General features: G+C 32.0%; 10 protein-coding genes across 16 annotated transcripts; 4 read left to right on the top strand and 6 right to left on the bottom strand.

The window, feature by feature from the left end:
* Positions 1-7,267: 7,267 nt before the first annotated feature.
* On the top strand, positions 7,268-9,376 carry LOC118045572 (eukaryotic translation initiation factor 6-2). The gene is made up of 7 exons (XM_035054237.2): positions 7,268-7,480; positions 7,620-7,716; positions 7,862-7,947; positions 8,052-8,096; positions 8,197-8,327; positions 8,490-8,600; positions 8,701-9,376. The coding sequence occupies exons 1-7, from the start codon at positions 7,471-7,473 to the stop codon at positions 8,956-8,958; spliced, it is 738 nt and encodes a 245-aa protein (XP_034910128.1). The 5' UTR covers positions 7,268-7,470; the 3' UTR covers positions 8,959-9,376.
* A 10,052-nt stretch (positions 9,377-19,428) lies between these two features.
* LOC118045571 (uncharacterized) lies at positions 19,429-21,161 on the top strand. The gene is made up of 4 exons (XM_035054236.2): positions 19,429-19,700; positions 19,772-19,832; positions 19,935-20,069; positions 20,590-21,161. Exons 1-4 carry the CDS (start codon positions 19,598-19,600, stop codon positions 20,648-20,650), a joined length of 360 nt encoding a protein of 119 aa, XP_034910127.1. The 5' UTR covers positions 19,429-19,597; the 3' UTR covers positions 20,651-21,161.
* Positions 21,162-25,471: 4,310 nt separating this feature from the next.
* Positions 25,472-26,566, bottom strand: LOC118045570 (RING-H2 finger protein ATL8). The gene has a single exon (XM_035054235.2). The coding sequence runs from the start codon at positions 26,285-26,287 to the stop codon at positions 25,679-25,681; it is 609 nt and encodes a 202-aa protein (XP_034910126.1). The 5' UTR covers positions 26,288-26,566; the 3' UTR covers positions 25,472-25,678.
* Positions 26,567-35,633: 9,067 nt separating this feature from the next.
* LOC118045569 (MLO-like protein 10) lies at positions 35,634-41,181 on the bottom strand. Its single transcript, XM_035054234.2, is given in 16 exon segments — positions 35,634-36,198; positions 36,557-36,617; positions 36,807-36,874; positions 36,981-36,996; positions 36,998-37,014; positions 37,177-37,350; positions 37,426-37,466; positions 37,558-37,607; positions 37,706-37,794; positions 37,875-37,949; positions 38,050-38,138; positions 38,268-38,328; positions 38,567-38,683; positions 39,876-40,102; positions 40,246-40,303; positions 40,812-41,181. Coding segments are annotated over 16 exon segments (1,734 nt in total). The 5' UTR covers positions 40,998-41,181; the 3' UTR covers positions 35,634-35,793.
* A 7,450-nt stretch (positions 41,182-48,631) lies between these two features.
* Positions 48,632-51,468, bottom strand: LOC118045588 (protein MLO). The gene is made up of 12 exons (XM_035054255.1): positions 51,448-51,468; positions 51,107-51,223; positions 50,895-50,955; positions 50,725-50,810; positions 50,540-50,614; positions 50,273-50,361; positions 50,119-50,168; positions 49,981-50,021; positions 49,715-49,889; positions 49,376-49,410; positions 49,142-49,270; positions 48,632-49,030 (listed from the first exon to the last, which is right to left on the bottom strand). Exons 1-12 carry the CDS (start codon positions 51,466-51,468, stop codon positions 48,632-48,634), a joined length of 1,278 nt encoding a protein of 425 aa, XP_034910146.1.
* A 3,523-nt stretch (positions 51,469-54,991) lies between these two features.
* On the top strand, positions 54,992-57,861 carry LOC118045568 (uncharacterized). Its single transcript, XM_035054233.2, has 5 exons — positions 54,992-55,152; positions 55,862-55,970; positions 56,521-56,620; positions 57,058-57,144; positions 57,547-57,861. The coding sequence occupies exons 1-5, from the start codon at positions 55,089-55,091 to the stop codon at positions 57,679-57,681; spliced, it is 495 nt and encodes a 164-aa protein (XP_034910124.1). The 5' UTR covers positions 54,992-55,088; the 3' UTR covers positions 57,682-57,861.
* A 1,305-nt stretch (positions 57,862-59,166) lies between these two features.
* Positions 59,167-60,268, bottom strand: LOC118045587 (uncharacterized). Its single transcript, XM_035054254.1, has 3 exons — positions 59,784-60,268; positions 59,597-59,659; positions 59,167-59,493 (listed from the first exon to the last, which is right to left on the bottom strand). The coding sequence occupies exons 1-3, from the start codon at positions 60,246-60,248 to the stop codon at positions 59,167-59,169; spliced, it is 855 nt and encodes a 284-aa protein (XP_034910145.1). The 5' UTR covers positions 60,249-60,268.
* Positions 60,269-73,998: 13,730 nt separating this feature from the next.
* LOC118045567 (isocitrate dehydrogenase [NAD] regulatory subunit 1, mitochondrial) lies at positions 73,999-78,730 on the bottom strand. 2 transcript variants are annotated; one of them, XM_035054232.2, is made up of 4 exons: positions 78,055-78,730; positions 76,346-76,573; positions 75,854-75,932; positions 73,999-74,575 (listed from the first exon to the last, which is right to left on the bottom strand). In XM_035054232.2, the coding sequence occupies exons 1-4, from the start codon at positions 78,559-78,561 to the stop codon at positions 74,301-74,303; spliced, it is 1,089 nt and encodes a 362-aa protein (XP_034910123.1). In that variant the 5' UTR covers positions 78,562-78,730; the 3' UTR covers positions 73,999-74,300. The 2 variants fall into 2 exon arrangements, with proteins under 2 accessions (XP_034910123.1, XP_034910122.1); XM_035054231.2 differs by having other exon boundaries at positions 76,346-76,585; positions 78,055-78,728.
* An 11,552-nt stretch (positions 78,731-90,282) lies between these two features.
* Positions 90,283-97,606, top strand: LOC118045566 (BRAP2 RING ZnF UBP domain-containing protein 2). 5 transcript variants are annotated; one of them, XM_035054226.2, is made up of 13 exons: positions 90,283-90,707; positions 91,406-91,615; positions 91,703-91,818; positions 91,900-92,008; positions 92,120-92,243; positions 93,387-93,484; positions 95,450-95,556; positions 95,658-95,904; positions 95,994-96,047; positions 96,227-96,370; positions 96,544-96,608; positions 97,020-97,074; positions 97,180-97,606. In XM_035054226.2, the coding sequence occupies exons 2-13, from the start codon at positions 91,412-91,414 to the stop codon at positions 97,339-97,341; spliced, it is 1,485 nt and encodes a 494-aa protein (XP_034910117.1). In that variant the 5' UTR covers positions 90,283-90,707; positions 91,406-91,411; the 3' UTR covers positions 97,342-97,606. The 5 variants fall into 5 exon arrangements, with proteins under 5 accessions (XP_034910117.1, XP_073266575.1, XP_034910118.1 ...); XM_073410474.1 differs by having other exon boundaries at positions 91,379-91,615; XM_035054227.2 differs by having other exon boundaries at positions 90,284-90,707; positions 91,425-91,615.
* An 11,276-nt stretch (positions 97,607-108,882) lies between these two features.
* On the bottom strand, positions 108,883-112,148 carry LOC118045585 (aspartyl protease family protein 1). 2 transcript variants are annotated; one of them, XM_035054250.2, is made up of 10 exons: positions 111,763-112,148; positions 111,428-111,563; positions 110,852-111,090; positions 110,514-110,738; positions 110,277-110,412; positions 110,116-110,189; positions 109,908-110,007; positions 109,761-109,818; positions 109,389-109,460; positions 108,883-109,301 (listed from the first exon to the last, which is right to left on the bottom strand). In XM_035054250.2, the coding sequence occupies exons 1-10, from the start codon at positions 112,047-112,049 to the stop codon at positions 109,084-109,086; spliced, it is 1,545 nt and encodes a 514-aa protein (XP_034910141.1). In that variant the 5' UTR covers positions 112,050-112,148; the 3' UTR covers positions 108,883-109,083. The 2 variants fall into 2 exon arrangements, with proteins under 2 accessions (XP_034910141.1, XP_034910142.1); XM_035054251.2 differs by having other exon boundaries at positions 110,852-111,087; positions 111,763-112,147.
* Positions 112,149-122,082: the final 9,934 nt, after the last annotated feature.

Raw genomic sequence — 122,082 nt, 5'->3', positions numbered from 1 at the left:
TTAAAAAATAAAATTGTAAGATCCCACATCGAAAGCGAGTGTTCAGAGCCAGGGCCTTATAAGTGCATGCTCACCTTGACTAGTAAGACGCGTTTTGGGAAGTCAGGCCTCATGGTGGGCTCGCTTCTGCAAGAACAAACCCGTGCGGGCTTGTGGGACCCAAAGCGGACAATATCTTGCTAGTGAGGTGGGGTGTTACATTTGGTATCAAAGCCAATGACGGCTCGTCTTAAGATGGGGGGATTGTTAGATCCCACATCGAAAGCGAGTGTCCAGAGCCAGGGCCTTATAAGTGCATGCTCACCTTGACTAATAAAACGTGTTTTAGGAAGTCAGGCCCCATGGTGGGCTCGCTTCTGCAAGAACAAACCCGTGCGGGTTTGTGGGACCCAAAACGGACAATATCTTGCTAGTGAGGTGGGGTGTTACAAGAATTGAAAAAAAAACATAAATTAAAAAAAAAGTAAGAAAAAAACACAATTCTAGGGAATAATATTATGGAGAGGGGTACAATAAAACGCCCCCTCCTTTATTTATTTATTTTTAATTTGTTAATGTCTACTGATTGGGCCAATTTGACCACCACAGAAAATTGAAGTGTTGTATAACCATTTCATAAGTATGAGATTTTGAGGCAGGCGAACTCTGATCAGTTTGCTAATTGGGAGTCCTACTAGCCCACCTCTTAAGATTTGGGTAGATAGTTTATGGAGTGGAAAAGGAACACATCCATAATCTAGTCTATACCATCCTAGATACATGCAATAAAATAAATAAATAACACATAATTGGTAAGCACATCTTGCACAAAAGGATGTAGTAGTTTAGTTTACTTTCTGATTTTAACTAATTTAGTTAATAATATCAATATAGGCATTGTCATAACCATTTTTTTTACCTTTTTTATTAATATTTTTTTTAAAAAATCCAAAATTAATGAAAAAAATTACAAATATATATATTTTTGATGTGCTTGCATTATTTTTATATTTTCGATGATTTTTCAAAAAAATTCAAAATTCAACGCGTTTAATTATTGATATACCCATATAAAAATCGTCATTACTTTTCTCATCGAGTTGCCATTAAGGTTCCGTTTGTTTGTTGGAAAGTAGTTTCCTTTTGGAAAGTGAATTCCGGGGAAAGTGAATTCCGTGAAAGTATTTTCCGATGTTTGGTAGTGTAATGAAAAATGAGTTGGAAAACATTTTCCAGTGTTTGGTTATGTCATGGAAAATGAGCTGGAAAATAACTTATTAATATTTTATTTTTCTCAAGTTTATTAAAATAATGAGAAACAAATCTTACAAATTAAAAAGTTGAATGAGAATGAAATTGAAAAAAAATATAATTTCATAAATTATCTCAAATAAAATAAATAATAATCAAAATAATAGAGATCAAATCTAAAAAATTAAAAAAAATTAAAGATAAAGAAATTAAAATAATAATAACAACATTTCATAAATTATTTCAAATAAAATAAATAACAATCAAAAGAATGAGGACCAAATTTGATAGATAAAAAAATTCAATAAAAATATGATAAGGAAAAAGCAAATAGCAATTATAAAAATAAGGACCAAAGTTAATATAAAAATAAAATTTTAAGAGATGAAATTAAAAAATAAATATTCAAAACAAAATATATATATATATATATATATATATAGCAATCAAAAGTTTGAGGATCAAATTTGATATAATCAGCAAATAATGACATTTCTAATTTTTTCACAACTTTCAGAAATTGTTTTCCCCTTAAATTTTTCAGGAAAATATTTTCCTGAAAACCAAGCCAAATTTTCCTTTTACTGGAAAGTGTTTTCCATTGACCAACTTTCCTACTAGCAAACAAACACAAGAAAGTTTGGAAAGTGATTTCCCGAAAACCACTTTTCAGAAAACAAACACAACTAAAGGGAAAACACTTTCCTGAAAACCAGGTCAAATTTTTCTTTGACTGAAATTGACCGGAAAGTGTTTTCCGTTGACCAACTTTTCTAATAACAAACAAACACAGAAGTTTGGAAAATAGTTTCCCGGAAACTACTTTCCAGAAAACAAACATGGCCTAAAGTTGTGTTAACAAAAAAATTTAAAAATTTAAAAAAAATATATATGAACAATGGATAAAAAATGCAAAGAAATAAAATAACGAATCTAATTTAGAGTTGTTTCATCACCAAATTTACTTAGAATCCAAGCAATTGAAAGGAGAAGTACAAATCAGTTTTTGCTAAATAGATAGTTTTACTTGCACTACGAGAAGAGGGGGAAATTTTAGAGAAGCATTAGCGGGGAAAAAAGAAGAAGGATAGAGGCTCGTCAACAACCCAGAAAAAGCCACACCCAATTACCCCTTTCTCTCATAAATCAACCATCACAGAAACATGACTTTCCTCTCTCCAATAAAAACAAGAAGCCTTCTGTCCTTCACAGCTGCCAGTCTTCTAGACCGTGAGCAGAAGTCTTCTTCTTAGTAATGGCAGCTTCTCCTCTGCCAGCCGTGAGAAGCAGCAGAGGTTTTTCAGCATCAGTCATGTCCAACATCCAAGCAACGTCCACTCCCTTTCCTTCTTTGTTCACAGCAGCTTCGATTTTCCTGTTCCAATCGAGAGACTCATAAATTTGGGCTGAATAAAAACTTCTTGAAGCGTTAACTCATAAATTAATTAAATGCATCGTTTTTATGTGCTTATTTGGGGTTTGTTTGTCCCTTTTGATTGACTATGTTCTCTTTAAGATAATACTTGTTAGTCTTGAAGCTGATAAAAAAAAAGTGAATAATGTTGTATTTTTTTGTTTGGCTTGAAAATGCATGCTTCTAGGTTTAAACAAGAATGCTGGTTTTTGATGTTGAAGGAGCTATAAGTTTGTGTGGAATCTTGGATGCAGATCCTTTGTCATGAATATAGTTTGCGTTTTTGATGTTTATAGGATGGGCTGACAGTTCGGTTTTAATGAGGTCTAATTATTTTGACAACGAGCTGGGTTACAATGTCAATATGGATTACACGTTTTGTTTTTGGGCTGAATACCATGTTTGTACACTTGATGGGCTTTTGTTCTTGGGTTTTGGGTTTGACAATAAAGCCCAGACCACATAAATGGGCCAAGCCCATTCTCGGTTTAAAGTAGTGTTTGGTTGAGCAAAATTTTATTTAAAAAAATGCATTTTGTTAGAGCCTTTAGAGCATGTTTGGAAAATATTTACTAACAAATTTTGAATAGTTTTCTTTGCTAAATTGTTTCTTATTTTTCCAAACAAACCTTTAATGATTTTCAAAGATTTTGAAAAAAATTCAGGGACTATTTTAAAAATATTTGTGGGTTCCTTGTGTATTTTTTCAATAATTTTGCTTAATATCGGGTTATAAACTTACATTGTAATACTGACCTGGTATTAAATATACACGTTTTTCTTTAAAATTTTAGAAATAAACACAAAAAATAAAAAATCTCTATTTTAAAAAATTAAAATTAAAATTGTTTTTATTTTTGTGCATGTTATCAAGTCTCTAAAAAATAAATCATATTTGTATAATTTAGCATACTACAAATAACAAAAAATAGTCTTTTTAATTTGTAAGCATTTTAAATTTAATAACTAGTTTATTAAAGCTGTGAGAACTTGGCTTACATTTCAAAAAAAAAAAACACCAAAAAATTATTTTGTTTCTTTTAATATACGAGATTATGAACTTATAGGTGTAACATATTTCAATATTGAATAAATAAACAATCTTTTCTCTTCTCATTTGTATGTTTTGACTTTATAATTGCTAGGGTTTAGCTTGATAAGATAATAATTTTTTTATAGAGAAGAACTTTTCTTAAACATTAGACAAACCAACAATTAGAAAACACAATAATATTTTTGTTTGTATCAGACAAATAAATAATGCAGCTTGTCATTAGTAAAGTACATTAGAGGTTATGAGTATTTTTCATACACAACTAGTCCACTTATTCAAACTCTTGCAGACTATTATGTTTTTTAATGACTGTAATACTAGGTAATGACTTATAAATCTTTCAAATTATATTTTTATGAATTTTTTCAAATATATCTAAAATCCCCATACATCTAAGACTTAGACCAGTCGTTTGATATCGCGCACGACATGATAAGCATCATCTTAACCACCAAGTGATTTAAAATTAGATCCCACTCATACTTGGAATGAAAAGAATTAAGATGTAAGATTTTTTTTTTTTTTTTAATGAGAGAAAGCAAATTTTTTTATAAGATAGTCTACTACTAAATTAATCCTCAATGGTTGATAATAAATTACAGACAAGGGAAATATGTTTAATCCAATTTTTAAATAAGATTAGAATATTAGCTTTGCGGTTGTATCAATGTTTTTTTTTTGCATGTAAGAAAATATATTCAAGCATTATTAAAGTGTTTTCTAGTAAAAAAATATTTTAAATCGCATGGAGATTGACTCGATATGACTTAATCGACTTAGTAGGTCCAAAGACAGCCTAGATGATATACAAAAATGGAATCTAACAAAAAAATTTCAAGATGATATCTTTGTTAAAATATTAAAACTATAATGAATTAGATCGAATCGGGTTAACTTGCTAAATTCAAGATCTAGGTGAGATTTTAATAACGCTATAAAAAATAAATAGAAAAAAATTATGAAATATAATTTTCAATCAATCTAATATTAACTGAGATGAAATTAAAAAAAAAATCAATTAAAAAATAAACACAAAAAGAATTAGAGTTAACTTGGTTTAACCTGCTAAGCTCATGACATTATCTAAAATACATTTGATTACTATTTTAAGAAAAAAAAATTGAAACAATAAAAACAAAAACATGTTTTTATAAAAGAAATATTATGCATGTGCCGTGGATATAAACTCATTGTGTTGTGAATCACACTGAAGACATAGAGTGTTGTCTTTTTTGTGTTTAGTAAAAAATTACTACTAGGTTTAGTTGGACAGCTAGATCAAATAGCATTGGGTCTGGCATGATCGCCAGACCTAATAACATTGGGTTTGACTGCCCAACCAAATCTAAGAAGATTGGCTTGGCAGTAGACCCCATGTTGTTGTGTTTTGCTGCCCAATAAGACTTAATGCTACTAGGCATTGCTACTTAGCATGACCCAATATCGATAGGCCATGTTGCCCAACCAAGCCAATAGCGTTGAGCCTTGATACCCAACAGGTTCCAATAACATTAAATGGGTCTATTTCATTCAAAATTCGAGCATGTAATTGGCCTGGAGTAAATTGATCAACCTGTCTCATCAACCTGGAACTCGGCTCGATAAAACCCGGTAGAGACCTTTTTTTTTTTCAAATGTGTTTTTTCTCCTACTTAGAGACCCTTCCTTTTTCATATTTTTCAACCGGTTACTAACTCATTTCAAAGTTTACTATATAAATACTAAAATAATGTTTTATTTTTGCAATGTAGGATTTGAAACCCTTTAGTACAGATATTCTATATTCATAGGAAAAAAAGTTATGTTCTTTAAATGTGGGATAAAAAAAACCTTTTTGGTTTAAATACTTCAAATTAGAAGAATAAGATAGTATTTTTTCAATGTGGAATAAAAAGCCTTATGAAACAATTTTTAAATCTAATTGTTTACAACATGTATAACATATATCCATATAAATTGTTTTTTAATTTTTTATATAAAATAATGGAACATAAAATATTTTTTAAATTTTTTCTGGGTGACCCATGGCCTTGGCCGAGTCTGTTTCATTCAAAATTCGAGCTTGCAATTAGCCCGGAGCAAGCCGGTTGACCTGCTAGGTCAACCCAGACTTGAATTGTTTCTTAATTTTTTCATATAAAATATTAAAATCTTAAATATTTTTTTCTAACTTTTCCGGGTTGACCTGAGTCAACCCATGTAACCTAGGACTCGGCCTCTTGGTTGGGTCAACCCCCAAGCTGGGTTTGATAACTATGGTTGCCATGTAAATATAACTTTAAAGAATGCAATTGAAAAGAAATAAAGTGATGTGACCGGTTCAAAAACTAAAAAAAAAAAATAGACAAAACCTCCTCTTTTTTATTTTGTTTAGGGGCCTATTTTAAAAATATTGATTTTTTTGTTATATATTTAATTTTTGAAGTGGTTTTTTTGGTTCATCTATGGTTTTTGTTTTTATCTTTTATATAGATAAATTATATTTTTGAAAATAAAAAAGATTTATTTTTAGAATATATTTTGAATATGTATAGCTTTACATGTTATTCCTTTTTTTTTATTCAATCAATTTAATGTTCTATTTTCAAGATTTAATATCTTGATCTATATTTGTCTCTCGGTTTTACAAGTTTTGTTTTTAAGTGTTATTAATTATTTTTTATTGATTTATTAAGGCACATAATTTTTTGTTTATTTGATTACATGTGTGTATAAACCTTTTGATTTGTTATATTTTTTGAGCTACTAAGATGCATTGAAAAAACCTGAATAGATAATGTTTTATGAAAAATAAAAATATTTAACCTGCGATGGAGTGCGGGTCACATATCTATTGGGTCCAGCTTTCAACAAGACCCAAATATGTCCAATTTTATTTTTTTGCCTCTTTAGATTTTTTTTTCTCTCATTTAATTTTTTTTCATATGTTAAAGAAGAAATAAATTGATGAGATTTTTTTTTATATTATACAAAAGTTGAGTAATGATAATTTTTTTTTCATTTGAGGTTAGGTTAATTAAATTTCCCCTCTTAGTGTTAGGTCCTACTACCTAATAGAACTTAATAGAGTTGGGCTCTACTACCACTAGAACCTAATAAATTTGAATAGTGTTGGGCTCTGCCTCTAGCAAGATCTAATAGAGTTGGGTTGTATTATTGATAAGATTTAATAAAAGTTGAGTATTATTGTCATCAGGATCTAATAGTATTGGGTAGTGTTGGGTCCTGTTTCTAGCAACATCCAATATTGTTGGACTCTGTAATAGAATTGAGTTATTACTAAACCCAAAATATTTAATATTTTATATAATATTTATATTTTTTTGCATTAAAAAAATATTATTATTAACCCTGCGAGCAATAAACTAGTATCATATATAAAAAAAAAAAAAAAACAGAGACTAAATTATAATTTACACTTCACTAAATTGCTCATGTATTCTTGCTTCGTTTACTCATCCTTTCAGCTTCAAAAACAGGGGCAAAAAATAAAACATAAAAAATAAAATAGTTGTAACCTTTAACGTAGGCACCACGAAAAATAGTCAAATCCAAAAGTCATAGTCGCATAGACCGACGAATTGTCGTTTACACATAAACCTCGAACCGAGCTAAAAAATAAAGGAAAATACCCTCTATGTATAAACCCTAATTGGCAAAATTCTCTCCTTGCAAACGTGCATTCCTTTAATTTTCCTAACCAGGGAGCCCCTCTCCCTCTCACTCTCTACAATCAACAAAAGCAACAACAGTATTAAGTTTTTTTGCAATCATGGCAACAAGTAAGTTCCTTTGCTTTCTTTTTCCTAAAAAAAACTTCATCTTCTGAGCTTTTAGTATCTGAACCCCATTAATTCTGCTTTGTTGTTTTAATGAATTGACGTTTTATTTATGTGTTTTTTTTGTTTTGATGTGGGTTAGGGCTTATGTTCGAGAATTCATGTGAAGTTGGTGTCTTTTCAAAGCTCACCAATGCATATTGTTTGGTTGCTATTGGTGGTTCTGAGAACTTTTATAGGTAATTTCTTTTAAAAGGTTTTTTTTTTTTTATTGTTTTTTTATATGTATGGTTAATTAATTAAATATGATAAAAAGCAAGAAAAGAAGTGAAATGATTTGTTTTTATAATTAGTAATGTGATTCTACTGCTGTTTTGTGCGCAGCACATTTGAAGCAGAGTTAGGAGATGTTATTCCTGTTGTTAAAACTTCCATTGGAGGTTCTAGAATCATTGGTAGACTTTGTGCAGGTAAAGGGTTTTTTTTTTCTTGTTATGCCAGCCTCCTAATGGTTATTTTTTACTAATGTCTGAAAGAAATTCTGATGTGTTATTGGTTTGGTTTTAATGGGCAGGAAACAAAAATGGAATTCTCTTGCCGCATACTACTACCGATCAAGGTGAGTATTAAAGTTTTGAAAATATTTTTTGTTGTGGTTAGGGTAATTGTATAAGTAGCCAAGTTGATAGTTTACTGATTTGTTGTCATTGTTGTTTCAGAACTTCAACACTTAAGAAACAGTCTACCTGATCAAGTTGTGGTTCAGCGAATTGAAGAGAGATTATCTGCATTGGGAAATGGTGTAGCTTGTAATGACCATGTTGCTCTAACACACACTGATCTTGACAAGGTATTTTGAGCTCTTCCTTTGAATTCATTATCTTCTTATTCGCTCTGATTACTTTATATTATTGCATATCTTTAGAAGTTCGTTCTTGCTGTCTGCTTGTATTTTTTCTGTAATTACAAGCATTTTCTAAATGTTGATATGCTTCTTCATTATTTTGATCAGGAAACAGAGGAAATGATTGCCGATGTTCTTGGAGTAGAAGTGTTTAGGCAGACTGTTGCTGGTAATGTTCTTGTGGGCAGCTACTGTGCTTTCTCCAACAGAGGTGGATTGGTAAGATTTTTATATCCTTTTGTAATGCTTATTCAGGCAACTAGCTGTGAAATATCTAAATATGCATATCATGTTTTTAACTGATTACTTTGTGCTGCAGGTGCACCCCCACACATCCATTGAAGACTTGGATGAACTCTCAACCCTCCTTCAGGTGCCTTTAGTGGCTGGAACCATAAACCGTGGCAGTGAAGTGATAGCTGCTGGCTTGACTGTGAATGACTGGGCTGCCTTTTGTGGGGCAGACACTACTGCTACTGAACTTTCTGTTATTGAGAGTGTTTTCAAGTTGCGGGAAGCTCAGCCAAATGCCATAGTGAATGAGATGAGGAACTCTTTGATTGACAGCTATGTATGAACCAGTGATGTTGGCCAACTGTCAAATATATTAATGGTGCTATCTTGCCGTAAAGCTGAATCGCTTGATATTCCAAATTGAAAGTATGCTGATGCTCGAAATCACATGTTTTGTTATTAAAGATCAAGTTTGGTTCAAACAATTTTTTGCCCCACTGGTTTTGGCATGGTGATTCATGTCTTGTTATGTTTAGAAATGCTATTTTTGACCAATGAAACAATCACAATCTCTGTTATTTTATTAAATTTCTTTATAACCATGAAGAACAAAAACTGATACTGAGTTGGCTTACTGTTGTTGATTTTGTATTATCAATATTGCTAAGATTGCTAAGATACATGGCTCAACTCTGTTAAATTGTTCAATTGGGTTCCTATTTTCCCCTTGTACATGCTAGCAGTACGCTATATGCTCTAACAAGATTGTGGTCAAATTCGAAGCAGGTCTAAAGCCAGTGCATAATCATCGGTTAAACTTTTTCAAAGGTAGTTATTAGCTAAGAAGCTTGGATCCGAATGAAGGCGTTTTGATCTTCATGTTCATGTCTGAAACTATATATCACTATGTTCATTTTAGCGATGCTGAGACTTGGATAAAACAAGTGAATTACATTTTCCTGTGAGGGGCTGCAAATGTTCCCATGCAACTTGAAAGATACCTGATTCAGAGGCCTGGTTAGTTGACGCATGAAAATTTTGACTCCCTCTTTATGTAGTGTTAAATTAGCCACATACCATTTTATCAGCAGCTAAAAATACCTTGACTGATGGAATTTAATTTACTAAAATTTGTTGTTTCCTGTGCCTATAAATGCAAATGGTTGGGCTGCCACATCTTATGGGCTTCCTGCCCAATGTATTTCTTACCGTGATATTCATCCTGTTTTTTTGTTTTTTTAACAATGAGAAATTCATCAATGTCGATAAAACAAAAACCCCCTTTACAAAGTTAGGTTGCCTAAGGAACTCGGTTGAAACTTGAAAGTACACCACAACAAAGGGAAAGCTCTTATAACATTGTTTGATGCCTAAAAACCAGACTTGGTGCTAACACTTTCCAGGGGCTCAAAACATGAGCACGAAGCTCTTCTATTTATACACTGCCCCTAGACAAAATCAAACACGGTATGACATTCTTTGGCAAGGAAAATATTTTAGTTTCCACATACAATGGCATGACTGACATGAGAACCAACTAATACTATAACTAAACATGCGATTCACTCCATACAAGGGCCAAGTGGATCCACTATAAGGGCTATAACAAATAAGCTTAAAAAAACATTAAATAATCGTGTTCAGCTTATTTAAGCCAAGATGAACTTAGAGAGCAAGTAGTACTAACAGAGATTAAAAAACAACCTTTGATTTATCTAATTTAAGTAAAAGAAGAGCTTAATCCATGTGCAACATGGACCTCATGTGTCTAGCCCTATGACAACATTGTTTAGACAAGATTTTCTAATATTATAAGGATTAAAAGGCAACAACTATTCTTCTTTTTGTGCAAGGTAAATTTGGCCAATCAAATCCTTAATGGGAGAGGATTTTTAGCATTCAAAAGAAAAACGTTTCCTAGTCTATTAAGGATTATATAATGATTATCCTAGTCTAAGTATGTGAAGCTGATATCATATCAGGATCATCTCTTAAAGTTAATTATTGAGTTCGATGAGATAAAATTCACAAACATAAGCAAAGACAAAAACCAGTTTATTGATGCATTAACCACCCTAGCTTCGGCGACACAAATCAATATTAGGGGCAATATCCAACCAATAAGCATTGAAGTAAGAAATTTCTAAGCTCACCACTACTCACTAAAAGAGTCACCAGATGGGAAATCATGGTACAATGACATCATATGGTTTATTCAATACTAGGAATACCCCCTAGGGGCCTCCAAGGTGGATGAAAAGACTATGAAGATAATGACAATGGATTACAACATAGATGGTGAAATCATGTATATGAGATCTTTTCATAGGACTTTTCTCAGGTGTTTGAATGAAAAAGAGGTTGAGAAAGCTTTATTGGAAGTCAATGAGAGAGTCTGTGCCACTCATACTAATGATCGTACAATGGTGAAACAGGTGTAAAGGTCTGGATACTTCTAGTTGACCATGGAAATATACTTGACCTACGCATGATTACAAACAAAACCTTACCTTTTATTGCTTGAAATCTGGTTTGGTTTGATATTTACGTTGATGGGTTTGAGTTTGAATGTTCTTCATTGTTCTTTGTGCTCTTTATTTTCCTTGGTGTTTGATCCATTTTCGTTAGAAAATTTATGTTTTTGTGTTTTTTAGTTTTGATTTGTTTTAGTTTAAATCTCTGTTTTGTTTTAGATTTGGGTGAAATATTGGTTTTTTGGTTTGATTTATGGTTGAACTAGTATTCTCGAGTCGACCCGGTCAAATCAAAACCATGTCAAATACTTAAGGCTTTGTTTGGTTTGCAACTATTTTGATAAAAAGAATTTTGGCTTAAGGGCTTTGATAAACACATCTTTAGAGCTGTTTTAACATTTTTGTTTTGAACAAAAATATGGTTTTGCCAAACATGGCTGTAAAAAAAATTAAAAAAATGATTTATGCTTGTTGTATACGGCTCAATCCTTATAAAAATTGTATTTTATTTATAAAAAAAAAGAGAAAATTTTGTTTTTAGCATTTTTTTTAGAAATATTTTTTGTATTTCTTTGCATTTTTATGGAATTTAGAACAAGTTTATAAAATTCCTTAAGGATTTGGCCAATATTTCAATAACCATAATTTTTTGTTCTCTTTAAAAATTAATAGCCAACATTCTCGAATAAATGTTGGACTTATAAACAAGCTGGTACTTAAATATCAGGAGTTGACTATAAAATTTTTATAATATTTTTTAATAATTATTAATTTTAATTGAGAGTATTTTTCATCACAATATACGAGTTATGGAAAATACATTCTCTTTCTAGGATAGATAAACCTTGTTAGGACACCTACATGGACCTTTCTCATAAGAATTTATTTGTGTATCTGAGCCCATAATAAATTTGAAATGCTAGATTTATTAATGAGAGTAAACCTTTATTACGAGCCATAGACATACTATTAGTTAGGAACCCATCAAAACCTTTAAACCTTATCTAGACCATACAAATCAGTCCCTTACCTTTAAATTTTTTTATAAAACTAGTACAATCGGATTTTCTAGTAACCCTGGACCAAACAATTACATGGTGACTCCTCGATCTTGACATTCTGTTACGCCACATGCCCACGTACAACAAAGAATGTGTTAGGCCATTCATCTTTACCAACATCATAATGAATGCATGCATTAAAACTGCCATTGACTTATTAAACAAAATTCATAGTAAAGTAGTTTTAAAAACACCCTATGAAATGTGAACAAGTAGAAAACCTACTTTAAGACACACTTATATATTTAGGGTTGCCCAATATAATTAAGAATTTATAATCCATATGAAAAGAGACTAAATTCAAGAATAATCAAATGATTTCCTCATTAGTTATCCATATAAATCTAAAGGATATATATTTTATTGTCCTAGCCATAACACAATAATTATTAAAACTAGATATGTTAGGTTCATTGAAAATAATAAAGTTAAAGGAAGTGAAACACCATGTAATAAAAAAATTCAAGAAGTTAGGGTACATGATACTTTACTTTCTAAATCTTCTAAAGTTGTTGTTTCTTAAATTTTTGAATAATTTAATAATTACCATGAATAATAAATGAATAATTTAATATATATATATATATATATATATATATATGTATGTATGTATGTATGTATGATTTAAGGCACATTTACACATTTTCATCTCATGAAAGCAATACTAAATTAAGCAAATAACAAATAAGACTATATGAATAATAATAAAAAAAAAACACTCATAATTAAACAAGTTTGCAGTAGACATGTCCAACAATATAATCTTATAAAGGGAACACAACACTTGGTGGAAAATAAATCCTTGAAGCATAAAAAGCAGCTAGCATAATCTAATTCATAAATTACATAACAAGATGCACTTGTCATCATTTAGTTCTGGCGGTCCAATCATGGAGGGAATACAACAAAGGATTGGTCTGTGATGGAAGCAGGAACATTTAAATCACTAGAGAAATGAGAGAATGGGGTGGCAATGAATTCATTAGAGATTGAGGTGGGCACATGGAGATGAGGAGATGGAGCAATGGCTATGGATGGGGTGGCAGCAAATTCATTAGAGATTGAGGTGGGCTCAGGGAGATGAGGAGATGGAGCAGCGGCCATGGATGCTGCTGCTTTATCGGTTGTTGATGATGATGATGAGTTCCTCCTCCTATGCCTTGAGGTCGAACTATTATACCCTTGTTTCTGTTCAGTATTGCTGGAGTTTTGAACGCGAAGAAAGTACTTCTGGGCATGGCTTGCAACTTGTGAAGGGGTTCTCGTCACTACATAATTCCTAGAAATGCTTCTCCAATCTCCCTTTTCATATTTCTTTAATCCATTCAGGAACAACCTATCAATTATTTACACTGGCTTACAATGTGCCATTCATTGTGGGGTAGAAGCTTCAACAGGAGAAAATAATATTGCCCAAGATTTAATGACAAAAGAAGTAAGTGTGTGTGTGTCTGTATATATATATATTGAAATTATATCCTTCCAAATGAAACCAAAAGAACAAAAAGAAAAGTTCAAAATTAATGCAATGCATTAATAACATATTTAAATTATTTAACACCACGCCATAACCCCAAATACAATCGGAAGCGGAGAAAGGCCTATAAATTTATAAGCAGCCTAATAATTATCTTTCACTCTGTTAATCATAGAATGCCCTCCATTGATTTTAAAGCTCAAGTTAATTAAGAACAAGAAAATAAAAATTGAGGAAAAGATAGAGAAAGCAAATTAAGGATATTATTATTATTATTATTATTCATACTCGTGCTCTTCTCCGGTCCATGGAACCCCTTTCTTTCTCTGGTTGGGTTTATCATTACTGTTAGATCCTTCTCCTTTGTCACCTCATGAAGCAGTCCCATAGTCAGGCAATGGGATAAGGCCTGACTCAATCTTCTCAACATCTTCAATCAACATTAGAAAATGATCTTCAGTCTGCTTCAAAGTTTTCTCTGGAATTCTTTCAGAAATCTTTTTAAAAAAATCAGGAGAACCAGGATCGAACTCTGCGATAGCGTTCTCGAACAATTTGTTCTCCTTTAAAGTCCACTTCACTCGCTCTCTATTAGGAGAAGAAGATGATGATGAATTCATTCTTTTTGTTAGAAAGTAAGGATTTCAAGAGAAAACCTGTGCGTGTAAGAATGGTAATTCTCCATACTTATATAAATGAAACATTTACCTAGTTAGGGTTTCTAGTCATTTCAATTTCATTAATTTGACTGAACGTATAAAAAATATGGTGTGGTCTGAATTTACCAAATTGAGGTGTTCAATTTAGGAAGGTAATAAATTCTTCCAAATCAAATGAAATATGTAGGTTCTTCCAAGATGGTGAATGAGTAAATAAGACATTTACAGTCTTGTTCTGGCACTAGAATAGTTTTCTATCTTGGAACTGGCTCATGCATGCATGAGGACGTTTCTTGAGGACCAAGAGTTTTTCTTCCATAAATTTACAGCATGCGAATTATCATCTCTTATCTGTTATACACATACTTAAATATTGCCTCTTAATTTCTCACCAATATATAAAAGGGAAACTACATCCCTCCTACCTGTAGATTCATTATTATTTCACTTTTTCTCTCATGATTTAAGATTTTTTAACATTACATTTCTTGTTCTTAAAAAGTTTCATTTTTGCTCTATTGTTATTCATGTTAGTTTAATATATCATGTAACCAATCGCTTGGTTACACGTGACATTGTTATATTAATGTAAATATATATTTATTATTAATAAAAGCTTAATTTACCTTTAATATTCATATAATATTAAATTACTGAATCCAATATTTGATTTATAAATCTAGAGTAAAGATAAAGTCTATGTGACAAAAATGCTTTGTAGAAGAAAAAATAAAGTTATTATAATTATGAGATTTCTAATGCATCAAATTAAGTATTGTTCTTAAAATGTTCCCGACTAATACTCCCTTAAATACTAGATATTCATTAGAGTCGTAGAGACCGATACATATTATGTTCTTTTCTTTATAAAAGATGTGGTTGTTCTCATAAACTGAGGTATAAAGGATACCTAAAACTAATATTTAGGTGTTTGTCATAAAACATGAACATTGAACTAACCCGCATGAGAATTTCATATGGAGAGATCACCTATGTTTATTGAAAAGCTCATGTGATGGTTGTGCAAGTGACCTTTAGACTTGAGATCACTTAGTTATCTTATATAGATAATGTTATGCTTTGATCATGTTACATGTTATCTTATTAATCGAGCTAACAAAGGGGCAGATATTGGGTATAACATAAAATATATAAAGGTACTTGAGTGATCAAGAGATGATTCATCACCCTAGGTGAATTAGAAAAAATATTACATCTACTCTCAAATAATAATGATTAAGAAATCCTTGATCAAAGTGGAATGAAATTTGAAAAGAATTTCAAATCTTATTCAAATGATCAATGATTATTATGTAGAGAACAAAATATAATTTAACATGATTGACATACTCCATGCTTTAATGTTAAATCAGAACATTATTGATGAAAGGATATTAATTACATTAAGAAACCAATCACTGAAAGGTTAAGTCAAACTACTAATAACTTTTTATAATATTTAGAAGATCATGACACGTTGCTAGACGATGCATCTGATCTTCAAATATAAATTAATCAATTGTTGAATTGATAATAATTAAATTATTTAATTTGATTTAATTTTAATTATAATTTATGTTTGAGTCAACATATTAGGAACCTAATGGATCACACATATTGAGAATCATTAGTCATAAATTAAACTTGGATGATTTAATTAAGTATAATTTGATTAAAATATATTTTAAAAATTAAGAACTAGAATGTAATTAACACAGAGATTATATTTCTAGACCTAGAAAAATAAAATAAGAACTTGATCGAGTTAATTCCTAAAATTTCCTTAAATTAATATATGGATATTATCAAGGGGTAAATTGATATTTTACCAATTTATAGGGTTTTTCATATTTTTCTATAAATAATAAGCTATGCCTTTTATTTTTAAGTGGTTGTCTGTTAGATAAAAAACTATATAAGTCGCATAATATAGAGCTAGCACTCTAGAAATATAAATCCCTCTCTCTTAAATAGAAATTTAGGAGATTTATCACTTGTGCTTCATATGAATTATTGTTAGAGGCCATACAATTGAACATCTTATTGGATGTGATAACCCAACTTTTAAAGAATTATTCAAAGCCGAAGAAGATCAGATCTTCAAATAGTATATTCCTAAACAACTCTAGATCTATCTAACGGGTTCCTAAGGACTCCCGGGTAATTTTGTTTATATTGTTTTCGTTGCATGTATGACATTCAAGAAACCAACAGTGGTAACATAGCCTTCGCTAGACAATTAGGGTTATTGATTGCATGTTTTAATTGTTATTGGTGTTAATTGTGAATTAATTTTCTGTGAAAAAATTATCTCATGATTTAAAAATTAATAAAAAGATTCCAACTACTCTTCCATCCAAATCAGGCTTGATTTTTTAGATCTCGTTGGAATCCACCATTGAATGAAAAAAAATAGTTTTAAGTGGTTGTAAGGTTGCTGGCAGAAGACCACAACAGCGTCAAGCACTGCTATGCTGCCTTTAGAGTTGTGCACAATGCCAGATAGGGGCAGCGCGAGGGCTACTGCCACCAAGTGTTGCAGTAGCAGCACTGATACAACTGCTGAAATTTTGATTTTAGCCCTTCTTATATAAAATAATTATTTTATATTAAAATTGAAATGCTAAATTAAATTAATTATAGAATTAATTTTTTTTAATTAGATTAAGATTGAATTAAAATGTTTAATTTAAAATTTTTGAGTTTTGTCTTATCCTAATAGGACTAGGATTTCATTATTAAATTCCTCATTAAAAATATTAAATATATGTTAAGAACATGAAAAGCTATCTTCCAACTTCATATACATAAAACTAAACTTTTATTCATGGATAACTTGTGAATCACTCAAGGTTATCATTAATCGAATATGTTTAATGCTAAGGATACATGTTTATATATAACTTACTAAATATATATTTGTTATGCCATGTATTAAATGAGACATGTGTCATTATTAAATTTATCATTAAAATATTAAGTATATGTTGAGAGAATAAAAAACGGTTTAGAGGAAATCTCTTCTGAATATGAACTTGGAAAAATCCGCAGCGCAACTTCTTAGATTTACTAGTTAGGTGGCTCGTGCTATGCTGCAAACCAACCTTTGTTTTGGAATAAAAAATAAATAAACATTTTTTTTAAATAAAAAATATAATATTTAGAAAATTGACTACAATGAGTTTAATAAACTCTGTTAATTTAATAATATCATTAAAAAAATAAAATATCGATAAAAAAAAAAGCAAAAAACAACGACGACTCAATGCAAAAGATGAACGCTTGTAAATATTATGAAAATATATCTTCACAATATTTCAAAAACATCTCGATGATATTATTTGTTAAAAAAAGTAAAAAATAAATAAAAATAGGATAATTTCATAGAAAGAAAAAATAAAAAAATAAGACAAAAAAAATCAATTATTTGTTAAATTTTTAAACTATGATTCGGGTTATAAAACCGAAAGCATTATATATGAAAAAATTGTGAGGGTTAAAATCACAAAAATAAAAATAAAAATAAAAAAATACAATAAAAATAATAAGTGTTGAAATTTCAATAAAAAATAAATCAAAAGGTAACAACAAATTTTTAAATTTGAGAGTTAAATTAAAAAGAATAAAAAATATTAAGAAAAGGATAAAAATCAAAAGAACAAAGATAAAAATAAAATTACACCATAAATTTAGATTGAAAGGTGAAACTAAAAACAATGAAACTTCCATAAAAGATTCATAGAAAAAAAAATCATAAGAATAAGTATCAAATCTTAAACATCAAAAACATAATAATAAAATGAATATATAGTATTCTTCAAAGTTTTTTTTTACACTAAAAAAAAACTCTCATATGCAAATAAAAAAACATATGCACGTATCTAATTAAAACAATTTAATAATCATTGTGTAAAGCAATGAAAAAAAAAATCAACAATAAACAAAAAATAAAATTGAGAAAACCAAGCAAAAAATAAAGATCAAAATATCTAACATCGCAATACAGGTAATGTACCTGGTTATATTTAATGAATTTCTCTATCAAAATAAATTTATAATAGAAACCAACACAAAACATAAAATTTATTGAACAATAATTAGAAACAAACAATGCAAGGCTGCACATATGAAAAATATTATAAAAAATTAATCTATATAAATTTAAGAAAAAATCATAGATGAATCATACCTACCTCTCTAAAAATTAAAAACATCCAATATCATTTAAAAATAATCATAATCTAATTAAAATATAAACCCAAAATTTATTTTGAAAAAATATACACAAATAATGCATTATTTTTTAAAAAATTAAAAACTAAAAAAAAAAAATCAAGCCAGGCGCTATTGGGCCAAGCCCAGCGCTTGGCCTAATAAAGCAACGGTTTGCGCACAGGCTTGCAAGGCCAAGCCCAAGTGCGAGAATTTATTTTTATAAAAAGTTCAATAAGGCCCAAATATTTAAAAAAAAAAACGCATCGCTTGCGAAACCCAGAATCCAACCATCGTGGTGGCTAGAAAAATAGGGTTTTTTTTTTTTTTTTTTTTTTTTACCTAAAATCTCATTTTCAACCTATTTTTTACCCAAAACATTTAAAAAACACTCTAGAAACCTTGTTAAATCAATCCATGTCCATAAAAAGCCAATAAATCACTCAAAACCCCAAATAAAAATTATTTTCGAGCTCAGTTCTGCTATTTTAGGTGTTTTCAAGGTAAACCAACAACTAATCATAGCCCCCATCTTATGAAACCTTTTGATATAAAAATCTATTATTTTAGTGGTCAGAATCTTATCCAATAGCTAATTTCTTTCTCTAAGTCAGAATCTGATGACTCTCTCTTGCTTCTCCCAATAAAAAATGACTAAAAAGGAAGGAAATGAAGTTAAGTATAAAAATATATTTTCATCAAATTTAAGAGACTGATCACTTGATATCTAAAAAATATAAGGGGTTAAAATGAATATTTTAACAAAATTTTAAACTAATTTTCTATGTTACTCAAGATTTTTACTTTATTCTCTTAGCTTTCAACTCAACCCTTTCTCCCTAAAAGAATATGCAATTTGAAACTAATTTGGACTTATAAGAGTCGAATCATACAAAATAAAAATTTTAGGATGAAAGTGAAAATTAAAAAAAAAAAATACACCTAATCAAGAGTGTACTGGAAAAAAAGAAAAGAAGAGATGGTGATTGCAGTTGGTGAAAGGCTAATACCTTTTTAGTTATTTAATTAACTGATTTCTCTTCAACGATCAACACCAAGTTTCAATCGTTAGACAAAAACTTACAGAAACATTCAGAAAATGAGTGAAGAAACTAAATCACCAGACTCTACATCCCTTGTGACCCGACCAGGCATCTTCTCTATCGGATCCTCCAGCGTTGGCAAACGCACCCTCCTCTCTAGTAACCCCCACTCTCGCTGTTCGATTGGTTCTTTAATCATTTTTTAATTTATTGATCAATTTTGATTGCAGGGATGCTGTCACTTGATTGTGAAGACTCCTTTGACTCATCAAATCAAGTTATCTCACATGGGTTAGCTTTATAGCTGCTTGTTTTTTTCAATGTTTATTGAAGTTCTTTTAACTGTGTAGTAATGGTGCTTAATAAGTTCTTTTAAAATGCCTTTTTGAATAGATGGATTATTAACACAAAGTACTACATGGCTGATGTTGCTCTATGGATGGCTCATCTTCATGAAGGATTTTCAATTAGATCACTTCCATTTTACAACAAGCTTACAGCTTTGGTTATGGTTTTTGACTTAGTGATGTTAGTATTGTAGTTCTTCATAATATATTTGTGATGAATCTAATTTTTTTTTTTTTCATTTTTTGAATTGGAAACGATGCAAATGCTGCGATACCCAGTTGGAGAAAACTTTAAAATTTTGAGCTTGGATGGATATTATGCTTCTTTTTGTTGGTTTCAAGTGTAAATGTGAATTCTTCAAAACCCATTTTCCAAAAGTTTTAAGGTCTCAAACCTTGATGAAAACATTGCTTCTTTTGTTGTTTTTTTTTTAATTGTTTATATGCAAAAAACACATTTGGAGAAAGGCTTAAAGACTAAAGTTTCAAGCTTCAATGCAAAGAATTTTCTCTTGTTGGTTTCTTATTGTTGAATTTGGAAGGTGGCCAACATATAAGTTTTTGAGTTTCAAGCTTTCATTTAAATTATGCTTCTTTTTGTTGGTTTCAAGTGTTTAAATTGCCAATGCTTCAATTTGGGGAAAGCTATAAATTTGCAAGCTATGATGTTAAGTATGGTTTTTTTGTTGAACTATGTGCAGTTATCATCTCTTGTTGCACTTAAGGATTGGGTCGCTGGAACTGATATTAGCAACTTTTTGATACTGTTGTGTGTTGGGAATAAAGTTGATCGGATTCCTGGTCATCCTGTTCATGCTAAATATAGAAAACAGCTAAGGAAAACTGGGGAGTTGGGGTCTTTTGATAATCTGAGTATAGAGTTTGATGAGTTTGGAATTTCTGAAACTTAAAGAAGTAGTTTGTTGGATGATGAAGAAGAGCCATTGCGGGAGATGAAGAGGTCCTGTATTGAATGGTGCACTGAGAATGGCATTGAGTACATTGAAGCTTGTGCATTGGATGTTGATCTTGACAAATGTGAGTACCATCTTCTATCTCCAAGTTTGTAATGATTTCAAAAGGGATCTATTTCATGACTTTTCCAAGTTCCTGATGGATAGCAAGTACTCAATAAATGACATTATGCAAAATGTAGTCTTCTCAAGTAAAATCATGATGTTAATAATAATGTAGAACCCGATGTTTGTCATTCTACCTAACTTTTGATATATCTATCTATCTTTAGAATGAGAAGTGTTTTGATGGTTTATAATTGAGTTCAACAATTTTGTAGAATTTCAGTAAGGACATTCACCCTGCTTTACTGAAACTTTTTCCTGCTGATGGATTGAGAATTGAAATTTTGAAGTGAAAGCGAAGTAGGAAAAGAACATGACTGGGTCTTCATGGAGATTAACATGGGACTTAGTCATAGATTTAGGTTGATGAAAGATTAACCAGGGAACAAACAAAAGTTGTAAAGTTTTAACTAATATTAAATCTCTATGAATCTCACTTTTGGTATCCAGGAGAATTGCAATGCTCTTTCTGCTCATATGTGTCCAGCAATGATCCCGAAATCTGACAATAAGATATCTCGACCAACTTTACCTGATAAAGAAGGTTTGACATGGCATGCCACTATTATTAAATTCATATTCCGTGTTGTTAATTGAAATGCTAAGTGAAATGCATTCACACACCCTGCCCAGAAATCTCTGAAGAATCTGATTATGAATTTGAGTACAAAGTACTATCTGCTGGTCAGCTGAACCACGGGAGGACACATATGGAGGATGGGTTTCTGCAAATGGTACAATTGCAAATGTTTCTGAAAATAATTCTATCAAAGAATGTGAGAATGAGAACAGAGAAAAGTTTGGTATAGAAGAGATACGGCCCTCGTCATCAGCAATGGAATTGCTGAGTGATAAAAGAGTGGTGCCTAATGTACAAGAGCCTCGTGAAAATTGAGAGTCGGATGAAGCTACACCTTTTGACTTTGAGGATTTAGAACAGTTGATGTCTGAAATAGGAAATGCGCATGATAGCTTAAGGTTGATGCCTGATTTTCAAATGAGGTAAATGGCTCCTAATTTGGCCATGAAAATGGCTGCCATGTTTGGTGGCGGCAGTGATGATGAGGAGGGAGTTGAATGATTAGATGGATTGGCTTGGACTAATTAGTTCATGGTGATTTTGGGGTGGTAACGGTCCAATCTTCTACAAGGTAACAGAGATGTACTTCCTGAAATTTTGTTTTGATCTCTTGATGTCACTTGTCGAGTCCCCCTTTCCAGCTTGAGAAGATAATTACTGAGATGATCCTTATTTTGTACCCAATCAACCATGGTTAGATAATGGGTTTAATGAGTGTTTGTAGTGTTTTAAGATAGCTGTTGTGTTTTAATGTATTTTTTATTTAAAAATATGTTAAAATAATATATTTTTATTTTTAAAAAATTATTTTTTATAGCAGTATGTTAAAATAATTTGAAAATACCAAAATAAATATTAATTTGAAGTAAAGAATAAAATAAAATAAAAATTAATTAAAAAAAATGTTTTTAAAAAACAAATTTGTGGCCGTTTGGCACTACTCCTACGGTGAATAAGAAAAGCAAATATAATATGTTTGGTTATTTTCAACCGCACTTTTATTTAACATGGCCCCACCAAAAATTGAGGCTGGACCTCAGTTTTGTGAAAACCAATTAACACCTGCTTTTCACTCCATGCCACCGTCACTTTTTTTCTTGTAAAAAAACTTTCCTTACCCGAGTTAAAAGCTCTGTTCCCTTCCCCTCTGTTAACTAATCTAGACGAGATTGATGAAGATTGACGAAAATTGACGCAGAGACAGTGTTTCATCTTGTTCCCCCCTGTCCCTTCTTCTGTCAAACAAAAGATTTTAACACAAAACTTTCCCAACTCGAGCTCGTCTCCTTTGTTCCCTTCCCCTTTGTTCCCTTGATCTGGACGAAAATTGACGCCAAAGACAGTGTTCATCCTTGTTCCCCGTTGTCCCTTCTGTTGTGAAGCGAAGATCAGATCACCTTCACCGAAATCATTTGTGCCGAGCAGTCTCCATTGTTTCAGTTTGCAGGAAGCACAACCGTGCTGGGAACACCTTCACGAGAGAGAAACCTGTAAGTGCTTGCCTTATCTCCATCTTCAATTGTTTCTACATTTTGCTCTAAATTATTAATTTTGGTGCTGCTTTTATCTATTTCCAATGCGTAGATATATATGTAATTCTGCGTTGAATATGTTTATATAACAGTTAGTCATGTTCTTTATTTAATTAACCGTGTTTCTTTGTTTCTGTTTTGTTGTTGTTTTGACTGGTTCAAGAGCTTAAAAAATAGGAACTTGTTTATGAAATCTTGCTTGTTTATTAATGGAAATTTTATGTTGAAGAAATTATGTAGTTGCCATTTTGGGTTTTGAGTACTGATTTGGAGATTTTGTATCTGATTTATGGATCAATTTCGTTTTTTATTGTGTTTTCTCGTGGGGCTCTTTTTGTTGTTAATCTGCCATTCAAACTTGTTGTGTTTTCCTTACACTTTATTGATCAGTTTTCTTGGTAGTGTTGGCGGATTTCAAGAATTCGGTAAACTGTCTTCTTGTGTGTAGTTTTATCTGGTGGTGATCTTGATTTCTTGAGAGAATTGTGCTTTAGGTTTTGGGAAAGTAAACCGTGCTTTAGTTTGCAGTTCCTCAGGTTTTTTCTGAGTATGATCGCAATTCTAATTTCATTCCAGATGATTTTTTACCTAATGTTATACCTCGCTCAATATTCAAGGATCACAGCGGCCTTCATGTATAGATTTTGTACGAGATGGAATCACAAATAGTTTGATGAAACAATAAATTTTTTTTGTTAATATATAAGGATTATTCATTTTTGTTATGTAATCATAATTATATAACAATAATATTTTGCCATTATTTATATATATATATATATATATATATATATATTATATATATATATATATATATATAATGTCCTTTTCAGTAGGTTTTTAAATCAAACCTCATACAGAAAGCATGTTAACTAAACACAACAAGTTTTTTTTTTTTTCAACTATAATTTTAACTGCAGTTTTAATCAAACACTTCAAAATTAACAACAAACCTCATAAAAAACACTTTTTCTAAAACTGTTTTTTTAAAACCACAACAACAATTACAATATCAAATAGACTAAAAAACATACAGGTCTTTTTGGGTGCGCGGTCTAGGAGTCTGGTTTCAGCAGGAATGGAACCTTTAGTATGTAGATTGATATTTCAATACTTGCCTTAATGGTTATGTTGCAACAAAGTAGTCAACCAGATAAAGTTTACATCTATATTCAATAAAGGAAGGGCTCTGTTCTCTCTCCTTAGTTCAACTTTTTGACCCTGTAACAATCACACCTGTGTGTTAGGCCGGATTTTGTGTAGAGACTTGAAAGTTTGAAGCTTCTTCGCAGTCGGATAATGACGGGACACAAGTGAGGAGTTGCATGGAGAGATGCCATCTTGCCATTGGTCAAGTTCTTAATTAGGAAAGTTGGGGAAAGTTGGCCAAGTCACTAAAAATCGAGTCATAAAGTTAAAACCATACAGATATCTTACACAAGTGACAAGTTCCATGATCTCTTTAATTGTCTAGGCAAGTTGTTGCTTATCCCTTTCGTCATGCCGGGGGGGATGCATCGCTTTCTCCTTTCAACCTTTATTTGATGGATGAGATATTTTGCAATCTTTTTCTTGAGGATAACCTCGGATTTGCTGTCGACTCTGTGATGTGGGCTTTGAAAAGTCAAGAGGATATATGGTTTGCTCTCTGTAGGATAAAATATCACTCACCCTTTTCTAACCTCTTTCCCTTTTAAATCTTAGATTCATTAAATTGGATAAAATGCTCAGGATAAAATTAATATTTTGAATTTTTTATTTAAAATTAATATTTTTTTTAGTGTTTTTATATTATTTTGATGTGCTAATATCAAAAATAATTAAATATATTATTTTAATATATTTCTGAGTAAAACATATTTTGAAAAACAAATAAAATTACATTTCTAAATTTACCGTAAATGTAATGCCAAACACAGGGTAAAATATAGAGAAAATGAGTTGGAAGTTTTAAAAACTAGATTCGAACTAGATGGTAAACGGGTAATGGATAAAAAAGAAATAATATATGAAGAAATTGCGAGTGCTACAAGGTTTAGAAATTAGAATGAAAATAGAATAAAGGAATATAAATGCGGGATGATTGCACATGTTATAAGCTTGATTTATACTTGTAAAGTGGAAAGTGAGGACAAAGTTTCTTGATAGAGAATGAATAGTGTGGAGAATCGACTTCGAAGCAACTCTCCTCCATCCCTAGTGGGAAGTAAGCTGCATAGGCATTTGAAAGGCTAAGTTTAAGCAACAAAAATCAAACAATTTTTAAAGTTATTATCCATCTCCACCGCATTACAATACCAGTGGCAATGCGGATGACAATGCTCAAAACCCAATCCCTCGTTCTGCAAATTAAAACTAATCATGCTCGAATTCTAACTTGGAAAGAGCTTAATCATTAAAATGGAGAGATATATATTAGCATTAAAAATATGATCTGGTACATAAAAACTTGCTGATATACACAACTCATGATCTGTAATTTAGTTAAGCATGCATTAGACTAGACAGTCAAGAACATTTTACTCCTGCTAATCAGCTTTACAGCACGACCAAGTGGGGCAAAATCCTGTTTTCTCTGTTTGTCAAGGCAAGAAAGTGACTACGTTTCTTGGGCATGATTGGTATCACTATTTTTGACATTGCAATCTTCTCCAGTGCTCAACTCAACCTCAGTGGCAGCTCCACCACCACAAGAGGCGGAGGAGGTGGAAGCAGGAAAATCACTACATTTCTGACACCTAGCCACCACCAAAATCTGACGGCAAGAGGGACAAGAGGAACGAGACCCAAGCCATGTGTCAATGCAGACAACATGGAAGCTATGTCCACACTGAGGCAAAGCCCTAACTTCATCTCCTTCAACAAACTCACCCAAGCAAATTGCGCACTCTGTTGATCCAAACTTGGTGGTGGCGCCACCACCCTCTCCGCTACCATCTCCAGCAGAGTAACTGAACCTGGGCAGCCGCTGGAGGTTCTTCTTCTTCACACCCTTGTTAGCTTTGTCCGAAGACGGTGACCCACCGGTAACACGGCGGATGCAGGCACAACGAGCCACCAAAATAAGCCCCACCACGCATAGTAATGCACACAGAAGAGCTGCTAATATAACCATAAGGTCAGACTGAACGTTAACAGCCGCTGGGGGCGCTGCCGCATCCGCATCCGCATCCGCATCCGAGGAGAGGATTCTTGAAAAGCGAGGCATGAGTTGTTGAAGTCTGGGGTTGTTGGAAGGTTGTAGAAGATAGCGTGAAGGGGGGGAGGTTCTTGATATATATCTAGAAAGAAATGGAGGGGTGCAGGGCACCTTCAGTTTCTACTTTGAAATGTATTGGGTAAAGAAGTAATTAATTAGGAAGGATGGAGAGGTCGGAGGAGGCAGGTCCTCCTTATTATGGATAAAGGTACCACACCACCATAACAGGTTCTTGTTTGTTTTTTTCTTACAAGATAATATTGTTTTATCGTTTATGTGCATGAGACGTTACAGAAATACTAAAGTGATTTACTATGCTGCTGGACACGTGTTTCTATTCATTGGAGCAGTGTTTTTATGGTTTTACCCTTATGGAAAAAAATAGTTATGCTTTCAATAGGAAATACAATTGTCTTTTTTAGATGGTGTATTAGTCATTGCAAAATTAATTAGGGGCAATTTGATCCAGGGACTTTCCTTTTTAGTACAGTTAAATAATTGTTTTATCCTTGAGAGCCAAAAAGAAATATAAAGCTTTTGTAGGGGACCTTCTCAGTCTATCCCAAGAATTTTACACAGCAAAGTTACGATAATACCTCTCAGTAGAAAAATAAAGTGAACATGCAAGGGGGCTTCTAAAGTCTTTTTCTTTAAAATAAAATGAAATTTCAAAACTACCCTTTGAATCCAAGAAAAATAAGGTTAATTTCAAGGGTATCTTGGTTCTTTTCTTTTAGTTTTGTTGTTATTTTTTAGTTTAGGTAGGGATTTTTTGGTAATTTTATAATATTAAAAAAAGCTTCTTCCCAAGTTAGTGCGTTATTGCCTTTGCGCAATTCAGGTGACATGTGAGATCTTTTCCAGTTACCAAAAACCTGCTTCCATAGCAATGTTGGGAGCAACAAGTCATTCTTTTTCTGGTGGTGTGGCAGGTGTAACAGAGAAGGTCTGATCGGGTTGAAGTGAGTGTTTTTTCTTTCTCCTCTTCTCTCTCTCATTCCCTAGAAATTCGCATCTAACCTTCATAAAAAGAATTATGTCCCTCAGTTTGTAATTTGATCAATTTTAACAATCCTTTTTTGTTTTCATTGTTTATATGATTTTTGATGTCTTTTTGAATTATTATATTTTTCAATTTTGTCTCTGGGCATTTTATTCAATTTGATTTTTTAATCCGATTTGATCCCTCTATTTTTGATTGTTTGTAATTTGATCAATTTTAACCATCCTTTTTTGTTTTCATTGTTTATATGATTTTTTATGTCTTTTTGAATTATTACATTTTTCAATTTTGTCTCTGGGCATTTTATTCAATTTGATTTTTTAATCCGATTTGATCCCTCTATTTTTTATTGTTTTATTTCTATGTTTTATACTTTTCTTAATTATTATTTTTTTGCAATGTGCTTTCCAATTTTATTGCATTTGTTTTTTTTAATCCGTTTTGGTTCTCATTCTTTTGATTGCTATATTCTTATTCTTTTCTTGATTTATTTTTTTTTATCAATTTTATCCCTAAACATTTAATTTCATTTGATTTTATATCTATTTTTTATCCTCATTCTTTTGATTATTTTTTTATCCTTTTCATAGTTTTTTTTTTGTTTTTTAATTTAACCCCTAATTATTTAATTTCAATTTGTTTTTATATCATATTTGGTGTATTATTTGGATTTTTAATTTTTTTACGGTTAAATATTTTACTCATTATTTTTTTATGGTTGACTTTCAACAAGGCAATCCTTTATTGAAATTTGAATTTTTCTTTTGAATTCATAATTTGATATTTTATTATTAAGCCCTTATCTTCATTGTTTGTTCCATTTTTTTTTTTGTTGTATTATCTTGATATTATATCTCGGGTATTTGATTAATCAAGTTAATCAATTATCGGTTAATTCAAATTTGTTTTTTCAAGTTTTTAACAATTTTTTTTACAATTTCATCATTTAACATTAAATTATTGGCCTTTAAGTTATGTGATTTTTTCACTTTTCTTTTCTGTACTAGTGCTATGTATATAGAGTGTTTGTATTATGAATTATATTATAGATATTCAAAGGACTACGGAGGACATTGTCTTTTCTATTTTTTATTCCAGAAATTGCTGGCGTGTGTTGGGTCAAGACATGATCGCCAGATCTAAAACACTTAAAATATTCTGTATATTATTAATATATTTTTTATATTTGAAAGTTTTTTTGTTTTAAGCTACGGAGCACGGCAATATGCTAGTATAATATTAGAGCCTGACTTGAATAGAAAAAATAAATGTTGCAATTAATTCTGAACAAGCAAATTGATCAGTCTAATTAAGCAACTTGTTTCTTTCAAGATCAATACCAAATTGTTTAGGCTGAACAAGTTGACGCAAGCATTTATTGGATTTGTCTCATTAACTAAATCAAGAATTAGTTTCACGGAAGTTATTATTGAATTAAATCAAGGATTTGTTTATAGAATCACGGGAGGTTATTGATTTAGATTAAGTGGTATATAGTAATAGTTGTTTTTTAAAATAATTTTTTTTATTTAAAAATATATTGAAATAATTTTTATATATTTAAAATTCATTTTTAACAACAATTTATCAAAACAATCTAAAAACCAAAAAAAATATTATTTTTTTCACAAAGATATTTTTGAAAGGTAAAAAGAGTCCGTGGAGAGTTGAAGATTTTAAGTTTTGGGTAGGCGGTTTCAGAATGGGTAGAGAAAAAGGGGGGCGAGGGGTAATTAGTTTGGACAGAAAGGAGGCAGCTCCTCCTTGGTGTATTATTTTGGATAAGGTATCATACGAAGTTCTTGCTTGGACCAATACGATTGAGTTTCAATTAATTATAGCCGTCCATCTGGGTTTGAGACAGCACCTTCTCTCTTGGAGTTTTGATATTCTATCATTATTACAACTTTGACATTAACAAGTCTAGAGGGTTGGTCCATTTTTATTACACTCTTAATCGTTAGGATATTATTGGACTAGTTTTATGAGTGCCTCACCATTTTTTTTTTAGTTTAATGTGGGTGTCCGGGTCAGCTTGTACGCACCTCGACTAATCCAACGGGCCCTGAAATTAATGACCATGTAAGTCTCCAGTGGCCATCATATGAGCAACTTAGGGCTCGAACCTGAGACCACAGAGGGAGCAAACCTCTTAATCCCAATCTCTTATTATTGGGCCACCACCTAGATGGTTGTGCCTCACCATTTTTATACCAGGCTGTCGGTGAGTCATGATACTTTTGTGATCCCTCAACTCTCCCTTCAAAATAGCAACTTCTATAGCAAAATTTAATTGATTAAGTTTTAAGTTTGTTTTTTAATGATAATGAGTTTAAATTTTATTAAGGTTATTAAAGATTTTAATGATTATTAATTTTAATATTTATTAGAATTAATCAAGATATGTATAAACTGATGTAATTAATAATAATAATAATAATAATAATAAAAATGCTGATGGAGCAGTGTTCGAGTTGAACAGAAAAGCTGATGTTTCCGTCAGCAATTGACTCGATGTGTAAGTATAGAGAGGAGGTCCATACTTATTTGAAAAAGTGTTTGAAATTAATTAGCCTCAGCAACTTGTTTGTCTCAAGTTTGAACAGAAGAAATGAGTCCCAAATTCTGGAGGCTAAACATTGATTCATCTGTCTCAGAGAGTAAATGAATCCATGTCAAACAAAGACCTTTTGCCATCCAAGTGGGTGGGTTCCTCTCTTTCTTTCAGACACGCAAAACATTGAGCTTCGTTCATTCCCATAAGCACCAACACGACAACCTGACTCTCTCTCTCTCTCTCTCTCTGTTTTTCTTACAGCGTCCGTCATTTATTAACCATTTTGGCAGTATAAAAGACACATCACTCGCGATTTGCACATATCTTTCTAAGAGAGTTTGAACGAAATCGAGTGCTGCTGCCGACCTGGATAGCAAAGTACCCTCTTCCTAAAACCTTTCCCAACTCCTACATGAGCCTTGAAAATATCTACCCATAGACAAACATTTAAATAATAGTTAGTACACATAGATATATATATATATATATATATATATATCATGGTAAAACACGTACCAAAAAATCTTAATTAAGGGCTTAAAACATTAAATTTATGACTAGGTCAATATGTATAATCACCAAGGGCAGAGGAGTTAAGGAAGCTATGGTGAGCTATAACCGAACTTAAGTAAAATAATAAATTACAAAAAATTCTATAAATATACAAAATTTAATGATCCATCCACCTTGATTTTAATAATTGATGATAAAATAATGACATAAACTTATATAAAAATATATATAAAAAAAATCCTTGTGTCCTTTACTAAAAACAACATAATATTAAACACAAATAACTAATTGGTCGTAAGACAATCAGATTTGCATGTCTTTGTAAGTTGGAGTTTTAGCTACAACAAAATGTGAGACTGGTAGATAAACTAATCAAATCGATAATTTACATCAAAGTGAAACTACTCGATAGAACTTTCTTTTTTATTAAATTTGCGGCTTAATAGATATGTATGGTGCAACTTATGCTTGAAAATGGTTCAAAAGGGATCTTTTAACTCTATACGTGGAGAAGCTAGTGGTTGTTTGATCGTGATGAAATCTTTTGAATTTTATATTCAACTTATATTTGATGCATAAAATAATGGGGATTATTGATTTACCTTGTCGAGTTTTGCTTCAAAAATCTTTTGATATCTTAAATGCAATGGATCTTGTATCAACTATTAAAGCATTGCTTTGAACTTTGAGAGATGTCAAATTTGATCATCTCCTTGCACATGTGCAATCTGTTTGCACACAATATGAAATTTACATACCACATATGAATATTTAGTATAAAAAAAAGGTTATAGGTCATTCATGTCAGCAACAAGAATCAGTGACAGTTACCAACATTATCATTATGATATATTTTACTCAATAATAATTTTTCAATTGAAAAAATTAAATTTTAGATTCAGTGATGGGATAATGAAACTCCTTGCACTTATCTTTTGCTCTAGAATCTAATTGACAACTTTAAATCATTTATATTAAACGAGAACTTGCTAAATATATCGATTCGAAATTCGATTATAGATGAATTTTATTTCACGAAACATCGAAGAGTATAATTTTAATAGTATAATTTTTTTTAATTTTATATACTTTAAATTTTATTTCTACATATTTTGTGTTATGTATTTAGATTGAAAGTTTACTATTAACTTGATATATATATATATATATATATATATATATATATATATATATATATATATATGAGTTAATGATTAACCTAAAAAAATAATGTATATATTTACTTTTGTAGCCCGGGGTAGAAAACAATTACCGGATCCGCCTTTACGGCCACCTTAGTGGTGAAATGCAGATACAAACAGAAGAGAGAACCCAGCTTTCTATACCAGAAATTAACATGTATCCACTAGTTTCTGCCGTGCTGCCACATGCAGATACAAACAAAAGAGAGTATCAACTCCAGCTTTATGAGTTCAAGCAAGCAGCTGCTGACAGAGATCATGGAAGACATTTGTATCATAGATTTTTCATTTGGAAGGTAAAAGCTGAGGTTTGTGTGAAGAAATAGCGACAGCAAAATCGTTCCAGAAACTAGAAAACAGATGAAATAAAATTGAAGTTAGTTTATCTCGAATAAATCGTTAAAGAACATGAATTCATGATAAGTGCGTTAAAAAGTGAGAAACGGACAGTTTTGAAGACTGCGGTCACGACACCGTCTTTTTTCTTTTGTCTGAGTGGTAAAACAGCAGCAGCTCTCGTTCGAACTGCCTCCACAACCTTCCAATCTTCAAGCCTTCATTCACGTCTTTATGCATTCCCATATTTCCTACCGTTACAGTAAGTCCTCCATAAAAGCTCCTTTAGCAACTTCCCCGCCTTCTAATCTAGAATTTGAGATTTGGGTTTTTTTTTCTACATTTTTTTTTTTGTTTTGATGTATCTATGTGGGTTTTTTGGGATATTTTCTAGGTATGTGTCTTTTATATATATATATATATATAACGGTCATTATTTATCTTTTGTGCGCATGTAGACTTGATGATCTCTTGATTTGTTATTAAATACTTTTGATAATTTTTAGGTTTCTTAATTAAGAATAAAGTTTACTAATATATAACATCAGTTTATGTAATCTGGACATTTTTGTTTAAATGTTGGTTTTCTAGGTGCTAAAAGCTATTTGAGATGGGGCCACAGACGGTGAAATTATCCCAGGAAGCTCATAGAGAGCCACTTGAAGACATTATCAAGATGAACTAAGCTTCTTCTATTTTCACCCGATCTCATGAAATTATCTCCTCATACCTGACAAATATTTCCCCTGGTTGGGGTGGGCTTTTCTTTAACGAACGTTTTTTGTTTTTTTTTGTAATTAATACAAAGATAGCCGGATAAAAATAGCTGTATTCTTTTTAAGTATAAAAATTTATTTTAAAATTGTTTAGAGATAGCATGCACGTTTATATCTCTTTTGTATGTATCTTGTCCTTAGTTAGGATAGGTGGCAATCAAAAAGTTACAGTGTTATTGAATATGCCTTGTAGTTAATTGATTGATTTCACGTGATATTCATATTGACTTTGTTCATGAAAACATATTAAATTTTAATAAAGATATTATTTATCTTTAATATTCATCAAATATTTAATTAATAAATCTAATATTTAATTAATAAGTCAAGAGTAAAAATAGTCTTTGGGAACAAAAATATTTTGCAAATGAAATTATAAAGTTTGTTATAATTATGAGATTTTTATTTCTTTAAGGTATTATTTCTAAATGTTCTAGATCAATGCTTTATTAAGACTGGACATTAATTAAAGCTTTTGAGACTGATAAATATTATGTTATTTCATTTATGAAAAGAAACAGTTATTCTTATAAGGTGATGTATGAGAAATACCTAAAACAAATATGTTGGTGCTTGTAAGATGACATGTATACTGAACTGACATACATGAGAATTCCATATGGAGATATCAAATGTGTCTATAGAAAGACTTACATTACGGTTATGTAAGTGATCCTTAAACTTGAGATCACCAAGTTATATTATATAGAAAATATTATATTTTGATCCTGATACAAGTTGTTATTAAGGGTAACAAATGGACAGATATTTGATATAACATGAATTATATGAAGGTATTTAAGTAATCGAGAGAGTTTTCATTACCATATATGAATTAGAAAAAATATTTTATTTGCTCTCAAATAGTATTGAATGTAAATCATTGCGCAAGGTGGAATGAGATTTATAAAGAGTTTCAAATCTTAATCAAATAATCAATGACTATGGTATTAAGAAAAAGCATGATTGAACATGGTAGACACACTCCATGTTATAATATCTAAAGCGGAACATTTTTGATGAATTGATAATATTTACACTAAGAAACTAGTCACTCAAAGGTTTTTCTAATATTTAGGGGATCATGATATGTTTGCTAGACATTGTATTTTTGATTTTCAAATATAAATCAATTATTTATTGAATTGATAATAAATTAATTTATTTAATCTATTTTTATTTAGGATTGTGATTTTTATTTAGGCCAACTTATTAAGAAACTTAATAGGTCACACATATAAGAATCATTAGTCATAAATTAAAATGGGATGATTAATCAAGTGTGACTTGATTGTAAATAAATTTTAGAAATTAAAAATTAAAAATGTAATTAATACAAGGTATTACAATTCTAGACTTAGAAAAATTAAGTAGGGATTTTATTGAATAAATTTTATAAAATTATCTTGAAATAATATATATGATATTATTCACGGATTAAATTAATATTTTTTTATAAGGTTTTAAAATTTCTTTATAAATAAAATGTTATGTCTTTTTTCTTTTTTTACAAAACTACTTAAGTTACAGAACACTTGAAAAACACAAAAGAAAAGAGGCTAACACTCAAATACATAACAATCCCTCTTTTCTAAAAGGGTTTAAGAGATTTCTCACTGATGTTTTGTATGGATTACTGTTAGAAGCCTGACACCTGGATGACTTGTGGTTTTCACAACCCAGTTTTGAAGCAATTATTCAAAGCAAAAAAAAAACATAATGATCTTCTAGTTATATTCGTATAAACCCTAAAAACCCCCTAGATCTATCTAACAAGATACTTGAGACTTTCGAAAAGTTTTGAAATTTATTGTTTCTACTACATGTATGTATTCCAAGAAACCTAACAGTGATTTCAAAGTCATCGTTAGACAATTAGGGTTGTTTTCATGTTTTAATTGTTATTGTTATTAATTGTAAATTAAATTTAAATGCAAAATTAAGTTTTCCTAAATTTTGCTTTCTCTCATGATTTTTTTAAAAACATTTGTTTGGCTATTGTTCCAACTAAATCTGGCGAGATTATTTGAATTTGGCTAGAATTTTCTTTTCTAGTATAAATTTACTGGAAATTAAAAGGATGGTTGTTGCATAACGTCCAATAGTGGAATTTATGCCAGCATGTTTGGTTGTGTTGTGCACATAGCTAACGCGCCACTAGTATAGAGATAGCAGTCATAGGTGGCTGCGGTCACTATTAAAGGTTGCGAAGGGCGAGGGGTAAACCTTCACACTTCTAGCTTACAGTGACAATGTTGGCCACCGCTGCTACAACCATCAGCAATGGGCTGAGAATTATGATTTTGCGCCCCTTTAAAAAACAAAAAATATTATGTTTTGGGGAAAATTCATCAATCTGCCCCTGCACTGTATAAATTTTTACAATAGGGTTTTTAGAGTGTAATTTACAAATTTACCCTCGAAATTTATTTCTTATTATAAAATGGTATATGAGATGGAATTAAAATTCTATCCTTTCATATATAAAATGTTGATTTTATATTTTAAAATTGAAACCTAAATTAAGTTAATTATAGAATTAATTTTTCTAATTGTATTAGGATTGAATTAAAGTATTTAATTAATAATTTTAATTTGTGTTATCCTAATTGGATTATGATTTAATTAAATTGTTTAATTAAAATATTTGAAAAAATAGTTTATATAAATAGAGAGTTTTTTATATACTTTAATTCGAAATGTGACACGAAAGCACATTTTGTCAATCGTTAATATCAATAGAGTGAGTCTATTTCCACGAGGATGCTTCGGCCATACTTCCATTTCTAGATGAGATATGGTTGTCACATTGGCCCAACAAGAAAACAATGATAATAATAATTTTACAAATTGAATAATCAAGCTCACATCAACGTTAATCATCATTATCAACCCACCGTGTTGGGGTTTACCAATCATGTATTATAAAAACAAAAAATATAAAACAGAAAAATATTAAAGATTCTATAAAAAGATATATTATAGATTCAAAACCAGAAATTTTTTGAAAAGAGTGTAAATATACACACCAAAAAATATATAAATTCGATATTGTATTTCTCTATCTGAATCTACAATGATCTTTCGCAAACTAATGTACAAGAAGATGATGCAGCAGTTGATGCAAACTATGGTTCTTTTGGAGGGGCAGGCTTGGCAAAGGAGAAATCGTCTTCATTTCTGGTTTCCTCTTCTTGGCGCAGCACATCAACTTCCGTAACATCATCATCATCATCATCCACTCTCACAATAAAACTGGTTGTTGCTGTTGTGGGTGACAATGCCTCGGCTTCTAAATCAGACTCGTCTTGATCATCGTAAGTGTATGATGACCGCGTTGAGTGCCCGGTTGTTTTGAATCGTTGCAATGCGAGTGCGGAAGAGACAGTAGACACGCTTGGGCTTACACTTCCCAGCGTCTGAGAAGGAGTCTTTCCTCCTTTCGCGTGCCTCTTCTTCACAAGCATGTGCCACTTCTTCAGAGCCTTGGATGTTTGATCGTCGAAGACTGATTTCTTCATATGCGAACCCATCTGAGAGTGTCCACCGATAAAGATTAGTATCCGGGAAACCATAAAAAAACCCATGAGAAATAAGCGATGGGAAAGAGAAGAAGCCATTAAGATACAAAGTTTATCTACGAATAAGGCTTTTAGGTCCTCGGAGACAAGGGCTCTTTAGTGCCAGCATCTTTTAGGTTTTGCTATGATATTATTGAAACACATGCTATCATTTCTAGTAACGAGGAGAAATTGTTTTGGTTGATCAAAGGCTTGCTTTAGGAACAAATGATCCATTTGAAGTTAGAACTTCCTTTTGTAGGATTTTACTTGATCATCTTCATTCCAACAGAAGAGCTTGTCTTGTAAGCTCTTGGAAATTTAAAGGTACCTGAGTTAGAAGGGCATATAGAGGAAGTGTGATGTAACTGCACAGAATTAGAGCTCCAACCCTGCAAGGCCACGGAAATTCAGTTCTATCAGTTCAATTTGAAATAAAGAATAATGTCCAAAACATGGTCTTCTCCATGTTGAAGTTAGGATACTGTTAATTTCCACAGCCTCTATAACATGTTTGTGATGGATTTATTTATTACTGGAAATTGCAATCTATTGATGGGGGGAAGAAAACCAATGCTTACCCCAAAGCAACTTTGGCTATAACAAGATCAAAATTGTCATGGAAACAAGAGTTCAACCCAAATGAATACTGCATATATAGAACATCAATGTTGAGCAATGGATAGATATGGAGTAGAGAATGGGAGAAGACGATCCATTATTGCAAAATAGAGTTGCTGAAAAACAGTCATTACCCATATCCACAGAAATATTTATCTGGAATGCATTCTGCAAGCACCAAGATATAAAGAACATGACAATTAGCACACTTAAAGTTGATTAATATGAATAAAGCAAAGAATCTTGATATTCAAGAATCTAAAATTAACCATTCCATTTGAAGTATATGTAATATAAGGTTTAGTATTTGCAGAGGCGGCCATACTGCACCTGAAACAAAGCAAAATGGATAAGATGAATAAGTAACTGAGGCCGACCAAACCAGAAGTATTTGTCTGAGCCTTGAACAAGAGGCATCCCTTGGACTACTGCATGTCTGTCAGTGATTTCAAGAGCCATCATCGTCAAAATGGCCTGAAGTTTTGTGCCAACTGCTAGGATAATCTGCAACAATAAATGGTCAGAACAATGATATTTTCTCTGATCAGGAAACTTGGTCACTGGGAATAGATTTCTTACAATCACAGGTATTATAGAAGCCCAGAACAAAGCCTGCAATTCTGTAACGGAACACGAACATATCAAACTGTCTTCAGATTCAAATTTTAAGTGCTTATTTGCTCTAAAAATTTCCATGGGAGAGGAACTTACCATAAACATTCAGAAGCAAGAAAATAACAAAGGATGCCCACAGAACAGGACTGCCAACAAATCAATTTAAATCAAGATGCATATATTTGAAATCTTGTGCAACCAAAGAAATATAACAAGAAGAGAGATATAATAAATGAATTATTACCTCACTCCCACAACTAACTTGAAGTCATCTTCCAATGACCTTTTGATGTATTTTTGGAAGTTAAACTTACTTCCAGGAGCTAAATGGACCTACATAAAAATGGCAATGTCAAAAATGGAAAGCGGCAATCCAACAGTGAATAATTAAATTTGACCATATGAAGACTCACTGTGATGAATCCATTGCGCAATGTCAAGTAGTCAGACCTGCTAACAGATATGAAAAATTGTCGGATAAAGCATCCCTGCAATAGATACAAACAAGTTTAGACCATACTGTTCTACCACATGCACACACACCAAAAAAAAAAAAAAAAGGTGCTAGTTAAGTGATATAATCCTTACAACATAAAAGAAGAAAGGAATTCTAGTCCAGAAACTGGTGTGTGATCTCACAAAAGATGTCTCGTGAGTAAGCCTGAATCTTGAAGGATCTGTGCATAAGATAATATCCAACTGAGCATACAAACCCTGGTATTCAAGTATAATGTTTGGACTTGATGAAGAAAAGTTCAAGCTATAACATAAACAGGGAGCCTGGCCTTTAAGATAAGACAGCATACCATTTGAGAACTCATAATCGTGGGACAAAGTCTCCAGCTCCCACCGTTTCCATGCGCGAGTCTGCAAAAAGTAAGTGCTTACTAGCAACTGTGAATTTGACTCAATGCATCACATTAAGGGTAAGGGACAGAGATAGGTTTGTCAACAGGCTTGTCTACCTAAAATTAGACAACATATTTCTAGTTTATTCATTACCATAGGTTTTTTATTTTCCAGTAATGCACATAACCAATCCAGGCAATTTGATGAGTGTATGGATAGCATAAAGGAAAGTGCAAGAAAAAGAACATTTCCATACCTTTAGTCTCCCGAGTGTCATTGTAATAACACTAAATAACACATGAAAGCATGCTAAAAAGAATATGAGGATGTGTAATTGATGCAACCCATCAACAGATATGAGTTGTTCGTACCCCTGCAGGAAAAATTCAGAATAGTTATCATTTTGAGCAGGATATGATTCAATGTTATCCTCTCATACAGTAATGAAGACAAATTTTAATATCCTACCAAATCAATGTGAGTAATAAATGTTGGTATAAAAATTAATTACTGTAAAGCAGCAACAAGAAAATTACTTATGGCACTAACTTGTGGAATGATTATCTAGTTACAACACTTGAAGATACTGTTCAAAAGCATGAAGTAATGTACCATAAAATATTTCATAAAAGGAAAATAAGAATCTTTAGACTTGGATAAACATAGGTTTATGTTCTCACAACTTATTATGAGCTCTCTTGAGGAAGCCCAAATGTGATGGATAACATTAAATTTCAATACCAGGAAGAAATATCCTTAAGCAGCTAGCAGTTTCTTCCATTACTTTAGATTAATTCAAGATCCCACAATAGAATGTACTATGTTTTCAATCGAATTTGGCATGTCCTAAGAAAATTAGTTCCAGAATGCCTATTCAATGTTAGTTCTGCATTATACCCAACAGCATCGATTATCAATCTCATTAAACACCAGAATGTGATAACATTCTTTCCTCATATTATCACTTTGTTGCTTCAATGTTAGTTCTGTATTGTCGTGGTCCAAATTGTGACAGTAACTGAGAAAACTCAAGATGAAAATTGATGGGTCACATCTAAGGCGTGTCATACCATGTTTACACCTATCAGTATCCATCAAGTATCAACCAATTAGCTTATGTGAATCAGTTTTTAAAGAATGAAAATGCATTTCACAGCCCACAGTATATTCTTGACATCAAAACAAAACAACGAGTTCATTCCAAAAACATGTGGGATTTTTCTGAAACTTCTAAGCATGCAACTAAACTAGTTGGCTTAATGAAAATACATATAAAAGCATCAAATATCATGTAATTTAGCCTTAGCATGCCCATACCTACTCCCCCACCTTCCACTAGAAAGCATTCTTTGGATTTGTTTCCAGTAAAATAATGCTTTAAATGGTTGTCATTCAAACACTGTTCAGCTTCTTTTATACAATGCAAGGGCATTACTGATGCATTTACTGCGGCCAAATCTTGCATGCTAGTCATGACAAAAACTTTCATCGATAGACTTTATCTAAAGCCAATAGAAGATCTTAAATTTTCAACAAACAACAAGTTTTGCAGCATATGCACTTACATCCTTGCATTTTGCTGCGCTCTTAGCACCAGCTAGAAATCTACGATCAAACCACAAAAGTCTCCGTCCAGGTTCCTCTTCCCCTTTGGTGCTACTACTTTTATCAGTTACACGTTCTTTCTTACAAGGCAACATGGTGCCTACAACATCTTGGGGAACACAGATTTTTGCAATGTGATTCTGCCCAAAAGTCAGGAGCAGTGAAATGAACCCTAGAATCATCAGCTCTGCAATAATCATTCCAAACTCAGAATTTCCTAATAACATTCCCACTAAAGGAGCACATAAAAAAACATTAAGCAAAAAGTCAAGGCCAAAGGAGAGAATCATGATCCTTAGTACTAGTGAAATAGAAAGCTTGGTTCTTTACCAGCTTTAACCTTCTCCAAGGCTTCAAACAAAGCTTGCTTGTGCTTTTCTGTAAACCACTGAATTGAAAATAAAATAAAAAATTGGAAAATTAGCGAGACTCAAAGAACAAATCCCAAAATTGAAAGGGGAAAAAAAAAGACAATTCTTTTAACCAGGTAAAGATAACATTAGAGGAAACAAGGATAAAGCAAAGCGAGAAAAAAAAATCATTTTTCTCATTGCAGTAAAGGGAAATTCAACGAAATTTAAGCAGCAAAAAAGAAAAAAAAGGCCACCAGCGAGAGAGAGATAAGTTTTTTTCTATGACTTCGAGTTGTCAGTTCTTTTCTACATAATTAAAAACAGACATGGCATAGATTGTTTAAACCCCCCATACAACAAGAATAAAGAAGAATTGTAGCCGAGTTTTTTTTTTAAAAGGAAGAAACTAAATAATCTGGTGATATCAGTATCCACTAAACTGTACTACCAAGAAGGAAAAACAGTCGAAGAGCACCAAGAAACTCGTAAAAAATTAAAGAAAAGCATTACAGACAACATTTACACAGACATACAAAAGCTTACTGTTCCAACTTTGTGAAGAATTTTTTCCAAGAGAATAGAAATGATGATAATAACAGCACAAACACTAGCAACAGCCCATGTTGGTGTTTGATCAAGCTTCCTTGTCGTCGCACTACTTTCGGTTGCTGCCTTAACCGCTACACCTCCAAAAACACCCGTTAAAGACAGACCCAACAGCGCTTTCATCCTATTAAAACAAACACAGAGGAAACAGAGCAGAGATGAATGAGTGATAAAAATGAAGGGGTTGTTTGGTCTGAAATGAAAAAAAAAATGGAAGTTTATGTTAAGAGAGAGAGAGAGAGGGAGAAAGGAAGGATGAAGAGACGAGAAGAGAGGGTCAACGCAGGCACGCGAGTTCAAAGAAACAAGGTTGTATTTACCTTTGGAGATCAGAGGAACCTAATAAACAAAAGAAGAACAGGCCACAGAGAATCAGTCCTGTTTTGTGTTCCCTCTGCTACTTTCCATTTGGAGTTTTTATTTATTTATTTATGTGGCTACTAAAGAGTAAAGACTACTCTAGTCAGTTTTAAATATATAAAGATAACGTCCTCAGTTTGAGGCGGTAAAAAGGAAATTATAATTACAAAGAAGGTGCTCCTTGTCCAATCGCATTATAGTTTTTTATCCTCTCTTTTTCCCCTTCATTTTTATCCATATAACATCCGTTTGCCTAATAATTTTTTTAAAAAAATGAGATAAAATTTGAGTTTTTGATATTTTGAGACTTATTTTATTATTATTATATTTATATTATAATTATAAATACAACAAAAAAATATGGTTTCATTTAATTGATTTATATTACCAGGGAACAATGTTATTATATTTTTCTTTTAACTTTATTAATTTTTTTATAACAATTTTTTGCAGTGGGAGTAAAAAAAATTTTATTTCATATACCATAGATCACTTGTAATTTATATTTATTTTTAAGATACTTTAATTTAAAAAAAAACCGGGTACGCGTGTCATTCTCATGCCCATACACCTAGGTTTCTTTTATAAAAGACCCATGTTTTTTTTTACTAGTCGTTGGGTTTTTCGTTTTTTTTTTATCTACGAGTTTTTTGTTCAAGTTTATTCTTTAATATTGGTTTTTATTTATTTTTATTATTTAGTATTAAGTTTATTGTGAATTAGTATTTGTATTTTTTATCATAAAATAAAATAAGAAAATAATTCGATCAAGTGAAGCTCATAACCCGAGTTGGCGGTTTTGAGGGGTTTGATTGGGATGAACATGTTTTTTTTGTCCTTATTTTTTTTTTCTTGGGATCTTTCCAGTTGACAAAGATCACGTCGAAGCAACTCACACATAATTTAATTTAAAAACCCGAGATAAAAAAAAAATCAAGTTGAGATTTTTTTAAATTTGAATTGTAATACAACAATGCCTAAAAAAATCTGATTATCTAGATATTATTTTCTTTATATTCTAAAAACATTTTAGATACAAGTTGCAAGAGCACAATCAATAAACTATTTACAACTAAATCCCTTTCTCCTTGTGTACACCTTATCACTATCTTTAGAGCTTGTTTGTTTTTACGTTTTAAAAATACTTTTGAAAAAAAATAAAATTTTTTATTTTTTTTATTAATTTTAAATTAATATATTTTTAGTGTTTTCAAAATCATTTTGATATGCTGATGTTAAAAATAATTTTTTTTAAAAAAACTATTAACATATATTTTAACATAAAAAATTTATTTAAAAAACAACTATAACCACATTATTAAACAAGTTCTTGGACTTTGAGCAAGAGATCATAATGAGAAACATACAGCTTACCCATATGTCTAATTGATCATGAATACACGTTTACATTATATTTCAAAATAATTTTAAAAACGTGTTTTAACTATTAAAAATATTAATTTATTGTTTTTCTATGCATTTATTAGTGCTCTTGAATCTTTGATTTATTAGTGACGAAAATATAAAAGGAATTGAGAAGAAACATAAAATTAAATATATTTTCCACAAAAATACATGCATCATATTAATAAAAATTATGAACTGTTTGTTAGGATTAATGACATCATCACTTCATTTAGGATTAATGACATCATCACTTCATTTCTTGTTGCATCGTCTATTTGACGGAGTTTGGTGATGGTAATTGGTGCCTCTCATTTCTTACCAGGACTTTTGGGTGGTCCCCATCCTTTGACTATTTTTTATAAGGACTTTGTTCAGACATTGTTCAAAAGACTAAAAGTACGTTGACTTTTGCTGCTCTGTCTCCAAGTTGGCTTTAATTATTATAAATTATAAATAAAACTAAAAAAACATGAGGAATTCCCATGGCACATTCTACCTTTGGATGAGAATAGTTAATTCTTCCGTCCGTTTTTTACCCATGAAAAAAAAAAAAAAAAAAAGCTTTGTATAAAAAACGTTGGCATAAATCTTTTCAATGAACATGTTTTGGCATTTTTAAATGGATACAGGACAGATGGATATTTGTACTATAAATTATCATAAATACCTTAAAATTAATGCATTGTTCAGTATCATTTTGGGGTAGAGTTATATTTTTACTTATAGATTACATAGTAAAATTATCAATTTAGTTTCATAAACAACAAAAACTTTGACCAGCTAGAAAGGGTTTTGTATTTTATCCTTTGTATTTGCATAGTGAAAATACTTCCTTGCCTTTAGGTTTTAGTATTTTACATGTCTTAGATTGATGATATTTTTGTTACTGTATTATATATATATATTATATATATATATATATATATATATATATATATATATATATATATATATGTTATTGGGTAAAGTGATATTTGTCTATTAATAAATTAAAGGGAGTTAAAACAAAATATTAGCATATGTTGGGCACATGTTGATGCGTCAACCACTCTATCGCCTTTGAACGGAGTGTGCGGTTGATTTCGGCAACTATAAATGCCATTCTAGGTTGTCATTAGATTTATCTCGATGCCTCCTCCATATTAAGGTGGTGCGTGTATAAAACAAAGCTCTGATTTGGCTTCAACCAACATTTTTTTCCTCCTATCTCTTCCTTGATTCTTGCACTTTGCTTTGTAATTTTTCAAACCAGTCTCTTAGCTTATCTTTGTTTTTTATTTTTTTTTCTAGATCTTTTTGTTGATATTTATTTTATTTCAAATAACTTATGAAAATCAAAATTTACTTCAATTTTATCCTCATTTGATTTTTTATTTAGTCCTTGGTTTTTTTGTTAATATTTTTGTTATTTGAAATAACTTATGCCAATTGAAATTTGTTTCAATTTTGTCTTTATTTGATTTTTAAAATTTGTCTTATTTAGGCCTTGTTATTTTAATTGTTATTTAAATCATCTGAGATAAGTTTTATAGTATAACATTTTTAACAATTTCTCCAATTTTTTAGTTAGTTTTTTTTTTACACTCAATTACATTCATTAACATTAAGTTAATTTGGATTTGAGCTTCTTGATTAACCCCATTTTGAAATTTCATGAATCCCAATTTAAAAAATTAACCTAGCTTAAGGATGTTCGCTAATAATTGCTTTATATATCTATTATCCTTTGATTTTCATTTTATTTGAGATTAAGCTCATTTTTTTCGTATGTTTTATACATCTTTTTTTTTTATTTAATTGGGTTATATGGAGTATTTTTATATTTTGTTCTTTTTTTATATATATTTTCTCAAAAATATTTTTTTCTTTAATTAAATAAAATTGATTGATTGAATATAAGCATATACTCACTTCATTGTGTTTTGTTCAATTTGCTTTTATAGAGCATTGCTCTAGCAAAACTATGCAACTTCTTTCGATGTCATCTTGTATCCCTTTGCAATTGAGTTTAAACCAATTCAATAAGTTCTTTTGGTTGTAGGTCATGTTCTCAGTCAAGTAGCGGTGAGTCTCCAATAATCTTTTCTTTTTTCTTCTTACAAGTATGATATTGATATCTCTTTTGGTTGTTTAGCTTTTTGAGCTTTCTTGTAGTCTCTTTGTCCTAATCTTACAGGCTTCATGACTTTTCAATCTGGATTACGAATTCATTGTATTTATTGAGGTATACCTCTCGTATCCCTGTTCATATTTTTTCTTATATACATATTAACTTAAAAAAAAAACATTTCTCAACAGGTCCTACCAAAAATTTTTGTTGATATTTTCCATTTAATGCATATTTGATTGAGAATTATTTGAAGCTTTTTCAGCCTAAATGGATAGCATTTTTTTGTTTGGGATCAAATAAAAACAATATATAATTATGGGCTAAAATGAGGTTTTTTTATTTGCCAAATACAATCCTTATCGATATTTGTTTTCTATTGAAATTTGTAATGGTTCTAACCAACTCAAGTTTGACTTTGGAGTATGTGTGAATATATATTAAAAGAAACTAAAAATATATCTTGATTTTATTATGCATTTATTATGGTATACATAGACTTATTGTTAATGTGGGGTGGAATAATGAAAAAATGATTTTACCCCTACAAATATAGCACAAATATCATTGTGAATGAGGTATAATAGTCTTTTGTCATTTATTGAACATTAGAATGACTAATATGCCCTTAAATACCAAAACATATGCACTAATGGGTAGGGGTAATTTTAACCTTTTGATTTTAGTTGCACAGTAAAATTACCACAAAACCCTTACATGACAATTTTCTTTGCCTTCGAGTCAAGGGTTTTTTTGGTCTTTTTAGTTTTTTTATAGCAATTATCAAGTTTGATAAGGGGTAGTTTCTTATTTTTGCATTAATTAAATATTATTTAATTTGAAAAAGGTGGTTGTGCATGGTATGGATGTAAGCACGTATGGACTCTTCCGTGAGATTCAGATGGCATGTACAACAATGGTACTTTAGCTTCAACAACAACATTGCGATCCTCACAACATCACCTCCATTCCTAGATGATGTGTGTTTGGGAAAAATATGACGGGTTTTGCGTTGGTGACCCCATTTTTTTCTTTCCTTCTTCCCCCTCCTTCTTAGTTCCAGAGCTAACCCTTGCATATTTTTCAAATATTCCTTTAAATTTTTTTTTCTTTCAAATTTTATCTTTATTTTTTTTATTACTATTTTTAAAATTTTAGATTATATATGAAATTGAAATTTTCTTTCAATTTAATCTTTTGATTTTTCACATTTCAGATTTGATCCTTATTTTTTTGATTTTGATTTGTTTTACTTATTATCTTAATAAAATTATCTTTTAAATTGCATCATTCAATATTTTATATCATTCTCTTAATTGGATAATTTTTTTCAATTGCATCAATCAATATTTTTAGTTCATTTTTATTTTATGTTATATTTGGTTCTTATTGCTATTTATTTGTTTTTGATTTTTTTATTGAGAATTTTTTTTTTGATTTCATCCATTAATATTTTATTGGTTCAGACTTGGTTAACTTTTTGGGTCATGGATTTAAAAGATTTGACTAGGTTAACTTTAATTTTTTTATTATTATTTTTATTGGTACCTTTCTTTTATATAATTATCCTAATTTTATGGTCACATCACATATTTCGTGTTTTAACCTATCCTCATCCCGGATAAATTTTTATTTATTTATTTGTTGTTATCAATGACTATTCTTCTATCGTCTTAACAAACACTATCTTGTCATGATTTGTTTTTCAAGGTTAGAAAGGAAATTAGCTTGGTCTACGGCATCACGCACGGGCCATCAATCTTTTGCGTAAGAAAAATGGAAAGGCTGTGACAGCTGTGACAATTACCCCCCACCCATATACAAAGGACATCTTAGATATTTAAATAATTACACCCTTCAAATCCATTAACACAGGCAGCCTTTCCAATTTTATTTATTTATTTAAATATCAAAGTACATGGGTGGGGGGGTAATTGTCACAGTTGTATTAAAAAAGAAGTTTGATGGACAAATGGCTAAGAAAACCCATCAAGAGATTAATGAATTGTCAGTGGTCATTTTTTATAGTAAAACAAGTTCTCCAGAAAGCATCTCCGCACATTAGAAACACGAGAAGAGAGTAATACAAGTGGTGAGGAGGCTACTGTTTCAGAACTCTTATGAACGTTATCATGGGTTCTTTCTTGGTAGGTTGTTCGGTTTAGACCTATTTGTTTGTGTGGTTGCTTCTGCGTTTGAAGCAACCACAGCAAACACCATATTTGGTTGCATCAAAAACACAATTTAATTTTAGGAAGTAAAACTTGGTTTGATGGTGTGTATATATATATATATATATATATAGATGGAGACTAGATGGTACAATATTAAACCACTCCAAGAGTCCTCCTTCCTCTCCGTTTAACAATAGCTAGCATTTGCTAGTTGCATATCTATGTCATTCATAAATATCCTCTACAATATTGCTCTCTTATTCTCTTCCAAACGAGAAAACCCTCTTTGATTGTGCTGTTTGTCAGGGTTTATGTGTTGGTTATGTCGCTTCTTACTTCTTGCATGAAGAGAAGGGCCAAAAAGAAAAGAAACCCTTGTCCTGTATTAGGATCAATTACGTGGGATTATCATCTTAGACCTTAGTCGTCGTAGACTTCGCCATACATGAGCTGAAGTGTCCAAGCTGAGGCTAGGTATGATTAAGCAGAGCGTGTTCTGATGCTTCTCTGGTTTCTTTCCTGAGAGGATTCTTAGGTTTCTAATGCAAAGTGGCAAACATGCGTTGGGTTATGACCTTCTGACTGGCTAATTCATAGAGCTCAACTGCTCAAGCATACAAGTCCCGAGTCCAAATAATTGTGTTTGGGGAAAAAGAAGAAAAGAAAAATTAACTCCTAACCAACGGAGGAAAGATTTTGGCAATATTTTTTATAGTTTGGGGATTATCATTTTGATTGAGCAACAAATAGGGCAGCAAAAGTGAAAGTCGTAACTGGAGGGAGGAAGAGAAGAGCTTCTCCTCACAGCAGCCGCACTGGTTTCAACAACGTGAGTTTCAGTCATGCCATCAGCAACAAATTCCAATAGCTCCTTGCAACGTGACCAGCTTCATCAGCAGCTCTGGTTCCACCGTGAACAGGCAGCAGGATTCTCTTCTCAGTCAGGGAAGCAGCACTGTGAGCAGCAGACCAGCAGCTCCTTTCAGTCCAGCAGTAGCTTCTCCTCACAGCAGCAGTGGAAGCTCCTCCTTCCAGCAGCATCCAGTGTCTCTCATCTTCAGCCGTGAGCAGCAGTGGAAGATTCTCTTTCCAGCACTGTCAACAGTTCCTCAGCAGCAGCAGTAGTGATTGTCCTCACCAGTAGCAACAATCATGAACAACAGCACTGGTTTCAGCAACGGGAGCAGCAATAGAGATTGCTTCCAGCCAACAGCAGCACGTGAACAATAGTGATGATTTTCCTTGCACTAATTAGAATTTCTAATTACTGGAAAATTAGATAGCAAATTATTTTTCTTGTTTTAATCTTTTACACATCAGCTCGCCCCACAGAAAAACAGAGCATGTCACATTTGAAATGGAACAGTAGTCTTTATACGCTATCCTTTTTGGGGCTAGAAACCAGGAAAACAGAGCACCCCCCACCGTACAATCAAAGAAATCGAATTCACTTGACACAAATGCTAACGAACTGCTCTCTACCAAACATTGTTTGCGTGTTTCTTCATTGTATTATAGTACATGAAAAATATTCAAACTCAAGATCAAAATTTTTCCTAGCTAATAATTTATCCCACACTCCTCTAACAAGGCTGGTCTATCTACCGGCTGTATTACGTAGTGGAATCGACAAACTAAATGGCTAACATGAATTAATTTAAGTTGCAAAACCCATTTATATATATCTAGAGCCAGCTGCCTCAATCTTTTCAAGGCATGGCAAAAGAGAAATCAGCACTACGACTTTCTTCTAGTCTTTTAGGATTGTTTTGCCTTCTCAATTCATAATCATCACTAGAGGGTGCTGCCCCTTCAATTTCAGACAACTCAGTTTCAGAATAGCAGGATCTAGGAGAAGTACAAGTACTTAAACCACCTTCAATGTCTGTAGAGTTGTGTTTGAACTTGTGAAGCAAGTGCAATGGTGATGTGCCCCTGCTTAGGGCACCACTCTGATGATCTGCACTCATTACTGAGAACCCATTTGATGAACCATCTGCCACTGCCTTGTTTTTTAACCTACTCCTTTCCTTTGCTGACTTTTGCCATTTCTTTATTGCTTTCGATGTTTGCTCTTCAAATATTGCTTTCTTCATGTGAGAACCCATCTGCCAATTGTTCAAAAAAACAAAAACAAACAACATTCGCCAACATCTTTGAATTTGGTAGCAACACTTAATGTTAATCAACTATTTGTGATCTTTGGACATGTTGCTTACTTGAGTTACCAAGGCATAGAGAGGGAAGGTGACATAGCTACATAAAAATTGAAGGATAATGGCAAGGACAACTCTTGCAAGCATTTCTAACAAATTGTCATGGTAGCATGATTTCAATCCGAATTTATACTGCATCGAAGAAGTTTTTGGTCATAAGAAATTAAAGCAATTATACAAAAATACAAAGTGGACATGAAAAGAAAATAAAGTATAGTTTACATTGACTTGAATTACCCATGTCCACAAAAAGTATGCCGTCTGGAATGTGCATAAGCACCAATCATTTGTAAATTGGTCTGTATATAGTATTGTAAATTATGTTTCTTACAAAATTAATTAACATTCATTTGTGGAACGTCAGAACATTTGTTTTTAAAAAATTAATTGGTCTGTACATAGTATTGCAAAAAACCATTTCCTTGAAAATTTCATCAGTAAACTACAAAGAAATTGCTGATGTTTTCATTGATTTTTTCTAATTTTCTAGTAGCCAATGCCTAGGCTATGTGGCCTAGTGCCTAGCCTATCAAAAGAAAACGCCAAGCCTTGAGAGATTATTGAGTGTAAAGATTACCTGGAACAAGGTGAAATGTATGAAGAAAAGAATAATATCAGGGCGATTGAACCAAAAGTATTTGTTGCTAGGCTCGACCACAGGAACACCTTTCACCACAGCAGTTTTATCTTGGATCTCCCGAGCCATTTCCATAATAATAATCTCCAGCTTTGCACCAACAATAAGGATTACCTGTGAGCGTAAAGAAAGAGATTTACTAGGATGATAATTAAGGTTTAGAATACTAAACAGAATTAGGAATTAACTACGTAGATCATCTTACTGCTAGCGGTACAAATGGTGACCATGTAAATGTATACCATCCTACACAAGCAAGAGCAAATCAAAATGGTTGTCAGCCAGTAAAGTTGTTTTCTGGCTTCAAATTAAATATTATTGCTGTAATGAAAATCAAAATTACTATAAACATTTAGAAGCTGGAATATGATAAAGCATATCCACAATGGAATGCTGCAGAATTAACAACATTGACAGACAGGAAGTCGCAGATTAACATGGAATTAAGCCACTCCCTAATGATCCACTCAGACAGACGAAAAGGGAGTGAGGCCAACCTAATACCAACGACAACCTTCAAGTCATCCTCCATTGATCTTTTGATGTACTTGTGGAAGTTGAATTTGCTGTTTGGTGCAAAATGAGCCTGCAATTTGTTTTTCGTCTGGTTAATTTACACATAATAAGTCAAGCGCAATTTGTTTTCTGGGTTCAGCCTCCCCTGTCCAAAAAACCTGAGCCTTGCTCAAAAGTCACTCAAACTTTTTCTTGCACTTGGTATGGTGTTTTAGAGGAAAATGATTGATAAAGGCACACAAGCTTACATTGATGAATCCATGTCGCAATGTAAGGTAATCAACCTTTGTTATTGAAGCAAAAAATTGCCTCAAAAAGGCCACCTGAAAAACATTAACTTTTTGTGAGAAATTGGACCTAATCATTGTTTTTTTTTTTTTTTTCAAAACAATTATGGTAATAATGAAGAGTAAATAAAAAGAAAAGGTCTTACAATCCATCTAAGACCAGGCGTTGCAGATAACCCGGTGTGCCGCTTAACAAATGAAGTTTTACGAGTGAACCTAAACCTTGAAGGGTCTAATTCAAGAACCACTAGAGCCAAAACGTTACTACTTCAATACCATTTTTTTTTTCAAACATAATTATGTTAGTGTCAATTACCATTAGTAAATTGATACTCTAGAGATGTTGTCTCCAACTCCCAAGATTTCCATCTCTTCATCTGTTCGAGCCCCATCATTTTTGCAATCAAGATTCTAAGGGAAAGGGCTAGCTAGCCCCAATTATTTTCATATTCGAGAACATGATTAATAGTTGAAAGCCATGTTTATCCTTTTTCCCATAAAAAAAAGAAAAGAAAAAGCAGGGCATACTTTAGCCTTTGCCAGATCAATAATCACTACACTATAAATAACATGAAATGCTGCCAGCACAAATATGAAGATGCGCCGTTGATGCACCCCTGATTGCGAAACCAATGATACTTTACCCTACAAGAATACATACATGAAATCACCTTAATGCTCCACAAGTTAATTATCTCTATAATGCAATCCAAGATTGTTGAAAGAATTAGATACTAATTAAGATATAAGTAAAGGTTAATTTACAAGCCTTTTCAACGGGATTCTCCCCAACCATTTTATTTCATAATTGATACTATATTCTTAAAGAAATTGAACATTTGCGCATATGCATGTGTGCATTTATTTACCTTTTTGGGAACAATAGTCATCCCCACCGGCGACGGCAGCAAGAAAGCAATGGGATATGATCATGTTAAAAATTTATAATAAATTATTAAGGATAAATCATCCGATCGGAACCTTTTTTATGTGTAGTTTTCATTAATAAAAAGACTTTATACTATACTTATTTCTAATACTATTAGTAGATCCTCTAACATTGACATTTGTTTTTATCATTATTAAATCCTCACATTAATCTTACATCTCAAAGTCTTCTTTAACTCCTTATTATTATTATTATTTGTAATTTATATAGTTAATTTCCTTGTGGTTCGACTCTGATTTTTCCGGGTTATTTATTACGACACTTCTGCATTTAGGATAAGACATCAATATTTTGATCGTGTTAGTAGACAAGTTATCTGACATCTCTCTCTCTCTCTCTCTTTCTTTCTTCTTTTTTTTTTTTTGTTTTTGTGTTGGTCAAAATGACATTGATTCACTTAAATAAAACATTTCGTTTTGGTCAAAACACATCATTTCATTTAAGTGAAATGGTGTTGTTTTTATTTTCTTAGGGTTATAATTAGGGATTTGACTAAAGTTCAATATAGTCTTTGGTTTTTGATTTCTTTTAATTGTATCCCTGACCTTGAACTTTTGATTTTATTTGATTTTACCCTTGTTGAACTCCAATACTAACCCTAAATTTAAGTGTCTTTTTTATTTTGGTCATTGGTTTTGGATTTATGCACATTAACCCTTAATTGACCATTAAACTTTCAATTTACTTTAATTTCATCCATGTTTTCAAACGAATTGAGTTCTTGAAATTTAGCGCCTTTTTTTGAAAAGGTCATTGGTTATGAATCTTTTCAATTTAATCGTTAATTGACCATAAACTTTGATTTTCTTGTATTTTTGTCAATGATTTCAATCAATTGACTTCATAAAAATGAAGTTTTGTCCTCTAAAATTCTGATATTCTCGATTAAACTCAAATTAGGCTCCCAAACTTAATTTTTCACCAATTAAGTCCATAATAAAATTAATTTGACCCATTAAAAGTATAATTAAGTCCTTGCACCTAATTAAATCTTTTAATTTGACCCAAATTAATTTTTAAACATAATTAAACTTTTAATTTGCCCATGATTAAATCAAATTGACCTATTAAAAATCTAATTAAGTTCATGAGCTTAATTTTTTATGCAAATTCATCCAATAATAATTTAATTTGACTTTAAATCTGTACTGTCTCTTTAGTCATGGGTACAATGCGGTATGATTAGGCTCATAGTTCTATCCAAAATTTCAGCTTGATTCTTCTACATGTATGAAACCTTTTTCAGCCTACTTTTGCCAAATTATCAATCTTCTTGTTATTATTGTTTTTGTTTTTTTATTTTTATTTTGAAGGGAAAAACAAATTTGGGGGAAGAACCCAAAAATGAGTTATGACAAAAAAAAAAACATTATTAATGATCTAAAAAATATTAGTTATATATTTTAGTTTACATTGCTACTAATTTCTTCTAAAAAATACTATTGAATAGGAAATCTGGTGTAAAAATATTGGAGCAAAATATTAATTATCATCATTTTCTACATGAACAAACCCTTCATGCAATATATTTCATCACATTAGATGAAAACAACTCCATGCTTAACACGTAGTTGGTATATAATTTTGATTTAAGATTTACCTTATTTTCATCAAATAAAACAAATTGTACATAGGTAAATATATAAGGCTGACACAGTTGAATATATATGTATATAGAATAAGTGTTTGTTACTTTATAATTAAATATGATTGGGAATGTTTGATAGTTGAATTGAATCCATATAATATCATAATAATTATTATGTAACTCAACTCACTTTTGTTCAACAACAAATTTTTGTGTAGTTGTGTTAATTGTTATGTAGACACTAATGATGATGATTTTTTTTTTTAAAAAAAAAAAAAAACAACAGGTTCATCAATTGAATTAACCAGTTACTAGACAAGTATTTCAAATGTAAATCTCTTAAGGATGGAGAGTCATTAGAAGATTAATGTCATGTAACTTAATCAAGTTCAAAGAAAAGTCGTATTGAAATTAACCCCAATACTCTCCTTGTTGACCCTACCTAAGAAGACCAATTTATGAATACCATGTAAATGTTAGTGATGCAAACTGAAGAGCATATCTACAAAAGGATCATTGTCAACCTTCACACTTTGATTTTCCTAAAAAACAATTTAGGAATATATTAAAATTACGATAGTTTAATTCGGCTTGGTTTGGTGTATACCTAACTTGGTTAGAGTATAACATATCAAAAAATATTGCTTTTTATTTGTACTATTACCTTTTAAAAGGAGGGTGGTGTTGATTCGTTTATAGGTGATGGGTTTTAAATTGAAAAAAGAAGGAAAAATTTGATCTTTATATTGAAAAGTCTAATTAGTAATTACAATATAGATTAGATAAAATGCAAGAATTTGATGCATGAAAAATAAAATATCATGACTTTGTTATTCGAGCAAACAACAAAGAGTTGAAGTGATTATCTAACTCAATTGAATGTTTTAATAGTGTGCTTGTTTTTTGTTGCACTAATGACTTTCATTTTATAGCCTTAATGATTGTGAATATTCAAGCAACAAAGGAAATTATCCAAAGTTTTTGTGTTTTTTTTTTTTTATAAATAATAAAACTATTAAAAAAGTTACTTTTAATTAAGCTTATAGACACACAACATAGTAAATACAGGAGATAAGGTTGTTTATGTCATAGACCAACTAATAGGCTTTATCCTGAAATTATCTGCAACACGTTTGAGTTTTTAAAAAATAGGTGAATTCTAGGCTCATTAAAAATTTTGTTATGATATTAATATCACCATGGAGAGAGTCTTCATAATTGTCTTTCCTATAATTTAGTGTAGGAATGAGCTACCATTACTTTTATAACTAGTCTAAGGGGTTTTGGTAAACTTCTCCCAAGCCTATCATCTTTCCACTCCTTTTGATTTTGCTATAAAATTTTTAGAGTGTGCAACTATCACCACTCAAAATGAATCTATTATGGTCCTCCATCTTTCAATCCTGTCTTGGTGCACAAATAAGAGCCAATTCACCATTAATTTAGCCATAAAAGAGCTTAATTGAGGAGAAAAAAATTGAATGACCAAAGAAAAATAATGATTGCAGAAGTGCACAGAGAAATGATACATGAGAAATCATATTTTCCACATTCCTTTCAGTATTTCTTATAATTATAATATCTTCAGCAATAAAAACCATTTTACCAGGCGGATTCGTATGATCAATTCAATGTGTAAGATTTGAGTAATCTTTTAAAATCTAACCCAAACATGATTTTGATTTCTTTACGCGGAACTTCAGTAATTGCCTAAACCCGAAAAAAGTGAATTAAAGTCTTAAGAATGTTTTTCTTGGGCTTCTTTAATACTAGCTGACTGAGTAGTCTCAAATGATGGGCTAATGCAGCCCAAGTTCATCTCCGCAGCCTAGACGAAAGATCACAGACCAGTATCAATCGTAAATAAAACAATGAGCTCGATATTATCGAGGACACATAATTAAGTACAGAGCAACCATTTTTTAATGCCATTTCTCCTTTTTTGATCACTCAAACTAAAGAAAGTCCAAGAAATGACTGCTCTCTCAACTTCTCTTCTTTCAATTACAACTCCCCAAGCTCACTTTTTATCTGCTGGTAATTTTTTTTTTCTCTGATTATGTGGATTCTGACTGCTGATTTAGTTTTTGTAAGCTTTATTTGATTGAGATAAATATTCAAGAAATGAAAAGAAAATTCCTTTTTTTATTTTTTCTCCTTTGTTTGTTAATTTTTAGCATCTAGGCTTTCGTTCTTACTGCATTTCTTCATAGGAGTTTTATTAAGGAATTAAAGATTGGATTTTTATGCACCAAGTTATGGCTTTTGAGAACTGGATTTTAAAGGAAAGTTTGAAATGTGAAAGATCCAAAATATCATGTTAATTATGGAAGAACTGGTGATGTAATTTCATTTTGTGTCAATTTTCTCGAAATTTTAATTTATAATGGAGGCTGATCATATAGCAAACAATTTTTTTTAGCCATTTCAATCTATTGATATAATGGAGGGCATTACCTGATTAACTTCTAATTATTGCTAATACTGAACTGGAAATATTTTTTAATTTGCTTTATGTTTATAGATGATATGCTTTGCTGTTCAGGTTACTTAGTAAGGCACTTTGTGCTCTTATTTACGAATTATTATTGCATTTGAAGATACCTAATTCATGATGGATCTCAATTTTGATATGCATTTCTCTTCTTTTTCTTATCCAGCATTACCACTTCACTTTGATGGGTAATACTGTTTTATTCATTGGTTTCCCTGCTTTTTCTAATCATTAGTTATTATGAAATTCCAGGCTCTTCTTTGAAGCCAAAAGACCAATGCCTAATATGCGTTAGACCTGGTAATCTCTCTAGTAAAGGAAAACCCACAACACATAAAAAATCACTAACAATTCAAGCAAGGTATGGTATTGTTGTAATTTGTTGGACTCTACATCATCTGTTGTAAAGACAGATTAGCAGCATCAAGGTTAATTTTTTCAATGGCTACTGTCACCCATTTGAGGGTGTGCACTCTCATGAACTGAGACTTTTGTTATCTGTTAGGATCACCTATAAAACATGAAAGCTGTGACACTGATAGAATCACACATGGTTGGATTTTATATGTGCTCTTTTTCCTCTTTCTCCACTATAATTTTATTTTACTTCCATTTCAGAACTGCTTTTGTATATATGTTTTCCAATAGCCACTGCCTACCATTAAGAGTCCAAATTCAAGTCGTAAAACCTAAATTTATCTCCGAAATCAGTTGGATAGTCAATTAGTCCTCCTTTTCTTTTTGCTGCTTCTCTACTATCAGTTTTGTAAATTTTATATACTTGTTGTATCATATTCATTACTTTTTACTCGACATCCCCAAGAGGGGTCTTTGATTCACACCCACCCACCACCATATCTCTCTTTCAACTGTGATTTTTCTTCTTTTTTTCCTCTCATGTGCAAGGACAGTGGTGAGCGTGGTGGATCAAGTGGTGCAGGTATCTTCATTGGCGGTTTCATATTGGGAGGAATAGTAGCTGGAACATTGGGTTGTGTATATGCTCCACAGGTACTGCTCAACGACTAATGTGATATGATATAGTTCAATTTGCTATATATATATATATATATATATATATATATATTGTACTTGTGTTTCTTTAAATTATTCATTGAGATGGATGGTGTGTGTTTTCTTCAAGACTATTTAGTATTGTGAGACTTGCAAGCTTGACTACAACCAGACATGACATGTATTTTTTGCGCTTTTTAATCTGCCCATACTGCAGATTGTTTCTTTCGATAAGGTTTCAAATAACAAGTTATTTGATTGTCTTGTAAGAAGCACTACATGGTGCACTAATATATTATTATGGATTATTTACCATTGGTTTTCTTTTTTCCAGTAGAATATTGCTTGTAGGCTGCACCTTACATGAGGTGGTTGTAACACGTGCAAAAAATGACACACTTTATGTATCTGATTGATGTTTACTTGTATTTCAGATTAGCAAGGCATTAGCTGGAGCAGACAGAAAAGATTTGATGAGGAAGCTACCAAAGTTCATATATGATGAGGAGAAAGCTTTGGAGGTGGGAATTTGTTATCTCATTTATCATCCATTTAAATCATGCTTAGTGACCTGTATTGTGTTATCTAAGTTCAATTTGAAATTTTTAATGGGTATTTCGTTGATATTGTGGCTAGAGGGAGAAATAAGTTGGCTATCCCACTTTCTTTAGGTTATTAGCATTACATCCAAGAATGTGCATGCTTGTGCGAAAAAGTCTGTTGATTGTCAAACAATATAGAAGGCTTTTAGCAGTAGAATTTCTGAAAGGCATCTAGACTGGTCGTACTTTTTAACAAAATCAAGCCTAAAGCCATGTATTATGCTCCTGCACATTAGCTTCTTCTTTTTTTTTTTTTTTTTTTTTTGTATCTTGCTCATTATTTGCATTGAAATTTCTTTGGTTTTCATGTTATGTTAACAGAAAACCCGCCAAGTGCTTGCTGACAAGATTGCACAGCTAAATTCTGCTATAGATGAGGTTTCTGCTCAACTACATCCAGAAGATGCGCCCAATGGAACTGCAGTGGCTTCAGATGAGATCCAAGCTTCTATATAAGAAAATGTTCATTGAAATCTCAATCCAAGTTTCTACTTATTACCTGTGATCAGCATTATAATTCAAAACTTCTTAATCTCTTTTGGTTCTGTTTCTGTTAACTCCTTTCAGTTAATTTTTGTGGTTGAATATAGTCTGCTTTAAACAATATTAATAAATCAGATACTCACTGTTGCTTTAGTGCCTTAGTGCAGCATGCTCTAGTTTGCTTTGTTGTTGGAAACTGGTGACCAGGATTTTTATCCAATTGGCTAGCCAGCATTTTATGGTTCATACGGTGGACTTGACAAATTTGGAAAGGTTCATCAAGAAACATTTTATGGCCAATGATCCTGTGGGCCCGTCAATTATTTCTTTCGATGAGGTTTTGGGTATAGCCTATTGGAAACTCTGGCTGGCCCAAGAGTAAATGGCTTTGTTTGGACTAGTTATGCTGGTGTCTTGTTTATGCAGCAAGTTACCGTTGGCATTCAAATAATGTCAAAAACTAACATCAAGACACTAGCAGATGTTACTACTTGTTCTCAGTAAAAGCTTAGTGATGCAAGTTGTTTGATGCAAGTATGATGTTGGAGATGGCTTAGATAGTTGTTTCAGGGCTTCTGGTGCATGCATTCTTTGAACAATGTTGCTGGTAATTGTCTCAGGCAAGTGTTTTGGGGCATGAGGAGTCATTAAACAGAAACGAACATGTAACTTTCTAGCTACAAACCCTAAGCCCTAAAAACTGAATAAAAAGTGTTCTTGGTTATGCAGTCATACTAACTGGTTGTTTCTCCAGTTATAAGCGATTCATATGTGCATTTCTCCAAAATAGTTTGGAGACTGATAAGAAGTTTGTCATTCTCTCTTCATTTTTATTTGTGTATTAATTAATTAACGGGCTGTTTCTCCAGCTCTGTATGTTTCTATGGCCCTCCTAGAATCACGCCGCTTTCTTTTGGATTCTCAGAGCCCATACTCACCATGTTAATATATTCATGGAGTAGTAATGTTTTAATTATTATTAGATTAACAATTCTTTCTACTAAAAACTTTCGGCCTCAATTACACTCTCTCTCTCTCTCAAAATATACTACTGAAATAGGATCAGTTGCAAGCTGGCTAGTTGGAAACGAATTTTGAATTGCATGATAGACGAAAACAAATTTCTTCTTCTCTCTAGAACACTACCAAAATTAAACACAGAACTAGTGCAATAGGCACAAACTTTCATTGATTGCATGAACATCCTAGTGCATGCAGTCTTATTTTATACACAGCACACGTTTACACGGTGTAGAAACCGTCATGTTACCGTACATGAGATAGGTAGGTAGGTAGTCTCACGCTTTTCCATAGTACTTATTTTTCATACATAGAATACATACATACATACATGCATACAAACATATATAGACAAACACGCACACAAAAAGGTTTTAAACCACTTCACGTTCATAAATCATCATGACATTGATATAGTCCAGGTGAATCATGACCCAATCATCCGATGTTGCAAAAAGTCCTATTGCCAGTGTTATTTTTATCCCCCAGAACGATAGTGTTGTTATCCCCCTTCACAGAGCTCGTCTTCTTATTGACATTGACATTCCGGTCACTGACAACCCCGGGACTGGACAGCAACCTTCGTGATCCATGTGGATGGCTAGCTTTCTCTTCGGAGCAGGCCAACTCCATTTGGTGCAACACATTGACATTCTGGCCACTGACAACCCCGGGAATGGACAACCTTCCTGATCTATGTGGATTGCTAGCTCTCTCTTTGGAGTAGGCCAACTCCATTTGGTGGAACAACTGATGGCATTCAGACTACATGGCAACGAAAAAACCATCTAAGACGTCACACACACATAAAAGAATGCTAATTAATCATGCATGCATGTATTCATATAAATGAATCCATAAATCTAACCCTTTCTTGAGAATTCACTGTTATCCTTGGGATTGAAGCATCATGAACCGTCATGTTCTTTTTCTGCTTCAAGTAAGGAAAATGTGTTAGAATTGAAGATATATAGTGGTAAGTAATTAATAGTATTGAATATTATATACCATTATCAAAATTGAAGATAAAAACAAATGAAACAACGATATATTACCAGGTTCTCAGTAGCTTTGGATTTAGCTTGGAATGCTGCAAAATTATCCAGGAATGCAACATGACCATGACCTTTGGGACAATCCTTTACCTCGCAAAAACAATTGTTGCAAAGATTGTAGGTTTTGTCTTCATTTTCAAAGCAATGCAAACAAGTAAAATACAAGCCTTTGAGAAATGCTTGGCAAACATCGCAACAAGGCCTCTTGGTTACAGCCAGATAGTAAAACACAAAGGCGTCAGTGAAATGATCAAGATGGTCAGCGGGTTCCTTGCCAAGCTCTTTGAGGAGGCTTGGGGGGAACGGCTCATGGCCCCTTTCCTTGAAGAATGCTTCCAGGTCACTGATGGACACTGTACCATCTGAGAGATCGCCGAGCTGTTTGAAGAAGTCACGAACCATATTTTTAATTTTATCTGAACTTGTTTCGTAGTAAGCGAGAGCAGCATTGCGAATTTCCTCCATTTCTAAAAGAGTAACGTGTGTTGAAATGTTTTCGCTCTGCAGTTCAAGAAGGCAAGCTGATCAGGTATTTATAGGCCACGGTGCTACTCTGTTTTGGTCAAATTTGTTAGGGAAAATGCATTTATATTTCACCAGATTAAATGGTATATAAAAATAAAGCTAGATATGAAAAAGGGAAAAAGAATGCTAATGTCAAATTGTGGGCTACTATTTAGCCCATTCCCTTAGAATCCGACCCCACTATTATTAATTAGTGTCGAGAATCTTGTAAAGAAAAAGATAAAGGCCTGATCGGTTTGTGTTTAACTGATGAAATTAGAAATTAATCAATGTGTACGTATTAATTTATAATTTAACTATTTATATGAATTATTAAACGAAGAATAAAAGTCATCGGTATTTTATTATGATACTAGAAACATTACACTTTTCATTTAAACAGTATATATAACGACACTTTTGCTTTTCTCAACAAAATTTACAAAAACTTACGGTTAGGGTTAAAAACATTTTTTCAAGGAATCTATTAAGCATTATAAGATTAATTCAAGATAAATTAGTTTTTATTTTTTTTCTTAAGTTAAATAACTTTAATGTTCTTGAAGGCAAAAAAAAAAATAAAAAAAAATCTAACTTTGGTTCAAAGGTTTTATTTTTTATTATTATTAATTGCATAGTAAAATAATGGTGATATCTTTAAAAGCAAAAAAAAACCATTAAACTTGCACAAGGAGCCTTTTTTAATTTTTACTATCAAAACTAAGAAACGAGATATTCAGCTTACAAAACCTTTTGAAACCATCCAACTCATTTCTCAAAAGTCCTTACAACAACATCTAGCTAGAAACTACAAATATATTCATGTTGGCCTTGTCCAAGTAGAAATAAAACCCCTCACAAAAGAAGGTCTAAACACCTCCATCCTAGCTGTCCTAAGGGATGCTCGATTTCAAAACTTCCAGGAGTCTCTCCTTAGTTCTATTGAGTCTAACCTTTGTAGTGGCCCCGTATCTTTTGATTGTTATCCAAACATAACCATATCTCTCAAAGACAAAAACATTCTACAGAGTATGATATTACAAATAAAAACCCATAACTATAATATGCTAGAAAGATCTATCCTTGTTGCTCTTATATTTAAAATTCACTACAAAGCCATGTTCTCAACTTTTGCCAGTAAACACAAATTCCAATCTCAAAAAGGAGAAACACTCCTCCTAAAAACAGATTTATCTCGCTCAAACACTGTTGTTTCAAAAGCCATCCAATGGAAAGACATATCCCTTCCAGAAGATTGGGTCCTTGAAGGTGCAGCATCACCAGAAAAGCCTCAACCACCTCAACCCAATGTTGAAATAAAAAACATTACCCAATACACAGATGGCAAAGTCAAATTATCTTTCCATCGTCACTCTACAAGTTCTAGATTCTCAGAAGCCTCTTCTTCTTCCAGTACAATAGATCTGGGAAGAATTTCCAAAATCCCTTCTGTTATCAATATCCCTTATCACCAAACCTCTCCAAGAAAATCTACATCCGATATCTCCCTTCTACTAGTTTCCAAAATGCAGACTATACTACAAATATCCTAAAACCTGTCCATACAAATCTTGAACAATCCTCTCCTCCAACTTCAGCAACCTTTTCAACCATTACTGAAAATATCCAAAACGAGCTGAATGTATTAACCTCAGAAAAACACTTTGTTCTTGACAAAACTCTCTTCCAAAAGGATTTCTATTCTGCCTATAACTCTACAAAACGAATTTGGTTTTTCCAAAACTTTTTACAACAAAGAAGTGAGATACAAACGCAATTTTATAATTTCATTAAGTTACATAAAATACAGATTCTATTCTTTGATTGGTTTGAATTATATTATGCATCTGAACATCGCATTGCATATCTTTTTGCATCCATTAAACATGCATGCCCAGTTACATCAAGATCAAAAACCCCGTCTTTAAACCTTACCAAATTACAAAAACAAGCCAAACACAACTCCAAGAAAACCAGACAGACTTTCTTAAAGCCATCAAAACACATTTACAACACCTTGACAGTTCATCTTTAATTGTCCCAGATACACCACAAACAACTAACCCTTCCACCTCTACAAATCAAGTCAGTACTCTACAAAAAAGCCCTGAGGCATCTTCTGATGAAAGTACTTCTCCAAACCAACCTCTTACACTTAACAAACTTACATGGCAAACTCCAAAAACATCCACTGCTCCGGACATTTCCATAACCACTGAACCAACTATCCTTACTCAACACAAATATAATGCCTCTTCCCTCTATGAATGGAATATAGATGGAATGTCGGAATACAATATCCTCAACACCCTCCAGCAAATGATTATGGCAACCAATGCCTACAAAACCCAAACAGGAACCTCAGACAAAGCTATTGCTGAACTCCTTATTGCTGGTTTTTCTGGTCAGTTAAAAGGATGGTGGGACTACCATCTAACTAAAACTGATCACCTACATATCCTAAACTCCTTCCAAACATATGAAGACCAAACACCCATCCTTGACCCGACCGGAAACACTATTCAAGATGCTATATCCACCTTTATTCTTACAATCTCCTTACACTTTGTTGGAGACCCTTCTCATCTGAAAGACAAAAATGCTGAACTCCTTTCCAATCTCAGGTGTAAGAAGCTCAGTGACTTTCAATGGTACAAAAACACCTTCCTTACCCGTGTCATGCTTAGGGAAGATTCAAACCAACCCTTTTGGAAAGAAAAATTCCTTGCCGGTCTACCTATTCTCTTAGGAGAAAAGGTTCGAAACAAAATCAAAGACACCTTTACAACAAAAACCATACTATATGACCAGCTCACATATGGTGAACTTGTAAGTTTCACCCAAAAAAGAAGGTATTAAGATCTGAGGATCTTAAACTCCAGAAACACCTAAAGTGGGAAATGAAACGTACCAGACAAGAACTTGGTAGTTTCTGCCACCAGTTCGACCTTTCCACTAAAAAACCCTCCTGCAGCGGAAACTGCTCACAACCAAGAAAACATCCAAGCCACAAACCTCCTTATAAACGATCAGCCTATAAAAATCGACAACAATTTTATTCCAAACCGGATTCACCTTACTACAAAAAGCCCTACAAATTTACCAAACCCCAAAGACCTTTTCAGTCAAAACCCAAACCAAAATTTGACCCCAAAAACGTTACCTGTTACAAATGCAACCAGAAAGGACATACGTCCCGTTTTTGTAAAGTCAATACAAAACTCCATGAGCTTCAAATAAATGAAGATACCATCAACCAACTACAAAATCTCTACATTGAAGCTAGAGACACTGACCACTCTTCTTCAAACACTTCTGAAGAAGAATTTCAAATTGATGAAATAGCAACTACCAGTGCTGCTTCGGATACCTCTACCAATTCCAAACAAATCAACGTCTTAACCCAAGACCAGGAATTCATTCTTGAAGCTATCAAAAGACTTGATGATCCTCACCTTCAAAAGACCTATCTAGACAAATTATTGAAAGATTTCAATCAGCCAAAAAACCCTCCATCATCTAGCCGCTCTATATTACCCTCTAATAGCACCAATACCTATGATCTTACAAAAATCCTTAATAAAAAGAAATCCAAAACCACTGTTACCATTCCAGAATTACATTCTAAGATAAAAACCCTCAAATCTATTACAATCCCTTAAACAAGCCCAACAAAAAGACTCTGCCATACTACAACATCTTTTATCCAAAATTGAAAGCCAGTCTGATAGTGAGTCTGATACAGAAGATCAGACCATTGAAACTCATGCATTACCACATACACTTACAAATATTGAGCATATTCCAGATGATTTTCTAAATGTATTAACATAAATATCTTCCAAAAAATATTTAATTAGCATTACTCTTATTTTCTCAGAAGATTTCAAACTTGACACCATCGTCTTATTTGACACAGGTGCAGATTTGAACTGCATCAAAGAAGGAGTGGTTCCAAAAAGATTTTTGCAAAATACATCTGAAAAACTCTCTGCTGCTAATAATTCAAAATTACATATTGCAAGAAAAACTCAAGCCTCTGTTTTCAACAAAGGCCTCTTTCTTAAAACATTTTTTGTTGTTACAAAAGATATTAATCATACTATCATTCTCGGTACTCCATTCATTGACATGATCACTCCATATCAAGCACATCATAATTGCATTACCTCCAAAATCAATGGCATCAAACTTGTTTTCCCATTTTTAGAACAGTCTAAGACTAGAAATTTGAATTTAATTAAAGCATGCTCCATACATACTTATCAAATCAATGCACTAATTCATGGCAAACAATTCCATTTACATGATTTACAAAACCATGTTTCTTTTTGTCGTATAACCAAACAACTACAAAACCCTAATTTACAAAAGAAAATCGTTGATTTACAAAATAAGATTGAGCAACAGATTTGTTCGGACTTACCTAATGCTTTTTGAAAAAGAAAACAACACATCGTTGATCTTCCTTATGAAGATAGTTTTTCAGAAAAACTAATCCCTACAAAAGCAAGGCCCATACAAATGAATGCTAATTTAGAACAGCATTGTAGACTTGAAATCCATGATCTCGAGTCTAAAGGTCTTATCTAAAAGCCTCGATCACCCTGGTCGTGTGCTGCCTTCTATGTGAATAAAAACTCTGAAATCGAACGAGGCACACCAAGACTTGTGATCAATTACAAACCTCTGAATACCGCTCTCAAATGGATCAGATATCCAATCCCTAACAAAAAATATTTGTTACAAAAATTGCACTCTGCATTTATATTTTCTAAGTTCGGTATGAAATCTGGCTTTTGGCAAATACAGATTGATCCAAAAGATAGATACAAAACTGCTTTTACAGTTCCCTTTGGTCAATATGAATGGAATGTCATGCCCTTTGGTCTAAAAAATGCTCCATCTGAATTTCAGCGCATCATGAATGACATTTTTAATGCACATTCAAAATTCTGCATTGTTTACATTGACGATGTGCTTATTTTTTCACATTTCATTGATCAACATTTCAAACATTTACATATTTTCTTTCATACTGCCAAACAAAATGGTCTAGTTGTTTCTAAGACCAAAATTTCTCTCTTTCAAACTCGTGTCCGATTCCTAGGCCATTATATTTTCCAAGGCACTGTAACACCAATAGAGAGGTCCCTTACCTTTACAAACAAATTTCTTGATAAGATCACCGATAAAACCCAATTGCAAAGGTTTTTAGGCAGTCTTAATTATGTTTTAGACTACTACCCCAATATTAGCCGTCTAGCAAAACCCTTACATGATAGGTTAAAAACAAACCTCATTCCTTGGTCCGACCTTCATACCAACCTCGTAAAACAGATTAAGAAACAGGTCCAAACCATTCCCCTCCTCCATCTAGTTAACTCGTTAGCTCTTAAGATAGTTGAGACTGATATAAACTAGGAAACAGGCTGCAGGTTATATGGATTTATTTCCCTTAAGACTCAAGCGGGACTTACACCATTCAGTTGCACTCACCTATTATCTAATCTGTCTTCCTACCCGGACCCCAATAGGCTCTGATACCAAATAAAGAACAAATAAAGAACACAAACCGGACTGATAACAATAACAATAACAATAACAATAACAATAACAATAATAGATAACTAAAATAACAAATATGATAAATACTCAGTACGTGGCGTTGTTAGACCTGAGAATGATCTAAAAGATCGGGTCACAGGTTTCCAGCCTATATATTGATTTTTTGAAAAAATCAAAGAAATAATACAAACAGATTTCTGATGTGAATGAACAAGGTAAGACCAACAATGTCAGGATCCTTGATCAAACACAGAGCATACTTAATGTACATAAAATTTAACAACATAAAATTTAACAAGAATATAAATAATGAAAATAGAATCTTACTTAAATTTGTAAATTAACACAAGAGATATTGGGTACAAAGGAGAATTGATATGGGTTACAGGTTATGAGTTACAATGGAGAATAAGGTTTTTTCCTCTGGGAAAATAATAGTCTGTCCTCTAAAGCATTTGGAGTCCCCTTTTATAGACGAGTTGGCATGGAAGAAGCTAAAATGCCTGGTGACAGAAAAGGAAGGTGCCCATGTGATGACAGAAAAGGAAGATGCCCATGTGGTGATGGAGAAGGAAGATGCCCATATGGAGACAGGAAAGGAAGATGCCCATGTGGTGACAGAAGATGCCCATATGGTGACAGAAAAGGAAGATGCCCATGTTTTTTATAGGATCTTCATCTGTTGTCTTGCTTCTACCGACACTGGTTTTGTCTGTTTGTAGTAGTAGTAACAAGTAATAAAAAAGAAAGCCTAAAACAAAAAGGCTTAAAATAAAAAGGGACTCAAAACATGTGAGTCTAAAATAGAGCTCTTGAACAGATGAGCCTAAGAAAGTTTGAATTTTTTTTTTTTAATGTTGCTTGATAGGTGGTAAAATACCAAAACAGTCATCTTCATTATCATTTCCAAGGGAAATGGCAGGAGATGTCGATCCAGATGAGCTGGATTGGGACAAGACCGTGTTCCGGTCTTGGCTTTGTATAATGCTTTAGACTATTTGTAGGTATTCTTCCTCAGTTCTAGCAGAGGCAAGGAGAGCTGCCGTTTGAGCCTTTCTGACTAGAAACTTCGATTGAGGATGATGATCAATGATGGGAGCTGTTTGATGTTTTTGTAACCATTCCGTAACTGCTAATTTGGAACTTTTGGATTCAGTTGCAAAAGAATCCCACCATTTGATTTTGAACTTGCGAACCAAAACTGGATGTCCATTTTGTAAATTATAATCATAGAACCATGAACATACCCACGGCACAAAAAAATTTGAACAGAAAATGAGTAGGGAAGGGAACCTAGATTTGATTGGTTTAGCAGCTAAGATAGCTGAAGACATGAGTTTTGTAGAAGGTTTGGGGCTCTCTGGTTTTGTAGGCTGGGTTTGAGGGGCTTTCCCCTTGTCTTTGGCCTTTGCTTTCGGAGGCATCAAGACCTGTTTTGAAGGAATTCTCGGGTTAGGAAATCTGGAATGGAATTTGAATCTCCTTTAATTTACACAATATCAAAGTAAAAAATGCTTAAAATAGCTTGCTATCGGGCAAAAATTTGTTTTGAAGCAAGATTTTGGACATCTTTTTGCAGAACTTCTTTTGCGAATTTACAATCAACACGTAGAAGAAATTTTTGATTTAGTAAATCACTTTGAAATTTTGTAATACAGAGAACAATTGAAAGGATCTCCTTTTTTATAGTAGAGTAATTTTTCTAGCAATCATTCCAGTGGGCGGATGTGTATTGGAGGATCTGTTCTTTGTTTTTCCTTTGTTAAGAGTTCTTGAGCTAAGGTGCAGGAATACTTCTCTTCCACTTTAGGCTCCCCCCCTCTCCTTGTCCAAACCATTCATGTTGGAGATGGCTTAGATGGTTGTTTTAGGGCTCCAGGTGCCTTATTTGAACAATGTTCCTGGTAACTGTTATAGGCAGGTGTTTTGGGGCATGAGTTGCCCTTCTATGAACAATGTTGCTGGCATGATGTGTCTTTAACAGACACATTTAGGGCATTAATTGAACAAAATATAAGCATGATTAACAGTATTGCTCATCAAAAAGACTTTGGGTTCCTTAGCATCAACTATAAACATGTTTTGTCAAAGATTTGTCAGTGGTGGCATCCAAAACATCCGTACAGGTAACAGGTTTTGATGGCATAATTTAATTTTTTTTTTAATATATTGGTTATTAGAGTTTCTGTTCAACAGATAATGGACAAGTATTTATGCCTCGACTAATCTTAGTAGTTGAGTGAACATGTTGCTGTCATGGACCCAGTATTTTTACCCAGTGTTTCTACAATAATGCTTAGCTGGTCTGGACTTCCCAGGCTAATCAAGCATGCATTGTATGGTTAAAAAAAGGAGCCATAATTTACAAGAGAAATAAATGGGATGTCGTTTATGTTTAGAAAGAGAATACTTGTTTTTCATATCTCAATATCATATACTTATATTGAATTTATATACAAAGAATAGCTGCAGTTAAAGATGGAATGAGTTGTTGTACATAAACTGAGAAAGGAAGGATGATAGGCAAATTAAAAAAGCTAAAGGAGATTTAATGTTTTCTTTTGAAGGCAAACGCTGTCGATTGAAATAGTATAATGAACATTTTATTTCTTAATAAAAATTAATTGTCTAACTATTGAGGGTAATATAATTTTTTTACAAGATCCATTAGTTATTTTTAGATTAACTGGGATATCTCGTTCTTTATACTTTTTTAAAGCCTAATAAAATAATTAAATTACTTTTAAAATTAAAATTTATTTATCTGAAAGTTGGGGTTTTTTTTAGATTTTTACTTTTTAAACTATATTAAAAAGACTAGACTACCTTTAAAAGCAAAGTTTTTGAACTCATATCTAGGGACTTTTGTATTTTCATCCTGGTGTTTTAATGAATATAAAATATTATTTTTAAATCAAATATGGTTGGCTCATGCCAGTTAGTGGAAGAAGTCCATGCTCTTTGAGCGGTGCATGAGGTGTCTTCCCGATAACCAAACACATTATTTTATTTCATTTAATTTTTATACCAAATTTGATCCTCGTTTTGTGTTGTTATTTATTTTGTTTTATAATCATTGTTTTAATTGAGTTTTATTTTTCAATTAAAAATATTTGGATGATTAGGAATTTTGCTTTATGATATTTTCATGTTTTGCTTCTATAAAGTTATTTAGTCTCATAATTCATTTCATGGGTTTTGAAAATTATCCTAATTTGACTTCGGTATTTTTTTAAAATAATTTTTTTATTTCATAATTTGACATCAAATTATTGGGTCATGAACTTCTTGATTTTTTTTGCTTTTTTTTTTTTATGATTTATGGCTTTAGAGCTGTTTTTATAGGCAAAGAGGGAAGGATATAGAGCCTATAAGCTTGGTCATCTTGAACCATTAATGTTTGGAGACAAATCATGGTTTGATTGAAGATGAAGATTAAAACATGTATAGTTTTGAAGCCAGCAATGTAAGGGCATACACAACTCTTATGTTTTGAACAATTTAGGATTACACTTTTGATATGAATTTTGCAGGAGGTTTAGGGCATAAAATAATTGAGTTTTGGTTGGTATGAGAGGACAAATGATAGGGTGTTAGAGGGTTTGAAGTTTATCTTGTTTGGTGGAGAGATAAAGAAGAATCAAAAGCATGAAAGTTGGTACTTGGGCAAGTTTTCTTTTAATTAGAAGAAGATAATGAATAGTGAAATTACAACCTCTTTTAATTCGGTCCCTAAACCTTTGGAACTTTGTAATTGACCCAGTCAGCTTTAATCTTTTGGAATCTTTACAATTTCACCTCTTGTCTTTTTCAATTAGACCTTTAGATTTGAATACTTTTCACATGGTGGTTCTTAGTCTCGAGTTTTTTAAATTTAATCCTCAATTCAAGACCATCAAACTTGTTATAAGAGCGCATGTGGCAATAAGTTTTAATAGATTAAAAGAAAGGAAAAGAAGTCGTTACCTAGAATTAAAGTAACTAGAAAATTTAATGGCTTGTCTTGTAGAGATCAATGGTAAGGGATTGAGTAGAAGGACAGATAACAATCACCCGACAGTATCCTACTTGTGGTATGTTACATTGCATCACCCACTATTTTTTGTTCAGTTAAACATGTTGAGTGTTCAAGAAAAGGGGTAAAAGAAGGAGAAGATGTGTATCTAGATGTTTAAAATATATATTAATCTTTGTCTTGTGTTTGGGGTATTTTAGTTAAATAGTATTTCTTATCTTAACCTGAATTACAAAGCTCGACTCGTGTGCCTGGTCTTTAAAAAGAAAATCCTAAACATGCCTAGACTTAGAAGGTCAGGCTCGCCCACTTGGTAGTTTTTTAAGAAATTGAGTGGATCACATGTCATTAATAGCAACAATTCACGACCATCTTCTTTGGTTGAAAAATAAAAGTATGAGTTTTTGGACCTTGAAAACCCAAAGTTTAACATGTTTCACCTAAAACACTAAAAATATATATCATAGAACCTCCTTAACCCAATTTCCAATTAAAAAACAAAACATATTTTATTTAGCCTAAAGAATCAAAATCAAATTAAATCGAAGTAAACTTTTTAGATCTTGATGTACTTTTTTAGCATGATTAAAGGGTCAAACACTACTAGAAAATTGATGAATACAAATGGAAACACCAACAGGTTTTTTCTGTTGTTATTTTATGATGATATTTACCAACTAAATTTGTTCATCACTAACTTCATCAGTAAACATCAACGGAAATATGTTATTGGTATATACCGAAGGAATCGTAGTAGAAATAAAAGGAATAAAAAAATTCAAATAGTACAATGACATATAAGTTTTTACAGACACAGTTACCGACAGAATTACAATTGGATTTAAATAGGCAAATCATAGTGTGACGTGTCATTTATATCAATAAAATAATCAATAAAGTCACCTTCGAAATAATTCCACTAGTAACTCTATTGGTAATATTTAATAAATGACCTGACGCTCGACCCTCCTCTCTCCTCCTCCCTAATTTCTACTTCCTTAAAATTTATCTACAACAAAACAGCCCCCCTCCCCCCCTTAATCTCAACACAACTTATCCTCCTGCAACTTTTCTAGTCACAACAACTCTCTGTTTGTCAGTATCTGTGTTCTGATTGAAATTTTATTGAGGATTTTCCACCTTAAGCAAGCAAATCTACTCTTTTTTTTTTTTTTTATTTGAACATAATTTTAAAATGTTAATTTCTTTTTTGCATATTTTTGTAGTATATATATTTTATTTGTGTGTTTACTTATTGTATAGATTTATGATTTTGTACATGTTACGGTTTGTTTTAGATTTTGTAAAATTATATTTATTTTTAAATTGTTGAAACTTATATCGAATTATTGATTTAGATGTTTTGTGATGAAATAAATAATAGCTTATTTAATACGTCTATTTTAAATTTTGTCAATTTCATTTTTGAGATGTGATTTTTGTAAATATATACAAATTTGTATCTACGTAGATAATTGATAATGAATTAAGAGAAGTATTAAAGTAGGTTGAATAATCTTGAGCTAAACTAATATTTTTACAAATTTATTTAGTTGACATAGTTAATTAATACATGTTGTCATCATTATTTGATATAGGTTCTATAGAAGTCATGGATGATCGTTCATGAATATATCAAGATTCACCCCAAGTATTGTAGATGATGGATTATTATAATTAGGTTCAGGGTTTTATTAATTACACAATGTCGAATCCAAGAACTATTAATGGATGTTGTATTAAATATCCATGTAAGAGGTGTAAAAATAAAAAGTTTCTCGATCTAGACGTTGTAAGAATACATCTTCGACAAAAAGGGTTCATGGAGAAATACTTGTGTTGGTATGCACACGGAAAACTATTTGTCCCTCACAAGACTATGATAAAAAAGATGGTTGTGTCAACTTTTAGTGTTAGCAATATACATGAAGTTGTAGATGATAATAGTAATTCTTATAGGACTATGGTTATGGATGCAATAAGAATGAATCAAGGTCATGCCGATCAATAGTGGCGGAGCCACATGGGTGCAAAAGGGGGCAATTGCCCCCTTAATTTTTTTTTTAAATGTTTATTATATTAGGATATTAATATAATAAGTTGGGGAGGGTTTGATACATAGAAAGTGAAAAGTTATTGTTTAATTATATTTTAATATAATATATAATATATATTTCCAGCTTATTTACTTAAATTTTTTCCTTTTTTTTTTACTAATTAACAGAGAGGTTTTTTTTTTTTCCTTTTAAGTTGTTGTTGCCTCTTCTTTTTCTCACGTAAAGTTTTTATCAAGTCTAGTAACTTCTTTTCCTTTATGTTTTAGGTAAGCTTTTTTTTTTTTATCTTTTTTATTTATTTCATTATCTAATTTTAATTTTATTTTTTTATAATTAGTTATTAAAGATATTAGAGTTTATGATAATTTAGGGGTTTTAATATGAATGTGTTCAAATATGTTCAAAATAAATGTTTTAATTTTTTAATTTAATCAATTAAATGTTTTTTTTATTATAAATGAATAAATTAATGTTCATGTAAAATCACTATTTTTTGCATCTCTTGTATTGACAGAGTAGATTATTAAAATTATTTAACTAAGGTCTCTTAGTTCACTATAATTATGGAATTAATTATTTAATTGAGGTCTTTTAATTTACAATGTACACGTATTAATTGTTATTTTATATCAAATTTATTTGAATTAATTGTTAACAAGATGCTTGGAGTTAGAAGAGGGTATGGATTTAAATCCCATAAGTTACACTTTCTCTCTCTTAGTATTTTCTCTTATTTGAAGCTAGAATATAATATTAAAACTTGTTTCACATATTTGACTTAATGAATTTATACAACTTTTATGTGTGTGTAGAAATAATTTAAATGTCTAGAAATGATTAAGTATAATTTAATCAACATACTTATTATATATATAATTGAAATGAGTTTTGATAAATTGATGTGTATTTTAAAATGAATATCATATGAAAGATTTAAAATTATTATGCAACTCAACCGACTTTATTATTGTGTTAATTATTATGAAGACATTAATGATAATAATAAAATCACTAGGCTCATCAATTAAATTAACACGTTACTATAAAAGTATTTCAAGTGTAAATCCTTTAAAGATAAATAATCATTCAAAACTTCAAGTTATATAACTCAATTAAGTTAAAAAAAAATCATATTGAAAAGTTACAGTATTTATTATTAATTTACCACTGTCTTAATTTGCCCCCTCATAAAAAAAGCTCTGGCTCCGCCACTGTCAATCAATGTCTAATCATAGATGAAGAACCTAATACAAACACGGCTATGTTTATATATATATATATATATATATATATATATATATATATATATATATATTGAAAGATTCTAACGAACCATTATGAGATTATTGCGCAAATCATAGTAAATTATCAGTCGTTGCTCAGGTGTTCATAATCAAGTCGGATCATGGGTTGAGTGAGCTCAATTATGACAGAATTGTCATTAGGTAATAAGCATTTTATCTGAAGAGAATATGCTGAAATAGAACTTTTATATTGCCAAGTCCATGATGAAACCCCCTAATCTAGGATACCAGAAAATAAATATATGTACAAACTTCTGCATGTTGTATTGCCTTAAAAAATGCTGAGTTGATCAAGTGCAGGATATTTTAACATTCCCGTTATAAACCCAGAACTAGCAGGGAAAAAACTCTTTTCGCACATAAAAAACTTGGATACTAATTAAACTTTAAATGCTTTAAATTTTAAATTTAATGCAATTAAACCCTTGATCTTTCTAGAGTTCAATTTTAATCCCTAAACTTCAATTTGTTGCGATTAACATTTAAATTGACTTCAAAAACTAATTTTCTTTGCAATTAAATCCTCAATAAAATTAATTAAGCCTTTTAAAATTTCAATTAAGTCCTTAAACACCTAAATAAAAATATTTTTACTAATAGAGCCTTTTATCAATCAAAATTAAGTTGTTAATTTTACCAATCTTATACATTTTAGTCTCCTAATTTTTTACTTGTCGATTTGATCCTTCACCACCAGCTTAAACATTCTCTTGTATTTTTGGATCTTGTATTTTTGGATCTTGTATTTTTGGATTTTTTTTGTGGGGTACAAAATAAATAACAGCTTCCACCAAATTAAAATACAAATGAGGCTTCATGTCGAAGCAAACAGGGAATCTGACCATTTTTACAGGTATATAACTCAAATTGAAACATCATATATCATATGGGATTGAGATTATTTTAACCCAACCAGCAAAAAAATGACGATAAAATCTAGAGTGTGGTGGGCAGAAAATCGAACAAAGTTGTGAGCAAGTGTGAGACAAACAATATTTCAAGGTGAAACTTCCAAGCATCACCGGAAAATGTTTTACTAACACCAGCAGCTAAATGAGTAATTAACCAGTCAGTCTAAAGCACCTATGACTGCATCAACAACCTCTTGAGTAGTGCTGGTTCCGCCTAGATCTTTTGTCCGGTAATGACTCTCTGAAATTACCCGTTTGACTGCAGTTTCTAATCGATCAGCGAAAGAAGGGAACTGGAGATGTCTTAGCATCATGGCAGAAGAGAGAAGCAGTGCCACTGGGTTTGCTGTCTTCTGTTCCAGTAGTTTATCATTACCTACATTTCCTGCTGAAGCACCTTGCTCAAAAATAGCATGATCAGCCCCGACATTGCCTGTAATAACCATTTGCTTTCTTAGCATTCCTAGTGATTCTGAAGGAAAAAAACAACTTTGGGCAAGTGGAACAAAATCTTTCTAACAGACCAGGCAGGGAATTATCTTAGCATTGGAAACATCAATTATCAGACACATTTCATTTTGAGCTCAACATTCTCTGGCATTAACCATCTCCAAGATGGGCCACTAATTGCAGTCCTGAATTCCCAATACACTGACAGCTCAATTCATGACCTCAAATGTCTTGGTGAAATGCTCCAGCACTCCTGAGCTCTCAAAGGAGCCAGCGCCACCAGATGAATCATTCATTTTATATTCAGAATAATAGATGTATTATGTAGACTTAATCAATGGGAATGTAGGAATCGGAATGAAAATTAGGGAATCGGAATGGCATTTTAATTTCTACATTGTGTTTAGAATATTAATAAGGAATCAAAATGGAATTTAAATTTTTTAATGTCTAGTTTTTAAGTGAGAGAATAATTGTTAAATAAATAATTTCATCAAAGGTAATGGTAGTAAAAATGATACAAGTAGTGGTGGTGGAGAAGGAGAAAGAGGACAATGAATAGGTGGTGGTGGTATAGTAATTATAGTAACATATTTTGAAAAAATTAATACCACCACAATAAGAGGTGAGGTGATGGTATGAAAGAATAGTGGTGGTAGTAGTTGTTAAATAGAAGTGGAATAATAATAATAATTTGAAAAACAATTAAGCATCAAACCAATGGTGGTGGTGGTAATTGAAATAATATATTATTTTTTTTAGGAAAAAAATCCCATTCTTATTCCTTGTTTTTATTCCCACTTCCCCATGAAACTACAACTATGTTTAATTTTCACTCACTCTTCAGTCTCATTCCTTTCAACCAAACACCTACAAAGTAGGAATAAAACTTTCATTCCCGTTCGCTTTATTCCATTCTTCAAACAGCAACTAAGTGATTTAAAAATATAGAAACCAACTAAAACTTAAACAAGAAACTCTATACAAAACAAAGAGCACCTAAAATCATGATTGTGATACATGTTGTCCTAGTTAAGTTCCTCTATCAAGAAATTTTGCAAAGCATGCAATGTTAAGGTAGCTTAAAGTATTCAATATGAATGAGCTCATTACCATAAAGTAGACATTAGACCAGGAAAAAACTATGATAACCATCGTTTCATGATTACCTACTTGTGTTTTTTCTATCATTAGTATTCCAACAGCACAGAATAATACAATAAACCAAGAAGTTGTGAAGCAAACTATATCCATAGATTACCTCCTGGCATGACTCCAGTGCCACCAGCAATACCTGCAGCGGTATTTGCAACGAGATTGCCATAAAGATTAGGTGTCACCTGCAAATTATAAAACCAGTGATATCAGCCAACAAAGGTAACTTCGTTATCTATCTCCATATTACTAATTAAGAAATGCAAAGGGAAAACTGAAAAATATTGAGATTTGAAAGAAGAGCCAGCAGAGCTTCACAAACCACTATTGATTATAGTTTAAATTTAAAATCTTATGTCAACAAAGAACAGTTTCTAAGAGAATTATTTATTCAAAACAAAACAGCTTACTATTAACTATAAGATTTAATAAAAGAAAATGAAGATAGATTAGAACCGAGTCAACCAAATCTAAGATAACAAGTCAACAGAGGCCATGCAGTCAATGCAATAGTATCACAGCAATTGCTTAAATTTTGCAGAAATAGCTACACAAGTCGCATATAAACTATAGAATTTTCTGGGTGCTTATTCTGTACCATGACATCAAATTGCTCAGGCTTTGAGACAAGTTGCATGCAGCAATTGTCCACAATAATTTCATTGTATTTAATCCCAGGATATTTTGTAGCAACCTCCCTACAAGATTCCAGGAACAAACCATCTGCAAGCTTCATAATGTTTGCTTTGTGCACAGCAGTCACTTTCTTCCGGTTATTCAGGTAAGCATACTCAAAAGCATATTTTGCAATGCGCTCTGAACAGAACTTTGTTATCACCTATCAAATTAGTAAGTATGAGATACAAAAATAATTCCCAAAAATAGAAAATCTGACAAGGTAAAGAAAAAACTAGTTCGTCAATACTCACACAATCCATTTAAAAAAAAAAGCATAGCAAAGATGAAAATTATAGGATAACAAAGTATCTTTTTTCATTCATTTATTTCAATCACAACGCTACAGAACATACAGATATATGAATTTATCCGATGATAATTAGGAGGGATTGTTTATAGTTTCTTCCCTTCATATTCATGAAAGTGGAAAAAAGAACGTTACACAAGCTGCATCAATAGTTCCACAGTGAATCATTGTGCAGAGAAATACGATTTTAAATTTTGAAAGTCCTAAATATTACAAAAGCAAATTCCCAATTCAAAAACACAAACCAAAAGAGCCTTTAACTATACTCAGTCAACATTCAAATTAGAATATTCACTAATTATATACAAAGACTTGAAAGCTAATTCTTCGTTACACCACCCACTTTACTGTGCATCTAGGATTCATATTTCAACATTAATACAAAAGATATTTCTGAATTTAACCATGGTCACTTAACTATGATAAACTCAAACAAAATATCACCAATTTCATTCCCAAAACAAATTAAACAAAATAAATTCAGGACTGAAATCTGAGCAAGAGACCTAACAGAGACTTCCAAGGTTTTTAAAGATAATCGCCCAAACGAACATTCCAATCCTAATCAACACCAATTTCACTCGTATTTTCAATTTGCGAGTTGTGGAACCCATAAAAGCTGAACTCTAAGCCAAAAACTCTTCATGCTTCAATCATAATAATCAATAATCACATTAACAGTAACGCATATTCAATCATAATTAATTACCCCAATTTATCAATCTTCCAAAACTCACACCCAAATTCCATATTCTCAAAACTTAACCATAATCTCGTTAACAAACAACTTATTCAATAACAATTAACACCTGTTTCATCAGGATTTCAAATTTCAACGACCCCATCATTTCACAAGCTATGTGGAACCCACAAGCATACTAAAATCAATCAAAACAATACCAAACAGCAATGATAATTCCATATTTCTGAAATTCTAAGGCTTAACCACAGTTACATTAAGAGCAACATCAACGCATTTAAAGTGTGTTTATTTTTATAGTTCAAAATTGCTTTTAAATTTTTTTTTTTCAATTTTTTTTTATTTTTAAATCGTTTTAATATACTCATCTCAAAAATAAATTTTAAAATATTAAAAAATATATATTATTTTAAAATATTTTCAAAATAAAAATAATCCCAATCATTACCTTAATCATAACCAACACAAAATCATCCAAAATTTCCCCATCATTTCACACTCTATATGCGAGACCCCGCAAACACACTAAAGTGCAAGCAAATTCACATCAAACAACAACATCAATAATAATAATAATAATACCTCTCTAAAATTCTAAAGTTTTAACCATAATCATAAATACCTTAAGACTCTCAACAACACCAGGAACCACTTCATGCTCCAAACCCGCATACTCTCCCTCCGTATTCTCCCTAATAACAACAATATCAACATTCTCATGTCGCGTAGGCAATCCTTGCAGATTAAAACAATTCACAAGCGACGCATATAAATCCAACTCCTTCCTCAATTGCACATTCAATGAACTAACTCCTCCTCCCATAGGCGTCGCCAACCCTCCTTTCAAGCATACTTTGTTTTTCTTTATCGAGTCTATCACTTCTGACGGTACTCTCATCATGTCCCCATGGATGTCGTATTTCTCGAAATACACTGGTGCGTGCATTGCTTCCATGACCTGTTCGACGGCGTTGGTTACTAGAGGACCGATTCCGTCGCCGGGGATCAAGGTTACGGGTCGCGGTGCGCCGTCGCCGGGGCGTGGCATGTAGGTTACGGATCGGCGGAGGGTGGGGGTGGAGGAGGAGGTTAGCAGTTGTTTTAGGACGGGTATGGAGCGCCTAGCCATCGGGTCGGGTCGGGTCGGGTCGGGAGAGGAGCGGAGAGGTTTTTGGTTTTGATTGATTTATGAGGTGTGAGATGGCATGATCGAGGGAATCGAATTAAAGGGGAAGAAGGAAAACGGAGCTGGGAGTGACTTCCTAATTGGAATTTTGTTTTTAATTATGGGTGTAAATTAAATTAAAGGTTGACTAGGATTTTTTTATTTTTTATTTTTCTAGGAGGACTAAAGCAATTGGTTGAGAGGATCCTAAATCAAACTCGTGCATGAAATAATCAATTTAAACTCAATTTGATCTAAAGAATACGCGAAGAGTAGGAAATAAATTAGATTTGATCAAGCTTATTAGTATTTTTAAACTCCTATAATAATAATAATAATAATAATAATAATAATATGATCAAAGATATTTTTTTTGGGAGTAGTAGTTAAGAAATTCTTAAGTTGTTTTTTATTTTTCATATATTAATTTAAAATAAAAAAAATTCACAAATATTTTATTTTTCCTTGAGTTTTCTTAGTCAAGAAAAAAAAGTCTTTGTAAGTATATTATTTCACTTAAAAAAATAAAAATTTTAATATATAGAATTGAGAAAATTCTATTTTGGTTGATAAAAAATATATTTGACTTTTAAACAAGAAAGAGAAAAAAATACATTTTTTGTTGGACCATGACTATGCCATCTTTTATTTATATATATACACGTACACACATTAGATGTCTTGCTCGTGTCGCGGACTTATGAAACAAATATATTTAATGATATTATAATTGTAAATTAACACTAATTAAGTAATATAAACTGAAAATGTGATAGAGTCAATATTACATGACTAGGGAATAAAAAATTGGAGATGGAACAAAATCAATTGTGTGAAAATATTGATATTGCAAAGACACTATAAGAGTAAGGACTTATGTGATTGGAGGAGATTGATTTCATTAATTATATTTTAAAAGTTAAACAACACATTAAATGTTATATCTATCCAAAAACAAAAATCCATTAAAAAAACCATGTATTCACTAATTATTAACAAAACAATGTCACATTAATGTTAAAGAGTAGCATTGTTTTTTAACAGAGTTAAATGTTGTTGGAGTAGTCCATAGGGGCATGCAAAATTGATAGGAAAACAGCCTTTGGAGTTGTTGCATAAACAAAATGATTGTGTGATCCTTACTGATAGAGATCTTTTACGAATGAAAAAGCAACCAGCAGTATTAGTGGTCAAATTAAGAGAAAAAAAAAAAGTTGCAAAGAGGAAGGGAAGGTGGAGATAATGTGTGCCAAGTTGAAAAACAAAAAAAGAAAGTTTAAAAGTACTTCTAAGTGATTTTAAACGGATAAAAAACAAATGTGAAAAAAAAGCTAGAAACCAAGGACATATGGTTTTCATAACTAAACTTGTGTATAGTATCCATTATGAAGAGATGTTAAATAATTGTGTTATTTTTTTATAATTTAATTGGCATTAATAGAATGAACTATCCATGAAACTCGTAACCATTAAAAAATGGTTTATCATAGGCATCTTTTTTTGTCGAAAATCAACTTCAAGTAAAATCGTTTTCCCATCAAGTGAAAGATCTCCATAACAATTGTCACATCATGAGAGGACATCACATATTGAACAGTCAAGAGCTTCAAAACAACATTTGTTATTTATTAGTGTTTCATCCCAAATAATAAGATAATCTATTTAAAGGAGGCAAGAGAGATGTGTGTTTTTCTTGATAGGACATGTTGATGATTCATCAACAGTAAGTGGGATTTTGAATCTTAAATAGGTTGTATGACCACCTTATAGTAAAAGAAGATGTACTACTAGATGAGGCCATAACAAGGACAACTACCCCTTCAAATCTGATGCAATTGATGATGATTATATGGCATAGAAAAGCTTTATCGGTTCTTTCATGCCATGGACAAAGATTAAAGCCTGTTTCTTTTGAAGGATGACTGCAACAACTGAATCATATATTATTTTTTATTCATCATTGAGAAAGGGAAAATTCAATGAATGTTGACTCTTAAGGTTAAATAGATCATAATTAAGTTCTTCTTTTAAAAGCTTGTTCCTAATCTCAGTTAAGAATTGGTCATAGGACATTGGTAATATATGATCTTAAAGTATGATTGCAGTAACATTGAAAATCTGTTCAAGCTCATATAGCACATAGTTTTCTAAGTTGATCGTCAAATAAAATCATATTTGGCATTTTAAAAGATGCCCTCAACCTATAAAGGATGTCATCATGCATTGAATGCCAAAACTGATTGAATAAAACCAAAGGATCAACAACCTCACAAATAAAATAACACTGATAAAAAGTTGTCTAAGCTGTAGAGATGTCATAATTGCGATGACTTCACAAAAATCATTAGACTGTTCTTTATTGTTGCTTAAAGCCCATATGCTTTGTAAGCAAGTTGAAATTTTGGATAAACAATCCCATCAACTTTTCTTAAATCAACAAACCATGTTAACCCTTTAATATGTTTTAAAAGCAATCTTAAGAAATAAAGATCCCTGGCAGCAAGATGCAAATATGTTATACATCTAAGGTTAAACCCCCTTGATCTTATAACCCATTCTTTTTTGCTTGCATCCCATACACACTTACTTGGAAATTCAAAGTAGCAAAGTTCTTATGCATCAAAATGTTTTTTGTTTCACTCAAACCATTCAGTAAGCATTGTTTTATTAATACATGGCCTTCCAAAAACAGAATGAAGAGACTCATTACTTGAGAACATAATATTTTGTTGGAAAGGCAAATAAACATGAAGTCTTTCAACTGGAGGGTTTATTGAATGGATAAGAAATTTAAAAAGATGTCAAAAAGCTTTATAACAGAAGATAAAACAACAATTAAAATACGCCTGTATTTCTTCATTCATTTCATTTTAAAGCACTATACAACATCTATCAAGCTTTTTGTTGACATATTTAAACAAATATTTAATGAGAATTGATTCGTAACATATCTCAACATTTGTATGGACATTGTACTACATTAAAAGTTCTCTATTATACAGAACAACATAGTCATTGCAAAACATAATTCCATCATTGAGAACAAAATTATCATGGCATTCATGTTGCTTGTAATAAACAAACTTATTCACACCAAAAACAGTTGAGTCTTTGAATTTTTTTGGAAATAACTTTGCACATCTACCCTCCAGCATGTATTGTGCATTCAGCTTCACAACGTCGCATGAAACATGTATCATGAACTTAAAGACAATTTCATGACATAAAGGATCAATATTCATATTTGGTATTTTAGTCAAAACAATTGAGTCAACTTCATCAGCAGTTAGGTATTTGAACTTAGAGGCAAGCTAAACCAAAATATGTGTATTTTGAAGACCTTTTTTTTAAAAAAACTCAATTGCACATTGACACGACCAAAAGATTGATGTCTTCTCCCAAGTGCAGGAGTGTCGAAGTAATAAATAACCCGGCAAGACCGGGATCGAACCATAGAGAGGTTAATTGTATAAATTATAAATAATAATAATAATACAACAACAATAATAACAATAATATTAATAGTAATAATAATAATAATAATAATAATAATAATAGTAGTAGTACTAGTAGTAGTAGTAGTAGTAATAATAATAATAATAATAATAATAATAATAATAAAGAGAAGGAGGAAGAAGTTGATGAGAATTTTGAGATGGAAGATCAATGTGAGAATTAAACAATGATAAAAACAAGTGTCAAGGTTAGAGGATCCATTAATGGTATTTCAAACAAGTATAGTATAAACTCTTATTACTCAACTGGAAACCACACGCAAAGAATGTTCCAATCAGATGATTTGTCATTAATAGCTCATTATAAATTGTTAACATGATCATATTAATTATCTTATTTAAGTAACACCAAAATTTTAAATATTGTTAGGAATTCATGATGCTAATTTATGTTAACAACAAATCAAGTTCCTTTCATAGCACAGGTGTAGGTAATACCATACGGTTAGACTATGAGAGTGCCAAGCATTTGTTGTACTAAGTGTTATACAACACAAATCTAGATTAACCACTAACAAGGTATTAAGAATTAGTAAGATAAAAAGATAAGACATGTTAATATTAAACATTAAGGTCCATGTTGAGTTTACAATATACTTATTCTTACACCATCAGTGTAACCTTTTCATCTTGACATAATAAACCTAGCTAAACATAATGAAGAAGAGAAACAGAAATAAACAAAATAAGAACATAAATAAGATACAAGTTAACTAAGTAAAGGAAAAGAAATGAAAAGTATAAACAAGATATTAATGAAAGCAAAACTTAAGAATTACAAAAAAAAAAAATAAAGATAGAAAGCAAGATAAAGTTCTTGATCTGAACAACCCAGCCCCTAAATGCATGGCAAATGCCTCATTTTATAAGTCAAATTTTGGAACTATTGATTTGATGACTAATTGTTGAGTGGGTGGCCAATTCTTGACTTGGTGAAAATCCTTATCTTCTTGTCTGAATAAAACGTCATTGCTAACATCAGAACTGGAACCAATAGTACCATGAAAGTTATAGGAAATTATCTTATATTTCTAGGAAAAAAATTGAGGTCATTTGGACTTCTAAAACTCAAGATATGGGCTGAACACTGAACAGTGTCTCGGCTGTAGGACAGATTCAGACTTCTCCGTTGTTGCTATAATTTGGACTTGAAAACGGCCTCTTTAAATCTTGGACTCCACATGAAAGTTGTAGGCCTATGTCTTACCTTTCCATCCATATAAATCAGACCTAAATTTGAGATCTACAACTCCAGATATGACCCAATTACTGAACAGTGTTTCAATTTGGACTACACCAACATCTCTTTTCTAAGTTTGGCCCTCTTTTTATCCTTTCAATTTGAGTACTTAAACTCATCAATCAATCCTTTCATTTATGTGATAGGCCTGCATTTAAGATGGATATTTACCATAAATTAAAGGTATCTTATATTATTAGATATGTTATTATAAATCATGCTTTAGTTAAGGAGTTATTAATACTTCAAATGCAAAATGATGATATAAAACTTTGATAAAAATGCACTTTTAAGTACTAATCACACATACATCTATCAAGGTGCAAAATACAACCAAATAAAAATGAATAAAAAAAATACATGATGAGAAAGAAAAAGAAATGGTTAAGATCCTATTAACAACAATTGTCTTGCCAAAAAGGACACTAGATTTGATGAATTTCAACATATGAAGAACCTTTGCTCTAAAAACACATGTAATTATATTAGGCTTGTCTTTATGCTTATAAACTCTGTCTTTCTTAAACTCTCTTTAGATTTCAGGCCAATTTATATTGCATGTGAATGTGATGAAAAGATCCAGATTTTCATATGCCCTATAAATGGCCATTGCATCTTGGTAATTGTTTATCATGTATCGTGAGCTACCATTTAAAAAAGAAACAACGAATAATTTTTCTAGTTGTGACCCTTGAGCATCCCCTATAAGAACCATTTCATTAATGCCTTGATAGCGCTTAGTTTGAAGATCATTTTGGTTAATTCAAATGTAATCAAGCTTGTTTTCCTCAACATTGGAAAATATGTCAACTAAAAATTATTGGTAAAGACAATCATCTTTTGTAAAATAATTTTATTGGTTATTGACCATTGAGCATCCCCTCTAAGAACAATTTCATTAATGCCTTGATATAGCTCGGTTCAAAGATCATTTTGGTTCATTCTAATGATTTCTTTAACATTGGAAAATGTATCAACTAAAAATTATTACTAAAGACAATCATCTTTTGTAAATAGTGTCTTCACCATATTCCTTTTCATAAATAAGATAAGCATAAAAAATTCTCATTGGCACATTTTGATGCCTTCTAGAAATTTGATCATCATCGCTGGCAAAATTGATTTTAGTCCAATAACCAAATGAAAAGAAGAAGAAGAAGAAAGAATATTGCAAGGCTATAAATTTTGGATGCAATTTAGAGATTCTCTATAAAGTCTCTGACCAACTTTCAATAATGATATCTCATTCTGAACAATAATCACCAATATCTCCAACAATCAAGCCACTAATATCATCCAATGGTGGATCATTATACTGCCTCGAGTCATGAGTTCTTTGACCAAGTAACCATAGTTTGTATTCAGGGTTGTCAAACCTTGACAATCTTTGTGAAGCATGATGAAATAAGCCAACTAAACAGTTAGTTGAATTAAAGCATATCAATAAGATCCTTGACAACATATTCTTTTAAAGCTAAAGCAAAACTCCCACACGAAAAAAAAAATATTTTCTAACCCTATTACAAATAAAAAAAAATATAGTACATGAAATATATAATATGAAAAATATAGAACAAGAAAACTATATCTTCTTTTATTGTTAGAAAATCTTTAGGGTTTCCTTATCATCATTGTGATCTAATACAATTCTGCATGTTAAGTAAGCAATAACAACCAACTTAAATTGAAAAAAAAAAGAAGAAGCAGAGCTTAATGGTTTGCCATCTGATCATCAGAGGCAACAAACTAAACCTGTAATTCTTTTTACGCAACCATATCATAAACAAAATTAAAATAAATTTCAACATGTTTGATGTATGTATGAAAAGCCAGATTAATTGTGAGATAAGGTACTCCAAGATTATTACACCATATAATGAGAAAATAAAAGGATGGATAACTAAGTTTAGATAAAAAGGAGAGCCATCATAACTCAACATCAATATTAGCAACAACCTTATATTCAACTTCTATAAAAGATTAACAATTGTTTTTTTCTTACTAGACTTCTAAGAGATTATGACTAAGATAAATATATAGACACATGTAGACTTACAATAATTGACATTACTAGGCCATATAATAAAAGATCATAAGAGGTAATAAAAGATAAGTCAAAGTGAGATATATCATGAACATAACATAAGATATGTTTAATTGTAAGCCAATTTCCTTTACAAAGAGCATGGATGAACTAACATACCTTATTAATATAAAAAAAATCTAGCCATGCAAAAGTAAGATATTAAAGAGCTCTAATCACCTTACGATATAAAGTAGGGTTAACATATGTAAAGCCATCATTAAATGTGATAAAAAGATGAGAACCAACTATTATCAATATCTAAAGTGGTCGATATTAAGATATGATAACCTTGTGCATAATGTTTGAGACATAGTGAGATTAGGAGAAAATATCCCATAAGAAGTATATTGTATCTTAATGTCAAAAAAGTAATTCAGATAACCTAAGTTTTGGATAAATAATCTTGTGCTAAAACAAGCAATCAATTGAGTCAAAAAAAAAGTTTTTAGATGTCATAAAAATATCATTAACATAAACCATAATATAAATATGGATACTCAATGATCTATATATAAAAATAGAACTATCAATTTGATACCCAGAAGAGGCCGAGATCTAACAATAATTAGTGGAGTCAATTGATCCAGGCAAATTACGCATATTTAAGTCTATACAAAGACCTTTCAAGTTTGTATATATTAGAAAGAAGATAAAGATGAACAAAATTTAGAGGTTGATGTATGTAACATTAATATTATGAAAACCATTATGAACATTTAATTGATGACTAGACTTGCCCTTAAAAACAACAATAGCCAAAATTATCAGAATTGTAGTTGGCTTGGTAATTAGACTAGAGGTCTTATACCTACATGTTGATAATACCTCTTGGCTACTAGCTAAGCTTTATAGCATTTAATAGACCCATCAACTTTCATTTAATCTCGTGCACCCATTTGTAGTTGTAAGCCTCTGAAAAAAAAAAAAGATGATATATTAGGAGAAAAATTATTATGATTTGGGTTGAATATCCCGAGTAAACTAATTTAAATTTCAAATGAGATAAAGCACTAAAATTGATAGGCTAAATGTTCATTAGTGATAAATTACGTAAATTTCCTAATCGAGTAAACTAATTATTTTAAAGGAATAATTTTTATAAATTTTGAGTGAGAACATTTATAAAAAAAAATAGAAGGAAATTCCAAATAAATTAATGTATGACTTTATACAAAAATTCAGATTTTGGCGTAAAAAATACCTATTGTCTAGTTTTACGATATCAATCTAGTTTTTACTTAACTCTCAATCTCATTGTTGGATCAAGTTGAAATTGTACAAGGATTCTCTTGACATATTGTTTTATCAAGGGTTAAAATTTTAGGGCAATCAAAGTTTGGTAAAGTATTCAGAGAGTACTGTTAGTCGAAAAAAACAAAAAATAACACATGGACTCAATAATGACATTGTCCTAATTTTAACAAAAATCTTTCCTCCTTGACACTGTTCATGTCAACAACCATTGAAAGAGAAAAGGGGGTATAGATTCACTTTCTCTTGTAAAACTTGATGTTTTCTTTCAGATTTGGGGATTAAAAAGTGTTAAAAGACACTTTTAATAGGAAAAACCACACCAAATCTACTTGGGATGAGAGGTTTTGATAGAAAAGTGAGAAAAGTGGGGTTTAGAGAGAGAAACTAAGGAAGTTAAAGGAAGAAAAAGAATGGTGGTAGAAATTCACTAGGAAGACATTCAGAACATACAAGATCAATTAGTAAAGTGTTTTGGATCCATTTATCCAACTTCAATTCAGGTTTAGATGAATCTTGATCAAAATCCCCAAAATTAAAATTAGATTTCTTTGTTAAAATTTAGGGAAAATATACTCGACCCAGCCGAGTCGAGCATAGATGAGACCAACATATAGAAACTTGATCTATAAAAATAATCAATCAACAATATAACTTATCTTAGGTAAGGTGTATTAAGGGTAATGTGTCTTTTCTTTATACAACTAGTTTCTTTACTTAGACTTTTGCAGGCCATTATGTTTCTAGTAACCATAATATTAGATGGTGACTCCTGAACCTTATAATCATAACTTTATGATTAAACTCAAAACCCCTTCAATTGTAGGAGGTAGGTTTGTCATTCGACACTGTGCATATCACGACACTCTCTTGCTTCTTGCCACTCTTAATTTTCATTTTTAGTTCTTTATGTGTGTGTGTGTATAAAATACTAATAACATTTCTTTTTTATATATAATTAAAAGAAAACATAAAGCTAAGCTAAACTAGAGAAAAAACCAAAACTCAAGACACAAGAAACTAGAGTTTCATAATTTTAAGAGAAAGACTGAACCTAACAATGTAAAACAAGAATCGAAACATGAACAAAAAACTTAATTTAAAGATAGATAGATGAAACTTGATTTTAGAGCCAAGCTTTAATACTAATTGATGCAAATCGAAAAGGTAAGCAACCTAAAACCTACAATCAAGATTGAATAAGAAAGCTAAAATTAAGTTGAAAAGAACCTGACCTAACAATTACCTGAATAAAAGAACCATAGTTATTAGATGAAAATAGGCCTAAATATATTGAGTTATCCCATTGAATGTCTCTTTAATCTTCTTAGTTCTTGACTTTGTAATAGACCTAATTAATACATGTAATGGATCTTATGGTGTTGTTTAATGATTCTCATCATACTTTGTGATCCAGGTATGTTCTTGGCTAATCCTCATATTGTAAGATCCCACATCGGAAGTGAGCGTCCAGAGTTAGAGCCTTGTAATAAATGCATGCTCACCTTGACTAGTAAGACGCGTTTTGGGGTTATACGTGGCTGCCAAGAACAAAACTGTGAGGGGGACCTAAGTGGAAGCCCTAGATTTGGGTGGACTGGGAGGCCCAAAACGAACAATATCTTGCTAGTGAGGTGGGGTGCTACAGTTGGTATCAAAGCCGAGGACGGCTCGTCTTAAGGTGGGGAGATTGTAAGATCCCACATCGGAAGCGAGCGTCCAGAGCCAAGGTCTTATAAGTGCATGCTCACCTTGACTAGTAAGACACATTTTGGGGTCATGCGTGGCTGCCAAGAACAAAACCGTGAGGGGGACCTGGGTGGAAATCCTGGATTTGGGTGGAATAGGAGGCCCAAAGCGGACAATATCTTGCTAGCGAGGTGGGGTGTTACACCTATCCTATTTTATGATAATCATCTTGTGTCTAACTCAATATTCCATGCAAGCAAAAAAAAAATATAGAAGTTGATTATCATTTTGTGCTAGAACATGCAACATGAGAAGCTCTTCATGTTCAATTCAATGGATTAATAATTAGATTATAGATTGATTCATTAAAGGCTTGTCCTCTTCTTAGTTTTTATGGTTTTGAAACAAACTCAACATGTTTTCCTACCTATTGTGTTTGAGGAAATGTGTGAGTGATTATCAATTTCACATATCAAATCAAGAAAATTGTGCTAATAATGAAAATAATCAAGCAAGGAAATGATCATGTCATCATCCCATAACAACAAAAAAATAATTCTATAACAATTGAAAAATGATTCCTTGACTAGAACTGTTGAGTTTTATCTAATGATCATTCTTGTAATTCATTGTAATTATTTACTTCTTATATATCTATACAAATCTTATATAAATAGAGTTGCTGACCATAATTGGTTTATACAAAAAATTCCCTTCATATCTTATTTCATTACATGTTACCTCCCTATTCTTTAATCATCCTCTTGCTGTCCTTATTTCTGCATCATTGAATTGGTATGCTTCATGGTAACTTCCTATCCTGCATCTATTCTTAAAGTTTCTCATCACTAAGACCTAAATTTAAAGAGAAGATTTTATTTTGATTTATATTGATTATATGTTAGTGGAGAAAGATTCATGGAGAGGGAGAAAAGAAAATCAAATACGAAATAATGAATTGATATGTATTTGGATGGTGCTAATATATATAAGGGTACTTTGATCTTTTTATACAAAATTAAAAATTAAGTTGACCCAAGATGTAAACAATAATTTTTAAAAGAATGGATACAAAGTAAGAAATAACTAAGCTATAGGAGCTTTAGAGTAGTTTTACCTTGATAAAATTTTAAAAAAAATTAGTAATTAAAATGAATATAAAATTTAATTGCATGCTTGAAACCAATTTACTATAAAAAAATTAAAAATGAATTTAATTATAGTGTTTAAATCAAATTTAATTGATAGATAAGTTAATTAACATATTTACAATATATATTCTATAATACAATTTGATTAATTTTGTTTCATGTAGCACCTTGGACAACTCTTTTATCTTATTTTCTTTAAAAAAATCGCTCAATACTTCAGATATTTTTAAACAATAAAGCACTCGGCTCTTTCATCAACCAAACTTTCTTGACTTTCTACCTCTATTTCCCCTTCATTAGAATCACTATAGATTACACACAAAATCAAATTCAAATGCTTATCATTTATATATTTTTGATGCTATATAAACCATAAAATTAAAGATAAAGCAAATTAAAGAGAATTATTTGATAACTAATTTATTTTTATATTATTTTTAAAGAGTTTTAAAATATAGAACTTTTACAATTTTTAAATCGAATTTAATTAAAAAGATTTTAATAGTATATATTTAAGAGCATGACTATATTAGGGTTTTTACTTTTATATATATAAAAAGTGAGTATTCGAGTTAGTTTGTGTGTATCTCGATTAATTTTACAGGTTTTAAAATTAATGATTATATAAACTTTTAATGACATTAAAATTTATGAGATTTAAACTAGTAAATTTTAAAATATAAATTTAAAATTTCATCAATTAAAATTTTTTTTTGCTTTTATATTTTATCATTACACCTATGTGCAGAAAGGGCGGTGCTATCGAATAATATCTGGGTAAGGCGATTAATTGATGAAGTCAACTAAAATTACAGGGATTCTGCGTGTAGTTAACCGGTCCTTAAAAAATGCGTAAATTGGGAAACCGGATCGAATATAAAAAACCACCGCCACTGAATCAATCAACAGATAACTTCCACCACCACAGTACCACCGCTCGCCTCTCTCCACCGTCGTCATCTCCTGCCTCAACAAAGGCAGCACACGATCACACCACCACGCACCTCAAGCAGCCCCCAGCAACATCTACCGCCAGCTACCACATCAACTCTTCCCACAGCCACGATCCATTACTGGTAGCATCTCAAAACCGCTCTTTGCTTTGGGTCGAATCAACCAGGTTTCCCTAAGGCTGTTGGTTCAGAGTTGGTGAAGGCCATCAGAATCATTCACTGCAGGTATGGCCCCCTTTGCCTAATTGCTTCCTCAAACGCATATTTACATGTCTCTGTTTTGAATGATTTTGATATCTTTAAACGCATGTTTGGTTTCTGTTTTTGAGATGTAATGGGAACTCCTATAGGACTTTTGAGCGTTCGAAATGTTTGCTGAAGTATTTTAGTGTTCCGATACATGAAGAGAGGCCCTTGGTGTGATTTTTCTATTGAATACATTGAAATGGTCCTTTTGGTTGTGGGGGTTTGAATAGAAGGGTAGTATTATTTGTGCAATTCTGGGTGTCAAAAGGTTTCAGCTTCAGCTGGGTCTGTTTTAGGCTTCCTTTGTCCCCATGTTGCATAGCATGAAAACTATTATATCCAGGATTTGGGTTCTCGAAGTCTGCTTACTATGCTTAAATCTGGAGGTTTTTTTATTTTGTTTCGAATAAATCTGCTCCTCTTGGTGTTTTATTAAAATGGAGGGACTGTAGGTTCTTGTTTTGTTCATAATACATAATCTTTGCTTCAATAAACGGGTTCATGTGATGGATGTTGAGACAATGTTGTTTTGAGCCTCAGGGGCCTGATATTTGGGTTGAGACGTGAAAAGTTGAGGGTTGAATGGATTTTGGGCCATTTGTCGATGTTTATGTTCTTTCTTGGGTAATGTTTTAATGTTTTTGTTTTAGGCTTTAAGTTGATGATGACTACTACAGTTGTTAATGTTTTCAACAGTCATGTCATCCAGCTCAAGCACTGCTGCAGTCAGCAGGGCCTCGCCAGAGGACCACTTCTGGCAACTTACAGCTGAGGAATCATCGTCGTCATTGAGTGAGGCATTGCCTTTCTCCTCTGGAAACCCTAGGATTGAAGAGACACGAGGCGTCATGCACCTTTTCTCCAACGATGCCATTTCAGATCTCCCTGTATGCATGTTATCAGTTTATATTTGTTTGTGTGTTTGGTTTTGATGATGAGATTAATGATTTCTAATTTTGTTGGTAATGGCATAGGTCAGAAGGAAACCTCTTGTGGCTGTGATTGGAGTGCCAAACCACATGACTTATGCTGATTTCTGCCAGTTTTGTGCTTCTTTTATTCACCACATTTTGGAGATGCGAATTGTTAGGTAGTATTAATGATTTCAATAATTATTTAAAAAAAATTCTTCTTTCGTGTCAAAGTATTGATTTGTTGCAATGAATGTTAGGTTAGACAGAATGGAGGATCAGTATAGTATACTTATAAGATTTGACACTCAAGACTCTTCTGATAAATTCTACCTTCATTTCAATGGTAGACAATATAATTCTTTGGAGGTAGGCATTTTGTCTTTAACAATTTCTATCCTGCTGCTCTCATTTTGTAGTTATTTCTTAAAATTAGTTGTCTTGTTGTATTGTTACCTATTCATTTTAGTATTCATACAGGAAGAAGTGTGCCAGGTGCTTTTCACAGTTGATGTCCAGTTCACCGGTTACAGTGGTTCACTTGAACACTCTCAGCCATCTACAACAAGCACAGCTGAACAGCCTTCATGTCCAGTTTGTCTTGGTATGTTTTGTTATCATTGCAAATCTGCCTTTTGATAATGCTTCGTATCTTAGAATGGAATTTGAAATTATTATAGGAAAAGATGGACAGTATAAGACATGATAACTGTATGCTCAGTAAGAGACAAGATTGCTAGAAAAGCCGATAAGCTTTATTAAGAGAAAAACATGCCCTTTTTGCTTGTCTGTTTACTTTGAAGCAGTAATCTCTTTGCTTAGTGGACTTTACATCTATTGAGTGCTGCATGGTCTTTGTTTAAGTATGAATACATTTTACAATTTCCCCTGTGATCTCCAGTGCGCCGTTTCTTTGGTTCAGTTAGTTTCTTACAGAGTTCATTAACTAAAGGGGTTACTGATGCACTCATTGTTCTCTTTAAGTTAATCCTGTTGTTTACCAGGAGAGAATGGGAGGGGGTTGGTGTTAAGTTGGGATGGTGACATTAATTAGGTTGAGAGGTCATGGAAAATTCTATCTATTTGGCAAGTTCCAAATATTTCTAATGTATCTTTTTTTTCCACAATTGTTCTATTTTGATTCCAGTTTCTGTAAACACAGCTCCTAGTGGTGGTTGTAAAAAGAATAATTACTAGATTAAAACTTGATGCAATCAAGCAGGTAAGGTACATGCCGAGAAAGCAAGTGGATAAGTCAAAGAGAGATCTTCTCATGGGTTCTTTGCTTTAGAATATACTCTTTGTCTGCTTCTCAATTTTATTTCATAAGTTAACTGGAAACCCGAACTGTTATCTACTATGTTGTTCTGAGTTGTACTGGTAAAATTTGAGATTCAGTAGCTGAAGTGGCTTTGCTTGCTCATTTTCATATCTTTTCTTCTTTTCATCCTCCTTGCTCCCACCTAGAAGTTGCTAAGACATGGAGACTACTGTAATATAAGCAATATCTCAGGTATACCTTGTGTATCTAACCATTATGTATTTTTGGCCTAGCTTTGGATGCTTAAGGAATTTGTGAGTCTAAACTTGATATAATTTCAATGAGACAATGGAGAATGTTTTTGTGTTTGTGTAGCTTATTTGTTATTTTGTATTTATTATTCAACAGGAAATTAACACACATGATATTGTAACATGCATCACTAACATATGCTGTGGGAGATGTTCCTAACTCTTCATGTTGCAGAGAGACTAGACCAAGACATGGGTGGAATTCTTACAACTATCTGTAATCATTCTTTTCACTGCTCTTGCATTTCAAAATGGACAGACTCTTCTTGTCCGGTGAGTGGTTCTGATTTTTCTTGTGCTTTGTTTATGTGTTGCTTGTGCATGTGCAAGTTATGGGCTCACTTTGAAAGTAGAGTGATAAGAAAATATTTTAACCTTTGGTAGATTCAAATCCTTTCAGTCCCAGGACTTGAGATGCAACTAAATTGTTCCTGTTTGTTGAAGTATTCTGGGTTTTTTAGTCAGCCTCAAACAGACTTGAAAATCAACCACTTTGTATTGTATACAGTTTGTCAAGTATCCCAAGGATTGACTTTGATCGATTAATGCCCAAATGCAGATTTATTTGACATGTAACTTATGTAAGGTTGTTTTCTGCTTCTCTGTCCATGTTTGCCTAAGCGAGAAGTTCTTCTATATCCTGATTTTCTTGCACTTTATTTTTGTGCTGCTTGTGCATGTGCAATGTCTGGGAACCAGTTCGAAAGTAGAATGATGAGAAAATAATTTAACCTGTGGTAGGTTTAAATCCTTTCAATTTTGTACTTGAGATGCAACTAACAAGTATTTTGGGGCTTTTAAATGTCCCTCAAAAGTACTTGAAATTAACCACATTGTATTGGGATACAGTGTTGAGATATCTCATGTGTTGAATTTAAGTTAGACTTGTAATAAACTATATAAGGTCTTTTGCTGCTCCTCTATCCATGCATGCACTAAATATTTTGATGCCTCAGCTTGAAGTTGTTCTAAATCCTACCCATTTTCTATACTGTGTATGCAAATGTAATTTGTCAGAGTAAATGCTGGTTTCCTGATATTTTCTGTTTTTATGGATTGTAGCATGTCATATCATCAAATTTCTTAGAGATCAATTACAAATGAGCCATATAGCATTGTTTTATGGTTTAATTAGAAAGATAGGTTTCAATTTCATGCTCTCCTTTCATATATTGCTCATATATTGTAAATTGTAATCTTTAGAGTAGATCTTGTTTTACTGGCATTTGTTGTTTGTATGAGTTGTAGCCTGTTACACTTATCGAGTTTAATAGAGAAGAATTCACAAACCTTCCACATAGTACTTATGATTCAAGTGCCCTGAAATCTTCATTTCCAATTTTTTTTTTCACTGAAGAGTCCAACTGTTACTTTTCAAAATCATAAAATATTATGCCATGTTTGATCTGAAAATTTTTTTAAAAATAAAAATCAATTCCTTAAGTGCACTGTATTTGGAGGCAATTGCAGAGGTTACTAGTCATTCTTTGTGATGCACAAATTAATGAAATTGGAAAAATATGAGAAATATAAAGGGTTGTAAATGGTTAGGGAAAAACTTAGTAGTTATGATAATAACGATGTGATAATTTCTGAGCTCATCAAAACTTACCTGAAACTTTATTTGGTTACTGACCACCTACTTAATCAAGAAGTTCAACTGATACTAAGGGGCATGGTGTATTTGTTGTTGTGCTTAGGCAATACTATAGTTGAAGTGGTAGTTTTGGCCATTGGTTTCTCAAATTTCTTGCTGAGACTTCAGCAAACTTTGGATTCTAGAAGCTTAAAATCCTAATTACACTGGCTATCTGCTTGGTTTGTACAATTTTCAACAAGCCATCTTGGTTCCTAAAAGTTCTAATCCACATCTTTTAGTTTCAAAATCCCTTGTTGATTTGATTCTCTTATAATCTTCATTATCCTCTTAGTTCTAAAAGTTTTTATTTCTAAAAAGTTTGGTAATTTTCATTAATTATACGATATGCCAATTTGCATAAAATAAATTGATATGATAAATGTTTGCTTTCGTATGAAATGGATTCTATAGGAAATGCTTAAGCAGAATTTCCGTCTCAATCCCTTTTGGCTTTGCTACATCTATTTGCTTATGCTAATTTTAGATTAGGATTTTTAATTTGTTTAGCCAATAGACTTATGTAGCTACAGTTGTTTATTGTATTTGCTTCTGTGATTATTATAAAGTTAGCTAACCAGTTATTTATATGTCACTTTCAGGTTTGCCGATACTGCCAGCAACAACCTGAAAAATCAATTTGTATTGTATGTCAAACTTCTGAGAATCTATGGATTTGTGTTTTATGTGGTTTTGTTGGCTGTGGCAGGTAATAGTTTCAATTTCCTCTTATGTCTGGATTGATTTTTTCTTTTCTTCTTTTAAGCACATCCTTCAGTCTCATTCTTTCAACAAAAAATATTGGTGCAGGTATAAAGGAGGACACGCCATACAACATTGGAAAGAAACACAACACTGCTATTCTCTTGAATTGGACACACAACGTGTGTGGGATTATGTTGGAGACAATTATGTACACCGACTGATTCAATCAAAAACTGATGGGAAGTTAGTTGAGTTGAATTCCCCCAATGTGCATGCTTATGATGGTTGTGGAGGTTGTGACTGTGCAGACTCCGGAGTTAGTGAGGCTCTTTTGAACAGCAAAGTTGAAGCAGTAATGTTTACTGTGTTACTTTGAAAAGGTTGTAATTGTTTTTTCTATTTTTTTTTTTTTATAAATAATCTTATTTAAATTTATTACAGATTGTCAATGAGTACAATGAACTCCTTGCAACCCAACTTGAGAACCAAAATCTTGTAAGTGCATTCTTCAACTTTCCATCATTGAATGAGTTACCTTTTGAGCCTATGTGGGAGATTCAACATAATTTTCATTATGATGTGGCCATGTCTGCCTTGGCTTGTGCTTTTTAGTCTGTTATACATTATGCTTTAATTTTTTCGGTACTCTGAAGTAATATATCTTCTTTTGATAGTTTTTTGGGACCTTGCTGGAAGAAGTTGAAGAAGAAACTGAAAGGGAAATTTCTAAAGCTGTTAAGAAGGCTATTGCTCAAAAACTACAGAAGTTTCAGGCCAAGCTGGATAGATGTATAAAAGAGAAGAAATTCCTTGATGATGTAAGTCCCAGTTTCTGGTGTGAAATTGGGCTTCTTTGGAATTTTTTGGATTGTGTTTAGTTAGGATGATAGGAGGTGTAATTATGTCTCTGTATCATTGTTTGTGATATATTTCCAATTCCAAGTCTAATGCTAAGCTTACAACTTATCACGTTTCTTTTCTCTTCTTGTAGCTCAATGAGAATTTAGTGAAAAATCAGGAGATATGGAAGGCAAAGATATTGGAAATTGAAGAGAGGTATGTTTCGTTTATAACAAAAGCCTTCATCCTGTGTTTGGACTTTGCATTATTGCATGGTATTCACCTAAGTTTCTATTACAAAATGTGTGATGTGGAAGTTAAAATTAGTTTTTATAGTCTTTGCTATTGAGTTAATAGTTAGATGTTTTCCATGTTTTAAATTTTCTCTATACATTAGTTCAGTTTTGCATTTTCTATGTTGGCCATGTTTGAAATGATGGCAGTGTTAGTTTTACATGAAATGCTACGTGGATTGGTTAGGAAAGTTGAAAACCATCAACAGTCCCACCTCAGTCAATACTTGCTCCATTTCCTGCGTTTTTTTGCTGCCAAAAATGCATATTGAAAACATCTCGAATTCCTATATTCCTACCAAACTCTACTTTGGTGGTATCACCTTTTTTTCAGGGAGAAAATGGCTTTGAAAATCAAGGACGATAAAATTCAGGACCTGGAAGAACAGGTGATTTTTTTTTTTGGACATCCTTCGTATCCTATTCTTATCATAGACAAGGAAAGATAGATGTGCAATTTAGATTAAAATTGATATATTATCATTGACATGCAGCTTAGGGATTTGATGGTGTCCCTGGAAGCGGGAAACACGGTGGAGCAGCTATGTATATCAAATGAACTCAAGGATGAAGCTTTCTTGCCAATATTAGTGGAATCGTCTTCAGGGAAGAGTTCCAAGGGGGGCAAAAAGGCTAATAACCAGAGAAAAAACTGAGGGTGGCAGAATTTGCTGTATCAACCTGTCGTTTATATTTCATGGCATTCCACCTCGAATTTTGCTAGTTGAGGGGTTCCACGGAGGATCAGGCCTTCGTGGTGCAAACCTTCATGTGCAGTCCTGGTGTCCTAATTTGTGACTCGCAGCGTAATCACTTGTGGCGGAATTACAATCAATGAGTTTGTGTAGATATGTTTTTGGAGCTCAAAATGTGATGTGAACAGAGTTAGTTATTAATAGCAATTTTAACTCTTACTCTTTACTCTCGAGTTCATTAGTCTCTTTGTTCCGAAAAGAAAATGTTTTGCATGTTCCTACAGGTTTTTTTTTTTTTTTTTTTTTAAATGAGTAATAAATCCTGTCACATTAATTAATTCAACTTAATTTCTATATTAGTTTTTTTTTTTTTTTTTAAATCATCCCTTCTCTGTCGAGAAAGTATCATTGTTACTGCCACGTATTCTCAAATTTTAGTCAAATAAAACCATTTCACAATTGGCAACTTTGAAAAATAAGGAAATTCTTCTTTCAAAATTATAGTAAGATATGTATGGTTTGTTTTTGTGTGTCAAAAGTATTTTTGAAAAAAGTTAAATATTTATTTACTTTTTTCTTTACTTTAAATTAATTTTTTTTTGGTGTTTTAAAATTATTTTGATGTCTTGATTTAAAAAAAAATATATATATTATTTTAATACATTTCTAAATAAAAAATACTTCCAAACTTATTTCAAATATATTACACAACACTGCAATCACAACATACTTTAATTATAACAGCATGCAACTAGTCACATAACTACAAGCATTTGGATTATTAACAAAACACTAAAAGATATGTTGCTTTTAATTTTCACCACTTTACAAAGTATTATTCATTTTAATATTGCTTTGTTTTTGTTTTTTTATCCTATATAAAATTTTAATTTTATTTTTTAACTTTTAGTTTGTTGTAATTAGACTTCATAATTTATTTTGATTTATTTTCTATTAGGTCATCTTAACCTTATGAACCAGTTTTCAAGTTTAATATATTAACCCAGTTGACTCGATTATTTTGTTTTTGTTTTTTATTGATTTGTTTTTCATTTTCATTCATTAGTATTTTATTAATTGAGAATTAGGTTTTATGATTTGTTTTGATATGGTTTTTTGAGATTATCTTGATCTCATGACCCTAGTCACAAGTTTGTCGTGTTAACCTGAGTTGACTCCGGTCATCTTTTATGTCCTTTATTTTAATTGAGTTCTTTCTTGAAATTCATTCTTCAATGATAGGTTGATTTAAGAATTGAATTTCATGATTTAATTTGATTTTTTTTTTCTATACAGTTATCCCAATTTAATGACTTGAGTTGCTAATTCGGCAGGTTATTCTCGGGTTGACTCATGTTGTTTTTTGTTATGTTTTTTTAATTGATTTTTTTTAATTTCATCTTTTTACATCGAGTTAATTAAAAATTAGACTTTATAATTAATTTTGATTTATTTTTGTAGAGCTATCATGGTCTTACAATTATGGTTACAAATTTGACATGTAACCTGGGTTGACATGAGTATAATGTTATCTCAATATTTTTTTAAGAATATATATCTTGATTTTTTTTAGTTAAACTATATTTTTGCTAGTAATCTGAATTCTCTTTGTACCCACCAAGTTGATCAGGTGAATTCCCATGAATTTATTTTCTACCGGAAAAAACATTAGTAATGCTTGGATTTTTTTCAAAGTTTTAAAAAATTGATCTAACCTACAGTGTAATGCAGACCAATGATTTAGTTAACTAAAATCTAAAAAGCATGGGCAAAACATTATATCCCATACCACTATAGACACAAACTCATTGCATTGTGGACTACCACGATGCAATTTTTTTTTTTTATCTGTAAACTTTATTTTAGCCCTTATAGGATCCAATTAAAGGTCAATTTAAGTTAATTTGCAATAAAATGATGAGATTAAAAGATAGATGATCAAAGTGAAAAAAGCGGAGGCAATGAGTGATATTTTCAAACTTATTGTGAAACATTCATTGTAGTCCTTATACTTTCTTAATTATAAATTTTAGATGCCTCTAATTTTTAAAATTCCAAGAAAAATCAATTTTGGTCAAAAACTTGATTTTCCTAATTTTTTAGTTCTTGGTTTGAGAGAGGAGGAGAAAGTCATCGGATTTTAGCGGTAAAGAGAGAAAATTGTTGGTTGACATCAGTTTCAGTTACCAAAATGATTGATTTTTGTGTCAACAAGTTTCATTTGATGAGGGAATGTACGAACCTAATAAAAATGAAGGCAAAAAATGATCCCATCGTCGCTGCAGATTGTTGAATCGGCAGCAACATAGTTTTTCGCTGTCGATTGCTGAGTCGGCAGGGACACAATTTTTAGGAGTTAAGAGGGGGGAAAAAACCAATCTCGGAGTAACTAAAGGGAGGACAAGAACAAAGTTAAACCAACACTCAAACACCCCAACTCTTTAAGAGGGGGTATAAATATAGGGAGGAGAGAGAAGGTGACCCTTCCTCTTCCCAAATTCTGTCTCCAGCAGCTGTATGCTCCTTTGCCCCCTTCCTTTTTCCTAACAAAAATTTAAACTTAGCCAGCTATAGATGCCTCTGTGAGAGTGAGTGAGTGAGAGAGAAAGAGAGAGTTGAGAGCTTGAGAGCAGGTTGAACAACTGCTTAGAGGAACAGGGAAAAAGGCTGGAACCGGTGGGACAAAATTGACATAAAAAAAGAACCAGTAAAGGAAAAAAAAAGAGGAGAACCGAGAGAAGGAGAGAAGGAATACTATTAAATTGTCCCAGATCCACTTAGATTCGAAAGGTATAGGCCATGTAGTCTTCTTGCTCTTGTTCTTGAAACCTTAGAACCGAAATGAAGAAGAAGACCCTAAGAAAATTGACCAAGGACCTTTAAGCTAGCCATAAAGGAAATTGAAATCAACTAAGAAGACATGGAAACAGAAATGAAATGAGGCCAATTTCCAAAACACTTAATAAAAAAAAATTGAATAAATTGAATGAATAAAACATGGTAGAGGGCCGGCCGTAAATGAAGAGTTGGCTAAAATGCATTGTGTAATAATATGCATATGGGTGTTCATGTTAAAATCATGTGACTGCTAGAATTTATCGACAGCTTATGTACCATAATTGAATTTGCATGTGTGTTCATGCTAAAGTCATGTGACTCTACTAGAAACTAATGACAAATTGTGTTGTTTGCACCCAGTTAGAGTTCGCTGTCGAAATTGTGTTGTGTGCATTAAATCAACGTTCGCTGTTGAAAATTGTATTGTCTTCAACGAATTAGTATTTGCTGCTAAAATTATGTTATCTACAGTGAATCAACGTTTGCTGTCAAAATGGTGTTGGTTGCAGCAAATCAATGTTTGCTGCTGAAATTGTATTGTTTGCAGCAAATCAATGTTTGCTGCTGAAATTGTATTGTTTGTAGTGAATTAGCATTCGTTGCTGAAAATTGAGTTGTCTGCAGCGAATCAGAAATTGTTGCTGAAAATTAAGTTGTCTGCAATGAATTAGCATTCGCTACTAAAAATTGTGTTGTGTGCAGCGAATCACCGTTTGCTGCCAAAAATTGAGTTGTCTGCAGAATGCTAATTTCAGCAGTGAATGCTAATTTGCTATAGACAACTAAAATTTTGATAGCAAACGCTGATTCACTAGACACAACATAATTTTCAGGAGCGAACTCTAATTCGTTGCATTCAATACAATTTCAATAGCGAATGCTAATTCGCTCAGACAACACAATTTTTGGTAGCGCACGATGATTCACTACACACAACACAATTTCAGCAGCGAATGCTGATTCGCTGCACACAACTCAATTTTCAGTAGTGAACGATGATTCGCTGCACATAACAAAATTTCAACAGCGAACACTAATTCACTACAAACAATATAATTTTGGCAGCGAACGCTGATTCCCTGCACACAACATAATTTTGTGAGCTGCAGACAACACAATTTCAGCAGCGAATGCTGATTTGCTGCAGACAACACAAATTTTTGATAGGAAGCACTGATTCATTGCACATAACACAATTTAGGCAGCGAACACTGACTCGCTGCAGATAACACAACTTTTGGCAGCGAACACTAAGTCGTTGTAGACAACTCAATTTTTGACAGCGAACGCTGATTCGCGGTACACAATACAATTTTGGCAGCGAACGCTGATTTACTATAGACAACACAATTTATCATTAGTTTCCAACAAAGTCACATGATTTTAGCATGAACACACACATGCAAATTCAATTCCAGCATATAATATGTCATTATATTCCAACATAATCACATGATTTTAACATGAACACACACATGCAAATTTAATTCCAGCACATAATATGTCATTAGATTCAAACAGAGTCACATGATTTTAACATGAACACCCACATGCAAATTATTACACAATGTACTCTAGCAAACTCTTTAGCTATAGCCAACCCTCTACCATGTTTTATTCATTCAATTTATTCATTTTTCTTTGTTTAAATGTTCTGTAAATCGGCCTCATTTTGTTTATGTTTCCTTATCCTCTTAGTTGATTTCAATTTTTCCTTCACAATTAGACTAGAGGTCCTAGGTTAATTTTTCTTAGGGTTTTTTTCATCATTTTTTATTCTAGGGTCTACATGGCCCATACTTTTCAAATCTAAATGGATTTGGGATAGTTTGATAGTATTCCTTCTCTCCTTCTCCTGGTTCTCCCTCTTCTTCTTTCTCTATCGATTCTCTTTTTTTAGGTTAGTTTCTTCCTACCGATTCTAGCCTCTTTCCTTCTTCCCTATAAGTAGTTGTTTAGCATTCTCTCAACTCTCTCTCTCTCTCTCTCTCTCTCTCTCTCACTCTCACTCTCATAGAGGCATCTGCAGCTGGCTGAGTTTAAATTTTTATTGGGAAAGAGGAAGGGGAAAAAGGAGCATGCAGCTGATGGAGACACACTTTGGGAAAAGGAAAGGTCACCTTCTCTCTTCTCTTTGTATTTATACCCCCTTTGAAAGAGATGGGGTGTTTGGTGCTGGTTTAAGTTTGTTCTTCTCCTCCCTTTAGTTACTTCAAGGCCGGTTTTCCCCTCTTAACTCTTGAAAATTGCGTCACTTTTGATTCAATAAGCGGCAATGAATATTGTGTTGTTGCTAATCCAGCAATCAACAGCAAAAACTGTGTCATTGTCAACCCTGCAATTAGCAATGAAAAACTATGTCACTATTGACAGTAACAAGGAGTGAAAAAATATGTCGCTTTTGATCCAACAATCAGCAGTGATGGTGGGGTTGTTTTTTGCTTTCATTTTATTTGTTGGGTGTTTACAGACCTTGTTTGGGGGGCTTTGTTGGTTGTTTGTCCTTGGTAAAACAAGGGGAGCCATGGCTTAGTGTATTTGCCTCCTTTACTCGAATGTGGCTTTTCATGGTTTGCTTCACCTTTAGTAATCTTCTATCTAGTAGAACATATAACTCCTTCCACAAGGTTTTTCCCCTTGTTTAATCTTTTGAGGTATGTCCTTGTAAACTTATCCTCCGCTTGGGTGATTCCAAAGAGTTCGATAGAACTCTTTTTAGTTGGAATTTTTATATTGAAATGTGCCACTAGTTTGGCATATAGGTCACTAAAGCTGGCAATTGAACCTGGTTCAAGGTTGTTGTACCTTGTTATTACTAAACCTCTAAAGGTTGTAGGGAGAATCTTGCATATGACATGGCTATCTTGAATAACTAGCTCCAGATTGTTGTATATATTTTGTAAATATTCCCTAGGATTTGTAAGCCCATCATAATTATCTAGGTACATTTTGGTAGCGATGTAATCTTTGGGTATACATGTGCATACCACATGTCTGAATAACAGAGAATCTTTAATACGATGAGGAGTGTTAAACATCCTTATGAATGAATTCTTCTTCTAACTGTTTGCCATTCTTAAGCCTATTAGGCTCAAATGAACTTGATGTCTCTGGTGTAGGATGACATGTAGACAGAGAACCTAGTTCTTATGCTGCCTAAATGGATGCCTAGAAAAACCACTTTGTGCCTGAGCATCATGAGGGTGTGTATACTCTTTGGAATGGGTTGATGACCTTTAAGGTTGAAGACCCTCTACTAGATCATTTTGTATGCATTTTTTTGGATAATGTAATCATCTATGGATACTTGGTAAGGCCTGTTGTTGTAGAGGTGAGTGGAGAGATGTAGCAATTTGCTAAGGAGGAGCTGAAACTCATTGAGGTGGATTTTTTCTCTCTTGTTGATTTCCTAGCACTACCTAGGTGAGGAGCTATATTTGTTCCATAAGTTATTAAAGGATTGGCTGTGCAAAGGCTTAATTATCTATTGTGTCAAGGAAATCAATAACTCATCCTATCCTTGAAGTTTCCTGATCATCTACTATTTATAATGATAATGAAGGAAAAACAGTTAAACAATGAAGTTATATATGACTTTTAGTAAGTTTTCCCACAGACGATGCCATTGATGATGTCTCAAAATCCAAGATACGTAACTAAGAGATTATTCAGTGTTTGGAATGATAATTAATCAATATATTCAAGTGCTTATATTTCTTCATTTTAATCTAAGGAACTCCAGGCCAATAATAGAAGCTTGAATACCTGCAAAAAAAGGTCCCAATTAGGGGATTTAAAGACTCTCCGATGATAAAGTAAATATATTTATGAGAAATGTATAAAATGACTTAAGGCAATAAATGATTTAAGAGAACCTTAAATTCAAGGAACAAAAATATTTGTTCTTGAGTTTTAAGTTGGTTAATGCTCTGAAATCTATGTACCTTTTATCTTAAGAGATGAAAAGTTATGAACCTTTTAGCTGGATGGTTCACGAGGTATTTATACCCCTTGAACGTTGTTGTTTTCAGAAGAAAGAAAAGACTGAAAAGTCCCCTGCTTTTGATGACATTAATGAGAGGCAAATATCTCTTAAATATCATTAATGAAAGAGTATGGTAAGTACCTTAAGATAACTTGTATAAACCTATAAGTATAGGAAAATTATCACCTTAATATGAACGATTATTCTAGATGAAGATGCATGGTAGTTTATCACGTCTTTTATACTTGTATTGTAGGGGATTGTCTAAGATCAAGTATATAGCCTTAGTACTTGGTAATGTCCAAGTTTTTTAGGTATGACATGTTTGTTAGACCCACATTACCTTGAACTTGGCTGAGTTTTAAGTTCCAAGTTCAAGTTCTTTAGGTTTGACATGTTTGTGAGACCCACGTTACCTTGGGTTTAGCTGAGTTCCAAGTTCAAGTTCTTTAGGTTTGACATGTTTGTGAAACCCACATTACCTTGGGCATGGTTGACCCCCAGTCCAAGTTCTTTGGGTCTTACAAACAATCTTTAGGTTTGACATGTTTGTTAAATTCATATTATCTTATGCTTGGCTGACTGTCAAGTCTAAGTTCTTTAGGTCTGGCATGTTTTCCAGACCCATGTTATATTGGGCTTGGATACCAAGTCCAAGTTTTTCATGTCTGATATGTTTGTCAGACCTATTTTATTTGAGAATATTTTTTATAAATAAAAATCTAGACCAAAAATTTAATTCATCACCTTTATATCAACGTTGGCTAGTTAATTTAGAGTTTTTATTAAGTTATTTTTGGTGTTCACAAGCCTTCACATCATGAAAACAAAGTCGTTGGGCAGTATCATGCTTACTGCAAAGCCACCCTGAATAAGACAGAATACTTGAGGCAAACCATATTCATCACAATCCAAATTTTGTTCTTATGTCTTGTTCACAAAGTCATTATATCAAATTGATGATGTCCATGATAGAATTGTAGCTAGTTTAATAGGACAATAAAATTAATTTATATTTTAGGACATGTATAAATACTAATATTGCTTACATTCTTACTTGGATCAACTTTGCAATTAGTACATTTATTACTTTTTTTTTTCCTGTTAAACTAGGACCTTAATATTGTTTTGCTAGATTTCTTATGTATTAATAATCACATACTTTTTATATAAGTTGTGAAATTATTGCATGTTCTTTTTAATCATTTTATTTTCAAGAATAATTTAAATCAAACACTGTTGAATTTTTTTTTAATTCAACAACAATTTCAATAATAATTTTAATCAAATATATATTTTAATCCAACTAGCATCAACTTAAATTATTTCTTAAAAAAACATAACTTTAAGAGCTACCATAATGTCAAATTTAGTGATTTTAAATGAATTATTGATTAATCAAATATATTATATAATTGCTCCATCATGCACAATCCCACCAATCTAGTTGTCTTCTATTTGAGGTGAGTTTTTAGGATGTAGCTTCGTGCTTCGAAAAGTTGGCTACTGATGGGTTTAGTTTAGTAGGTGTGCTCCAGAACTTTGCTCTTTGTCTTTGCTATGGTTTGGGTAGGATTACAACTCATGTAAATTGGTCATCATTGTTTAAATACACCTTCCTACTATTGAGCTTTTCAATCATTAGTTATGTATTGGGAGAGTTGCGATGGTGGGTTTAGCTTTAATAGTTTGTTGGTTTGGAATTGTTTGCATCTCTTCCTAGTTTGTCTCTCTCTTGCTCTTGTTCAAGTCTTGTTATCATGGAACTAGACAAGCGTTTCTTTTGGTTCCATGTTGCCTATTCTTTTTCCATGTTTTCATGTGTCATTTTATGTCTGATTTTGTCCAATTAGGATTGTTAGGCACTTTTTTCAGGCTTGGTAGGTGTTAGGCTTATAATCATTCCCTATTCTTTCACATCACCTTTATGGGAGGCGAGTGAGAGGATTAATTTGTTTTTTTATAGGAGAGGGGTTCACAAGTGTTATTTTTTGCTAATTTCTCTCCCACAATTGAATCAAAAATCAAAGTGATGTGAATCTCGTGATCATGTAGCACACAACCTATAACATGATTGATAATGAATCATAGAAAGTCAAAACATGTCTAATAGGAGTGTGATACAATGAAAACATGTCCCAAAACACCAACACTATTGATATAAAATCCTCACCCTATGAATACTAGCTCACGAATAAGAAGCATAAGAAAAACACTATAAAACTAGTTGATCTTTGATAAGTCAATTTAGTTTATTAGAGAAACAAAAAATGTGAGAATCTCTCTCATACAAGCAGGATAAATTTGGCAAAAAAAGTATTATCAAGTATGGATATTTTATCCTTACAAAAAGTATTTATACTATTGAAAATAAAAACTCTAATGGATCTAGCTTTGCAGGATGACATGCTTTCCTGTAAATCATCCTATAAGGTGACATTACTGTAGGTGATTTATAAGCAATCTGATAACCCAAAGTGTATCACCCATTCGCAGACTTTAATCTTGCTAGTTAGGTTGCACTGTCTTCTCCAAAATGAACTTGATTTTTCAATTTAAAATTTCAGCTTAGCGATTCGTTTGAGAAGGGTAGGTTGTGGAAGTTCGATGAGTCACATGGTACTTGTGTAGTAATGCTTCCATTAAATGATTGCAAAAATATAGTTAAATAAAAAATAATTTCAAAAAAATTATAATTCAAATAGAATCTATAACTTGGTTCACAGGTTTAATGTGCTAGCCTAGGTTACTTAATTCATAGGTTTAAAGAGATACCCACTAGCTAAATATTTTTTTTTTCCTTTAATTTTTTTTATTGATTTTTTTTCTTCTATTTCTTCTTTCAATATTTAATTGGTTGAGAAATAAGTTGCATGTTTTCTTTTTGTTTGTTTTCTTTAAGGTTATCAAGGTTTGAAATAAATGTTTATTTTAAGGTTGATGCTCAATTTCACGAGCATCTATTTTTATTATATACTTCAATAAATAAAGCAAGGTTGTCAAAAACGTTTTTTTGACACGACACAAAATATATAATATAAACATGAATCGTAAACTCGAATTGTAAAATCGTAAGTAAAATATTTTAACTAATTATATATTAACAATTTCAATCAAGTAGTAATTAACAATATAACACAATAAAAATAAAAATAAAATAAACAATAGAAAAGTCTAAACTTTATTTTATTCAAATTGATTTCTCTACACAAATCGACCCGCTTACTTTGTCATTTACAATAAACGAGTCCCTTTAAATTTTGATAGATCATTTAATATTAATTACTACAAGAGTCAAGCATGTCAATTTACAACTTTTATTTTATATATTTGCTAGCTAAAAAAGAGTAATATATTAGTTGATATGTTAATAGTTTACATAAGAAAGTATGAAGAATGAATAAGTATTTTAATTTTAAGGAAATGAAATCCACAAATAACTTATATCATTAAAAAAACTTATAATAATTATAGTCAAAATCAAGCTCTTAATTATCAAATTGCATAAGTTTTGCAAAAAGTAAATTTAAAACAATGAAAATATTAAAGGTAAAAATTACGAGAATACACAATTTTATATTTTTTTCAAACTTGTAAAATCAGTTTTATTGAGTTTGAACAAGTTTGACCGAGTTTGACCAATTTTACTAGTTTTCGAGTTTTAATCTGATTTGACACATTAAATATATGTTAACTCGTAAAATCGTAAAATTTTAAGAGTCAACTAGCTTTTTTGACAACATTGAAAGAAAGTTTATAAAAAAAAAAAAGTTAATAAATCCAATAAAATTCATGACCCAGGTTGTGGGAGAGTCGAGATTGATCCAATTTGTCATGATCTCAATATATTTTTTAAAAAGTGTCATTTCCAATTAACCCAATATCCATGAATGAAATCTGAAAAAAAAAGTTAAACTAGAAAGATCCGCGAACCAAGTCAACTAGTCAAACTTATGAACAAGTCCATATATTTTATAAAATTTAATAACATGACTCTTTTCATAAACTAATTTTTGTAACTATACGAGAAAAAAATAGATGATAAGAAAATCCTCACCAAACCTATAAACCGAGGCCACTTAGGTTACCTTGACAAATCTACAAACCAAACTAACTTTATAAAAAGAAAAAATAAAAATAAATAAATTATAAAATTAAATTCCTGATTACCTCATTATTAAAAAATAAAATTAACAAAAACAACATAACCAAAATTCAATAATAATAATTAAAAAAAAAAACTGGATTATTATTGCAATGGGTGTGGGTGAACTTTGAAACCCCCACCCTTTAGTTTCTCTCTCTCTCTCTCTCTCTCTCTCTCTATATATATATATATATATATATATATATATATATATTATGGTCATCCAAATGGCTTCTGGTAACAGGATTCCAAGTCATTAAACCCTAAAACAGCGGCAAGACTTAAGGCTGCTGATTTTAAAATTGAGCTTTGTATAAGCTGATGTCTTCATCAAAAAGTCCAAAAGATTTGCTTCATTTTGAAGACTTTTGTAAGCCAATATATAACTACAACCAATATAGTCCTTTTTTATTTATCCAGGCAGGTAACCGGGGAAAGGCATCCTATGCACACGTTTTCTGTACAGCAACTCGATACAATACAAGAGGAAGCTGTTCCTTTTCAATAAGAAATTCTAAAGTAGGACCATATATTCTTGGTCAATAAAAGGTGATTAGAATAAGAGAATAAATGGGCAAAAGGAAGTTATACAAAGCAGCATTACATAATCTCATTATCAAAAAGGGGTGGTGATATTCTATCAATATGATACAGAGGTGTTGTAACCTAAAGGATCTAGAGCTACCCTAAAGAATGATCATACAACTGGCCTGATAAATGAACAGAGCAGTGATTATAATAAGAAACATATAAGGAAGACTGATATCAAGCTAGTGAAAACAGAAGTAAGGCTATAGCAATATGTAGATGCAATTGAACTTGGAGATTTATTACTGGCCTCTTTTGCTGAACCTGCGCTAGAGTTGCTACCTAGTCCAGCAGCAACTGCAGGAGGCACCATGGAAGCATGTGGTTGCAGTGGGAAATTGTTATAATCCTCCACATCATAGCCTGCATTAGAGCAAGAAGTTTCCCCATTCAGTGATGCCATTTTAAATATGTATTAACAGTCAGAACATATATGAAAGTAACACTTACAATCAAACTTCTTCCATCCCAAGACAAGTTTTTCTCTATCAAATACAACACGGTAACCAGTCATGAAGTTTTCTGCACAAGGATCAAGAATTCATATAATTCATTTAAGAGCTTCTTATTCTTTTATTTTCAAAAATAGAAGTTGAATTTCCTAGTGTATTGATTAGGAAAAGGAGAAATGAAACAAATTAGAATTTATCCTTGATTGAAAATCATAATTTTCCTTAACCATGGACTGCTACACACAAAGAATTCAAACTTGTGTCTGTTATAAATCAGTTAGATTCCAAGTGTAGCATTCATTTGATTTAATACTGAAACACGCATTCATTTTCTTATTTATAAACACATAAAAATGCAAGCAATGCTTACGCCCGATTATATTGAGTTCTGTGCTCTTGACAACGGCCAAGCAATATACAATCTCGTTCTGCAATTATTTGAAAGGAAAATTATTTGCTATTAGTATCACAGTAAACAACACAGATCATGGTAAAAGGATATAGAGTAAAACATTACCTGAGTGGAGATCACAATTATTGGATCATAGACAGTAAAATGCCTTCCTCCTTTCATTGTTAAACTCATACTGGGTACCAAACTTGCATTTGCATCAGGACTGCCCATCATCAAGAAAAAGGATACAGTTACAGAGGATAGGGACTAGGCAGGTGATGATGGATAAGGCTTCATGTCTACTTTATTTCACTATATTATAATGCCTAACCTCATATCATAACAATATTCAAAAGGAATCCTGGGATCAGGTGGACGCCATTTATCTCGTGCCAGTGAATGAAACTGTAAAGGAGCATAAGAACTAAATTTCAGTGATTTGGTAATTCAGATAGACTAGCAAAATCAATCTTCATCCTCTGAAGCACTTACTTTCTCCGAGACCCTTGAATAGGCTGGGTCGACCATGTATGTAAAAGAAGTCCCAGAATCAAAAAGAGCTGTGAACTCTACATCGATTAACATGGTTCCTACTCGAGCTTGAGTCACAGTAACGTTATAGGTTGGGCTGCATAACAGTTCCAGACACAGGTCAGGGAAAAACTATCCTGCCATCAAGACAATTATATAAGACTATCAGCATCAAGTAAAGGACAAATTACCACTTACTGTGCTGGGTTAACATTAAATGGGGTCTCTTCCTGGTCAGGACTACCCTTGTCCCCGAAACTGATTCTTCCAATTCCATCGTGTCCAAAGCACATGGAGAAAGAATCTGCTATTAATCCCTCCCTAGATAAGACACTAGGAACAGAAATCTTCTCCATCCCCAGCCCGAATAAACCATTGGGAGCAGCAATGTCCAGAAATGAACCACTTTGAACCTGGCCACAACTGCAAATTTCATATTGCATATTCATCTCAACCTATACCCAAAGCATGTTGAGAGAACATTGCTATCCAGAGGCAAGGTGTTAAAATTGTTATTAGAAGATAAAATAACTCACCCAAATGTGACATACGCTTCAACAAATTCTCGTCCACCATCTTCTGTTGTCAAGTGCAGAACATCCTTTACCAAAATCCCAGAAGTAGACGTCTGAGCAGAGACATAAGAGACTATGTAAGGGCAGCTGCTGAATGTTCCAAGGCAGCGATTACGCTGTGCACACATATCATTGTTGCAGGTGACCTTTTTGCTTGTCGATGACTCTCTTGGGTTGTATATACTAAGCTCAAAATCCTGCTAGAATAAGTCACACATGGTAGAAAATCAACCATGAGCAGCTAATAGCATTTGATATAGACGCAGTAAAAATGCATTCATCTAGATTCATAGGCCACTGTTCATCATACCACCAAGTGCTCCTTTAGCTGTCTAATAACCTAAGCATTGTCAAACAGATTAAATGCAAATAACCTCTAGTCTCCAATTTAGTATCCAATTAATAAGAGATAACAAAGACTTAAAAAACTCTACAACGAGGGACGAGATAAAGCCAAACAAGATGAATTAACAAAGCTACATTCAATAAAAAATCACATTTACCAAATAAAAGTAAGAACTGAGAAGAGATACATACAGAAGCATAACTAGCTCCATGAGTAGGTGCACATCTGCTGCAATCACAAGGCACCCAGAACAAATCACTTCCTGTGTCAAGTGCCACCATAAACTTCACTCCTGGTGTCCCCAATTCCACTGTTGTGTAATGCAAGCTACACATTCACCCACAAAAGGATTGGAAAATTAAACCCAATTCAAGAATCACTAAAACAATAAAGTTTTCAAAACCCACTTAAAGAATCACTGAAACAAGAACCCATTTCTTAAAACCCAATTGAAGAATCCCAAAAACAAATAAAAATAAATTGACAGTAACTGACAATAAAACGCAAAAAAGTTTAAAGAACATACAATCCCAAGGAGCTGATTCTAAAGGTTGAATTCCCATCAGAAAAAGCTAAAGATGCATCAGCATCAGAGAGTCTACGCCCCCTTAACATCTGATCACGATGAGCCAATGCTGCATAGTACTCGAAGCTTCCTTTCTCGGGCCAGTTTTTGGTCAAACCTGACCAATTCTTGAATGAATCAGAGAATCTGTGGTGCATCTTGAAAGTAAAGACGCGGCCATTACAGGTTTTAGAGAAAACCCAGATTGTTATCAACAAAAAGAAGGTTAGTTTCGATGAAGATCTCATTTTGAAATGAAATGAAATGATAATTGCATTGCTTAAGAAAGGCTTCTTGATTCTAGAGAAAGAGGGGATCTTTTATGTGTATTATCAGTGAAAGTGATTTAAGTAGTTGTGGTAGTATAGAAAGTTGTTAGTAGTTACGGTTTTTTCTTGCGTGTGAGTGAGATATGGGGTCCACATTATTTTTTTTTAGTAATAAGGGATCATAGATTTTTCAGGGATAAATTTGGACTCTAGCGTACAAAATGCAAATACATAATAAATTAACCTAGGAGCAAAATTTTTGGTAAAACGGTATGTTTCAAGGATTTAATAATTAATATTATAGTTTAGAAATATTATATTTAATCAAATATTATAATTGTGAATCATAATCAAATTATAATTAATGTTGTGATAACCACAATATATAATCAAATTCTATAATAAATTGTTCAATTGTTTAACAATTATCATTTAAATTAGCCATTGTACTTAAAAACAAAGATAAACTTCTATGTAAATAGTAGATTTAAGATATTTTAATTGTATTTGAATTTTTAGGCACAAGTTGGATAAAGATATATATTTTGACAAAATATATTTGAAAGAAAAATTTCATAAAATCTATAATTTTTTTTGTGTAAACAGGTATACTTGTTTAAACAACTAGATAAATTGTTCGATTGGTTAAGCTAAAAACTTAGTAGTGAGGCTATTGCCCCTAGCAACAATAAATTTCTCTAATATTTAAATAAAAAATATATGTTTTTTATGAGATTTATTATTTACTTTATTAATCTGACATTTAATTCTGTTAATAATTTTAGAGAGTTAACAAATTTACAATTTTAACAAAATTTAGATAGATTTTTCTCTATATAAAAACTATACCCAAATTTTTATCCTAATTAAAAAACCCCGCAAAGAACCACAATAACCAAACTCAACAAATTTTAACTAAACTCAATAAATTCTCATATTTCATAATAACAAGTAGCCTCAAGAGTGAAAAAAGAGAGCATATAAATGCATGCAAAATAAATATCAAATACTTCAATAATATAATATTAAGTAAATATAATCCCAAAATATATAAATATAACTCATCTATTTATTTACATTTACATCATCTACTAAATTATTCAGATTTGTTAATAGCACGACTAGATCCAACTACTACACTCACCTGAGTGGCCTCATTTTTTACCATGACATCATTTAGAGTTAGCATTTCTCCATAAGTATTAAGTCCAGTGCATCAACGCGATGTAATGGTATGACATACACTTCCACTTAGCTTTTGCGTATGGAAATCAAATTGTTTTTAGAGTAGACTAAGATACTTTCACAATATGGTTGATGTTAAATTAAAAAAATTTCAACACAACAAAAAAATTAACTAGAAAATTTTTAGCATTATTATTAAACCTCATCTAGCAAGTTAAACTTAAAAACTCTAGACTAGCTAATTTGACTCTTTAATTAGCTCAAATTTTAAATTAAATAATATGAAAATTATCATGAAATGATCTAGTTGATTTAATATATTCAATGAAAAACAAATAAAAATCAAAGGATTAAAAAAAAGATTCACAATTCCAAAAGGGTAAAGCCTCGTAATTGTTTTAACTTTAGCCTTGCACTCATGATTTTCATGTTAATTTTTTTTTTATAATGGTCTCAATATGTTCAACATCCTGATAGAATTTACAATAATTTCTTCATATAAAATTTCCTTATGAGATCATTATATCTTTTTAAGTGACAATACAATTATTTACCAGTGCAACAATTACTTTTCTTTTAACCATAGTACATTTACTAATTGATTTGCTTAATATGATCATTACAAATACTTGATTCTATTTACGAGTTTTCCTTACACTTGGCTTTTTTATTCCTTGGCTGGTCACATGAATTAAACATCCTGAAATCATGCATAAGTTAATAATTATATTAACTTTTACCTCTTAGCCTAACAAGAAATCGATTTACATCATTTAAAAGCATTATCAATTAATGATCAAAACCTTAACTCATGCATGATTTCAGATGACTAGTAGACAAACTAGCTAAACTCTCTAATCCGAGTTTATACATTTATTTCTTTATCTAAGCCTCTCATTTTGGGTCATATATATTCTATAAAAATCTACAATAAAGATTCACTCTTTTAAAAGAATATGAACTACTTTTTGTACATTATTATAGATTTACATAAAGACTCTATGCTTCAAACCTCCTTAATCACACAACGATCAACTCATTTTAAGATAGCTTACACTAATGCATTAGTCCATTTCATTTCAATCTTATTTTATACTTACATGAGTGCTTGAACATTTATATATTTATATACCACTAGGTCTATCATACATAAGGTATACACAAAATTTGGCATTTTTAATTCATTATAATAAGGAATTAAGGTATTATTACATTTTTTTTTTCTTATACAATTATAATTATAATAAATTTTCCTCATCTATTTATGTTGGACTGGACAATTGGCAGACATGTGCCAACATGTAGCAGCCGCAATTATTATTAGTATATTATTTCACTATTAATGCAACTACAAATCACACAACACATTGACAATCTTACTCCTATTTATTACATCATTACATTACATACATGTTATTTAGAACATGTATTATACCACTTTACATGTGTGCTTTATCAAAGTAATTCAATAAACATTTTACACATATTGTTAGAAATCTTTAGATACTTAGTACACTTTATTATCAATAGCTTCTACTCATCTATAATTTAGATGTCCAAACAGGCTTCCAATACTTTCTCAGCTTAACTCGACAAGAAATCAAACAAGACTATCTCCAATCAAGACATTCCTTATATTACAATTGATTGTCCATAACAATCATTTACTATATTACAAATGACTATCCCAAAACATCCCTTTATTGTACTACTTTTGGTTATCTCAAAACAATCATTTAATCCCTTTTTACCTTTAATGTAACATCCACCATTCCGAGATAAAGATAACAATCTCATGTCTACTAAAATTTCGACAGAGTCTCCCCTATACTGGAAGGTCTCAAGTTATCAACATTTAACATGTTTACACTTACAACAACCAGCATCTCCTAACCCCATCCTAACCCAATCATCCCGGTCTCAATCCCACAAACATCATCATACATATCAACCACAATATTTATGATATACATTATATAACAAATATTATTATGGATGGATAAAAATATGAATACGCATATATGAAACATGATGAACTACAAAGTTAAGTTCATTTAATCAAGTTTAAACATTAATTATACAAATTAAGTTATACATACATTTCCATGTTTACAAAATACACAAGGGTATCCTCCCTAGAACTTAGGTTACAAGAAGTGAACATAAGCTAGGATTTACTCCTGTTATGCATGCGATGGTCCTAAAACAAAATGTATATTATTGAAACATGAATATCACAATAAATATAACAACGCAAATATCTAACAATTTAAAAAGGGCAACATACATTCATATTTTGTTCACTTTTCCCTTCTAGTTTTCATTAGAATCTTATTCTTATTCAACTACTAAAAACTATTTCCCCTCCCATTACCAACCTTCATTCCAGATTTTATAAGATCAATTATGATTATTTCTTTTTAATACACTATCAATACCAATTTCACTAGTATCATCACCACCACCCCATAAGAGTTGATGCAAGGTGATCCCCTTACCCGGGATCCTAATATACACTAAATGTATACTAGTCAATATACGGTGATTCCCTTACCCGGGATCCTAATATACACTAAATGTATGCTAATTAATACATGGTTGATCCCCTTACCCGGGATCTTAACATACACTAAATGCATGCTAGCCAAACATGGCGATCCCCGTACCCGGGGTCCTAACACTAAATGTATGCTAGTTCACGTCCCAAATCACACTTCGCATATTTTTTTGTTAGTGATAATTTCATCACTTAACAATTCACACAACAATCTTTCACCTTTAATGCACCTACATTCAAAATACTATCCAAAATATCAACATTATTACGCAAACTTTTCTCCTTTCACCTAATATCCAACATTCGGTAATTCACATTTCACATTGGTAACATATTAAATCATTGAATTTAACTAAAAAGTATAGGTGCGATTCACCTACCTACAATAGAAGCTTTACTTGTGCTCCCTTGATGTTGTTGTTGTAGTACGCCTGTGGTCTCTTCTGCAAATCACAGGTTTATCTCATAAATTTTCCTCACTCAAGGATTTTTTTTATAAAAATCATATCAACAACCAATAAGTCTTTCTTTCAATCATTTCTTAATATTTTACATTTTTTCTCATTACACCCATTAATATTGGCATTCTTTGTCCAACCATAGTTATCATTCCTTTATTTATATTTGAACTATTACTATTTAAATCTCGAACTATTACTGTTTAACTGTTATTGTCTAGACATCGGACTGTTACTGTCCGACCTCTTCTCAAATTGTTAACTATATCTAGAGTTATAGAACTCCATTTCAAGCAAGATTGGTCTCGTTGGAAAGCTAAGATACGAGGCTACAAGTTCTCTAAGGGAAGGAAACCCAGTTCTGTCTCTAAGACATTTAAAATTTCTCATTAACAAACATTGGATTGTTACTGTCCAATTGTTATTGTCTTGACATTGAACTGTTACTGTCCGACTTCTTCTCAGATTTTTAACAATATCTAGAGTTATAGAACTCCGTTTCAAGTGAGATTGGTCTTATTTGTAACATTTATAATGACTTAAATTGTAGTATGAACACCATTAGATTAAAGCTTTTTTTCTTTTTCATTAAAGATAAAGCTAAAACATTGCTACACAATCTTAGGCCATGATCCATTCGTGCTTGGGATGACATGCAAAAATAGTTTTTTAAAAAGTTTTTTTTCTTCTCATAAAACAAACTCTTTCAAAAGAAAAATAACCATTTTCACTCAAAAACCAAGATAAACATTTTACCAATTTTGGGATAGGTATAGAGACTTGCTTAATACATTTTCTCATCATGGTTTTGAAACATAGAGATTGGTTTCATATTTTTATGAAGGCTTAACACCGAAAGATAGGCAAAATAGTGGAATTGATGTGCAAATTTAACTTTTGAAAATAAAGATCTTGATGAAGCAATGGAGTACCTAAACTTATTAGCTGAAAATGCTCAAAATTAGGACACTATAGGCACTTATGAGGCACCAGGTAAAACCCAACCTCATACATCTAGTGGAGGAATGTACAACCTTAGGGAAGATCATGACCTCTAAGCTAAATTTGCATCTTTAGCTAGAAAAGTCGAGGTACTTGAATTTAGAAAAAGCGGTCAATTAAAATATGTTCAAGACAATGTGTGTCAAATCTATGATACTAACACACATTCAAGCAATGATTGTCCAACTTTGCCTTCTTTTAAAGAGTGTCTTCATGAACAAGTCAATGCTTTAAACATTTTCCAAAGGCCAAATCATAACCCATATTCACAAACGTACAATCCTAGTTTGAGAGATCATCTAAATTTCAGTTAGAAAAGTGGTAACAATAATGCACAAACTTCACAACCACCATTTCAAGCCCACTATAATTTTCAAAATTCTCAAGGATATGCACCTCCTTATGGTCCCCTTCCTAGAAGAAATCTTGAGGAAACATTGCATGCATTCATTGAAAAGCAAGAGACAATCAATACTTAACATGTTCAAACCATGTCAAATTTAAAAGATGCTCTTGCAAAATTCACATGCGCTCTCAGTTTTTAGGAAAAAGGTAAGTTTCCATTTCAACTTTAGCAAAATCTCAAAGGGTAATACAACTCAATTGCAAGTAGCTCTGAAAACCAACACATGGATTAAGTCAAATCAGTCATTACTCTCTGCAGTGATAAGGTTATTGAAAAACTCATTTTTGAACCGTGTGAGAAAGAAGATGAGTTAGTCTTTAAGGGTAAAGAAAGGGTTGAATTTGAACACTGTAAATAAAAGACTGATTCCTCACCAGCACTTTCATTTCCTCATGATATGACCAAATAAAGAAAAGTCAATCATAATTCTGAAATCTTTAAAACTTTCAAACAGTAATGATCAATATACCTTTTTTTTTAGGGTATTTATAATTGTACTAACTTCAATACATTTAATCTTAGTAAACAATTTTAATAATTAATAAGCAAGCTCTAAGGCAAGCAACTAGATCAAGGAGTGACTTTAAGCTAGAATCCATAAAGAAAAGAATGACTTTTCACTAGAATGCATGCAATTCTTTCTCCTTTCACATGGAGAAGCTAGAGCTATATACTATAGGGGCAGGGAAGAAGGAATAGAAAGAAAGCAAAGGGAATTGGCCTTACCTTAGGATTGATACTAGATTGCTTAAAGTTATAATAAGAAAAACTTAAACATTAGGACTCGTTCTTGTGGTGCACACTGAAAAGCTTTAGCCTACATAACAGGCTTATGCATGCCAACTATCCAACTTTTACATGCCTTCTCCCATTAGGTTCTATTAAGATTTATAATCAGGTAATCTAATTAGGAATATGCTATTACATCGGTAGCCACAAGGAATAAAGCCTAGAAAAGGGTCAATGGGGCAATAAAAAAGACCTACATAAGGCTATTCTCGGCTAGTAGATTGCTTTTCTTTTCCCGGTGATTGTAAGGATGGAAGGACCACTCGATTCTACATAAGGCTATTCTCGGCTAATAGATAGGATCATTTAATCAGGCCCGCTTGACTATCTAAAACTTCTAGATAGGCTAAGAGGTACACGTGAGTTATTATATAATGCTACTAGATTGCTCTTAATTGGCTATCAACTATTTTTTTTAGGCGGGGAATTGTAACTTCAAATGGAAGTGGGACTGCTTTATATTATATGGTCAAGCCAAGCAAAAAAGAAACTCCCTTTTTGCATCCATTGAATATCTTAGTGCCCGATTTCCATTAAAAAAAAAAAAGCATTGCTCTTCGTAGCTACATTAGGAGACATTAGATAGACTCCGGTGATACATTAAGAGAGTCGACTAGATAGTACACAATGAGGATTCCCTGCCTAACATCTAGGGAAGTTCTTTTTCTAGATGGAGTAGCTGAAGAACAAACTAGAAAGAGGATAATTTATTATAGCCAACTCAATTCAAGCAAGAGTTTGAAAAGCCGTCTACTGAAAACAATTAGCTTATGATATTTTGTTAGGTAGCTTAAGGGAACTTTCTAAAGTGGTCAAGATGACATATCTATCACCAAGTGCAATGGAGCTTGGACATAACCTATAGATAGAAGTTAGAAACTACATCTTGTTCTCCTTCATATCCTAGTTTTGTTTCTTAAAAATATAAGAAATGATATCTAGATCACTACTCCTCTTACCTTATTATTATCACCAGTGTGGATCTTGGGAAGACAAACAAGAAAGATGCTTCTAAGACTATCAAGATATATAGGTATCTTTATATATAAGGGATCTCGATGAACTTCTATTAGTATAGATCATAGAAGGTAGTCCATTTGAACTATTTATTCCTTCTTCCCTTACGTTGTTGAAAGGCATTCTTGACATCCCTTCATGGCTCTATAGATCGAACTCCTCCTTCTATGCACCCTACAAATTCTACCAATTAGCTAAAGAGCTACGTCCTTAACTCAAGCTTTCTTCCCAGAGATTATGTCCCATAAGGCAAAGTAATGGCAAGTTCAGAAATGTTTAGGCTTTATATTAATAAAATAAGAATTAGGAAAGATAGCTTGGTTATGTTCTGAGTCACCAAATATGATTGGTTATCTCCAGAAAAAGAAAAAAAAAGAAAAAAAAAAGATGAATATTTGTATCAAGATTGGTAGATTAGGGAATGAGATTAGACTTTATGAGCAAGCTTTCCCGAGAGAGACTAACCCCCTCTATACGAGAGAGCCTTATTGGATAATAAAAAGAAGCTAGAGGCCCACTCTGACTTAGAGTAGTCATTGCGTAAATTCAAGAAGTGACATCTTGCCTCGCACATCTCACTCTTTTAAGGTTAGGGTATATATGTCTCCTCTCCCTCTGATATGTTGTCTATCAAGGGAAGGTTTTGGGCCATAGGCTTCTTTAGCTACCAGTAGAGGAGAGTAGAAATGTAAAAACACAAAAAAACTAGAAGTATAGCCAAAATGATGAAATCGGCAACGACACAGTTTTTGGCTGTCGATTTTTGAATCGATAATGGCATAGTTTTTGCTGTTGATTTCTGAATCAACAACAACACTATAAAACCTAACAAAAATTAGTGTCGAATTGGCCTATCCCGGGGGAGAATAAGAATAGAAACCAACCTAAGATAACCCAAAAAAGGGATAAGGACAACCTTGGTCCAGCACCTCAACACCCCAGCACACTTATGAGAGCAGTAAATACAAGGAGAGAGAGAAATCATGACTCTTCACTCTCCCTAAAATGAGTTACATGCTCTTTCCCCCTTTCCTCTTCCTAAAATGAGTTGCATGCTCCTGCCCTTTCCTCCTTCCCAAAGAGAGCTCAACAAGCTCTGTTGTATGTGCCTCCTTAGGCATGAGAGAGAGAAGGGAGAGCTAGAGGGAGGGTTGAACACCTGTAAACATGGAAGAAGAGGGAGTTTAAAACCAGTGGGAAGCTGAATGAAGGGGAGAAGAAATGTAAACACCAAAAAAAGAGAGAAGTATAGCCAAAATGACTCCACTATCGTTGCTGATTTCTAAATCAACAGCGACACAATTTTTGGCTGCCGATTTCTGAATCGACAGCACTGTAGTTCTGCTACTGATTTCTGAATGGGTAGCGCTAGAGTTTTGCTGCCAATTTCTAAATCGACAGAGGCAAAGTTTTTGGCTTTTTGCTGTTGATTTTTAAATTAGCAATGACAAAGTTTTTTGCTGCTGATTTCTGAATCGATAACAACATTATAAAACCTAACAAAAATTTGTGTTGGACAGACTTATCCTAGGGAAGAATGGGAATAGAAACCAACCCAAGATAACCCAAAATATGGATAAGGACAGTCTTGATCCAATGCCCAAACACCCCAGCACACTTATGGGAGCTATAAATACAAGGAGGGAGAAAGAGTGACTCTTCACCTTTCCCAAAACGAGTAGTATGCTCTTGCCCCATGATGCAACCATATTATTTGATAGTTTTACCCATATTTAAGTAGTGTTTTGCCTATGTTCTATACATAAAATGCCTTGATATTCTTTGTTTTATGTTTTGAAGGTACTTTTGGATGAAAGATTCAAAAAGAAGTAAATTGGAGATAAATGGCAGAGTTGACCTCTAGTCGATGTTTTGTGCAGAGCTTGAAATTTAAAGGTCGAAACGAAATGATTCCAGTGGAATTAGAAAGCTACCATCCATAACTTTATATATATATATATATAAGGCAAGAAAAATAAAAAGAGAAAGTGTTTGAAAATCGCAGCCTTCAAAGTCAAATTTTGCATTCTGCTAGTGTCACCCTCGACCATTCCGACTTAAATATCTTGAGCTACAGAAGTCCATTTGCTACAAACTTATTTTTTTTGTATTCTTGACTCAAAGAGCTATAAGCTTGCCAAATTTTATAAGAAAAAAAGCTCATATGAGAGAGATATGATTTGTCTAAGATGACACATGAATTCTGCTAATAGAAAGGTTTTGTGAAGAAACAAGTCCAAAGTACTTCTCAAAGCATCCAAACCATCATCCAAGTCTTTATTTCGGCAATTTAGCTCCTCTAAGTCAAAAGTCAAAGTTTGAAGATTTTTTGCAAAGCTATTTCTCTTTTTTTAGGAAAATAGTTGTTAAAAGGCTTAAATGTAAATTGTTTACTTAGAAAATGACTATTTTGTAGAAAATAGATTAGGGTTTTCTAGGATATAAAAGAAAAAGAGGAAGGAAAAGAGGGGGCAGCCAGCCAAAAGAGAAAAAACATTTGTTTCCTCCAACAAAACCGAAATCATGTTTTCTTACTTCTTTTTGATTAATTATTCAGTAGACATACAAGGCTAAACTCTTTTTCATGGTTGTAAGGTC

This window comes from Populus alba, chromosome 7, assembly GCF_005239225.2.
Source record: "Populus alba chromosome 7, ASM523922v2, whole genome shotgun sequence".
Taxonomy (NCBI): Eukaryota; Viridiplantae; Streptophyta; class Magnoliopsida; order Malpighiales; family Salicaceae; genus Populus; species Populus alba.
This window is presented reverse-complemented; position numbering and strand designations above follow the sequence as displayed.

Coding starts and splice junctions, on each gene's coding strand:
- LOC118045572 (XM_035054237.2), top strand. Junction 7,948..8,051: donor CATTGGTAGACTTTGTGCAG/GTAAAGGGTTTT, acceptor TTTAATGGGCAG/GAAACAAAAATGGAATTCTC. Junction 8,097..8,196: donor GCATACTACTACCGATCAAG/GTGAGTATTAAA, acceptor TTGTTGTTTCAG/AACTTCAACACTTAAGAAAC.
- LOC118045585 (XM_035054250.2), bottom strand. CDS start 112,049: ATGAGATCTTCATCGAAACTAACCTTCTTTTTGTTGATAACAATCTGG. Junction 110,739..110,851: donor GAAGCGTATGTCACATTTGG/GTGAGTTATTTT, acceptor TGAAATTTGCAG/TTGTGGCCAGGTTCAAAGTG. Junction 110,008..110,115: donor GAATATTGTTATGATATGAG/GTTAGGCATTAT, acceptor GATGATGGGCAG/TCCTGATGCAAATGCAAGTT.
- LOC118045570 (XM_035054235.2), bottom strand. CDS start 26,287: ATGCCTCGCTTTTCAAGAATCCTCTCCTCGGATGCGGATGCGGATGCG.
- LOC118045571 (XM_035054236.2), top strand. CDS start 19,598: ATGAGTGAAGAAACTAAATCACCAGACTCTACATCCCTTGTGACCCGA. Junction 19,701..19,771: donor CAAACGCACCCTCCTCTCTA/GTAACCCCCACT, acceptor TTTTGATTGCAG/GGATGCTGTCACTTGATTGT. Junction 20,070..20,589: donor ATGGTTTTTGACTTAGTGAT/GTTAGTATTGTA, acceptor AACTATGTGCAG/TTATCATCTCTTGTTGCACT.
- LOC118045568 (XM_035054233.2), top strand. CDS start 55,089: ATGACTGCTCTCTCAACTTCTCTTCTTTCAATTACAACTCCCCAAGCT. Junction 55,971..56,520: donor TCACTAACAATTCAAGCAAG/GTATGGTATTGT, acceptor GTGCAAGGACAG/TGGTGAGCGTGGTGGATCAA. Junction 56,621..57,057: donor GTTGTGTATATGCTCCACAG/GTACTGCTCAAC, acceptor CTTGTATTTCAG/ATTAGCAAGGCATTAGCTGG.
- LOC118045566 (XM_035054226.2), top strand. CDS start 91,412: ATGTTTTCAACAGTCATGTCATCCAGCTCAAGCACTGCTGCAGTCAGC. Junction 92,244..93,386: donor TTCATGTCCAGTTTGTCTTG/GTATGTTTTGTT, acceptor TTCATGTTGCAG/AGAGACTAGACCAAGACATG. Junction 96,371..96,543: donor AGAAGAAATTCCTTGATGAT/GTAAGTCCCAGT, acceptor CTCTTCTTGTAG/CTCAATGAGAATTTAGTGAA.
- LOC118045567 (XM_035054231.2), bottom strand. CDS start 78,561: ATGGCTAGGCGCTCCATACCCGTCCTAAAACAACTGCTAACCTCCTCC. Junction 76,586..78,054: donor GTGTTGTTGAGAGTCTTAAG/GTATTTATGATT, acceptor CTAATTTGATAG/GTGATAACAAAGTTCTGTTC. Junction 75,933..76,345: donor CTGAGCAATTTGATGTCATG/GTACAGAATAAG, acceptor TATAATTTGCAG/GTGACACCTAATCTTTATGG.
- LOC118045588 (XM_035054255.1), bottom strand. CDS start 51,468: ATGACTATTGTTCCCAAAAAG. Junction 50,615..50,724: donor CGCCTGGTCTTAGATGGATT/GTAAGACCTTTT, acceptor AATGTTTTTCAG/GTGGCCTTTTTGAGGCAATT. Junction 50,169..50,272: donor AAGGTTGTCGTTGGTATTAG/GTTGGCCTCACT, acceptor TTAATTCTGCAG/CATTCCATTGTGGATATGCT.
- LOC118045587 (XM_035054254.1), bottom strand. CDS start 60,248: ATGGAGGAAATTCGCAATGCTGCTCTCGCTTACTACGAAACAAGTTCA. Junction 59,660..59,783: donor CCAAAGCTACTGAGAACCTG/GTAATATATCGT, acceptor TACTTGAAGCAG/AAAAAGAACATGACGGTTCA. Junction 59,494..59,596: donor CAGTGAATTCTCAAGAAAGG/GTTAGATTTATG, acceptor GTTGCCATGTAG/TCTGAATGCCATCAGTTGTT.